The sequence below is a fragment of the Miniopterus natalensis genome, chromosome 7 (assembly GCF_054644295.1).
Source record: "Miniopterus natalensis isolate mMinNat1 chromosome 7, mMinNat1.hap1, whole genome shotgun sequence".
In the NCBI taxonomy this organism is placed as follows: domain Eukaryota; kingdom Metazoa; phylum Chordata; class Mammalia; order Chiroptera; family Miniopteridae; genus Miniopterus; species Miniopterus natalensis.
Genome location: NC_142087.1, coordinates 57,246,081 through 57,388,095, shown reverse-complemented (window position 1 = coordinate 57,388,095; position 142,015 = coordinate 57,246,081). Strand labels below are relative to the sequence as shown.

Genomic DNA, 142,015 nt, shown 5'->3' with positions numbered 1-142,015 from the left:
CCAGTTGCCCCAAGTGAGAAGCTCAAGTCCTTCGCCCCTCGGGCACGGGCCTCCCGATCACGCCTTCACTGACCGATGTTCACCAGACCCTGCTAAGAAACAGCCCAGCCCTAGTGCTGGAAACGCAGAGCCCGACAGAGCCCAGGCCTGCGACAGGTCTGACATGAGTCCTGCCGAGGTGGGCAGCGTTCTGCTGAGGGGGACGGCAGGGCCCACCGGCCAGTGGAGCCGGAATTGCTTTTACTGTTGCTAAGTCTGGAAATGCTCCCCACAGCAGGGGGCCCGCGCCACGCGTTCTCTGGAACGGAAGCACTGACGACCCTCGGCCTCCCCTGGAGGAGGTGCCTTGCCGCCTGCCGTGTCGGCTTCTCTCCCCGGGAGCCAGCCCTGTCCCTGAAGCCGCTAGCCACGGACTGGGATCCTGCTGGCATCCCGGCAGCCAGCCTGCCATGGATCGGACTTCCAGCATCCCTGCTGCTCAGAGACCCTCACTGCTGCATTACGACCATATCAGAATTTCTTGAATTCAGCTGGAATTAAATCCCAACTTGCCCTATATTTGTGGTCAAGTATTTCCACCGCAGGCCCTCTCGTTAGGGGTCGACTTGGTTAATTCTCTTAAGTCCTCACAGTGCCTCGTCCAAGGGACTCCTCTTCACAGGTCCCCTACTGCAGTCCCCAAAATGCCTTAGAGCAAACCGCCTGGGACAGGACAAAAGCCACAGGTGTGGAAGGCAGCATTTTTCCGGGAAACCCAGAATAAAATGGGGCTCCCTTAGGTGTTGGCAGCGAAGTACCAGGCAGTGGAACAGAGAGGGCAGGCGCTCTGCAAAGTGCTGGGCTAAGCCCCCGAGGCAAGCAAAACCCAGATCTACGGTTGTTTGGATACCGCTTCATTTTACTCAGAGTTTACTTAATCTGGATCAACTGTCCCAGTTAATCAGTTTGGGTTATTTACACGGAAGTGCTGAGCGTTGTGGTATCCTCCACCTACAGCTACCAGGTGTATTTGTGTTGCAACCTATCACGATGGTTCTCAGAGTCAGTGGAGAAGTCAAACAGAAATAAACCCCCCAGGCCGCGGCGGGGGCGGGGGGCTCCTCCCTTCCCTAATGAGCCACCACAGCCAAACAAATGATGCTTTCTGATAAGGCACACATACGCCGTAGCCATGGAAACACACTCCGCAACAAAGAAACCTTGACCTTTCCCCATCTGTTTAGAATCTTCACAATGACACATTAATTTTAACATCTGAAAACAAACAAAAAAAGAAGAAGGGCATCAGTGTCCCATTTTCTATAATTCCCAGGCACACCTAGCCCAGTGCGGATAAAAGTCCTAGATGAGGAAGGACGGATGCGGTTAGTTTTAGCCCAACACGCGGAGGGGGAACCCAGGTGACATTTTCCTTTCATTAATGCAAGGTGACTCAACTACGCTGCGCTGCTTCCCCGCAGATTCCGGGGGAAACTCAAAAATTGGGCCAGAGATGGACACCAGCAAGAACAAATACCAGCCAGCGTAAATATTCCTGAGAGGCAATAATGGAGATCTCTAAAAACTAATATTCTGTGAGAGCTGAAGCTTTCTTCCCATGCAGCTATTGTTAGCAGCCAGAGACTGAAGACAATTGAGACGGATTCAGTCCAATTCCATCCAATCCGACAGACATTTAAGAGGCTGTCTCTGTTTTCATGGATGGATAAGAATTGGCTACAGAAATACACAACACAGGTTCCGTCTCTAAAATAGTACAGCTTTTTGTAAATAAAAAGATATTAACTCACTTAAATCAATTACAGAAACTCTGTGAAAGGCAAGATGGATGTTGCAAAAGTAATAAGGGAAGGTCCGTGAAGTGTCACTTGAGCTAAACTTGAAGCCAGCAGAACATTTTTCAATAAGTTAACTGTCATATGAGTAGAGAGATGAGCCCGAGATATATTAACTCTTTAATGAAGGAACCAGCAGGATGGCAAAGACAATTTGAAGGAGCTGAGAAACTGATAGATGTCAGTGGGGGGGGAGATCGAAAGCTTAGATTGAAACCCGGCAATGCCCAACAGAACAATAAAAACATAGCCTGGAGGTACCTTTTCTACCCAATAAAAATCATTTGCAACATATAAATCTTCCACAATTTAGCACCCAATTTTAGAGAATCTGAGCCCTAATCAAATAATAAATAATAAGCCGAACAAAGTTAGCTTCCTCCAGAGCGTGAGATGACCCGTGGGCGCACTGGCTACGAAATGCTCTAAGCTGACCCTGGAAAGGGCAAGCGGGGTTCTTTCTGTCTTCGTTCCAAGTTTTGGGAAATTTTCCTTTACAAAAGTGGAATATAAATAGAGAGCAACAGTGGAAACAAACACCATTAAAACTGAAGGAAGAGCAGGGATGACAGGGTCATTACTCAACCCTCCACTCAAGTGCATTGTTGGGAGAGAAACAGCCGTCTCAGCTACGGACTGAGTAAGAGAAAACACGGTGCTGTTCCAACCCGAGAAAGAGAGGCTTGAGCAGATAATCTTACAGCATTAGAAATATGTTGAACATCATTTTCTTCCATTTGCTAAAAATCCTTGTGGGTAGGTTACATACGGACTAATGACAGAGGAGGAAATCGCTTTTGAGAATTACCAATCCCACAAGGGGGGAAAAAAAAATCAAGAGCTACATACACAAAATAATTTATTTGGAGCTGTCTCCCTCAGAGAAATATAAAATGCTTAATACTTGCTATTTTTAATTAAGAACTAACTAATATACGGAATGCAACCAACATAGCCTGAAAATATGTATCACCCTTCAGTGTCATGTTTACACACGTTGGAAAGGAAGAAAGGGAGGGAAAGGTGGGAAGGGCGGAGAGAGGAGAGACCGAGCCCGAAGGAGAAACACTAGAAAAGAGCAGACAGGAATCCAGAGACAAAGTGAAGGCCGGGGGAGCGGGGAGGGCACGGTTAGGAGGAATCAGATGGAATCACAGCCAGGAAGGAGCGGCAGACATCAAGGATGGGGTTCAGGGAGCAAAGTGGGAAGGGCAGGCGCAAGGGCAAGCGGCTCAGCAAGGCTGGAGGTGAAGGCTCGCCGAATGTCCACGCCCTCAGCCTTCACTTGCTCTGCGGATTTCTTTGTGATGCCCTTAGAAGGAAGCAGTGACCAGCCGCCTGACCGTTCTCCGGGGCCTTCAGGTCAGCCCAGAGGGGAGAGGCTGGACTCTCGCCCATAGAGGATACCACGGCGTCTGATTGAACTCAAGCCGGACTCAGATGCCCTGGGGCAAGAGCCGTTGGCTCTCAAGGAAACTGAGCGGCTAAGGAGAGGGGCCCATGTTCAAGGCCCGCTCAGGCTTTCACCCAGTGGTGTGGCGAAAGCAAGGACCAAGCCCCCAGGCGCCTCCTGATGGGGCAATAGTAACGTGTCCAGTGTGCTTGCAGGAGGCGAAGTTGAGTGAAATGACACAGAGCACACTGCCAGGGCGCAGCAGCCTTCCGAACCCGGGCGTGGCACCTGCTGTGCGGGTGGAGCGGGTCAGGGGCCATGCCCTCCCGGCCACAGGACACACACACACACACACACACACACACACACACACACATGCCCTCCCGGCCACAGGACACACACACACACACACACACACACACACACACACACACACACACGATGATGCTAAACCGCCTCTGCTCTCCTGTTTCTCTGACTAAACCCTCTCCCGCTTGGCCCTCAGCTCCCAACACAACCCACCCCGCCTTTAAGAGGTTAACACAAGGCAGAGCGCGGCTACGTGGAAGTTTTCTGCTTTTAATTTCTGTTTAATGATGTATTAGCCGGGGTGCTCTCGCATCGTCTTAACAGCCTTCCCTGGACGATAAACTGCTCGGCGCCCACCTCGGCCCACAAACCCTACAATTAAGTGATCGTTTGTCCTCGAGAGCCTGACAGAAACAGGAGTCGGAGGCGGGCTGGGAGGAGCCCGGATTATTAAAGTAATAAATAACCTGGGCGCCCCCACCGCGCCGCGGCCTCCCCTTTCTTATTTACTTCCTTTCTGTGGCTTCGAGATGGGAAGATGGGGGACTTAATTGCTTGGAAAGAAAGTTGCCTAAGGACTGCATAGCACTCTCAGCCCAGAAACAATAAAATAAAACCGGGAGGCTGCAGGGCTACAGCTCAATAGGGGCCGTGCCGCCTGCTGGGCTGGGCGCTGGGCCGGCTCGCTCGCTCTTTCTAGAAGGCTCCACTCACTCCTGCAGGCGAGGCCTCGGCCAGGCGGAGAGCCACCTCCGGGCCACAGGGAGGCCCTCCACGAGGAGGTCTTAACCACCTTGTCTTTGTCCCATCCCCTTCATTCCGTTTATAATAAGGTTTTATATATTTTTTAAATCACTTGGCAAATATTATTTTGGTGTAGAAATCCCTGGATAGTACCTTGCATTTAATATTCTTAAATGTCATTTTTTTCTCAGATACTCTATCTCATTTGATCACAAATATTAAATTATTATCACAAAATAATTATGTGCACGGCTAAGTAACAATTTAGCCAGAACTCACCTTTCTAGAGTATTCTTATATCCAGAACATTCTATAAAAGCATTACATAATGCAACGTAGTTTTATAGCAAGTTGAAATAGATGTCATACACGTGTCTGTGCACATGGTTTTTTCACTTTACACACAATCCTCACAAATGTATTTACGTACTTTCCCAGTCTTCAATCTAGAAAGTAATAATCCTTCCTAAAGTCTTATTTTGAGGGACCCGTCAGCCCTCTTCCTACTACTCTTGTCCAAATTAAGCTTGTGAAATTCACATAACATAAAATGAACAGTTCAGTGGGTTTGCATATTCAAGTGCTGTGCAACCACCACCTCGATCTAGTTCCAAAGCATTCTCATCACCCCAAAATGAATCCCGCACCCACTGAGCTGCTACCCCTCACTGCCCCTCCCCCAGCTGCGGGCACCCAGCCGCCGGCTGCCTCTGTGGGTTTACCAAGTCCATACGCGCCACGTAAATGGAATCAAATAACACAGGACCTTGTGCACCTGGCTTCTTTTACTCAGAATAATGTTTATAAGGTTTATCCAGACTGTAGCGTGTATCAGTATTTCATTCCTTTTCATAGCTGAATAATATTCCAGTGTGTGGATAACCACGTGTGTTATCCATTCATCCATTGGTGGACATGGGTTGTTTTCCATTTTTTGACCCTGTGAATAGTGCTGCTGTGAACATTTGTGTACAAGTATTTATTTGAACACCCGATTTCTAATCTTAGCGGTAAATACTTGGGAACTAAATTGATGAATTGCACGGTAATTTTGTGTTTAACTTTTTGAGGAACTGACAAACTAGTTTCCATAGCAGCTGAACCATTTTTCATTCCCATCAGCAATGTACTAGGATTCCAGTGTTTGTAACTTTATTTCACACATGATTCTCACAAATATGTTTATGTACTTTCCCAGCCTCTAGTCTAGGAAGCAGTAATCCTACTTGAGGGCTCACTCTATGGGCTAGTATCGATGTGCCTGCTTCTACCAGTCCACAGTTTGGCCCAAAAGTTGAACATTCCCATTCTAACCAAGGCAAAGTTGCTATGTAAAAACTTTGGTTATTTTAAACACTAAGTTCTAAACAAGATATTTTCAGATATGCAAGTTCCCCTAAATTGTCATATACCTTGATTCCAGATAGGCTCATCCAGGGCTGTCATTATTGTGTACGTATGGAAAATTGTACTGGGGGCAACTGGAATGAGAGGGAAACAATTTCATACAAAGAAAACAAAGCAGACTAAAATCAAAGTAACTGCTAACTTATCAGGTAACAAGATAAAAAGTGAGAAAGGGAACAATCAGAGTATATTAGAGTAATAAGAATGTAAATACAATTATTAATTTAACCAAAAATGATAATATAAAATTATATCCAAGAATGGGGAGAGGAAACAAAACAGTTGTTGGTATAAGAGAGGTAAATCATTAAGTACCATAAAGGACAGACAATAGATAACATCTAAAATTGATCAAAAATAAAAAGGTATATGCATGTTTCAGGTATTTATTGATATATAACAAATCACCCTAAAACTCGGCAGTTTAAAACCACCATGATTTTATTATTTCTGACATGAACAGATCTCTCAAACTTTCTACGAATCAACTCCACACGCTTTCTAAATAATTGTGTATAATTCTATATGTGACAAATTATGTCTCCAGAAGGCCCCAATACCTGCACCTCAGGTACTCCTCTGCGCTGTAACCCTGACACTCTTTCCATTGAGAGGCGGTGTCTGTTTTTCCAGTCCTTGAATCAGAGCAGGCCTAGGACTGTGTTGGAAGTGATATTATACAACTTCTATGACTTGTTCATAAAAAATGATTCAGCGTCCGTATGAGCCTCCAGGGACACTTGGAGCCCTGAGCCACCACGTCAAAGTCTGAGCTGCCATGTTATAAAAGCTAAGGAAATTAATGGCAGACAGAGAGGCCGGGTGCAGGTGTTCTAGCCAACAGTCTCGGCTGAGGGCCCAGACGGCTCACGTGCAAAAGTCCTGGTTTGAGGATCAGAAAATAGAAGCTCATTTTACACACACACACACACACACACACACACACACTATACACAAAAGACCCCAGCTCTATGAGTTCATATAACACAGAGTAAGTCACCTACTCCCTACTAGCCTAACCTTCTTGAATGACGACACATGAAGAATAAGACCTTCCTTGGCTATTTCACTGTATTGTATTTAATACTGTGACCTGCACTGATCAGCTCTCTCTGTGCCTCAGTTTTCTTTTTCCATACACAAAATGACAGATTTTTTATCTCTAAATATCCCTCCAATGATAACACTCTCTGCATCTATGAAAGTAAAATTCTGAGTCTTGTATGCATGGAATTATCTTTCGAAGAGAGAAGGAAGTTTTGCTTCAGAAAGGTTCCAGGAGCAATTGGATTTGCCCTTGGAAAAGAGGCAAGACCTACTGTAAATGAGAGAAGAGAGTGGGTTTATGTTCACTGGCCCTTGGAGAAAGCTAAGAACAGATACTGGACAGTTGTTCTAGCTGCATCATTTAGCAAAGACATTAAGTATTAATTCTAAGATAGAACTAAGTGTGAAAGAAATATGTATTTTGGTTGCTTGGTGATGAGTATTTTTTGAATATTATTGTGAACATCTCTAACTTCACCTGAGCCTAAGCTCCTTTCATTTTCTCACACCTCCTCTCCAAACTGCAGATTCTGTGTGTGTGTGTGTGTGTGTGAGAGAGAGAGAGAGAGAGAGAGAGAGAGAGAGAGAGAGAGAGAGAGAGATTTTCCCCCCTTTAAGGATGCCCATGGACTTCTGCTTTTGGTTAAGACAGAGTAAGAAAAACAGGATTTACCCTCCACCTGAAATACTTTTTTAACAGGCAATGTATAAACAGTTTTCAAAAGACAGAACATCAAGCAACGAAGGACAGTGATACCTGAGAGGAAACAGGTCACGGTCTCAACTCACTGCAGGAGAATATCCAGAGAGCATGACAGGGTGGGGAACCCAGGTGGAGCACAGGCGGAGCCCACTGGGGCCAGGGGGCCTCCCTGAGTTGAAGAAACAGAGCTGAGAGTCTGGGGGAAACCAAGGCAGCGAGAGCCTACAGAGCAGAGTGCCAAAGCAAAGAAAGTTGCATAAAAAGAAAATTCTTTGAGTGTTCAGCGTGTGAGGAGGTATATGGGGAAACTCGTTACGGCTGTGGGATGAAATATCTGAGAAGATTAGGTGGAAAAGTGCCCAGCAATCAAACAGGGCTGGGAATAGTACCTGTTCCCATCTGCCAGACTAGAAAGCCTCATCACTCAGGAGGCAGTGTGTAGAATATTTAGAAGGGTCTTGCTCCAGTAAGTAGGGGATAATTAGCTCTAAGCAAAATGCTGTTCTGGTCCCACCTAACAAAAGTATAAAGCCATACCCAAAAGAATCAAACTATTTCTAAGTAATTTAATGTGTGCTAAAACAGAGTTCAAAAACATCTATAAGAATACAAAAATATCCAGCACCTCAAAAAATAAAATTCACAATGCCTGGCATCCAATCATAGGAGCCAGAAAATACAACCCCTAAAAGGGGGGGGGGGGATCAACCAACTGAAAATAGCCCATAATTAACATAAATGGTTAAAATTAGCCAACAAGAACATATAAAATAGTTATTAAAACAACTAGGAAAGCCTGACATAACAAAGCCAGCAGCCATAGGAAGATGCTGAAAGTGGAAAGAATGCGAGGACTTGAATAATGTAACAGTGAGTTGGCTGGGTTTTCTTTCTGTCGTCCACATTTGCCGACAGAGAGGGAGCTGCAGGAGACTGAAACCAGAGCTCTCCCAAACAACCTTGCTCTCTAGTCAAAGGGCCTGGAAAAGATCAGCCTAACACAATAGAAATTCATTTTTTACAATACCCTATTCCAGCCAAACACCATGAAAACACCACTCACATTCCCTCCCTCCTGCACTGAACCCACTAAACAGGGTGGCCACCTCTTAAAAAAACAAAATTAAATAGGATCCAGAGTCTCACAATATAATACCAAAAATGTCAAGGATACAATCGAAAACCACTATTCATACCAAGAACTAGGGCAACGACAAACCGCAGGATAAAAGAAGATCAATAGGTACCAACAGTGAGATGACTCGAATTTTGGAATGATCTGACAAGGATTTCAAAGCAGCCATCAAAAAATGTCTTCATCTAGCAATTATGAACACTCTTGAAACAACTGAAAATTAGAAAATCTCCTTGTTTTTGTAAGTCCCTATTTTGTCTGGAATGCCAAATTTCTTTCTTAATGCCCATCTCTATTTTTAGTCATGTAAATCAAAGTTTAAAAGAGGTCCAATTTTTAGAAATTTACTCTATAAAATGTTGCCTCTAACACGTGTGTTCAGATTTGCACCATGATACTAACCACACTAAATTATGGTTGAGCAGGGAGAAGTTAAAAAGACCCTGGGACATACAATGAGGCTTTCTTCTTTTAGTTATTTAAGGGGAAAAAACTCTTTCAGAATTCTATACCAAAAAACCAGCTCTGTGGACATCGGGCAGAGCTCTAACCCTCTAGCTTAGTGGGCAGCACCATCTAGTGGAAGCATTTTGTTTCTAGTTTCAGTTTTACTAGCAATTAGCTGAGTGGCTCCAGAAAAGTCATTTAACTCCGCATCGGCAGTCTCTTGCATAAAATTGGGGATTACAGAGCTTGCTGTCTACCTTCTCAGCTACCGAGGTTAAAAAAACAAACAAAAAACGAAGCAATGCAAAGCCTCGGGGTCTTTATTATTAGTTCATAGCTTCACTTGAAAGATGAAAGTTAATTTTTTCTTTGATTCTAACAGAAAGCAGAATCCTCCAGCTCCTGTGAATTTAGATAAGTTTGGCTGAAAACTATTGGTTTTCTCTCCTCCTAGAGCTGTTGCATATATTAACCTAATTAGTGCTTCTGGAAATTTATGAAGTAGCTGCCTGGGACCCAATAACCTTCACATGGCCTGCGGCCCACACAAGCCAATTACAAAGAAAAATTACGAGCCCAGTTCTGATGCCTTCGCAGGTAAACCTCAGAGGGGGCCATGAAGGGGACACCGTTTGCAGGGAGAAAGCAGACAAAAGCAGACTTGGACCCCTACTTGGCCTGGCAACAAGGTTGGCCTGGGATTCTCAGGGACTCCCACGCCCTGTCTGAGGCCCTCTAATTGCCTTTTCTTGCCTCTGGGTCCTCTTTGTTCCATCCTGTCTCATTCATATTCAAGACCATGATCTGAAACCTTGAACAGATATGCAAAGTGCTCCTTAAATGTAGACAACTGAAATATAAATGTCCCTCCCTTGTGCTATTAATTATTTTATAGCTTTCCCCAAGCACCCTTTGTATAAATAGTGACTTAAATGGTGACTATAAATGTGAAGGGACGTTTTCCCCCGTTTTCCTGCCTCTGTTTCTCAGCTCCTTGTTTCATCTACACCCACCCCTCCCCTCTCCAAGCGTATGAGGAAGCACTGCATCAAAACTACACTTGTCTTTTTTTCTTTTTTTTAAATATGTTTCCATTGATTTCAGAGAGAGGAAGGGAGAGGGAGAGAGAAACATCATTGATGAGAGTCATTGATCGGCTGCCTCCTGCACGCCCCCTACTGGGAATCGAGCCCACAACCCGGGCATGTGCCCTGACCAGGAATCGAACCGCAGTCTCCTGGATCCCAGGTTGATGCTCAACCTCTGAGCCATGCTGGCCGGGCCACACTTTTCTTTTTTGTGTGAGATTATAACGAACCTGAAGATCTTTCAATACCATCCCTCCCACTAATCGCCCATGTGACCCTGCTGAAGTTGCCTTCACCCTTCATCTGTAGCACAGAGTTAATTAACTCATGAAAACCATCAGCAGAGCCTGGTACATAGTAAGTCCTCAGTAACAAGTATTTTAACAAGTTGGCTGACCAGCTTGTCAGCTTTCAAGGTAAAAATCTCAGACCCTTTGCCAAAAAATTGATTTCAGAGAGAGAGGAAGGGAAAGGGGGAGAGAGATAGAAACATCAACGATGAGAGAGTCATTGATCGGCTGCCTCCTGCACGCCCCCCACTGGGGATGGAGCCCGCGACCCAGGCATGTGCCCTGACTGGGAATCGAACCTCGATCTCCTGGATCCTAGGTCGCTGTTCAAACACTGAGCCAGACCGGCTGGGCCACAATTCTTGACATGACTGCTTCAAGCTTGTCTTCTAGTCCCCAAAATGTGTCCTCTGGATGGACCTGATTTTAGGCACCCAAGATGAGAACTCAATGAAATGGACTCCATCTCCACTTAGAACTGGAGGGAATCAATTAGATATTTCATAATAGAAAAATCACGGCTTATCTAAATTAGACCAATTTTTTTTAACCCCAAACCAACTGATGTGTAAACACTTTATACCCTGCATAGCCTGAAACATCCTCTTATTCAAGCTCTTCTTGCCCCTAAAAGGAGAAAGCAAGTGTGAAGTGTTAATAATCAAGTGTGAAGTGTTAATAATCAGAAATGCCAAGTGTTGGTTAGTCAACAATAGGCCGGGAACATTATACACTCCTCATAAATCCTCACAGTTCTCCAATGTGTTTCCATTTTACAGAATGAAACTGGGCGTCAGAGGCGTGGAATACCTTGCGAAGGTCACACAGCCAGCCTGCTGCAGAGCTGGACTGAGAGCTGAATTTCCCTGATAGGAGCGGGGTCTGCTCTCCCACACTGTCCCTCAGCACGAGGCAGGGCAGAGGGCCATCCGCAAGGGCGCGAGTGCACTGAGCCACCCAAACCCTCCCCCTTCTTCCATCCCACTGCCCGAAACGCCATCGTGAGAGAATTCCGTGCTGTATCATGGAGGAAAGCATTTCCTTTACTTTGTATATTATTTTTTCCACCACTATTTATCCCCCCTATGCCTTCTCCCACCTCCACCCCACCTCCACCCCAACCACCACCACACCGTTGTCCAGGTCCCTGACTCCTCTCTTTCTTTTTTGCTCAATCCCCCCACCCCCTCAGCCGCTCTCTACCTATGAGTCTGTCTCTATTTAGCCTGGTAGTGCCCTTTGTTTATTAAATTCCACATATGAGTGAAATCATATAGTACTTGTTTTCCAAGTGAGATAAAATGAACCCTCAGTTTTAGGGACTGAGGCTTACTGTGAAGTTAAATCCCTTACCTCTCTGAATATCACTTTTATTACCTGTGAAATATACATAATAAAACTGGACTGTTGTAGTTTAAGATGAAAAATCAAAATGAGATGATATACGCGAAAGCACTCACTCAGCCAGGTTTGCTTTCGTTGTAGAAGTTCTTAAAGAATTCCATTCCTTTAAATCTTGGACACTTAAGTCTTAAAAAATTGTCCATTTAAAACTCAATAGAAAGAAGATGCCTTTTACATGATAACCAGTTGGTAGCAGAATAAACCTTTGAAGATTAGTATTTACTGTAGTCCTGTAAACTGGAGGTAACAAATGAGAGAGAGATGGGAGGGCTATTTCATTAACTTGCCTATATCCAGCACTGGCCCCAAAAGTTCACACTTCCCAAGTGCAAGAGAAACCTAGGGCTGACATGAGAAACATCCTCTGAGCTTCTCATCTTCATTTCAAATATTGATTTATTTTCCAAACAGAAGCTGGAAGACCAAATCAACTTAGAGCACCCATCTGATAAAAGATATGCAAATATGTTTATAAATATACAGTATCATCTATAATGTTGACAAGCCTGATAAAGGCACCAATTTTCAGCTAAAACTAAATTCCAAATACAGTATGCAGATAGTTTTTACACACACACACACACACACACACACATCTATTTTATTTTCAGCTCCACACATGGTTACAGATTTCATCTATTATTCATAGACTCCCCAATCCCCATCCACCTTCACATACAAACCAGACTCAAATATTAAAGGAACCTCCAATATTTGAGTTTTAAAAACCAATAGATTATCAGAATTCTGGAAATGCAATTAGAGCACAAATCATCTCGGGATCTGTTCATTGCAGTAACAACAAAAATGCAAACAAAATTTTAAACAACAACAAAAACCTGGTTGAACATTTGCCAAGCAAGATCCCATCCCCGTTGCAGCTGCCCCAGAGTGACTTCCTGCTTTCCCACCCTGGGCTCCACCAACTGTCCCTTTCTATCTCCTTAATAAAATAATTGGGATGTAGAATCCCTGAAGGCAGTGGGAGGTCCCACGGAGGGAAGGTAGGATGTGCACAGAGGTGGCCCTAGGATTGATCTAACAAGCGACTGCCCGGGCAGGTCTCTCTAGGACAGGCCAGCCCTGAGCTCCCTGAGCTAGGAGTCCCTGGGAGGTGATGGATGGTTCCTCCCCGACTTTCTGAAAGGAAAGAGGTGTGGTCCCAATTTGCAGTTCTTTTGCTCTTTTGTTTGTGTGAGCACTGACCTCTTACTCCCTCCTCTTGGTCTCCTTCCTTCTCTCCTCCCCCAGGCTTTCTGTCCCCACCTAATTCTATAATGCCGAGAGAAAGTCAGAATAAAAATAAAGAACCATCGGGGTCAGAAGACCAGAGGGCCCATCTCTCATCTGTCCTGTGTGGCTGATGAGGCCTGGGGGCTCCAGAGTATCTGACAAGACGTCAATGGGATCAATGCGGTTAAATTAAAACGTGCAGAACATCCGTGTTTTACAGGCAGCTCTTGGGAGAGAGGAGGCACAGCGGCGGGGTCTGAAAGGGCCTGTAAAGATGAACTGGTCGGCGAGGCTCCGAGGCCAGCAGAAGCGGGTGGAAACCCAGGTGTGAAATAAGCAGGAAGAACAATCCGACCAGCTAAACACGGATCACTGTGCTTATTAGTTCAGGTGGGAGGGTCTCTTATGTGATTGTAAAGAATGTGCTAATTTTATAAAAGATGGAAAACACAGGAACCCTAAAACATGGTAGGACTTTTGCGGAATGAGTGAAGGCACCCGGGTGGGCCTGTGACGGTTCCACAAGCCACGCACACCGATTGAGCCCTCACTGCCAGGAGTGACCTGGGTCGGGTACGCACATTTGACACCTTTCAGCAGCCTAAGACACAGCACAATAGCAACTCAAGGCTGAAATGGACAAACTCAACGGCTGACAGGGGCTAAGGAGTTGGCATGTTGAATCCTATTGGGCTTCGGAGTCCCACTGAAATCTCAGTGTTTTAGACACTGAGGCATGAACCAGGATGTTAAAAGTTTTCCTACCTAGTTCACTGAATAAAAGATTAATTACTGTATATATTTAACAAGGCAGTATGTCCCATCGAAGATTCTTTCAATCCAGAGAATGCATCATTTTAATATTTCACTGTCTGGCAATTCAACATTTCGTCTTCATGAAAGCCTCGCTCAGAGAATGTCAATAATACTGTTTTTAATTAGCTAGTTCCTGTCCGGGTAATAAGCCTAAAGTACTTAGGTCGCCCACTGGTGTCCCAGGCCTCTCGTTCACCTCCGCTTCTCCCACCTGCACCTCCACCCTCTGCCTCAAGCCCACAGCACCAGGGGGATGAACTAGAGGCCTCATCCGAGTGGCACGGTAATTATGATAATAGCTGATACTTACACGGCAATTACTACGTGCCAGGATCTGCCGTAAGTGCTTTACACGCATTAACTCATTTAACCTTCACACCACCTATGAGGTAGGGACCATTATTACCCTCATTTCATATGTCTAGAGGGTCTCTGGAGTGGCTTGCTCAGAGGAACTACCGGCAAAGGAAAGGGGAGAGAAGAAATGTCCTTAGTCCAAGGACCCTTCCTCGGGATTCAAAAGATGAAAAGATTCTGGGCCCAGCTGTGTTTCTCAGTCAGCTCCTCCCTGTAATCCAGCCCTATAACTAGGCTTTAAGGAGAAGAGTCTACAAGTAAAGCCCTATGGGTCCCTTGCAGTAAGGAGGGTGCTCAGTGAACTGGTGTCTACTCCAGCCTAGGAGACTCGGAGGACAAGTGGTCAGTACACGACTTTGGAGGAAAAGTGAGGCAGAGTCACTGCTTTTTTGATGGGGCAAAAAATGCGTCAGAACTTTTCACGGAGAGGTGGTCAGTACAGGAGAGGGAGCTGGCCTAGGGCTACGTAATACCCCACGCAGGACACCTGCCAGGAAGGATGATGGGCGCCAGCAGACAGAGTGTCCTGGAAACAAACCCCAAAGGAGGAGAACTGAGAGCAAGGCAGCCGACGGAGAAAATCACTATTGCTGCTTCCCCGCTTGTCCTTGGGGACCTGCGGCGAGTAACAGGGGAGATGACGGGGAAAGGGTGCAAGCCTGCAATTAGAGGAGAAGTCCTGGAGATCCAATGCAAGACAGTGATTATACTGTATCACAAGCTTCAACGTTACCAAGAGACTAAATCTTAACTGTTCTCAACATAAAATGAAAATTATAAATAATTGGCATGGAAAGGGTGTTACTAATGCTACTGCAATAACCATGCTGCAAATGTGCCAAACCACACACTGCACACCTTAAAACGACAAAATGTTATATGAAAATTGTATCTCGATAAAATATGGATGTATATAAAAGACTCCTGGTAACGGGCCCGCGGTGCCCCGGCGGGCCTCAGCCTTTGCGTTCTCACCCGACGTTCCAGGATGGGCGCGGGGTTTCTTGGCTGCCTGTGTTCGTAGGACACCACTGTCCTCTGTGTTCAAATAGAAAGCTTTGCCTCTTGAAAATGTCCGTCCCCACTTCTAGTCGTAGATGTAGCACGATTGTCTTTTACTCTTTGAATCTCACTGAACATCACGTACTGTGCCCCCCCCCATTCTGTGCTCATGGGGCACTGCGAATGTTAACGGAGTGGCAGGGAATGGCGCTGACACCCGTGTTGAGGTATCTCCTCTCCTCCTGGACATGCGCCACCGTCCCAACAGACTTCGTTTACAAAAACACCAACTCATCGGTGAAAGGACAAAGGCTTTTAACACAGCAACAGCGGGGCAATCAATTACGCACGAGGCCCTTCGGAGTGTGGAGTCGGAACCGAACCACGAAGCCGACCCTGGTCATGAGCATGTGAATGGCCTTTACCTCGCAGGGCTGGCTGCGATCACTTGTGAGCTCAGACAGAAAGAACAAAGGGTCCCGCCCACGCGCACTGTGGTGGTTAAACGTTTAGAGGTTGATCAGAGGAGAGAGTCCACAGAGGAGAGCAAGAAAGAGCAGCCAGGGATGGAGGGAAGAGGGCCTGAGACGGAAAAAACATCTTAATGGCATTTTCTGGGACCCTCCTCGTGTGACACACTCAGCAGGACGGCGGTGATGTCCGAGCCCACTGTTGAAATCCTGGCGTAACTGCCAGTGCTGTGGGCCTTTGGAAAGGGCAGGAGAGAGCCGTCCCGCCGGCGAGGACTAGCATGGGAGCGCTCTCCCGGGGGCAGGCTGGCGTTGCGGAGCGAGCTCCAGGCAGGGCCGAACTGAGGCGCGCTCTAAGGCAGCCCGAGTAGGCGCCGCACCTGCGTCCACCAGAGGCCCGGCTGACTCTGCCGGGGCAGCACGTGCACGTGGCCTTGTTCCTGAAGAAAGACAGGCCCGAGCCTCTCCCGGCTGGACGGCTGAGGCTGCGGCAGACCGTGACACGGAGGACCCCGGGCATTCCCCGCCGTTTACAGACGGGAGGCCAATTCCTCCCAGAACCAGGAGGAAGAGGACAGGAGTCCCAGAGTGCCAGTTCGGCTTTCTGCTCGCTAGCCGGAGCAGCCGCCATCAGGACGGGTGCCAGGCCTGCCAGGCAGCACCCACAGCAGCTGCGCATAAACAGACGCGGAGGGGGATTCCCTGTGAGGAGCCCGCGCTCAGGGAGAGGCTATCCTCCCGGTCCCCACGGGAAGGGGCCCTCTCACTTCACGCCAGAAAGGCCCCGAGAAGCTGCTCAAGTCTGCAGGCTCTGCTTACCCACTGAGCTGTCTTTGGTTTGATTTCTGCCTCCTGCTGTTTTCCAGTGGAGACAGTTTTCTGAATTGTGGAGTCCACGTTTCAAATGATGCACTGACTTAAAGCATCACACTTTCTTCCAAGATCGAAGTCCCCTTAGCACACAGGGCCGAGTCGGCGGACTGTAGAGGGCCTCGGCTGCGACCCCACGGGCCTCGGCCCCTCCCCTGCACCGCCCAGGAGGGCAGGTCCCCAGCCCAGCCTCAGCCCCGCAGGAAAGCGGGTCGGTTTCCCGTGACTCGGACACGCAGTGCTGGAGGCGGCCTCGGCCAGGGCTCGGAGGCCCACACAGGGCAGACAAACACACCGTGGACGAAGGCGGGGACTCACGCCGAGCCCAAGCTCAGCCCAGCGCAGACAAGAGTAAGTGGTGGCGGGGCCGCGTCCTCCCGCGGAAGCGGGACGGCCCGTGGGCCCTCCCACGTCTCCGGGGGCAGCTGCCCGCCTCCCGCCAGACAGGCCATGCTCCCCGGCCTCAGTGCCCTATTGCAGTCATTGCCGTTTTTACCCCCAGCCCCGGCAACCTCTGATCTGCTTCCTGCCTCTGCTCCCTTTTCTGGAAGTGGAAGCTTGCAGCATGTGCTCTTTTCTGTCTGGCTTCTTTCATTTAAGCGAAATATTTTTGAGGTTCATTCACATTGTTGCTGTATAAGTACTGGGTCTTTTGTTTTTGTGTTTTGCTGAGTACTAGCCCATTGTATGAAAGTGTCACATTTTATTTGGCCACTCACCAGTTGATGGACATTTCAGTTGCTCCACTTTCGGGGTTACTAGGAACCGCGGTAGGAACATTTGTGTACAAGTTTTTATGTGGACATGTTTGGGAGCGGAATTGTGGTTTGGTATGCTAAGTTTACGTTAAACATTTTTTAATGGCAAACTCAGATCTCTGTAATAGATTTCAAAGAGAATGCTTGGTCAAAAGGCAGCTTATTGAAACTAAAATTAACGTTGGTGTTTTTTGTTTTGTTTTTTAATGTTTTTCATTGATTTTAGAGAGAGGGAGAGACAGAAACATCAATGAGAGAGAAACATCAATTGGCTGCCTCCCGCACACCTCCTACTGGGGATCAAGCCCGAAACCCAGGCATGTGCCCAGACTGGAAATGGAACCGGGGGCCTCTCGGTACACGGGTCAACACTCAACTACGAGCCACGCCCGCCAGACGAGGAGCTTCTAACTGAACTTCTTGTTAACTGAGAATTAACCATTCTTTACACAGTTTTTAAACTTACTGAGCTAGACGTTGTACTAACCATTCAATATTAGGTCAGGTTAACATCACCGGTTTTCTTTGATGACTGGTAATCTTGCAAGGATCATGATTATGAACGTAACAGTCACTGTTTAGTGCTTGTAGCCAATGGGGCCGAAGTATATAGACATTAGGACATACTCTGAGATTTTTTAAGTTGACTTTACTGAATTCCTGAAATTAAGTTGCTTGGTTTTACTTATGTTTTTCTCTTAAAACATAAGAGAACAGGGTTTTTTGTTGTTTTTTAAAGTGTGTGGTATCTAGTTTTATAGCACAGAAGGTAGACTTCTGATACCCACAGATTCTGTTGCTAAAGGCCCAAGGACTTCGAGGCTCGGGAGATGGGGATTGTACAAAGCTCTCTGTGAACGAGACACCAGGGTATGAAGGGATGACTTAGGTCTGGGTTTCTTGAGGTGACTAACAAACCAGATATAAAGGGCATAAGAAGATTAGTCCTGATGGTCTCAAGGCAGAGTTAGGTGAAGGCCTAAAACTGGTAATTTAAGAAACCGCTAAATTCTAGTTAAATTCTACGTTCATTCAGATTTGGGTTACTACATGTATTCTGAGCTTCCTTATACCCACACCCCCCGCCCCAGGTTTAGTATGGCAGTATTAGGATGCTGTATTAACTTCTGTTCTGGAAAGATCAGGCACCTTACTCGGAGCTATCTTGTAAAATCATACCAGAAAAATAACAGGACTCCTTGGAGAAGGCAGGAGGCTGGGGCAGAGAAACTACAACACGAGCCTGGATCTTGTGCGAAACAGTAAGGAAGGGCTGAGAGAAACCTGGGACACGTCAGCGGACACAGGCACAAGACCGAATACATCAGTTCTGGGCAATTTCACCATCAAAGCGATAATAGGAATGCATTTATAATAACAGAAAATAGGGTGCCATAGAGTACATATTAATATTAATTAGTGGTGAAAGGAGGGCTCTACTTTATATTAGAACACTAACAAGTGTACAAAGAATAATGTAGTTTTTTTTTATCACCATTTGGCTTTTACCACAGTAATACTTGAATCAGGCAAGAGTCATCAATCTATGCTAAAATCGGTGGGTAAAAGTGTGCTTTTAAAAAACCACACAGGATATTTACATAGTTTCAAAGTACCTCCTAATAAAACATATAAATTTCTTATTAATTTATAAGCTTCAAATACAAATGAACTTCAGAATGCAAAAAGTTGGAAAACACCATCTTAACCAAATAATAAAAGTTACCATCACCAGAAGTAGGACAAATAGACATCATGTGCCTTCTGATAAGATGCCCCAAGAACACAGCATTATTTCTTAAGTATTCTTACCAAAAATGAATCATCCTTGAGGAAAAATCAACAAACTCAAACCGTGGGGTTTTCCACAAAGTAACTGCCATGTACTTTTATATAAACTCCATGCTTCATTCAGATTTTATCAGCTTTTAGCTAATCCTTTTCAGTTCTAGGATCCTACCAGGTGGTATGCATTCTTTATGCTAAAGTGTAGTACATCAAATTATTCATTTTGGAAAACCAATATATTTTTTCTGTTTAAATATAGAAAGTTTGTGTAATTTTTGAAATTTATCTGCTAAAAAAAAAATCCTAAGAGTCTTAATCTGGTTTATGTTTTAAAAATCGCAATGTTAGATCTATGTGCAAGGATATAAGGACAACATGACTGTAAGTTAACAGTTGCATGGTTAAGATTTATTTTGTCTGCATGTTTTTACCGAATGATTTATTTCCTGTCTCAATTCAAGTATGAACATGTGGCATGAGGATTCAAATCAGTTTCTTACAAATTTGCTTAACTTACTTTATTTACTACCTGTATCTTCGGTAACCTTGTCCATTACCAAAAAAAAAGGGAGTTGGCTTTGTTTAGGGGGATTCAAGTCTAATGGACCCCCCACACGCACACGTGCGCGTGCACACACGCAGGTCCTGGCACCACTGCCCAGCGAGCAATGAAGGCAGGAGAATTTGATGGTCATGACTTTGACTACAGAAATCTGAGTAAGTCAACCTCAAATCCCAATTCTGTTCTCACTTGCAGCCTAACCTTGGACAGACGACTCAATTGCTTTAAACTTGGAGGAAATGGGGAGACATTCTACATCACAGGACTGTCACACAGAACAGTGAGATAAGGCACATGAAGCAATGAGCATAGTCCTGACCTGCAATGGTAAGTCCTCGTACATAAATAAGGCTGGCTGCTGCTGTTACAATATATACACAGCTGGAAACCCTAATGCAAATGGGGTGGGGAACATCTAACCCTAGTGCATGGAGAATAGGGAAAGCCAGGTTCCATCAACCCTTTATTTAGGAATGTGAACCCCACTTTGTTTCCTGTAGCCCACTCGGTGGCTGCCACCACTTTCCCTCCCCCACTCAGAAATGGTACTCACACTTTTTAATTAAAGCACATCCTCACAAACACATTTCTCAAACTCAAAGCAAACTTTGTGTTTCAGACACTACAGAACTTGCCAAATAAAATGGATGCAAGGAGAAAAAAGAAACTGAGACTACACTGTAGAGACAGAGCTGTGAACAGGACAATGGGAGTTGGGGGACACAGGAGCAGAGCCCCTCTGAGCGACAGAAATGGAGACTGATGGATCCCTTTCCTTTCTGGTGAAGGCTCACGAGGGAAAGTGAAAAACACTTAGCGTTTCTCACCTTCTGCAGGCCAAGGCCGCACTTCTGCAAACGTGATTAGCAGTCATAATAAATCCCATGTTAGCTGACTAATATCTGACCCACAGCCGGCCGGGAGCCACTATGGCCCTGCCCCCTATCAAGACGGGCCCAGGACTTTCAGAGCTGCGGGTTTTGTGGTTTGCATGCCTGGCTGGCCACCACGAGAAGGCGAGTTGTTCCCCCTGGGCGGGGTTGTCCCTTGGGGTGTAGTGGTCCCCCGTGTGTTTAGCCCTGCCGCCAGGTGAATAAACGGGAAATGTCTCCTCCTCCTCTGGCTCCAGTATTTCTTTGGACTGTCCTCGGATCTAGAGTGAACCTCCCTGGCCCTAAGTGGCCACTACAGTTGTAGTAGTCCTTGCACGACACTCGGCCTGATCCTATGTGTCACAGCTCACTATCCACAGCCAAACTCCTCTCGGCAAACCCAGAGCCAGTGCCCATCCTCTCCAACACCTGTCTTCCCTCCTAGAAAGCTATCATCCCTGTGATTCTTACCAAGTTTACTGAATACAAGGTTTCTCATGATCAACCCTCCTTACTAGCTGTGTTTGCCCTTGTAGATTTCATATTAGTCCAAAAATTATTTATAGAGCTCTACTAACATGGTACTGTCTAGCCCTGGCCAGGTAGCTCAGCTGGCTGGAGCGCCGTACCCATATGCCAAGGTTACGGGTTCGATCCCCGGTCAGGCACATACAAGAATCAACCAATGAATGCACAAACAAGTGGACTAACAAGCCCATCTCTCTCTCTCTCTCTCTCTCTCACTCCCTCTCTTCTTCTCTCTCTAGTCAATAAATTTAAAAAATTATAACAAAATATGGTACTATCTATGCAAAGTGTTGTGGAATTTATAAGGATTAGTAAGATAATACAGTTTTGCCTTACAGTAATTCCAGCAGGGTTCAGCAAATTTTGGCCCGAGGGACAAGTCTGGCCACGCTATTTGTTTACATGTCATCTATGGCTGCTTTTTTATTATAACAGCAAAATTGAGTTGTGATCAACATCAATGCTTTTCAAAGCTGAAAATATTGACCATCTTTCTTTACAGAGTCTGCCAACCTGTACAGGAGATGCAAGTATAACAAAAACGCCCACTTTACTAAATGCCAATTAAAAAGCTAAAACTAAAGAATTTCAAGAATTCAGAAGGTTGCAGAGGTCACTTTCGACAGGGTTGTTTTGAGAAAATGTTTTTGGAAGAGGTGCTAATAGCAATAGGACTAAAACAATGAGAACAGAGGTGGGCTAAAAGCTTCTAGGCAACAAAAAATGATGTATGTGAAGCAGGGAAAGGTGAGAGAGGATGGAGCTTGCCTGTTACGCTGGGCATAAACTCTCCTACAAAGATATGCCAAGGCCTTTCACCTTTACCATTTTCCGTTTTACAGAAATCACAGTCCATATGCCTCCTAGTTACACGCTTCCTTTCCAGCTTGCTAAAGAGACAAACTCACAGATAAGAATTTTGTAACAAATAAACACTACCATTAATGGCATTCTCTGAAACGCTGGCTGCCTTTGGTGAACCTTCTTAATCTTCTCTGTCATTTGATATTTAGTATTTATTTAGCACCAAGAGAATGAGACATTCTTTTCCTGCCAAAACCAAGTCACATGGCTATGTACCACAGTCACTTGCGAGGATTATGTGTTGCTCTTCTCATTTGTGTCGATTCCTTTCCCAAAGTCGCCTGAGGCAAAAAGCTAGACGGATTACTGGGACTCCTAATCTTAAAAGACAAAAATGCATCTGGTTAAAACAGAGATGATGTATTACACCCACAGGTCCAGGGGAGCTATTTAAAAACTCAGTTTGCATCAAAAAATTTTTATTGCAGAAAGACAATTTACACTTACACGAACATGTAAAAATATCTTGGGCTCAATACTAAAAGCTGCTGCTGTATTACCTTCTGGCCAGTTATCCAGACATGGCTGTTTTTATATCCTGTTTTATGTATTTACAACTTAGAACTGTGAACTATAGTTTTCAAAAAACATCACCACCAGTATTTAGAAGAGAAAATAAATGTATTATTTAAAATAAGCTGTAAAAGAGCTACAACATGTAAATCTTTAAGTATTATAAATTAGGTAAAAACAAACAAATGCGACCCTAGCTGGTTTGGTTCACTAGAGCGTTGCCTGCAGACTGAAGGGTCCCAGGTTCAATTTCAGCCAAGGGCACGTACCTGGGTTGCAGGCTCAATCCCCAGCCCTAGTCGGGGTGTGTGAGGGAGGCAACCAATCGATTATCTCTCTCACATCAATGTTTCTCTCTCTCTCCCTTCCACTTTCTCTAAAAAGCAATGGAAAAAATATCCTTGGGTGATGATTAAAAAACAAACAACAAAAACAAATACTGGAGGGGGAGAGAGGGATAGACAAAACAAAAAAAACCCACCTTCTAAACTAAGACAATCCAAATTCATATAACCATTCTCCTGCTGTGAAGAGAGAACGGAAAAAAGGACATTCCAAACTCAAAGGCTACAATGTTTTACTATTTCAACATAAAATTCCTCCCAAACTCTCATATGTACATGAGCCTAGAATAAGCTTCTCACTTCCTAAATTATTAACAATGTGTACATTTGAAAATAAGTATATACAATATTTCAAAGCAAAACCTTCAAGACCATATTTAAGCAACTTGACATCCAAGGAACTGAGACACCATGAAACATTTAGGATTCGAGGTATCTTGAAGATTAAATGTCCTTTCTCCCTTGTTATTCTGCAGTCTTCATTATACACAGGTTGCTTCTAAGGTAGTTTTCTTACAGAGTCAAGCATGTTGATGGAACAAACCCAGTTTCATTTTCTCCAGTACTATAAAAATTAACACAAATAAAGAAACAAACAAAATAATTAGCTTCACTGTTCACAAAGAAAGATAAACAGTCTATAATTTTATAAAATGCTTACAGATGAACACATAATTTTTTTTTTTACGGAAAAAAACACCTTAGTAACTTATTCCAGTCTTTAAAAAACAGTCCTCGCCCGGCCGGGCGTGGCTCAGTGGTTGAGCGTCGACCTAGGATCCAGGTGATCGGGGTTCGATTCCTGGTCAGGGCACATGCCCGGGTTGCAGGATCAACCAGTGACTCTCTCATCATTGATGTTTCTATCTCTCTCTCTCACTCTCCTTTCCTCTCTCTGAAATCAATAAAGATATATTTTAAACAAACAAAAAAACAGTCCTCTATTAAAAGAAGTTAAAGAATTACTTTATTGAATGCCATGAAGAAGATTCCAATGAACCACAAGATACAAGATTCCTGACACTTGGCTTAAAAATCAGTTTACATGAGAAAATATTTTAGAGAAGAAATATTCGCTGACTGTATGCTCAAAGTGACCCAATTATTATTACATGGCAGACAAATCCAGCTCTAGGAAGGCAGAAATCCCACTGAACTCTGCGGTGGCAGATAATATTTTGAGGAGTGTGCTTAGTTCTTGGTGCAACATTTTTAGAGAGGTGGTGAAAACCTGTAGTTTATTCCACAGACCACTTCTACAACTACTTCACTGCACAACCACTTCATTCCAGAAAAGGTTTGGAAACAAATCAAAGGAAGTAGTCCTGAAGGAATAAGACAGGCCCAATCAAGAGTTATTTGGGGGCCAACACATGAACAGTGTTCAACATTAAAATATCCAGTAGAATGAAAGAAATCAGCATTTATAGCAGCTATCTTGTGCTGGGCACCCTTCCAGTCATCTTGTATGAGGCTTGTAAAGAAGTGTGGTGCTTATAAATTCTTTGGTTACTAGAGGGACTGGGGAGAGGGAAGGGATGGGGTGGAACGGGTCATTGGGGAGAAAAAGGGACATCTGTAATATTTTAAACAAAACAAAACAAAACAAAACAAGAAGTGTGGTGCTGCCCTCTCTTCATTATTATCATCTCTAAATTCACTCAGTGAAATTGATGAAGGCTACCTACTACTTCTGAGGACTATTAAATGAAAAAACAGTTGCCAAGAGTTAATGGTTGTCTTTACTGTGTACGGATGCTATCAATCGCCCACGCTCTGGGTAAGGGCAACTCTAGTCATTCTGTCAGGGGAAGACACACTGAGTCACCCACACCTCATGTGCTCTCTTGTTCAATACCATTCGTGCTGGCATGACCTCATAGAGAATGAACTGAGAATGCTGTTTCTGTGTAATTTCACCTCATTACTACTCAGGGAAACATGAGGGGGAAAAACCTCACTAACAAATGTGTCTGCGTGTGCACATGCGTGTGGATGTGTAAAAATGTGAAAGATGCCAACTGATTTTAATTTGATACAATTTAATGTAGCAATTCCAGAAAGAATATGGTAAGATTTGTTTTTAATGCTAATAAAAGGAATGTAATTTACAATTTAAGAGCCTGTTTAAATGTTTTCTTAAAAGCAGTATCAGAGAAAATAAAAGTAAACTTCTCGAATGGTCCTTGGCACTTGTGTAAAACCACATACAGTTAACTGGTGCCTACTGTGTGGCAGGGATGATTCAGCTACTTAAGACAAAATGTTCATATATAGGAAGAATCATAACACACACATCCAAACATTAGGCAGATGGGTGTGGAACTCATCCTAGGAAAAGAGCAAAGGTGTACTGGCTGGTGGGGAGAAGAAAAGGGTTGCTGGGTATGAGGAGCTGTCACGTGGACAGGTCATTAGAGCTACTAAGAAGAATCTTTGTGGTTGCTGGTGGAAGACAGAAGATGAATTGCAGGTTAAAGGCAAATTGTGAAGGGTCCTCACTGACATGTTAGGAAGTCTAAAAATCTTGAAACAATTAAAAACTGCCCAAGTGTATGTATGTTTGTGTGAGAGAAATGCTGCTATTAAATAGATGGTTCTAATATATTTCCTAAAAAAATTAGAGATAACTGTGTAGCAGAGCCAGTCCCAAATATTCAACTCCCAGTACATTTGAAGAATTTATATAAAAGGGTTTCATATAACACAGAGGGGCAGGAAAAAAAGCAGTATAACAATTAACCTTATTAAAAGCAATTATTGAACCAAATAGGCAAATCTTACCACGGATTACATTTAAGTGTTTGAAACTTTCCTTAGAGAAGATAAGGAAATTAAATTTATACAGATGAAAAATGAACTGCAGGACATTTTAGCTGAAAATTATGGGACACTCTGCTGACTGTTGCTATTACAATTTTTAACTGATCTGAACACCTTACACATTTGCAATGTAGCAAGTGCCTGTGTTATGTGTTTAAACATCATGGGTTTAGTGGGCTGTGTGCAGAGTGCTGACTATAGGGCAACAGGAGAGCACATGTGGGCCAATAAAATTCAAGACTGGTTTTTGGCCAACGGGCAAAATAAATGTTATCCCATATTTATCATATTTATCTCTGATTAACTGTTTTCAATGCCTCCTTTTTATATCATACTCTATGGGCTGTTTGCTGAAGTTTTTCTTTTGATGGTCAGAGGAAAGATTTAAGGAAAGTTAAAAGATCATTTAAAAAATTTACAGGTAAATTAAAAAAACTAGCTCCTCACAATAAAATTTATTCATATCTAATAAAGCTTTGATGTAGAATGGGAAACACGAAGCTACTGTCTATTTCCACAATCCAGGGTTTGAATTTGAATCTGAACTGTCACCTATTAACCTTGAGACCTTGGGCAAGTTATTTAACCTATCAAGCCTTGGTTTCTCATCTGTAAAACGGGCCTGGAGATACACCTACTTTATAGGTGTGAGGATTCAGGGGGGTGATACTTTACATAATTCCTGGCACATTTAAGTGCTGAATACGCAGTTGTTATTACTGTTATTGCTGTTGCTCTGCTGCTGTTCTTATTCCTCCTGGGATAACTGGAATACGTGAGGAATAGGTCGAGACACAGAATGATACCAGTTTCGCATGACATGCTGGTGTTACGCTATTTACTTAAGCCACTGGCCTGGGAACGATGTCTCTGTTCTTCCACAGAATTCAATATGCTTTGTTTTGTTCAATGAAATATTTTACGGGGCTGCTCTTTATTCCTAGTGGTAAAATAAGGTCCACATATAACATAAACTCAGAAATGATGCTCTGTTCTCTTCTCCTTTGGGCATCTTTTGTGTCTATGCCTTTTCAAAGCAGATGAGAGAGTAGTGCACTTACAGCACAAACATCCCACACAGGGCTTAGGTCAGCACGTAAAGGTAAAACAGGGATATAAACAAACAAAATTACAAGGAAAGCTCTTCAAAAGGCAACATATTAGAGACAGTCATCTCCCAAAAAGTCAAAAACAGGAAGCTTTCCCCCTAGCATGGTGCTGACGCAAAAACAACAAAACACCCATTTCCTCGAGCAGAACAGGGCAGATAGCGCACTTGGAGGCCATGCTGTACAGAAATAGCAAGAACCTGCGGTGCTGGAGTCCCATTAAGCAGGTGAGATGCCATGTCATGGGAGGCACGTGGGATCTGAAACTCTTCTACGGGGGAGTGCCTCTTACACTTAGAGGACATAAGGTCTTCACGGGAAATGTCAGGCAGAATAACACACCATTTTCCTTCTTCCATTGTGTTTTTTTAAAATTAAAATCCCTTCAAATACATGTAAACTGCCTTCCTTTGGAGAAACGTGCCCGCTGCCTCCGTGACCCAGGGTCTTCCTCCTTGAACACCACAGGGCTCAGCAAGCACGCTTGCCAAATGGAAAGCAGTCGCGCGCTCTTAGTACCCTGAGCAGGAATTCAGGTAAACTTTCTGAACCCAATCTGTTCTTATATTTTTACATTCAGTCTGCAAAAAATACATCTCTGACCCCAGTTAGCCTACCAAGATTCATTCAGTTAGATTTAATGTGTATCAAGACTGCTGGGAATCATACCCCATTCTCCAACCTCTACCATCAATCAGTGAGGACAGAGACAAGCAAAAAAGGAAACAGGGAAGAAATGGGCTGCGGTGTGACAGTCCTTGTTTTTGAGCTGTCAGTGACCCCAACTAAGTGATCTCTACCCTTCTATGCAGGAAAGACTAGAAAGCCCACCAGAGGTGATTTCAGCAGGGAGAAAAGTTCTGATGACGTCATTTCAAAGACAGCGCCCCAAATAAAAGTGTTTTTCAATGGAAAATTTGTAACACTAATAGGGTGTGGCTAGGCAGCAAATACTGCAGTGTTTAATCTCTACCCTTCTCAGGGAATGGCATGAGGGAAGAGAATAAAATAAACTTCAGCATGTCACATAATAGATGGATCTGGCAATTTTTAAGTCTTCTTTTAGAATATCAGTTCTTTTGTGCTAAAACAACTATAACTTTTGTTAACATTTGCATCAGCCTTCTTCCATTTTAAAAAACTGATTTCTATAATTCATAGTAATTTACAGGAAGGCACTAAAATTAACCTAAATCCATTAGCAATATGCATCCTTAAAATAAATGCTGAGTGACAAAAGATGTTGATCACCAGAATTTGTGTGTGCATGTGACTTTTTAGTATCAATACTTAGAAAATATATGTAAAAATGTGAGTTTCAAAAAGAACATAAACTTCAGAGATTAGTTAAGAACCAGGTACTTCTGTAACTTTATAATTTAACCAGACTTATGTGAAGCTAAGCCCTTATTTAGTATCTCTTGTTTCCTTCAATGCCTAATCAAGTTCCAGTGAAATTTAACATCCTTAGGTTACTCTTATTTTGATAATGCTTCAGTGGCACAATAGTTTGGGCACAGGGGACATATTTAAGGAAACCTGAAAAATAACACGAGCATTTTCAAGCTCATTTCAAGAATAAAGAACATGGGATTCTGGTATGAAGACCTGAATCTGGTAAGCTAGGAAACAATTTTTATGTGGTTTAGTCTTCTCATCTATAAAAGGGGGTAATGCTAAAACTCATTTAGATGGTTATAGTAAGAATTATATGATATTAAAAAATGGGGAAGCACAATATGAAGCACAAAGTTCAAATAAATAAAGGCTACTGCCTCAGATACTTTTACAAAATGGAGCGCTGAGATATCTAAAAAAAGTTGACTACATAAATATCCACACTGCATCAAACCTCCACTTTTACCAGCCTAGAATGACGGTGGTCCTTCAGTTTCTGAAAGCATCCAGGTATTTGCTCTTAAACTCTTATTCATGTGTTGTTATTGCCCTGTTTTTCTACACTATTTTGTTATCAAGGATAGATCCTAGTCCAAAAGAATTTGTAACGACAGAGGCTGAAGTAATTTTAAATAATTGTTCAAAATTTCTATATCTTATTTATTTTACTAAACAACTAGAAAACAGGAATCTAGGAAACAGACATAATGCTTCTTTCCAAGACATATAATTATCTATTAGTTAATGGTTATAAAATGATCTTTCCAATGTCTAACTTAAGAGTGTGCCCATCTCATGCTTTCGCTATGAACAGAAAAGGTACATGGAAAAATTCTTAGTTCTGAACAAGTTCATAATTTAACCATTGGAACAGGGGGAATTTCCTTTAGTCTGTGTGGTAGTCGATATTAGCTTTATATATGGAAAGTAATTAACTTTTGTACATCTCTGACATTAAATTTAATTTTTACCTCTGTATCAATCACTTGATAGATGTGGAAACTGGGGTCCAGAGATATTTGTAAACCAAGGTCCCTTTATTACTACCTCCCCAAATAATAGTATGGTCCCTTTTTTATCAGGCTCTTCCTCTCCTCTATTTTTAATACAAAGAATGAAGCAAAATAGTCCTACTAGTCTTAGATCCAGCTAGCAAAGCAAAACACACACCTTATGCAAATTGATAAGAGAATTTCAAAACTAGACCACTATTAATTTTACGGAACCTGAAAGCTCAGACCTGAAGCTGCAGCACATTAGATGAGTGGCAGTTAAGTCTTTAAAGATGACACTAATCCCTCTCCTCCCTACACAGGCACCTTCTCCTCCCATCAAGAGGTGGAATCTATTTCTTCTCCCTGTGAATCTGGCCTGGTCATGTGGCTTGTTTTAAGAGGCCTTCTACTTCTTTCTTGGTCTCTTGGGGAAGAAGGTGCCATGCAGTAGGCCAGCAGCTGGGGCTAGAGTACTGTATGGTTGGATGATCGCTACCCAGGAAAAGATCAAATGTCACAATTCGAAGTACAGTTTCTATGGAATATGTGTAACTTTCGCACCATCATGAAGTTGAAAAATCTTCAGTCCAGCCTTCATAAGCCAAAGACCTTCTGTAGCTTAAAATGTTAGCAGGAGAAAATGATAGAAAAGGATAATTAAAGAAATGATTAAAGACCCAAACAGGCTTGAAGACATACTGGGTACTGGGTGAGGGAGAAGTCCAAGCAGACAGGCTCTGAGCCTGGGAAATTAATCAAAGTATTATTAACTGTGTGAAAAAGTCAGGAAAGAGTTCACAAGGAGAGGCGTGTGAAGGTGTGGGAGAGAAAAGAGGCCCAATTTTTCTGTGTGCTAATCATTTTCAGAATCATCATTATGAAATTCATAATTAAAGCAGGTTTTAAATCTAAGGTCTGCCATCATTAGCTAGTGCGAAAAGGTCTTCCCTCAGTCAGTCATTTGTATGAAAGATGCTATATGGACAGACCTTTTCAGTGTGTGGTATGCTCTGCTTTCTTAGTCTCAAAATCCACTCCTAGAACTTCCCCATTCACAAAACCTAACAAGTGTTTTATTTATTTATTTTATTTTATTTTATTTTTATTTTAAAAAAATATGTCTTTATTGATTTCAGAGAGAGAGAGGGAGAGGGGGGAGAGAGAGAGAGAAAAACATCAATGATGAGAGAGAGAGTCATTAATCGGCTGCTTCCTGTGTGCTCCCCACCGGGAATCAAGCTCGCTACCCGGGCATGTGCCCTGATCGGGAATGCAACCGCTATCTCCTGGATCATAGGTTGATGCTCAATCACTGAGCTACACTGGCCTGCCCCTAACAAGTGTTTTAAAGTCTCACTTTCCAAGGCCTTTATCAAATCCAAAGTCATTCTCAAGAAGGGTTTATAATGACCACTGAATACAAAGGACAAAGACACTGATGTTGACACTCCATAGTTTACCATACAATTTTACATTCCAAGAAAATTTAGGTGGAATGTTTTAGAGTTAAGTATGCACGAAACATGTTCATATCAGCTGGCTGGTGAGATGTCAAAAAGGCTAAACAAAACAAACCCAAAAAACAAAACAAAACAAACCCAGAAGAGACATCAGTGGGCTTGAGGAGTGTGGCTCTCTGAGGACTCTGGAGTAGCACATGGAGAAGCTGATGTGAACGCCCTACCCTCAGGGAACTCACCTGGGCGAACTTGTGAATCTGTTCCACCACTGCAGCGAACAAGGCGTGGACACTCTCGTCAATCAGACTCTGCATGTAGTGCACGGCCTCCTCATCGGACAGGTCTAGACGGAATTTATCCTGAACCTAAAAGGTCACAGTCTATTAGTCTTTAGTATAAAGAAAAACAGACATATTGTGAAGAGACAGACTTAAACTAATAAAGACATTACAAAAATTATGAGCTACTTCTATGCCAAATAATTCGTAACTTGTAAGTTTTGAATACTGTTCAAGTGTGGAAGTTTATTGTTTTTGCTATATGCTCTTTATAAAAATTTTAAAAATTTATGGATTGACTTTAGAGAGAGAAGGAAGAGGAAGGGAGGGGGAGAGAGAAACATGGATCTGTGGTTCCCTTATTTATGCATTCACTGGTTGATTCTTGCATATGCCCTGACCAGGGATCGAACCCACAACCTTGGCCTATCAGGACAATGCTCTAACCAACTGAGCTACCTGGCCAGGATGCTTTATGTTCTTTATGTGACTCGATCCTTGTTGGTGGCAAACATTTTTTAGAAAAAGAAATAGAAAATACGATACTGTTCAGCCCTATAGACTTAAAAGTAGATTAAAAAACTGTTCTTTTGCCCAGCTGGGCGTGTCAGTGGTTGAGCGTCGACCTGGGATCCAGGCGATTGGGGTTTGGTTCCCGGTCAGGGCACATGCCCGGGTTGTGGGCTCGATCAATGACTCTCTCATCATTGATCTTTCTATCTCTCTCTCTCCCTCTCCTTTCCTCTCTCTGAAATCAATAAAGATATATTTAAAAAAATAAAAAAATAAAAATAAATAAAAATAAAAAACTGTTCTTTTAATGCAAAGGCGTGCTTTATTCTCTTGCATTTCAAATCTAGAACTACTACATTTTAAACTGTGATATTTATGAACACTCTCCTTTACTGTTTCCCTGTAATTCACTGTGAAATGGATACAGCACGGTGAGGCTATATTGATACCCTCCCTCACCTTCACTGCCTAGACAAGAACAGGAACTATGTCAATCACTGGCAAAATAAACTAACCTACATCTTCTAAAATGCTCCTTTCCTATACCAGTTCCCAGTACATCTTCAAAGAACTACTTCAATTGGTCTATAACTTTCAAAGACAGAGAAATTTTTAAAATTCATTTAAAGTTACAGCTGATTCTCAGTAAGTACTAGAAAAATATGTAGACATATATGTGACAATGGTTACCTAAAATATAAAAGCCAGGTACTGAATGACTACTTTGTGCAAAGCACTGCAAGACTGCACTCGGCTCCCAGATGGCTCTGAGGCAGAGAACATCTCCATCTGTAAGATGCAGAAACTGAGGTACGCAGAATTTATGAAGCCAACCCAGGGGCCCTTAACTGATAACGGGCTTGTACTTCCAGACAACCTTACACCACTGCATCTAACCATTCCACTCTACTCCTTTTTCTTCCAGCATAACTTCCCAACATTATTTTGAGTTATTGTCAAGTTTATGAGGCAACTGATTACATCACATTCTTGATAAAACAACAGAAAACAAAGAAACCTTTTCTGAAATACCCTTTTGGGGGAAACTATAGTGAAGTACCTTTATTCAGGGTTCACTTAACTGAAACTAGAATACTCAGCTTGGGAGCACTAGTCTGAAGGAAAATGACTAATGAACATGCTTTATTTTTCTTCACAAAATGATTTGCTTCATATTTTGAAAAATAGTGCCATAAAGATGGCTGGTAACAAAGGGCACTGTCATTAATAAAATCATGACTTTCTAAAAGAGAAACTGAGATGGAACACAAGATCTAATAAGAACAAGAACAACCTAACTTAATTGGCAGAAGAAATTGGAAGACTCGGTTTGACAAATACTGTTAGAACTTTCATAAATGGTTTCTGAACACGAGTGAAGCCAGGGAAAAGTGACATATGACAGAGATAAATGGGTTTAAAATAAACAGCAAAACAGACCCTAAGAACAGCAATACCAAGAAAAAAACAAAACAACTTCTGAAATCAGGGGCAGCCATCAATTACAGCTAGGGAAATTTTCATCAACCAATTTGTATTTCTTGATGAATAAGTTTTAGTCAATAAAATAATAAAATAAATGAAAAAATAAGCTATGCCAAAATCTAGTGTGGTAAGTAGTCTATTTCCTACGAGCACATAAAGGTGACTACTGGATAAAATAATAAATGAAATTCTAATAAGATCATAATTTTCTAAAATGGCTAAATAAAATATTTAGATTAAAAGCCCTCTCCTTGTTTGCCAAAAACTTATAAAATTAGGTAAAAAAGGATTAGCCCCATTCACGTTTGCAACAGTCTGAATATCTGTGCCTCCCCCAAATCCATGTTGAAATATGAATGCCCAATGTGATGGCATTAGGAAGTAGAGCCTTTGGAGGGTATTTAGGTCATGAGGATGAATCCCTCATGAATGCGATTAGTGTTCTTATGAAACAGACACCACAGCGCTCCCTAGATCCTTCCACCATGCAAAGCTAATAAGAGGCCTTTGACCTCAAAAGGCCCCTCGCTTGACCACAATGGCCACCCTGATCCCAGATTTCCAGCCTGCAGAACCTTAAGAAAAAATTTCTGTTGTTTATAAGCCACCTAGTCTCCGGTATTTTGTTCTAGAAGCCTGAATGGACTAAAGATAATGCTCAATCCACAAGGGTATCTTTCTAATAATGTACAGAACCAGTTATGTCAGAACTCAGAGCTTTTAGTGCCAATTACTGAATTCAACCACCAGAGAAATTCCATCCCTGGCACTGCTATTGCCCTTTAGCAATTTTATATACTCTACAAGGTAAAGATCATCTTACGTTATTTTTGGGTAAATAAAATGTTTTACATACACTCCCCTCCCTCCCTCTCAATGAATCAAGAGTCAGAAGTTAATTTGGACAAAAAAAAATCTTCAAATCCACTACACCCCCTCCCATTTCCTGCTGAAACTCATGGTCAGATAGTTCTGAAAAACTGTTCACCTATGTGACAGCTTTCCTTTGTTCTTCTCTTTGCAGGATGAGTGAAAAAGCAGGTCTCTACTCTCCTGATACAGTAAGGAACCACTGTAACCATGGGTATGGATGGGAAGGATAAAGAATGGCTGTTTTCTCCTATATGCTATTAGAGCATTTTCTTTCTGATCCTTAGCATGCGTGGCCTGGGAGCCCCAGGAATCAGGTACCCTATTAGGAATATTAAAAAAGAGCTAAACTTTTCAGGACAAAAAGTAAGGGCCGTGGTAGAAAGTTTTCTCTCTAAATAGAGTGACCTATTCTTATGACTGCGGGTATGAACAGGGAAGGGGACTGAGCTGGCTGCAGAGGACTTGGGAGCCCGTTGTATTCTGCAATATGAAAAAAATTATATGCAAGGTCTCCTTCTTAATTTGTGTTACTTAAGAATCTAGGGGCTGAGACAACAAGGGGAAATGGGTTGTTAAAACCGTAATATCTCTCCTAAATGAAAAGTAGACTGCAATGTTCAATGATGTAAAAAAATTACCTTTTTCACAGTTTTATCTGGTTCCAGAGCAATATCTGGAATGTTTGCATCCACCATCAAGGAAAACAAGTTCAAAATCAGATTAGAATACCTAAAAGAGAATGGGGGGGAAATAGCAATGCATTAGAATTCTGCAGTGCTAATATCCAGAACATTCCTAGAAATAATGGTACCTGGATCTTTATAATTATTACTGTTACTCAGAAGGAAAACAGAATATAAGACTATTCACCAGCTGTCTCAATGAAAAGCAAGCCTCGAAAAAATGTCTTATTCTGGGCTCTAGACATAATACCATTTCTAGGTCCCACGCTATGGAACAAACTTTTGGAATAACCATCTAATGACTCCCCCCCCCCATTTTTAGGGAGTATCTTCTTTTTGATGGGGTCTAAAGAGAATCCACTTTATACCTAATTAGCATTTCATTACGCAGTGAAGATCAGCCTTTGCTAAATGATAAGAGTCTGCCAATTTAAGACCACCTCAGTGTCATGGGCCAATGAATGACAGGGAAATACTGCCATCCCACTAATCATTCAGGAGTATCCTCCAGGGACACTAATCACCATTTTTAGGGCCACAGTGACTGGGCTAAATAAAAACAATGCTAAATGAATGAGAAAATAGCTGGTACTCTGCTGTACTACAAACGGGCAAGATGTTTAAATGGTGTCATCTCTGGATTACATTGACCTGGCAGGAACTAATGGTTTATCCCCACCAATCCTCAGACTTTTCATCTTATTCCAAGTGTTCCTTTCCAAAGGAGGAGCTTGGGGGGGGGGGGCGCAAATGAGTACACACAGGGTACGGTCCACCTCCTGCTGTCCCAGAACACTCTCCTTGAACAGTCATGCTCTCAGCAGTCCCTTAGCACTATAGGGACAAAAGGAGATTTTTAAACCAATGGTAAAGTCACCATGACTGCTGGGTTTTCTTCGGTAACATACAGCTGTTATACTGTACACAGGAAATGGGAAGACAGACCTTTCTGATTAGAGTTTCAGTTTCAGCAGGTGAGATTATAGGACTGGGTAAAAAATGCCTAAAAGTTTGGAGGGAGAGACAGTAAGTGTGATAACATTTTGGGCCCATAAAATTCAATGGGGAAAGGAGAAAAGTGAGAATATGTGGTAGATTATATGTGGTGCAGGGTGATGAGACTGGAAATATCAATGAGGCTGAAGACTTGTAGGAATGAGGACACATCCAAAAAGAGCTGCAAGGACAGCTGGTGTTGGTTAGAGGGTAGAAAGCTTGAGATCAGGATCTTAGGAGGGGCAAATTAACTAGTGCCGAAGGAGGGAGTGGCCAAGGCTGGGTCTAAATGAGGACGAGACCCTAAGAAGGCAGGTCATGGCTGGGCCATTCACTTGGATGCTGAAGTCACAGCAAAAGACGACAATGTTATGAAGAAGACGACAATGAAAGTTTACATTGAATGACGGTGTGATCTCATGGTGTGTGCATGTCTATGCTTTTCTTCTGTAAGAAAAAAGAAAAGAAACGGCAAGGAAAGAAACAGTTTCAAAGTGGCATAAGGAGCAAGAAGGGCACGGAGCCCTTCTCTAAGCTCTGTGGTCTGTAGGATATGGAAATAAAGAAGAAGGTCCACCTGAGAGGGCTGCAAGGACCAAAGTGTCTGAAGAGTACAGCTGGCTGCTACATGTTATGAAAAACAGATGCTCTGTCAGTGAGCCCCAATGACTCAGTCTGCGTGTTGATTATATACATTTCCTCCCTATCTTGCCACAGCAGAATCTCAGGAGTCTGCCAGCCCAACACAGGGGAACACAAGGCTTGTTTCTGTTTATTATCCTCTTCAAGGGTATTTTTCCATCACTTTCAGAGTGGGAGGGAGGGAGGGAGAGAAACATCGATGTGAGAGAGACGTACTGAATGGTTGCCTCCCGCATGTGCTCCAAGGGGGGCCAAGGATCAAGCCTGCAACCAAGGCACATGCCCTTGGTCATAATCGAACTTGGGACCATTCAGTCCACAGGCTGCCGCTCTAACCACTGAGCCAAACCGGCAGGGCACAAGGCTCAATTTTGAAAAGGATATTTCAGAGGTTCTCAAACCTGGTTGCTCATTAGATGCACCTGGGGAACTTCTTGAAACTATCAGTGCCTGGGCCCAATCCCAGACCAATTAAATCTGATGGGGTCCAGAATGACTCCCCTCCCCTAACGCCCATGGAGCTGCCCACGTGATTCTAAAGGGCAGCCAGGGTCTATGTGAAAACGCCTGCCTTTACATAAACATAATGCGTTCCTTTTTTAAAGGCAAACATTAATGTGTTCTGGATTATACATTGGTTTAAATTTAACCACACAAGCGTCTATTATTATAGCAAAGGGGAAGCGAATGTAAATAAACAAAAGAGAATATTCTGTAAGAACCTTAAACATCCAATCACTCTGTGGATAGTATGTCACTACCTTGACTAAATGCTTTACATGTTGCCACTGACCTGCATTTTCCATTTAAGACAGAACAAAGTGACCCAAAACATAAAGTATATATTAGAGTAGTCATTCAATATCCTACCCCCCAAAACCAGACTTAAAGGTTATTATGAATCTGTAAAACTATTATCAAAATATATATAAGATTAAGTTTAAAAAAATGATAGAATTAGAAAAGTGTACAAAATCAAGTCTGTAAGATGTAAGGATGGATGTGACATATTTAATTTTTTTAAAGGACTGGGTTGAGTAGTGTTCAAGGAAAATGCACCCTTTCTTTCACCCACGTTTATGCCAGCACCATGCTACTCGTTACACAAAGATAGTCTACGTTTTTCAGGAAAAAGATGGTCTACATTTTTCAATACTAAAAATAGAAATACATTTAAGTACATCAAATTAGATTTTTAGTGTTTCAGAGGTCTATTTCCTATACAATCTATCCATTTTGCATGCAACAATTATCAAAGTGGAATCATACAAAAAAGATTTTTTAAATAAATGTACTGTTTCAAGGAGGGTAAACATGATGAAAGGAGATGAAAGGAAACGCGATCAATAAATTCACTACTATTTGGTAACTAGGAAAACATCCTCAGGACAATGTAAGAACTCTCCTTGATACAGTTAAATGTATTCCTAATTTCAGTATTTTCACTGAAAAGTTTAGGCCATCTTTGTATCTTCAGTGTCTAGCATAAACATGGGTTAAGAGAATGAGTTGTTTCCCATGAACACTTATGATTTAAAATATTTTAGCATTACTACTGTTTCCACGGGAGAATATTCAAAATAAATTGACTAATTACTGGTATAATATGTATTGATAAATAATATATTTATAAGAGACAATAAAATGTTATATGAAAATCACACCATAAAATGTGTTCTGTCATCTGCACAACTGTAACCACTTAAAACGTAGTTCAAATGAAACTGCTGTTTATGTGGTCCACTCTTATTCAATGGTTTCCCGTTGCAGAAATTAATCAGCAATCAACAAACACCATAAAAAGGAGATGGTTGGTCTTACCTACAAACCCTAATAACAAACATTCAAATAACTTGAGCTCCAAACTTTTGACTACCATCTTATGCCCTAAAGTGAATTTTTACTAAATGAACCATCTAAAACACACCATTAAAAAATAAATGTTGATCTAAATATCAGGGTCCAGCTAGTCTTTACTGAACTACACTAGCATTTTTTTTTTTTTAATATATCTTTATTGATTACAGAGAGAGGAAGGGAGAGGGAGAGAGAGATAGAAACATCAACGATGAGAGAGTCGTCATTGATTGACCGCCTCCTGCAAGCTCCTGACTGGGGATCGAGCCGGCAACCCGGGCATGTGCCCTGATGGGAAATTGAACAGCGATCTCCTGGACCCTAGGTGGATCAATTGCTGAGCCAACCCGGCCAGGCTACACTAGCATTTTTTAAAATGAAAATTAAAACAATTTTCATGAAGTCTTAACATAAAATTATTTAATCTCTTTGTGTTTTTCATAATAGTGAGAAAAGTTAGCTTTGTCTCCACATTAATAACCTGCCTCTTTTTTCTCATCCTACTGAACTGCTATTAATCCATCACCAGCGACAGTTTTTAAAGCACGTTGCTTTCCTTCTGCTCTTAGTACGACAGGGGACCTTTGCCATTTCTCTAGTTATCATCTCATGATATGTCACCTGCCTCCTCACTGAGATTGCCATGGTTCCATCTAGTTTTCTGTAGGCTCTGACTATTTAAACACTCCAGATATTAAAGTGGCAATCTCATCTTTCTGAAAGTGCTTCTGCAAATCAAAAGAACATTGATCTTCTCATTATTTCCTTAGCACTTCTGGAAAGGAAGATTGAGGCACTCTGCAACCCAAAGGAGAAGTAACGTGGCTATTTGTAAAATGCACGTTCAAGTTCCTGGCCTGTGGTAGAGACTAAGTTAACAATGAAGGCCTACTGAGTCAATGCAAAGACTAAAACTGACTAATATAGGATGGTAGTCATTCTGCTGCAACCAGCAGCATCAACATTACCTGGAAACACAGCCTCACCCCAGATGTGAAGCACACATTTTGGGGGTTCTCATACAAATACTGAAGGTTCTCATTCAATAAAAATACACTGTCTAGGCTCTAACCACTATATGATATTAGTAAAAGAGAAGACAGAGCCCACATTCACAGGCAACCCACTGTCACGGGTTATATCCTCACCTGGAAGACTATGTAGTATGTCCCCTAAGCTGGGATTTTCAGCTGGACCAAGAATATTTATTTTGCAGTTAGGTTGAACACAGAGTTAGAGTCAACTGATCTTGTCATTTCTGACCAATCATCAGAGCCATGACCTGAATTTAACAAACATGATTTTGTTTTGTTTTTACTTATGATAGATGAAGGAAGCAGAGAAATAGTAGGATTGGAGAAAAAACAAGGGATAGTGAAAAATCAACATTTTTTAAAAGCCAAATGACTGATAAGGTGTTGGACAAAGTCATATGAACATTTATTCTTCGTTCATTTAACAAACTTCTGAATGCTCCTGAAAAGAAAACAGAACTAAAGCTGATAAAGGTGCTGAACAATAAAAATGACTGTATTAATATCACCCTAAATAAGATAAATCCTTCACTGATAAAGAAGTAGGAAGTCAGCTAGGGAGGAGAGTAATCCAACATTGTGATTACGATCCTTTGAGGCTGACCTCTGGGCGAGCTGAATGATAGGCAGCATCCTAACCCTTTTCTATCCCAGCACTGTCAAAACACAGAATATATTTTATTAAAATGATTTCAACCCACTGATTTCAAAGCCTCTGTGTTTGTGTAATCGCGTGTAATGCCAGTCTCCTGTGTGGCGGGATTTAGTAATCAGATAATTAGTGGAAAACAGGAAATTCTTTTTCCCTTTAATATCAGGCTTTTTATCAAATTAGACATCAAATGTACATTAAGACATACTCCTGCCTGTGTCATTCTAAAAAAGAGTGAGGCTAAAGAACACACACATCTGAACAACTGTTTCTTCATCTATGAAATGAATTTACCAAAATTATCTATGTCGAGCAGATCAACGTACCTTCGAAGGTGGAGGAAGGCGGTGTAGCACTGCTTACGGAACTCTTGGTACTGCTCGCTCTGTGTGCCTCCCATTCCTTCTACCATTTCTTTATTCAGCTTCATCGGAGGGGGAAGAGGCTTTGGATCCCGACCCAAGATATATCCAAAGTCTATGTGGAAGAGTTTGCCTAGGTGTTGATAAGAAACTCATTTGTTTCCTCAGTTATCTTAAGAAACAGGGAAGGGGATATGTCATACAATTGGTCAAGCAGTGTCTCTTCATAGAGAATACTCATTCATGGTGAAGTCCATTAAATTGCCGACCCTCTAATCCCAGGCTTGGGAGTAGCCTTCAGAGCATATTTTAGTTTGTTTCAACTCACATTCATTCGGATAAAATTATGCTTAAAATCATCCCACAGTAATATTAAAAACTTAAATCCTACTTTTAATTCTCCACAAAGTTGGCAATGCCTGAGCAAATTCTTTTAAGGTATTAGCATAAATAAATAAGTTTCTTGTTGCAAATTTCTCATGCTAAAGTTTAAGTGAACTACCCTTCATAGAGCAGACAATCATTTATTTGAAGTATTCCTAGGACGAAGCCTTCCTACAATTCATCAAAATCCCCACCACTCCCTGCCAAAAAATCCCTTACATTTCACATTATATTATTAGCTTCATCTGAACCATTTCCAACTCATCGGTGCCACTCATTAACTGCAGACTAAGAAACCAAGCACAGTATTCATATCTGCCAAGAGCTGAATACAGCTGCACTGCCCACGAAGACAAACCCTGGAGCTGTCATCTAAACTCACGGCCAGAGACCTAAGAATGCGGTCCTCACCCTGACTCAGGTGGCTGGGTGCCGTACTGTGCACCAAAAGGTTGCCCGTTTGATCCCGGTCAGGGCACATGCCCGGGTTTCGGGCTTGATCCCTGGTAAGGGGTGTGCAGGAGGCAGCCCATCAATGTTTCATTCTCACATGGATGTTTCGTTCTCTTCCTTTCTAAAAACCAATTTTAAAAATCTTTTTTAAAAAATGTGACTGTTCACTTTACAGAATGACTTACCATAGAATTCATAAAGCATCTTGTGATTTATAAGAAGGTATAAAATAGGCATACACCTATTTCTTTTAAAACACTTCGGCTAACTGTATATTAAAATTATTTATCTTTCTTCTCCACACTAAACTGTTAAAGAACCATTAAGAATCTTATATTCAAAAATCTTGTCTTACTGCCTGACCAGGGAGGCCCAGTTGGTTGAACATCTCCCATGCACCAAGAGTCCCTGGTTCACTTCTTCATCAGGGCACATGCTGGGGTTGAGGCTCTGTCCCCAGTAGGGGGCATGCAGGAGGCAGCCAATGGATGTTTCTCTCCCTTCCTCTCTCTAGAGTATTTTTTTAAATCTTGTTTTATTTATTTTTGTTACAGTTCTGAAACCTGGGCACCTAGCATACAGGAGCATTCAATGTGGCTATTTTGCATTTATTTAACCATTGACATCTCAATTCCACATTTACGGCTTAGACAACTTCTAATAACATTGTTGATATGAAACGTTTTCTTCTAGAAATCTGAAAGTTCTTATAATAAGTTGTTTTCTTTTAAAATTGTCTTCATTTCCATGAAGATCTATAATAAAAATAATAAAGGCCAGCCATGGACGCGTGGCTCAGTTGGTTGGAGCATTGTCCCGGACACCGAAAGGTTGTGGGTTCAACTCTTGCTCCGTGCACTAGGTTTTGGGTTCAAGCCCCGCTCAGGGTGTGTACGGGAGGCAACTGACTGATATTTCTCCCCTCCCTCTTCTTCTTTCTCTAAAATCAATAGAAACATTTCTTTGGGTGAGGATTTAGTAATAATAATAATAAAAGAGGTCAAATCTGGATCAGCAGGAAGCTACCTTACTACTAGTACTGGTGTGTTATTTTGGTGTTTTTGACTGAGTTAGTATCCAACAGCAAGGCAACTTAAACTATTGCAGGCTATTACTAACAGAAGCAGAATGTTTTACCTTGAAATTACATGACAGCATCCTGAACAATGGAGGTTATGAAGTAGTTCAAGAGAAAAGCTGTATAAGAATATTCACATGGGATATGATATTAACAGCACTGAACTCAAACTCACTCTATATTATCTGTACCATCTCACAGTGCAAGTGACAATTTAATTTAAATATTACTTCTCTCATATTAACGTTAGATTAAATTTTGCAAGTATGTAACATGATTTAATTTATAAATGTTTTTATTTTAGTTATGTAAGAGTAAATGTACAAGAAGTTAATACTAGGTTTTATGTAGTACATGTTTAAGACTATAAAACACAGTATGTCAACACAGGGGGTTTAATTTCTATTTAAAACAGTTTTGTGTATTACTCATAATTGAAAACCACCCTTTCAGAATCCCAAAATAGGCTCCAGGGGTCTCTAAACACAATGAAATCAATTTTTTAGAAAATCCCGAGAGTTCACCAAATTCCCAAGTGAAATCTATGATTCCAAAAAGATTAAAAAAACTAGTTTTAGAATAAGATCTGGTCATTGTAGTACTCACTGGGAAAGCATCATCTCCTAATCTCTCTCTCTTTTTAACTTTATTTTTTTGTTGAGATTATTACAGATGTCCCCGCCCCCTTTGCCCACCTCTACCCAGCCCCTGCCTGTCCTTCCCTCTGGCCATCACCACACTGTGGTCTGTGTGTCTGTGGGCTATGCATGTATGTTCTTTGACTAATCCCTTCACCTTCTTTCATCCAGCCCCTCTCCCCACTCCCCTCTGATGGCTGTGAGTCTATTCCACGTGTCCATGCCTCTGTTACTATTCTGCAACAGCATGCAGAAAACTGGAGAGTATTATGCTAAGTGAAATAAGCCAATCAGAGAAAGACAAATGCCATAAGACCTCACTTACATGTGGAATCTAATAAACAAAATAAACTTCAAACAAAATAGAAACAGAGACATCTCCTAATCTGTTAAGGTTCAACGGAATATGCTATCATTAAATTTTCTAAGATTTGGTGAAAAGTCCATGATCAATTTCTGTTAATGATTTCACTGCCTTCAACTAAATACAGGGTGGGGAAAAAGTAGGTTTACAGTTGTTCCTATGGAAAATAATACAATAATTAATAAATAATACAAGAATAAACTGTTTCACGTACTCACAAGTGTGAACCTACTTTTGCCCGAGCCAGCCTGTATGTATCCTCTGTCCAGCTAAGCTGAGCACTTTATTTTGTGCTTTATTCTCATTCTGGGGTCCCCATTTATTTTCTGCCTTGTTAGACAAACACCATCCTCCCCTCATTATTGTAAGTGCGGGTAAACCTTCTTTGGTTTTATTTAATTATTTAAGTATTGTTGCTTTGCTTTGAATGTGATTCTTAATGGTACTCATCATGTGAGCAGATAACCTATCTGACCAATCTTTGATTCAAAATTGCCACCATTAATGAATCACAACGTCCTAGCATCAAATGCTATCAGCCATCACCCACAGTTTATTTAATGGGCTCCATGCTTTTAATAGGACACTCAGCCCTACTTTTCATTTCCTTACAGGCATTAGTGGAATTCCAATGTCATTATGCATCGCAGCTTTCAAATGAAGAGTGTATTTCTATTCTTCTTATAAGAAAACTCTCAAAGAACAGGATTGCTGCTTAATTATAAGGCATAAAAGATTCAGTATCTAACAATGAAACCATTATTATGCTTTGCAAGTTCACAGAGTCATGTATTTTGAAAAGAGGCTATTAATGTTTCAAGAAAATGTATCCTCTTACATAGCAAACGGAACTGCTCTTTGAAAGTTAATACCTGTAGATGAAACTTGTAAGGATTTTAAAAATGCACTTCATAAAATTAAAAGTTTAATTAAGAAATTCAGGAAGTGTGGTCTTATTCAAGTCTATTACCTTAAATAGTCAAGAGGTAAAGTGTATACATAAAACAAACTGAATGTTGACAGTAATTATCTTGTCCCTGACCTATAATACAAAGGGGTAAGAGGAGTTAATTAAACTTTCCTGTTACTGGCATAAGTAACAAGAACTCATTTCTAAAATTGTAGCCCAAGACATTTGCAGACTTATAGATATAACAGAAATTAATAGTATTTAACAGAGTTTCTTAAATTTCCACTTTGTCTAATAATGAAATGTGACCAATGTCAAATGTTATTTATTTTCCACACCACTGCTTAATCTCCTTCTACCTCTCTTCTTCTATTCCCTATAATCCAACCCTATTTCTTTTTAAATCCCACAAACTTGAATGCTTTAAAACATATTAAAATTTAACCTCCCCTCAAATTATTCATTGCAAAACTAACAGTGTCTACCCAGCATTAAGAAATACATCACCTGATTAGAAAACTTACCAAAAAAAATTTAATATCGGAATCTACAATTTTACTTCAGTGACTGACTTCGGCTTTGCCATATAAAGAGCGATCCAAAGGAAGGTAGAGTGACTTCCCTCCACAATCTGACCTCAAAGTAATCTACCCAGCCTAGGGGTGTACTGGTTGCAAAGGCAGTGTCTGTTTCAGTTTCTGGGATTTGACTAGAGTATGTGCTTTTCTCCACTTGCATCACATACACACCCAAGACCTTTTTCATTACCCAACCTAAGTTACTTTCTCCATGAAGTAACTGCTAGCTCCTTAGGCACACAGAGTGTACTACCTTATCATTTTTTACTTCTTATGAGAAGAAACAATGTCCTTCTAAAACAAACTTCTTTTTAAAAAGCACACTTACAACAACCATTTTCTTTATGAAAAGGTTTCAGTAAACATGAGGAGACTTCTCGATACTGAATATTCAAGAAACTTTCAAAAGATAAATTTTAAGTAATGTATAAAAAGAAAACTATTCACCCGAAGACAAGTCCTTCTCATTATTTAAACAACTAAAGTACTGACCAAAGACTGAAAAAGTAATTATGGATAAAAGGCGAAGGTCTTATGTGTCTGGATCCTTTTCGTATACTTTAAGGAAAATCGAATTGGTAGATAACAGTACATCCAGAGTCTACAACAATAAAAGTGTAGACAGAAAAGAGGTTTTCCTGGAAACCCTAAGAATGGATAAAAATGACACAGAAACACCTGGTCCACTTATTCTAAAAGTACGCACTGGGTGCTTACTAAATACACAAGTTTTTATATACCTTTCTCTCATTTCCCAGAAAATAAACATGTACATTAAGAAAGTAAGTCTGTAGTTTTAGAATCTGGAGCATATTTAATCTACCTAACTAAGTAACTTAAATACAGATAGCTGAGGATGCACCACCATTTGAATTGTAACTAAGTTCTTTCCATGTAAGATTTTGAACATTATCAACAACTGCATTATGTCTTGAGGAAAAAAATAAAATAAAAATATAGTATATTTTTAAAATATCAAGCTTTACCTTAAAACACAGAAAGGACAACATCAAATCAATGATCAAACTGACTGCGTCTCTTTTATAACCTTTCCTATACTACTAAAATAAAGAGCTACTCAGAGAATTTAGAAGGTGGCAACTTTAAAAAGTTTGGGTTTTAGAGTGGGGGGAAAAAGAATTTTTGAAAAAATTATTCTCTTATCTCTAAAATTGTCATTCCAAATATCAGCTATGTAAGTCAAAAATGGAAAGCATTCTTACTTCCTAATGGTAAAGCAAACAAGCAAACAAAACCCAAGAGCTAACCAGCCCCCAAGAATTGTTTACTATGTGCTCAGTACCACAGAAAATTCTATTATGTATCTAATTCAACTTTCACAACACCACCAGGAGAGGGTTTCTATTACTATTTACACATTCAGAAGAAAAGATTGAGTCACAGATATATTAGATAACTTACCCAATGGTGGCGGGGCAATTTAAACCCAAAGAATTTGACTCTGAGCCTGACACATTAACTTATGCAATGCAAGAATGTTCCTAAGAATTAAAAAAGGAAGTGAATCTATTTCATATAAAAGAATGATAAAGATCAGGATAGGAAATATATTTAAACATTTCTACAATTAGGATATAATAAAAATGATTGTTTTTCTTTCAGTTTTCTGATAGAGGCTCAAAGGGTATTATTACTCTGAAGTGCCAAGACAGACAAAAAAGCCACCATTCCTCTCACTCTACAAATGTGTAAATCCAGATTAAAGGGCCACCCTTAGAACCTACAACTAACTTGCCTGATACTATACACATTTATTTCCTTGTTCTCACATGTGAATGTTTTTCAGTTATTTAGATATTAATTTTATATGTTAATTCTATTATAAAGTCTGTATACCATAAACAATGAACAAGTTTTTCCAGTTATAGTGGTACTTTTTCTCTCCCTCAAATTCTCAAAAAATGAAAATAAATCTTACTCCAAAGTTAGGATAAATCCAAATCATGTTTCATTTGAGTCCTGCTACAAATGAATACTCTGAATAAACTTAAAACTTCCTCAAGGACACTCTGAAAAAAGTCCATTTTGTTTCAATCCCATATCACAGCTTAACTTTTAAAATTTCTTGCTCAAATAATGCTATATTAATGCATTAATAAGTGAAACTTGATTCACTCCAAATCTGCTTCAATAAAACGACGTTACAGTTGACCACATGACAATACACTGACAAAGGAACTGAGAGCTTTACATTTATCGTGGACACACAGCGCCCTCTGCTGCACAAGATGAAGAAATGTCAACCAAGCTAAAAGCATCCAAAACAAACCAAAAAAAAGCATGAGTTTCTTGGAAATCAATAACTGACATTATTTTACAGTTTGTTTCAAATTACCATTATATAGATTTTTAAATTCTCTATATGTAGTGATGCACTTTCCTCCACACACCCCTACACTTCACTTCTTAGTCTGACCCTTTTAGGTCCTCATCTATACTTACAGGATAGAACAATGCATTGGAAGGAAGTCCCCCAAAAACCCCAGTGAAATGAAATCTGGGTATCTCCTTTCTCTCTACACCTCTCATACCAGAGAACTGGACATAGATGAATCAGTGGGACTCTGATTAAAATTCCAAACCAAAGGAGAGTCATAGCTTTTAAGGCTGTCCAAACTGGCAAATGAGAAGAACAGAAAGGTGTTTTTGAAAATGGGAGAAATCTGACTTTTCATTTAAAAATGCTCCATTAACACTAAGAGACTGTACAGTTACACAAGAAAATTTAAAGTTCAAAATATTTAATATTACAGTCTGTATTGAAAGTATAATGGATCCAAAATATACAATAGAAGATGTTCATGATATTCAAGGCATTTTTAACTACCAGCACTGAAATGTATTTCCTGCAATAAACCACATTTAAAATGCACCTTGAATATATAAAAGTTGTCTAAACTATACAAAGTCTATTTATAACACATATGTAATTAATTTAACTTGAAATTGCTTTGAAGTATATGGACTATTAGTAAAAGATGACTAGAGACACAAATACAGTATTTTAAGATAAGTTATAAATTTTTAAAAGTTGAAGAACACATTATACTTCCATTTGCCTCATAATCAGACTTTCCTTATTTAATCTCATTTAATTCAAGTTGAAACTGAAAAGATTTACCCTGGTGAGGAAGACTTACACCTGGATGAAACAATTAAAAAGTAGTTAAGAAAAAAATAACTCAAAAAAATTTCTGTTTAAAAAAAAAAAAAAAAAGAATGTACTGTGCCTCTTACCTAGCACATTTTAAGGAAAGTTATGTTTTTAAAGGCAAATTTGAAGCACCCTCTAGTGGAAAACTAGTAACAAAAAGTTAAAACTTCAGTTTCTGAAACTTTATAAATCAATTGCCATAAAACAAGTAGCTAAGAACTGGGCCAAAAAAGTAGATTAGGTACTCCTCTTTCCAAATCTTACTCTTAAAATATCCAAAGAGACAGAAAGACAGACAGACAGACAGACAGACACACACACACACACACACACACACAGCAGAGCAGTTCTTAAAGTCCAGGAGAGATAGTCTATTATTTATTAATTTAAAAATATATATATCTGTAAATATAATATCATAGATATATGTTACTCTATACATTACAGATTCTGTTGTGGTTATAAAATAATTATAGAAACACATGGAATCATTTTGGTAGCTTGATACATGTGGTTAAAAGATTCAGCCAAAAAAGAGAACACTACAGGAAAACTTCTTCAAAATTACAACTCTCCCCAAACACACTGTAGCATTTTATAAACAGCCTTTGCTAAACTAGCAAACTAGGTGAGAACCTCCAGGGCAATGTGGTTATATTCCTTTGGTCTTGATTAAAGCGATTGCCTGGCTTTGGCATAGACATGTTTCCCGCAAGCAAATTCTACCACAGATGATTTTTACATTAGTGATTTAAAACTGAGTACATGAAATGCCAGATTATGTAAATTAACAGGGTTTCCATTAATAATTAGACAACATACTATGCAATATGTAAATTCTTAGTATCACAATTTGGAGAAATACTAACAAAACAGAAAATGTCCTTAACTGAGAGACCATTTTAAAAAATAACTTAGAATCTATTTTCTGAGGAAGATTGAAAACGCTTGAATTATTTAGTCTAGGGAAGACAAGGCTCCACGGAAGAGCAGATGACTGAACACTGGTTTACTGACACTTTAGGTATAGTTCCAGGCTCTGAGGCATGGTGGCAAGCTGGACGAACAAGGTCCTTGCTCTCATGCAACCTGCGTGTTGAATGGGAGATAAGAAATCAACAAGCTCCATTAGGGTCAGGATTTCTGTGTTCTATGCACATTGGTATTCCTAGCACCTACAATAATACCTGGCACATAGCAGGTGCTCAATAAATGATGACTGAATTATATATTTTTTAAAAACTTCAGTTAGTGATGAGTAGTATAAAGAAAACAAAACAGCATAATCAATAGAGAGTAATGGGGAAGGGTGGAATGGCAGGCATGTTATTTCAGATTACAGAATTAGAAAAGACTCCTCCTCTTAAGCAAATGCCACTAGAACTTGGACTTAATAACCAACATCAGACTTGCAAAGATCTGAAAGAAGAGCTTTCCAGGAAGAGGAAACAAGGGCACTGGCCTGAGGCAGGAGTGGTCTGACATTTAAACATTCAGGCTGGTCAGTGTGGGCAAGCCACAGCAGCCATAGTCAAGAGGCAGATTTTATTCAAATCGTTTGGGCAAAAGATGTTGGTTTCAAATGGGGTCAAAGCAGTGGAAATAAAGAGTGTGTGTAACTTCTTGATCTATTTTGGAGGTGAGGAGTACACAGGATTTGCTGATAGGCTAAATATGTGAGATGAGGCCAGCCAAGAGTAGTATTAAAACTGTCTCCTAAGTTTAGTCCTTAAACAGCTGGGTAGATAAGGCTACTCACTGGGATGTTGGAAAGGGTGGTGAAGAGCAGTTGCAGACAGGTAGTGCAGGGAGGGGAAAACTTTTACAACCAGCCATATAATCAGGAGTTCGAATAAGTGGTTGTATGTTTTGGTTTGAAGCTAATAAAGCAGACTGAGGTAAAGAGCTGTAAGTTTGGAAGTTGTTTCCAGAGATTAGGTTTAAAGCCATGGGACCAAAGAGTTACTAGGAAGAGGGGGGCATGGAAAAGCAAAGAATTAAAGATAGAGGTTAAAGTGAGTTAAGTTTGATGAGAGTTTAATAAGAGAAAGAACATTCTAACCAGAGTTGTACAGAAAGAGATTAGACTACTTGCATTCATCCAAAGGAGGCATTTCAAGAAGCAAGGACTAGATGACCAGCTGGAGGGTTATTAGTAAAGAGATTCCTATAAGGGATGGGGGTTTCCCCTAGATGGCCTTCAAAGGTACCATTTAAAGGGACTTTTAAGACTCTATGATTTACCTTCACTTATACATATTATTTTGTTACTAAGTAGATTCCAAGGTAAATACACACACAAACACTGGCATATAAAACGTTTATGTACTAGTAGCCATTATATGTTACCTGTTTTTGTCAGTAAGAGGTTATCCAAGTGCCTGTCTCCAACTCCAAGTATATATGTAATCACACAATATCCAGCTGCAATAACAGTTAAAAAAACACACAAAACTGTGAAAAACACAGGCAAACCAGGTTATACGGAGCACTGAATATAAAAGCAATGTGTGCTACTTTAATTTTAATTTACTCACTACTAATTTTGATTTCTCAACTAAATTCTCAAATTAAATTTATAAGCTTTGACTCTATGAAGAGTTTATTATTTGAAACTCAAAAGAAATTACTATTTGCAACAGAAAAAAACATGTAGAATTTTGTAAAATTATAAAAGCTACTTGTATCAAAAGTGAAATCAGGTTTCAAGTCTACCACTTCTCCTTTCAAGCTGGACACATGTTAAAGATGATGGTGAAAAAGAACATCTACAGAAATGCACATAATGAAGTCAGTCATCCCACAGCCGTGCTGTCTACAAGGAAACGAAGTAAATGCAGGATTTAAAAAAAAACACTTTAGGAAAACAATCTAGAAGTGCCAGCAGATAGAAATTAAAAAAATTCGCTTAAGTGGTAAAGACATTTATGAAATTGACACCATAATCTTCTAAAGCATTAAGAAAAATTACATGACCAGGGCCAGGGGCAGTCACTGGCTCTACTTTTTCTCCTTTATCTTTCTCTTCTAAAGAGTGTGGAAACTTGGCATATGTTGAAAATGCTCAAACAAAATCTGAAGCATATTTCTTCCTCTCCCTTTCTCTCATTAGTAACCTGACGACAAATATAACTTGCAAAAATACATATTATTGTAACAGTATTTACAAAAATGTTTATTTCAGCCAATATGAAGAAAAACAATTAGACCACCTGTTAATGATCAGATCAACCCTGTCCACATTCAGTAAACACTGAAGTTCATTTGACTCAGGTTCTGAAGGCCGTATCCAAAGTCCAGAGGTGATTTAATTAATGGTTTGATCACAATATTAATCTTTAATTATTAAGTAATAATCACAGTTACAATTCACTGAAGCCTAGCCTCTTAGCAAAGTACTTTACTTTCATCATCTTTAACCCATCCTTCAAATGTAAAACCTCATGCTCCAAGGGTTAACGAGATTGTCCAAGGACAATGGGCTGGAATTTGAATTTAAGTTTGACTCAGAAGTCCTTGCTTATACCATTTTTGCACTGTTTAATTTCCTCCTTCCCAAAGTGGCTATTTTGATTGGTGCAACAAATTTAAACTGAAGTATATTTATTTAGAATAAATAACCATATTCTAAGTATAGGTAAAGATATATATTATCTATTTAAAAATATGTCCGTATCTAGAGAATGAACCATATCTAGAGATCACATACCATTATTCAACAAATGCTTCTAACTGTATCACTAATCTACTAACAATTTTTACTTAACTGTAACAAATCAGTGATTCTCATGATATAGTCTGTAGTATGCCAGGGACTAACACTTCACCTATGTAATATTCTATCTACGTTTCTTCCTTAAAACAAAACCAAGCAAAGACTTATGGGGAAGACTGTGCCTAGGTAAAAGACTACATTTCCCAGACTCATTTGCATGTATCTGTAACATATTGTTCTGCTAATTTTACTAAATGAGCAGTTTTCGAATATTTGTAGGTTGTATATATGTGTATATATTTCAAATAGAAAAAGTATTTATTAAATAGACTTATGATATGAAAAAGTTTTCAGCTACTATCTGAAAGTCAAGTAAAAAGGGTAGAAGATAATTCGGGCATGCAAAATATCTCATTTAATAAGGTACTGAGAGCAAGGTGTGGTGAATTAAAGATGGCAGCACATTTCTTAACATTCCTTTCATTCAAGGTGGAAACTATATTCCTTCCCCCAAAGTACCAGCTTGTCAGTCCAGCCTTCAGAAACCAACACTTTCTGCCTTCTGTCTTCTAGAACACTTCCTCCTGGAATCCAGCTCTGAGAAGCCCAAGCCTCAGAAAGGCCATGCACAGGTGATTCGATTGACAAGCCTAGCCGAAAAACAATATATACTACCTGTCTTGTGAGGGATCTATCACCTAGCCAAGTCCACAGATGACACATAATTTTTTCAGATCATAGAAAACAGAGAAGGTCTGAGAAAAGTGAGAAGGAAGAAAAAAGGGGGAAGGAAGGAAGGAAAGCAGGAAGCAGGGAGAGGACAGAGAGATACAGAAGGAGAGAGCAAGGGGGAGTGAGAGGAGAACACTTTTATTCTTAATATTTCAATCAGCGTTTCTTAGTCTTTAAATCTAACTACTGTGTATGTAATCATTTTCATGGGAAACATGGTCACATGTAACACATTATGTTCCGTTTGTGAAAATAAGAATTAAAAACAAAGGATTCTAATGGACACACACATTTTATTTCAGTGTTTGCAAGTTTCCTAGGAATATATCATATTTCTACTTCTCAGCTAAAAATGTATCATCAAGTGTCAATTTGGAGATAAGTTATGGGGTTCAAAATAATCTGGAGTACCACTTCACAGGCACAATGCTCAAAGTTAAAAATGTGGTGTATAACAAATCACTTTCTAAACCAAAAAGTGATGTTAAAGTTTAAATATAGTTGTTATATGTCTGGAAAGCCCTGCTCCCCCAGCTTTGATTGCTCAAGTATATGTAGAAATATGGACATAAACATAAACAAACATTTATATGAAACAGGAATAACGTACCATACAGCATTCAGAGCTCAAATCTAATGTTAACTCCCTTATTAACCCTCCCTTAAAAAAATCTAATTAACAAAACAAACAAAAAAAAAACCACCTCTTTAAGAAAATAAAAAATAATTCTCTAGAATGTAAACTTCATGAGGACAGGAACAAATGGTTAACATATAGGAATTAATCCCATAGCATGCTGCTACTTATTTCCAGGAATGGACCACGAGTACCATTTTAAAATACCATGAGAGGCACCCTCATAACACAACACTGTTATCTTAGCTCTTGGTTTATCGAAGCATACAGATTTCTGACTGAGACTTCTCTGGAAGTCTACTTAATTGCAGTTACTCAAACACAGGGACAATCTAGGGGGAAAGTAACAGATTCCAGGAAGAGATCATTTGTAATTATAAAATAGTTAAGTGATTGCAAAAGTAGATTCATTAAAGACTAAATCGAATTTATACCTCATTATTACTATTAATCAAAAACATTAATGACTTCTTTTACCAACATTTTATATGTTTTAATCTTCTCACAGTGCATTTTTGTGCCTACCCAAAATCCACATATTGAGATCCTAATACCCAAAGTGATGGTATTAGAGGTTGGGACCTTTGGGAGATACATAGGTAATGGGGATGGAGCCCTCATGAATGGGATTAGCGCCCTTATAAAAGAGACACCACAAACTCCCTAGCCCCTTCCACCAAGTAACACATTTTATAACAGGAGACCAAAGGGACTGAGACAGTATCTCAACATATTCTAAATGTATATGAATATGGCAATCTCAGAATAGACTACTATCCTTCATTCAAAAGTATCAATGGAAAGTAATAGTTTGTAAAACTTACCACAGCTTTTAACATAAGTGTCCATAACCTCAGCGCTGATGCCATAGGGCCCATTGTCGCTTGGTGCATATTTTCTAAAAAAGTTCTGAAAAGATGATATTTACAGGTTAACAAATTCAATATAATCCTTAAACACACTAGGCATTTCAGAACTGTAAATAATGAACATAGGTGTCTAATCCAAATTTTAGTCAGTAATTATAAAACCTAGATTTCAGGAAGCATGTTCTTCAGAAATAAGTCTATTGCTATGCTTACAAACTGTTAAGACAAAAGACACACAAACAAAAAAACATATATATGCTGTTACTTCTTCAACCCAAGGAAAATAATTAAATAAAATAAATTACTACTATATCTCCATACTTAACGTATCAGTTTGTTTCATCTTTCTCCTGAAAGTGAACATGAGGGGTTTTTGTCTGTTTTTAATTCTCCTGAACATGAACATGAGCCTTTTTTTTTTTTAAATTACAGTCAGCCCTTGGTACCCACAGGTTCCACATTCATGGATTCAACCAGCCAGGGACCAAAAATATTCAAGGGAAAAAAGGTTAAGTGTTGCTAACACATACTATGTAGCTAGGCATATTATGGTTACATCTGCACTGAACATGTAACAGAATTTTTCCCTTGTCATTATTCCCTGACCAACACAGTATAACAACTATTTACATTGTATTAAGTATTCAAAATAATCTAGAGATGATTTCAAGTATATGGGACAATGTTATATTAAAATACTATGCCATTTTATGTAAGGGACTTGAGCACCCATGAATTTTGGTATGCTTGGGGTTAGGGCCAACAGCTACTAAACACTGTTACCATTAACAATCTCAATAAAATTAAATCTAAATCTTTAAGTAATTATGATGCAGAGTGCTAAGAATTCTCAAAATTCAGCAGAAATTGATGGGTAGATAAATGTAAGAGCGATGCTGACAGAACAAAAGAATCAGAGGAGCACAATAAGTGCATTAGTGTCCAAAGAGTCTGAAAACAACAGGGGAAAATAGTGTATTTAACTTTTTTAAAAGGAAAACACAGAGTGTATTTAAAAAAATAAGCCTATCCTATGTTTTCAGCTTTTATGAAAACCCTGTAATTTTAACACTGGATCTATACCTAGAATATGTAAAAAACTACTATAAATCAATAAAGAAAGACAAAGAACCCAACAGAAGATGAGGAAAGGAAGTGAGCAAGCACTGCACTGAAGACATAAATGGCCTATACATTTATTTTAAAATGTTCAACCTCGTGGGTAATCAGGGAATGCAAACTAAAACCACAATAAAATACAAAAACTTAGAAGTCTGACAATATCAAGATTAGGCAAAGAAATGTAGCAAAGAGAAACATAAGAAGTGCAACTATTTTGGTAAAAAAAATTATCTACTAAAGTTGAAGATGCAAATAACCTATGACTCAGCTCAACTATAAACACAGATCAAACGTGAAACCAAGAATCAATACAAAACTGCATTTTACAAAAGTATAACTGCACAAAGCAACACAAGAATCAATAACTTTAGTGAACAATTACTTCAGTTAGAACCTATATTAAAGCTCTGCATATATTTTGTGCAATCTTTAGAACAATACTAGAGCTAGGTACTATTTTTTTTTAGCCAAATTTTGCAGATGCAAAATCTAAGGCTTGAAGATACTGGTATGTTAGGGGGTTCTCAGGCCTCGGATAAGTCTGGTTTGTTAGATGGAGTCACAGGCTCAACGTACAGTTGTAGCACAAATAAAGTTTATTATAGCAACAGGCACTCTCTGCCTAGCAACTACCAAAATGTTAAAAGGAAAGATAGTTGTTTGCTATATATTATATTATTTATACAGTATAGGCACAGCAAACCATCCTTATCAGTTACAGAACAGAGAAAATACACTGAAAGGCAAGTTCCCTGATACCAGCCAAGGCTTGACCTTGCAATGAATTAATCAGGCCTTTCTCAAGACAGTAGCCTTGGCCTGCTGCTGCGCTAACTCCTCTGCGCAAAGGGTTAAGCAGTCACTCAATGTTAATGGCTAGAAAGCTGCAGAGCTAAAGTTGAACCCCAGTTTGATGATCTGAACCTGACTTTTTAACCACTGCGCATAACTGCACCCCAAACATAAGAACAGAAAAACCATTTGCTCTGTCAAGAATTCAGAGCAACGCTTTTCTGCAAATCTAAACCCCATACCAAATTACTGGGACACATTAAACTGAAAAACACAAAAACACACTACAGCAAATGTCCCCTTATCAAGCCCCTGTTGTATTATCTTCCATCTCAGGCATATCAGTTATTCTGTGAGAATTACATACATTTTTCTTACATAGGAAAAAAGAAAAATTATATTTTAAAGATAACAAAAATAAACCAATAAGATGTAGTAAGAACTAATCATATATTGAAAATGTAAAAAATTTCCAAAGATACACATGGCTTAGTCGTAGGATCTACTTGTCTCTTCTTATGCTAAACAAAAGCAAAGAGGTTGGAAGGGAGAGCAGGGGTCTTGAAAAATAATTCTGTAAAACATGTATGAGCAAGAATATTACTATAGCACTATTCTAAACAAAATACTGAAATAATGAAATTGTTCATGCATGGTTAAATTATAATATTTCCACACTTTGAAATATACCCATGAACTTTAAGACATTTTAAATTTGTTCATCAATTAATTACTGATCTCCTATTACGTGCCAAGCATTATTTAAGAATCTGAGCATCTATATGTCCTGACATGAAAGCATTTCCAACTGTTAGCATTGTTTACTTCTAAGGAAATGAAAAAAATACTTGAAGGAAAACGGGTGATGAAAGGAGACTTTCATTTTTAAGTTACAAACTTTTATAAAGATTGAAATTTTTATAACAAGAATATATTCATTGAAATCTATAAATCTTTAAATAGATACTATACCTGAATGCTTCCTTCTGTATCAAGAACTTCAGCAACAGGAACTGATTGGATAAACTGCATGAAGCCTACACAGGAATATAGGCATAGCCTTGAGCAAGGTTATTGGTTAAGCAATAAAGATAAAGGTTCTGCTACAAATAACCTTCACTTGCTAATGTATACACTACATACCTGAATAACTTAAAAAGGTCTGCAAATACTATTTAGGTTTATACTGGCGGTTTTTTCTTGGGAATATGGAAACTTAAAAAAATTAAGCTAATTTAATCTGTATGTTTTTCTAGGCCAATTTTTATTGTCCTACATAAGGAACACAAAAATTTAAGAAGGCCAAACAAACTTCTTACATCTGGCATAAAAATTTATTTCTGTATTTTGTAGGTTTTTTTAAATACATATCAATTAAAAATGTCCATTCCACATTTAAAATCACTTTAAGAGCCTGGCCAACATGGCTCAGCAGTTGAGCAACAACCTGTCATTCAGGAGGAGATTGAGGTTCAATTCCCGGTCAGGGCACTGCCTGGGTTTCAGGCTCAATCCCCAGCAGGGGTGTGCAGGAGGCAGCTGATCAATAACTCTCTCATCATTGATGTTTCTCTCTCTCCCTCTCCCTCTCCTTTCCTCTCTCTGAAATCAATAAAAACATATTTTTAAAAAGTCACTTTAAGAAATCTGAAATTGTATAATATCAATCACTGAATCTTAAAACTGTATTGTTTATTAGCTTTTTTAACTCCATCTTCTGCTCTTTACTGGAAACAACAGAAGTATAAATCCTTTAAACTGCCAAAAAGAAGGGGGAGGAGATAGTATACAAAACGATGAGAAAAATCTGGGAACAACAGGAGTACAAAACAACAAATACAAGAAAGAAAAAAGTTGAGTGAAGGAAAAGATTTCAGGATCACAATTATGATCTGGTTTTGGTGAGCCTTACTCACAGTTATTTGCAAGCAAATCAGGAGATTGGATACTCTTTTAGAATATGAAATGTCTCATTCATTACTATATCGTAAACACAAAATAGTCTTCATTAATTCACTTAAGATTTTTATTGTTTTCCTACTATGTAGCAAGAACTTTGCCAAGTAAAACATAGAGCCCGGACCCTGACTTCATACATCATACAAGCTTGCAAGTTTTAGTGGGATAAATACTATAAAATGTAAGAGTACTACGAAAGGGAATAGTGCAGGGAGACCTAAATTACAAGAGAGATCAGAAGGCATCTGACAATTTCAGCCACGTTTTGAAGGATAATGAAAGTTAACAGGTAAAGCTGTGGAGGAAAGAATGTTAAAAAAGATAATGAACACAGCATATATGAAAGCCTTAAGGCTGAAATACCACAGTGCACTGGAGAACACGGAAGGTGGCCAGTATGGCTAAAGCCTCGGAAGTATGGGGAGAATGGAAAAAGAGAGGCTTCAGAGATAGGGGCAGGGGTGATGTCACACCCTGCAGAACTGAGGCTTTTTGTCTTTGTCCCAAGAGCAAATGAAAGCTAGTAAATCAATTTAAGCAGGATAGAAAAAGAGCATATTTGCACTTTTAATAAGATCATTCTGAGAGGAAAATGGGAAGAGGAATTAAACTATCAAGAAGATTTGGAAGTGGCAGGGGAAGGACAGGAAACCTAAGAGAGATACTTTTTGTTTCTCTAGGTACTTAAGGGTAAGAAGATCTAAGAGTAACAAGACTGTGGAATTCACAACAGGAATTAGACTAGCATTCCTAGGGAATCTTCCACTAAACTTTCAGAGGTTATTCAATCTCAGAAGGATGTGAATGTTATAGATCTCTATAAAAAATTAGTTAATTAGTGGCTTTTATAAGCAGGGCACAGTACAAAGCCACTCTGGCTGTATTAACTCTGAAATGATTCAGGACAGACTGCCATGTAAGAAAATACTATGAACTATAACCAGTTTTAAATGCAAAGAAATACACTATAAAGGTTTTCATTTTTCTTCCAAATATGATGTTTAATGATTTCAAAGAGTGGGAGGAAAGGAGAGAGAAAGGCGGGCCCACACAACTGGTCTTCAGTGCTACAAATGAGTTCAATCTCTTTTTTTAATTTTCAACAACTTTAAATTAAAAAAGGAAAAGTATACTGACTGGACATTGAAATAAACAATCACTATGTAAAATAAACTTACCATGTTTTGTACTAGTGGCTAATACTTTATAGGGTGTTAACTTCAAATCCAGATTTTCTTTCCGTAGCAGCTTTTGATAAAAAAAAAAAATACATTAACTAAATGTAAAGATTATTATGACACAATTTTACAGGCAAGTATTATAGCAGTTTAATATAAGAGATTCAAGAGGTGAACCTAAATTAAGGTTTAACTAAATTAATTACTTAACTTTCATTATCAAAATAAATTTATAAGCACTTTGGATGGTATGCCAAATTTTTATCTTATTCTAAATCACTGTCAGTAGTTTCCAATGAACAGGAGACTTTTTCCTACTAATTTATGCAGTATTTTTCTGCTCAAAGTATTTTAGACTCAGAAAAAAAAGAAATAAGAGCAAATATGTTCCTTTAAAATCCAGGGCTAGGGATGGGGTTTTAAAAAGAAGATCTAGTTGACTAAGAGGAAGGAAATGACCAAAATCCAACACTGAGAGAGCTTAATTGGGGAAACCGACTTTATAAAAAGAAACATATGCAGTTTCATTTTATACTCATCACAAGAGCCATTCTGCAGTGTTCAAATACAGCCAAATTTGTTCAAGGTCAAGTGGAGACTGCTGAGCTTTCTGTACTGTGCCTGAACGTTACAAAAACATTCTGTCCACACACAGTATATATACTAAACTATAGTTTTCTAAAATGAAATGATGTTCCCCACCAACATAAGGTTACGTTCACCTTGTCCATGAGTGAAATGATTTGAAGAATAAGCTGGTCTTGGCGTAAGTCATCCCCATGCTTAAATATAACTGGATATTTGCCTCCATCTTCTGTCTTAAAGAACAGCTGTGCGGGCATAAGGGCACTCTGAAAATAAGAATACTCCTTTGAAATTTTTATACAAGTTAATGTATGAAAATTTACTATACACTGAAGAAAATGCTGACATGTAAGATAAACAAACAGGCTAAACAGGACCTAAGAAACAAGAGGGGTTGGCAGCAAGATGCATTAGGGTGCAATGGAGAAAACAGTAAGCTAGCTAACAGTACAGAACAAAAATGTGCCAAACAGAGAGTCAAGAGCCCTGGCTTCTAAGGGCAGGTATATGACTAGCTTTGCAGCTTTGAGACTTACATTACTCTTTTATAAAATGAAGGGAGATCTCAAATACCTTTATCTCTTATTCTAGAATATCTGTATGTTTTCCCCCAGAATCTTTCACTTAATTAGATGAAATCTGACTTAGTTTAGGTATATGTTTAAAATCAACAAATAATATAATTAAATTCTCTTTAAAAACAAAACCTCACAGAGAGAAGAACCGTAAGACCATCGCTTTTGGAGGTAAAAGGTCAGAAAACTGTTCTGAGAGATAAGTCCCATTGGTTTTGATTACTGAGAAATTATATAAGTTAGAAATCTGGAGAAATTTATAACCTAAAGAAAAAAATGAGTGTGACAAGTAAGGAAAACAAATGATTATAATCTTAATTTACATAGGCCATGAGAAATAATAGCACAAAAAGTGTAACACAGAATGAAGAAACATGTGACAAAGCATTTACAGTAAAATGTTAATTACAGAATCAAAGTGGTAGGTATACAGTTATTTACTATAAATTCTTTTAATTTTTTTGTATGTTTAAAAACTTTCTTATAAATTGCTGGGGAAAAAGCATCAAAAATGCTTCAAAAATATATGTTTAGAACTTACAATCTCTAGTGCATTGAACTTTAAACTTCAAATTATCTTAAATTTGGGATATCCTTTTATCAGCCAAGGCAAAAATGTATTTTATAAATTACCTTGTGCTCTAATTCACAAAAGCTCAATTAACTGGGAGTGATCTTCCCCAAGATAAATGACATGCAAGAGGACCTTGGTTGTAATTTTCCCTTTCAGGTTCAGATCTGATTCTAAAATTTAGATTTCACCTGAAATCTAAAGCAAGCAGATGACCACCACAGAATAACTAATACTATTCCCAGTTCCTTAAGGGATTCACTATAATATACTCTTTAAAAATACCAAACACTAAGTCTGCAACCCTTTCACCCCTAAGGAGTACATCAAAGGACAGTAAGAATCCATGGATTCCCTTGAACTATGTACAGAAACCCAGTGTATATGTAAGCAGTTGGGTAACTTTCTAAAGTATACAAGGCATTCATGACACAAAAATGATTAAGCATTCCTAAGCTGGAACCATTACTCCTAAACATCAATTCAGAATTTCCAATGTTGAAATATTTTGCCTTTAAACGTATCCTTAAAGAAATCTGAACTATTTCTTACTGTAATGATGTCCTTTTTATAAATCTAAGTTGTTATTCTATGAGCCCTTTCTTATCTGATGCAAAGTAATATCTCAATGGAACTTATGCCCTTCCACCCCTAGAATCACAAAACCTGAAACGCCATGTCTCACACAGACCTGTCATTATGATGCCTGGCAGATAATGCTTCATAGGTAATTATGCTTCACAAGTAATTTGGCCCAATTTTAGAAGACAGCTGCCACCGACTGGTTGTTTTTAACTATCCAAGTGATGGCTGGTCAAAAGGAAGCCTAGCATGCTCTTCAGGACTACAGAGAATTACTGTACTACTTAAAATATTAAGGAAAAAGTTAAGCCATAGGAACAGACAGGTTGAGAAATATTTAAAAGGTTCACTGGGATTCATATCTAACCATGTGAACCTATGAAATGAACGCATACGTTTTTCAATTTAACTTTTTTATAAAAGCTAAATTGGAAAAAAGTAGGTGTGGCTCTTAGTAATAAAAAGTCCAAAAAATTAATTAAAAAACAACCCAGATATACAAAAGTATTTTACACATTTCATACTTAAATACCTACTGGTAATACAAGATCTTAAATCAAAACACACTGTTAAATAAAGGGAACCTTTTTTTCAGCATTTACTAAATCAAATAAAATTAGATATTACCTGCATTATAGTAATCTTCAAAGGTAGTGCCTCTGTTCTAGCTTAAAGAACTAGGTTCTAATCATAGACATTAGAGATCCATCACAATTACCTTGAATAGTGTAGCTGTTTCTGGGATTATTCCTCTAATTTTCACCTGAGGTTCTAAAGGCAATGGGATAAGTTCCACATCTGACAAGTTCATCTTTTCATTGTCCCCAAGCAATGCCTGTAGTCTCTCATTCTAGGAGAACAAGTCAGAAAGGATTAATTAGGTTAAAATAAAAACAGTTTACACAACATGGTAAAGACATAAGACTGATTCCATTAACTTTAAAACATCTGCAAAGCACCACAAAAAATATGTGCAAAGTAGCATAAGGAGATGGTATATATGTGAGAGCTGCCAGCAGCAGGATGCTCTAAAAGAAGCAGTCCTTTGACTATGATGAGCTGGCCTTTCACAAGGTTAAGGAACACATTTCACACATTTCTCTTGCTGCAGCTAAGAATCGGGAATATATTCAAGCTAGACTTAAAAGATTTGATTTCTGTTTTCAAAGGATTTGTGAAGCCACAAGGAGAAACTAATTTCATTTGAAGCTCAACTTTTGCATGACCAAATACCAAGCAAGAATTTCATTATGCTTCTCTTGGGCAAGTTTCAGGTTTAAAAAGTAAACTCAATTCACTCAGAGGAACTTGGACCCTACCTTTTACTGTTCATTGACTCTGACTGAGAAAACTTTTCCTAATAAATCATTTATTTTCTTCAGCTCACACACACACTGCATTGAGCCAAGATTTCAAGTCACAGTGAAATAACTTTGTCATTGAGCAACATCTGTCGTATTTAGACCAAGCCCTTCCAATCAATTTCAAAAGAACATCTATTTCCTTTGAATGCTGTAAGAGTCATGCATTCTTTGAACAGGTGAGCTTGTTCTTTAAGGGAAAACTTGACTTGTCAGTCCCTGCGGCATAGAGCACTTCAACTGTACTACTACTAAAAGGATGTATGCCTCAAAGGACAGAACTCTAGAATCAGTGAGATGGAAGTTCAGAAAAATGTTTTAAGGACCACCAGCACATTAAAATAAATTTTTCCCTTTAGTAATGCCCCAATTCTCCTTTTGAATCATGGAAAGTTCAAGTTAAAGTCAACCAAAAACTGGTATGAATTTCAACATATCCCCTACAAAAATCAGTAAATCTACCTAACCAAACGTCCCATTAGACATATACTAGTATAAAGTGACATCAATTAATCTGAATTTCCAGTTATCCCAATAAAATAACCAGAAAGCAGATAATAGGAGAAGGGCGAGAAATTCAGCCACTTCTTTCAACTGCCACTGCTCTAAGCCCTGGGGTCCAAGCCACCATCATTTCTCATCTTGATTCCTCCAACAGTCTCCTGACTGCTCCTCTTCTTCAACCTCTGCCTCTTACAGTCTCTTATTAAAAACAACTAGAGCCCAGCAGTCTTGGCTCAGTGGCTGAGCATCGACCTATGGTCCAGGAGATCCCAGTTCAATTCCTGGCCAGGGCACATGCATGGGTTGCGGGATCAATCCCCACAGGGGGCGTGCAGGAGGCAGCCGATCAATGACTCTCTCTCACCACTGATGTTTCTATCTCTCCCTCTCCCTACCTCTCTCTGAAATCAATAAAAATATATTAAAACAAACAAAAAACCCAACTAGAGTGCTGCTGCTAAAAAGAAAGTCAGATCATGTCACTCTCCTTTCAAAACCTCTAACAGCTTCCACTCTGACTCAATGTTTAAGTCAAAGTCCTTATAATGGAGAATATAATGTGCTTCTTCATCCTATTTTCTCCCTCCTCACTTGTGAACACTGTTCCATGTACATATCTCTTCTAGCAATTCCCTTTAGACCTGATCCCGTCTCTGAACTGCTGACTCAATTTTTACCTTTCCCTCTCCCCACTTTCCTCTCACAAGCCTGGAGAGCTTGTATTGTGTTGTTTAACACAGGTCAATGAGAAAGACCTGCCTACTATGGGATTAGGTAAAGAGATGATATCAAGTGAGTCCTTCACATAGTTTAGGCTACTGATTAAGAAAAAGTGGCATATGAAGAACAGATACTCATCTGTCCTCATCAAGCAGAAGTCTCACTGTTGAGAGAGAGAGAGAGATCAATGGGCAGGGCATGCAGATACATTCAAAGCCAGTGCTGTTCCGAATGACTAGACTGCAGCCCTGGGTAAGTAGCTCTGGACCTGCACTTTCACTGAAGAATCCTAATCCAAATGATCTCTAGGGTCTTTCTATGTGAAATGGATTATATTCTAGGATGCTAAGATTCTAAAATAAGAGCCAATAAAACACTGTAGATAAAAATATGGACTCAGAGCATCTGGGAACAAATCTCAATGCAAACACTTGCTGAGGACACTGGACAAATTAACTTAACCTCTCTAGTTCCTACTTTTCCTTACAATCCGGATAATAATAGTACCCAACTTACAGGGTTGTTATGAGGATTAAATCAATATACATAAACTCATAAAACAGAATCCCGTAAATAATCAGTATGGTTAAGTGTTCCTATTACTAAAATTAGATAAGATTTTCATAAATGATATCAACCCAAAAAGAAAGTACCAAAACTGAGAATTATATCAAGATATTATTAGTATAAATAAAAAGCAGAGCCCATAAGTTTACCTTTTTCTTACGATTTCCGCTTTCACGCTGCACCGCCTTCATTAGATGCACAAGCCGATCCACAAACGTCTGCTGTGCAGCCAGCAAGGAACGCATAACTCTGACAGACTTGTCACCCTGAAGGGATTCAATGGGGAGGAAAATTAGTTCTATGTAGCACAATGATCAGGGCTTCTTTAAAAGCATGGGTGGTTTTTATTTATTCTTCTAATAGCTGTAAACTTCAATACAAAGAGTAATTGAAAAAGATAAATTATCCTGATTCAGAAATCATGAGAAACCTGCTATCTTAAACACTACCAACTCTTCCATAGTTGAAATATTAACCGAGTCTTCAGCAAAAACTGGTCTATCAAAAATAGCATCTTTTTTTATATACAACCATGTGACAAGATAGAATTCATTCATCTAAAATGCATTCACTCATTGATTCAGTAAGTATCTGGATGCCTATAATGTCTTCAGAAATGTGCTGGGGATATGGTAGAAACATATTAGTAGAACTAAAAATCTACCAAACAGGGGGTAAAGTTCTTAGGTAGCAACACTTTACATGCTTATTTAGTAAAATAAAAGTCATAATAATCAAATGCTGAAGTCTTAGGTAGTGATTCCCAGCTCATAAAATATTATAAAATACATTTTCTCATTAAATTTTCCAATTACATTACGCTGGGCAAATATTATCATCCTCAAGTTGAAGATGAGAAAATTTAAGCTCAGAGGAACTGAGATTTCTTCACATAATGACAAATGCTGTGACAGAACTGAGATTAGAATAGAGGAACAACTGCTTATTTGCTAATCAGTTTAATGGAGCAACACTCTGAGCTCAGAGAACTATATAAAAGTTTAGTCTCAATGAGCTCAATAAGAGGTGATTTAAATATTTAATAACATGAAACAGAAGATAAAAAATGCAATATTTCTGTAAATCACAGATTAATACGAGTTTTCTTTCATTGCCTGTGCACCCTCTGCTGGCTGAACTATGACACTGCTTTAAGAGTCATAAACATCGGGGGGAAATAGCTTTACAAATCTCTAAAAATTGTTTAAAAAGGAAAAATATATGTTATATGGAAATTATCTGCAATACGACCATTATCTGCAATATGACCATTGCCAGATTTGAAAATAAAAATAGCAAACATATGGAAATGAAAAAGGAAAGCGTTAGGGATTTTGTTCCACATATAGGTTTACTTCCTTAAATCAGGAATCAACAAACTTTCTGTCAGGACCAAGGAATAAATTTAGGCCCGCTGGCCATGCATTTTCCATTCCAACTATTCAACTGCTATTATACTGCAAAACCGGCCATAAACAATATGAAAACAAAAGGCATGTCTAGGTTCCAACAACATTTTACTTAAGAACACTGAAATTTGAATTTCACATAATTGTCCTGTATCGCAACAAAATATTCTTCTTTTCAACTGATTGAAAATATAAAAACCATTCTTAGCTCAAGGGATATGACAAAACAGGCAACACGCCAGATCTGGTCCACGCAGTGTTTGCCAACCCTACATTAAACGGTTACCTTCAACAATGCTTGGCTGAATCGTCTCATTACATTCAAGTACATCTCATGGGTCTTTGGATCTCTTTGCTGAGTATCTTGATCTTCACACTCCACTACCACATACCTTAAAAATATGTTATGTCATTCAGATTATGTGAAATGAAACTCAGATTCATTTTGTAAATATTTCTGCCTTTCCATTAAAAGAGTAATACATATTTGCAAAAATAAATAAATGGAAGTAATGAGATATTTTATCATCCCTCTTTCAAAAGTAGAAATGCAAAGAATCTATAAAAGGTAAATGAATAACAGTAATTAATTTGCACACTATCTTAGATTTTCTAAAAATTTTGGTATTAAAAAAAGCATTTTCCCCCAATGCTTTATGAGGTTCATAGAGCATTACCATCAGAAATTATCAAAATTCACACACGTATCTATCAAGTAACTCAAGATCGAGAATATTTTCACAATCTTATGTTATTCTTTTGGTATTACTTAAGACTCTCATTCTTAAAACCAATCTGAAGCTATTTCCTTCATTAAGTAACATTCTTCTGAGAGATAAATAAAATTTTAAACTCAATATGGCCCTATTCTAATCCAATCCATTTCCTTCTACCCTTTAAAGTCCTTGATTGTCTAAATGACCTTAGTATATTCATTGCATTTTCCTGTGTGTTTATGCAGCAAACTCATTTCCAACTGAGCAATACAGATGACTATACTGTGCAGGCTCCTTGCTCTGCTAAGGTCTCCTAGACCACCAAGTGAACACAATGGCCACAGAGATTTCTTGTGATTGGGGGTACAGACTGATGCTCATGATAAAGGTCAAGTATCAAACACCTCTCAAAATCATTTAAGCCAAAGTTCTGCTGCAAAGAGAAAGTCCATATAAATGAAAAGAAGTGTTTCCTTGGCCGGTGTTGTTCAGTGGTTAGAGCCACTGCACTGAAGGGTTGTGGGTTCGATTCCCAGTCAAGGGCATGTACCTGGGTTGCAGGTTCGATCCCCAGCCCTGGTCAGGGCTCCTGTGGGAGGAAACTAATCAATATGTCTCTCTCACATTGATGTTTCTTTCTTTCTGCCCACATCCCCCCCCCCCCCACTCTCTCTAAAAGTCAGTGGAAAAAATATCCTCGGGTGAGGATTAACAAAAAAAAATTTTGAAAGAAAAATAAGTGTCATTTCAAAATACGAAGGACAAATTTAGATCAAGACTAGAAAGTGTAGATTTGAATCATTTCTGAATTCTCTGTTCAGAGCAGTAAGCTAGATTCTACAAAGGACTCTAAGGGATTCCCTTGAAACCTGTCATCTTCAAGTAGAAAGGCAGACAAAACTGTCCGGGCACCCATTGTAAGATGACATCAGTGGGCCACCTTACCTGTTTCCTAGCAATTTTGTTTTGTGGGGTAAATAACCTTTATTACCTTGAAAGATCTTAAAAGTTATAGAAAAGCATGTCAAAGCATCCAAAGTTTACTTTCAATTTCAACATACTGGAATAGCTATAAAAATAAAACACTGAAACGATTTATAGATCCTGATGCCCAACATTTTACAGATTGGAGACTATAACTCTCCTCTGTGGCTTAAAAGGTTGACACTATTCATTTTAAAAGGATTGTTTGCACAACAATAGGCCCCTAAGGATTCAGCTATAGCAGAAATCCCATTTAAATCACTGGAAAGGGAACAAACAAATGAAAAAGGAAATTCAAAATGTTCAAAAGGAAATAGATCAATTAAAATTTATATTTTAATACATTTGTTGTAATAGAGTAAGCTTACAATGAGAGGCATTTAAATTGTTACATTTGATTAATATCTTTATACTATTCTGTCCATGTTAAAAAAGAATATGATCATTTTAAACCAACTATTTGAAATCATTTCCCACGTTCTCTCCTACAGTCACAAAAGCAGTATCTACCAAAGTCACAAGTCCATATCAATAACTTTTCCCCCGAGTGTTTCTGAATATGTAATATGCAGACTGTAAATATGGGAAAAAGAATTGCTCCTCAGAGAATAAATAGAGCACATACCATTGTTTCGATGAGTCAGAGATATAGTGGGAAAACACGAATCAAATCAAAGTTTGATGGAATGTTTGTAAGACTGGGAGCTGGGGTTGCACTTTGTTTATTATCTAGGAGGAAAACAATGAGCTGTTTCTCAACAGAAACTGTAGCCCTGTTAGAAACTGCTCATCTAATAGTTTTCCTACTGTTCAGCAGCTTTCAGAATGGCTTGAAAACTCTTCCTACTTGAAACAAGAGATCAAAGATTCAGGAGCCTGGGGTCGGGGGGGGGGGGGGGGGGGGGATTGGGGACATATGTTCAACAATAAAAATAAATTTAAAAAAACAAAATAATAAAGGGGGGAAATGATTATTAAAAATCAGGTTCTATCACAACTAATTTCAGGTGCTACAATGAAATCTGGTCTACAGGAAATCTAAAGAATACATAATTTTAAAACACTACAAATCAGTATATGCACACAGCTCTTATACTAGTAACTACTCTAGACTATAAATTATGAGCCAGAAAAAACTTGCAATCAATATGGCAAGAAAATAAAAAATCTATAAAGAAATTCTTAGTAGGTAATATAAAAATATATAAAACCTTAATTTTAAAATACCTAGGAAGCTTATAAGTACTTACTCAAAAACTCAACAACATGCCCCACATTTTGTCTTTATTTCCTTTTAAATATTTCCTTAGATTTTCATGAGAAAATATTTTTCTGTAACACCAGTGAAGAGACATGCACTTAAGAATTCAGACTGGAATATGGAGAACATTAGAAAGTAAGAGGTAACATTAAAAGGAAATAGTAGCTATTTGGTAATAAGAGAATTTCTAAGTAAACTTTTCAAAGTAAAAATGGTGATTAACAACTAGCAAAAAACTTCTGTGGGTATATTTTCAAGGACATACTGAAATTTACTGTGAGGGAAATGTAGTTTTATGAATATTATGTTAAACTACTAAAGTAAAAGCAAGGAACTATTTTTTTTCCCGCTACTAAAGCCAACAGGAAAAAAAAAAAATCACACGGTCCAACAGGGGTAAAAATGACAGATTTAGTTAAGATAACTGATAGAGGTTTTATTCTTTGTAAAGAGAACCGTAAAGGCTGAAACTAAACAGTTATTTACTGTTTAGGTAAATAATGAGCACCTGTGTTTGTAGAGAGCCCTTCATTCAGTTACCTATTTATTGGCTTACAGGGGCAGTGTCCACAATAACATTACAGCCAGAGAGTGGGACAACGACGTAAAACAAAAGACAATATTTTGTTTGATTTTGTCAAGGAAAGCAAAATGCCTCATTATTCTTCACAAATAATGAGCTTTCAGAATGGATACCTATTAATTTGTACGGTTTAAGCACAGTAAATTGTGCAGCAAAATTATATTAGAAATCATTTCTAGTGTTAAAATATATCAAGTATGTCAAGAAGTTTTAAATGTTCTCTCAATGTTCAGAGGCTTCAGGTAGGGCTTATTCAGCTGACTCTTCCCTTTGTTTACTCTGTAAAACTGGGTAAGGCTCCTTTGTCTAGTGTTTAATCCTAGTGCTATTTTTTACTGAACCAAAATATTCCTCATTGTGGCTTAAGCTTCTTGTCCTTTACACTTTAGAATTCTGTAGCAGATAAAGGGAAACATGCTTCATATGAATTATGCCTCAAAAAGACAATTAGCCTCCCTCTGCCTTAGTTTCTTCCTTTCCTTCAACTCAAGAGACCTAGAAAATAGAGGTATTTATACTTGCCCTATTTAACTTCAAGGGAAAAATGTAAAAAGGTCACTGAAAATACTCTGTAAATGGCTAAGTGCTAGATAAATACCTAACTCTAGTTCAGGTTCTATCAAGTTCAATTATATCATGCCTCTGCCTCAGTTTACTCATCTATAAAATAAGCAACTTCAAATTCCCACTTTGAATTTCTGTATGCTTCCAATGTTTTGGTAAATAATGTGAAAATACACACTCCTAAGGGATTCTGAAGTATCATACTTAAACGACTTAGATACCATAAAAGGCAAACAGACATCAAACTGGAAAAAACAACCCATTACCTTACCCAATCTGATTTTAGATACTGGAAAGTTAGTGAAAGGTAGAGAAATAGTGGTGCTAACAAGCATTTCCATGAGCGCGGTTGTAAAGGAATACAGTTATATATAAATATCACACTTAGATTTTTGATGGTTGGCCATACCTTATTTAAACTGACTTAAGGTTTATGGTATGGGGGAAAAATAGTCTTAAAAAGTGACAAGAAAATGAACAGAAAATTATTTTCACATACCAGTATAAATAATTAGCCAGTGTTGAGTTTTTGCAGGCTCTTGATATCAAGAAGGTACAGAGATCTTGCTGAAAGAATTAAAAGAAATGTATATATATATTACATTATGATCTACTATTAACAAGGAGGAAATAAGAATCTACATTTGCCCATCTGTTTTCATCCATACATCTTATGTTCACAGATCAGATTTCATGCGTCCATCTAACCCAGGCAATATTATGTGAGAGGTAAAGATGCCATGGTTCAGAGTTCCTTGTCCTGCTGGAAGCGTAACATTTAGTGTAGGAGAAAGACATTAAAAAAACAGTAGTAGAACTAGTTTAGATTGGGAAGTCAGGAAAGGCAATGAGGATGTGATATTTAAGCAAGACCAAAATGAAAATGTTTACAAAGGCCCTGAACTTGACTGTTCAAATATTAAAAAGGTCCAATGTGGCTAAAATAGAGTGAACACTAAAGTAAAGGAGGCTGAAAAGGTAGGCAAAGGTCAGGTTATGCAAGAGCTATAAGGTCACAGAATTCAGCATAAATTTTACTTTCAAAGCGAAGGATACTCAGCAAAAGATCTTAAGCAGGGGAGTGAGATATTCTGATTTACATTTTATGAAAATGACGTCAACTGCTGTTCTGAGAGGTACAGACCTGTGATCAGAAGTCTAGAAGAGTGAATAATGAAGGTGGAGACAGAAATACAGATTTTTAAAAAATACTTTGTAAGTATAATTAATAGGAATAGCTGATAAAGAGGAAGTAGAAAGGAACGAACGGAATTGACAGTGACCTACAAATGAACAGTTTAGCAAATGGACTAATTTGTTATATCACAGGTGAAAATTGTAGGTGAGGAATGCGCTAGAGAGTAGGGAAGGAGAGTTGTATTTTGAAATAGTAAGTTTGAAATGACTGTCAGATACGTAAGGGAGATCAAGTAGGTTGATCCTTTGGAGATATGAATCTAAAACTCAGGTGAGAGAAATGCACTAGGAATATAAAAATTGAGTCATCCAGTACAGCCTAGGGAAAGAGTATAAATGGAGAATAGAAGAGGACCCTGAGGAACACTAAGATGTCAAGCAGTGGAGAAAAAATGCCGACAAAGGAAACAGAAGAGCAAAAGAGGTGAAGAGGAAACAAGGATGTAAGGTACCATCTAAACCATGAGAAGAGTTAGTTTTTTGAGGGAGTCATTTACGTTGCTGAATACTGCTGAGAAGACATAAAAACTGCACAACCACAAACAAAGTTATTTACTACTGCTGCAAGGTAAGTTTTAATATAGTGATGGGAAGCAAAGGCCAGAATGACATGTTAAAGACTTGAAAGATGGAAAAGAAAGGAAGGAGAGTCAGCAGGTACAAACAACTCCTTTGGGAAACTTGATCATGAAGAGAAGTAAAACAATAAGGTGGGTTTCAAGGGATATGGTGTCAAGGAAGAAGTTTTGTTTTGTTTTTTCATATCTGAATTTTTAAGATGGGAGATATGCACATATTTGAACATTCCTACCAAGAAAAGAAGGGAGGTGTCCTTGAAGGAAGCTATGTTTCTGCTGTGTAAGAAAACACAAGGAAAGGATGGAAAGTGACTCATGTCTATAAATCTGGTGATGAGAAATTGCGACCATTGTTACCTAGTGGTTTCTATGTTCCCATTAAAAATGAGGCAGAATTGTCATCTGGATATTGGGAGACAGGCATAAAAAACAGAGTAGAAAAGGTGAGAGGGAGTCACTGTAGGGCAGGGTCAGCAACCCAACTAGAGAAATGTAAAATGGCAGACAGTGTTGAGTGCCCACCTGACCATTGTGATCATGAATTCATAGTAATACCAACATACGAGGCTATGTTCTTTTCTTAGCAGTATTCAGGCATAGAGAAATCAGGCAATTAATTAGGCCTATCAAGAGTGAAGATTGTGCCAGGGGAACTGAAGGTACTAATAAAAGAATGATTAAGATAATAAGGTATGGGATAACAGGTATATTCAGAGGAAAGCAAAAGTTAGAAGGGGCTGATGAACAAAGAAAAGAGTAGAAATCAATGAATTAGAAGTTTTAATGCAATAGGGGTACTTTAGAAAGTAAGCTAGAAGTTTACCACAAAGCAGATACTTTCAGAGGCGGCAAGAATCTTATCTCTAATTTTAGAGCTAAAACTACAGTTTAAATGTGCAACACTTAAAAGCCCTCAATTAGAAAGCCATAATGTAATGTTGAATCTATGAGTTTAACAGGTAGAACCTAGACCTAAATTTTTCCTTTGACTATATGAGGATACTATACTTTTATGTAGTATATGTAACTTAAATAGAAAAACCTTGTTTGACAATGTTTTTTTCATTAAAAATTATTTACAGAGCACAAATAAGGAAGTCTTACATTTAAAATCATTTGTGAAACAGGAAACACATACTGTAAAATTTTAAACTCAATTTGGATGAACAATATTTTTAAAATTTAAAATAAAAGATTGTTCTTTAGGCAAAAATATGACCTCGTATTGAAGAGATATTTTACTAAGTATACAGGTAAGTGCCTCTAAACAGGCATTGATTGTATATAATAATATTATCTAATTTAGGGGATTAAATAAAATAGAACTAAATCACTGGATGAAAATTACACACAGAGAAAGTACTGTTTTGGATAAGGGTAATACTGATTATGCCAGACTTAAAGGATAGATTTTTAAATATCTATGATAGCCAGTAAAATAACTGAAACAGACAATATAACCTCTAAGCTAGGGCTAGAGATGGAAAATAAGGAGGAGATCCAGGCAAACACAGGCAAGGGAAAAATAAAAAGATATATGAAAAATAGAAAGTACCACTTAAGATAGTAAAATAATCCTAATATAACTCTAATCACAATAAAAACAAATGGGGTAAAAATTCTAGTTAAAAGACAAGACTGTTAAGCTGGATTAAAAAACAAAACCTAGCTATAGTGATATTTTCACAAGAGATAAACCTAAAGTATAAGGCTACAAAATATTTAAAGGAAAGAGCTAAAAAGAATAGCAGTAAATAATACTAATCACTACAAACAAAGCTCTATTAATATCAAACAAACCAGACTTTAAGACAAAAAAATATAACAGGAGTTACTAAACAGTGATAAAAGATTCAATTTACTTGAATGCACATGATAAAATAACCTCAAAATATTTAAAACAAAAGCCAACAGAAATAGGAGAATTTGATAATTTCACCATTATACAAGAGTGAATTTTACCCTAATTCTTTAAGAAATTAAGCATAAAAGTACATCAGGAAGGGCAGAGAAGATTTCAACAACACAATGAATATGTTTACACTAGTGATATATAAACAATGATGTACCCCAAAATTGGGGAATATACCTTTTCAAGAATCCATGGAATTTATAAAAAATAATCATATTTGGACAATGAGCTTAAATGATTTCTGTTTTCTAACACTTGGCCAAACGTGAAGGGTGGTTTCCCAAAACTCCAACCAAGAGAAACAGGGCAAGAAAAGGGTAAGCAAAGAAGACACTCCTCAGGTGTCAAGGAGGAGACAAGAATGTTGGTATCTGTAGAGATAAGGGAGGGAATCCAGCTTGGTTGGAGATCACTTTGACATCCCTAAACACTAATTGCCTAGGGATATCTCAAAGGGGATGATAGTTGGTGCAGTATTATTACTCTACTTGGGGCAGGGATGGGGAGGGAAACCGTACCCAAAATAATTCCCAATGATTTCTGGGATAGCTTGGACTACCTACAACCTTCAAGGAACTATTCAGCTGACAAAAGGTAAACAAGCTTAATCAGTGAATGACAACAGTCAAAAAACAAATATCAAAAATATATAAAAACTATTTTTATTTTTAGGCTAAAATTTTTGAGTGCTAGGCAGTATGTAAAGCTATATTCTGAACATAACTTTCAGAATCTAATCGCTTCACACAATCTTCAATGTAAACCACACTGGTTGAAGCTACCAGTAAATCTCTCCTGGACTGTTTCCGTAACTTCCAAGTAAAAGATACCTGATGCCATGGTCTACAGGGGCCTGCATGACTATCTCCTGCTTTGTCGGACTCATTCGTCCACCATGCTCCTCCCCCTTGCTCACTCCCCAGAGTCAGGCACACTGGTCTCTGCTGTTCTCAAACATACTTAAGCTCTGGTCTTGGGGCCTCTATACTCCATGTTCCCTCTGTGTGAAATGCCAATCCCAGATCACCACATGGCTGCTCCCTCACCTGCTTCATCTTCATAAAGATGTTACTGTACTTTCCCTGGGAGACCTTCACTGGGCAATCTTTTCAAAACTGCAACTGACTAACCCCACCCCAACACTCCCTATTATCCTTCTCTGATTTATATTCCTCCACAGAAAATAAATACTATCTCTTCTACTATATACAAATATCAGCCCAAACACGAGAATGTAAGCTCCGTGAAGACAAGATGTTGACTGCATCATCTCCAGCACCTAGAAAGTTTCTGTACATAACAAGAGCTCAAAAAAATCTGTGCGAATGGGTGAATTAATCAATTCATTAGTACCTTAGCTTTGAAAGGGCAGAGTAACTAAACTGGAACTGAATGGTTCTTTAAAGGGCTCCCCTAAGGATTCTATGATCTTGTAGTATAAAATTCCTGTTTCAATATTTTGTATTATATCAAAAGATAAGCAGACATCCAAACTTTGGTTAACATTTAATAGTAAAAACAAGAGAGTCATTCAATCATCAACATTAACTCCTAAGTTTAAAGTAAAAGTAATATATATATATACACATTAAAAAATCATTAAGTTTAAACTAAAAGTAATATATATATACACATTAAAATCAACTGAACTTACTAATATCAAAACATGTAATATTTGTTTTAAACATCAGGGGTGTGAAAGATTCTTCTCAAATTAGAAGTCTTAGGGAGAAATTCAACAATACATACTAGTGCTTCTGCAAATGCACTTCCAAATGTACTTTTCAGGGCAGCACCAAATAGGCCTATTTTACCTCAAAAATCTACTTATCTAAAGGGATTTAATTTTCCTATGAGTTAAAAACAGCTTCACAGTACATCAGCCTTAGTATCAAAGTCATACATTTCTACAATGTAATCACAAACACCAACAATTACAGTAATGTGCATAAATATGTTAACAATAAATACTGTTTCTTTAATAAAATACCAAAGCCAGGTTATTTTCACATTGCATATGAACCCATTTATATGCCCAAAGCACCAATAAAAAGCCTCAAACTGAAGATTATCTGGTGCTTTTTGCTGAGAGGAAAAGTCATAAACATGCATCATAAAATAACTTATTTAATAAAGTTTTAATATTTGGTTTACTTATCAAATCAATGTTTTAAAACCACTGTAGGCCCTGGATGGTGTGGCTCAGTGGCTAGAGTGTCATCCTGTGCACCAAAGGGTTGTGGTTTGATTCCCAGTCAGGGCACATACCCAGGTTGCAGTTCAATCCCCGGTCGGGGGGGGTGAATGTAAGGCGACCCATCAATGTCTGTCTGTCTGTCTCTCACACATCAGTGAAAAACATATCTTCAGGTGAGGATTTAAAAATAAATACGTAAAAGTAATGAAAAATAAAAACCACTATTAAATGTTTATCTGGTATGATCTCTCCTATAGGAAACCTGAAAAGCTCTGTACTCACCTCTAGATTTTCACCATCTGAACCTTCTTTTGTTTTAGATGCAGGAGGAGGGGAAGACACTGGAGGAAGAGGGCTGGTTATAATTTGAGAGCTGAAAAAAAAATAGGAGATATCACTGATATGTAAAATATTCAGTCTGGAACAGAAGATACACTTTTTTAAGTATAGTTCACCTCAACTGTGTCTGGATAATATGTCAGTTCCTAAAGTGTGTTCTGTGCAACACTAGAGTCACCGTACACTCTGGAAAAGAGGCCCCATTATCAAGAAATATGGGTAATAGCCTCTTGGAGATATATGTGCAAGTTTGCATATTGCTAAGTACTGGAGTATTTTTTTAAAAAAGCCCATTTTACTTTAAATGAGCATTTCAGCATTTCTCAAACATATTCAGTCACAAGACCACCCCTACCTAAAATACACAAATTAGTGACCAGCAGACCATGGTTTGGGGAAGTATTGGGTTACAGTTTATATCCTGTTATAAAATCTTAAGCAGACTCCTAGAAAAACATTCCATGTGGCATAAGCAAGGAGGAAGGTAAACATGCATGACTAGAGACTGAAGGCCTCCAATGTACAGTGGCCGAAAATGTAAGGGTCTCTTCTCTTAAAAATAGAAAAATATAAAGTAGCCTAGGGAAGAAAAAATGTTTTTTCCTGTTTCTCAGTTCTTCTCCAAATGAAACAGAGAAGATAAAAACAGCATTAACATAACCATAAAAAATTCAGAAATATAATCTTGAGCCCGTGTCATAATTGAAGTAATCAGACTGATTCAGGTAATGATTTCCAGACCTCATTCTGTCACAAATAAATCTCATGACCTTTCACAAAACAACTTGATATCAGTAGGCCTCAAAGTTCTCACCAAAGGTTCCTATTCATCTCAAATTTTAAGATTTTATGGAAAGCACAATGGCGAAGTAGAAAGAACAGGGACTCTGGAGTCAACTCTACCTTTTGCAAGTTATATGCTTTGCATAATTTACTTCACTTCTAGGTAAGTCTAAATTCAGGATATGAATACCTACTTCAGTGAATTACTGCAACAAGCCAATGTATGTAGACTACCTCACAGTGTCTGCTACATAGGTGAGAGTTCTTAATTGTTATTATTGTTACCAGTTGCTTTTAATTCAAATAGCATGCAATTTCTTTAGTGTAACTACCAAAAACACAATTTTAGAAAAAAAGTTTGATTCCACTGACATCCCGTCCTTCATTTCATTTTTGCATGACTAGTTAATAGTACCTAGCACTTATTTAGCACTATGTGTCAGACACTTTCCTAAATGCTTTATGTGTATTAACTTAGTCAATCTTTCAACAACCACTAAAGATCAGTTACTATTGCTATATCCCCATTTTTAAAATGAGAAACTGGGACCAGAGAGAGAATATGTAACTTATACATGTGCACACAACTAGTAAGTGGCAGAGTCAAGATTTTAACTTACGTACTTTGACTCCTACAAACACTGCACTGTAATGTTTGTGTTTTTTTGAGTGCACATGTCATAGCCATTGGTAAAACTTCAAACTTAGTATCCACTAGGGTTTGGTACATGTACAGAAAATGGAAAGAAGACAGTGTGAAAAGGAGGGAAAGTATCAGATTTGAAAATAGCTCCTCCTGGGACATCCATACCTATCTATTTCTGCAGAATTTATTCCAGAACTTGACACACTCTCTGACACTGAACCCTGGCTATCCTTCTTGGTAGATTCTATTCCATTCTTTATATCATCAAAATTTTCATATTTGAGAGCTTGGACCAGCTGTAATAGATACATCAATAAATCCTGAAAAACAAACAAAGAAATAAGATAATATTAGAAAAACAAATGCAATATGGTTATAGACATAATTTATTCCTAAACATCCAGTTAACAATTCACTTTATCTACCTCTTATCAGCTGTGTTACCTTTGCAGATCACTAGGATGCCTAACCTTGAGGTGTCACTGGGTCCGCATCCAGAAATGAACATAATCACATGAGGATTAAATCAATTAGTAGAAGAAAGTCACAGAACAGTGCCTGGCACAGAGTAAGTAGCCAGTAAATGCCTTTGTTTAAAGTAGCATCCAAAAAGCAAGGTAAAAAACAAAAACAAAACAAAAAAAGGATTGATATGGTTCATGTAGAACTAAAAAATTAAGGCAGGATCCTTTTTTCAGCAATAAATTAGATAACAGCATTTTATGTCTAAGATTACATAAGAAACTCCAAATTTTCAAGTGTCCCAAGAATTTCTGTTTCACAACCTTTTCCAGTTAGGATTTTTAAAATTCTGTTTCTTTCATTTTTCCTGAAAGCTCAGGTTTTAAAGAACTTGGATTACTTCTTAAATAAAAATCCTACAAAACAGGTACTTTAACACTCATGGTTAAGTGAAATACTTACTTTCCTGACAACTACCAATATTGATTTGAAAAAACAAATTCCAAAGCCTAAATTTACCAAACTTCTATTGACAATCAATGGGATAATTAGAACTAAAAGGTGTCAATAAAGTAGCTTTTACTTTTCTGAATGTTCCTTTAGCATAAAAAGACACTTTACGTTTAATGTTTAGGACAGAAATATTTCCTGTCTTATTTTACAAATGTAGTTCTTAGCCTTTTCCAATGCTTTTAAAAACATCTAGTATATTCCTGTTGCAACTGTCACTCACCTAATTAGCCCCCTGGAACTTAAAATTAAATAATTTGGAGGCCCTGCAACTACCAATTCAATTTCAGTCTCTTCTTTTAGCCCACAAACCAGGTTAAATACCCTGTAAAAATTTCATGGTGTACCATTTTTCCCCTATTTGTAACATAAACTATAGCATTTGTAATTACTTGCTTTACTCTTTGCCTTTTCCATTATATTATAAACTCTGTGAGGACAGAGACCACTTTCCAACAACCTATTTTCCCTTACTTAATACAATATATTTTTTCCATAATTTTTTTCTAACATTGACATAGTCAACATTTTTATCATTACCCAAATACTGACAGAGTAATACACATGATTTCACCACTAAATGATTTTTTCAGAAAAAAATCAAAAGAAAGGTTAACTGGCTTATTCTTATTTGAACATATCAATCAATGTCAGTGACTATCAAAGCACCCCTATGTAGACTGTTGTTTCTAAAATCTGTTTTTAACTGGAGCAATAAACATATGATTTTCTATTATCTTATTTGAGATTTATAGCATCTAATACTCATAGGTATATTTCCATGCTTTTGTAACGAAAAAAAGTGAATTAAATATCAGAAATATTTATATAAATATAAATGACATACTTTAATGACAGCCTTCTTGGGAGGTATAAGTAATTCAGTTTCACTGCTAGCCTTCATTTCTAAGGCATGCTTTGGAAACACTGCTGAATGTTATCACCTGTTGTATTTTCCTAATTACAGAAAAAGACTTATCACATAACATTTTTTAAAAAGCAGCATTGTATTTAAATTCCCCAGGAAGGAGAAATTCAGAAGATAACTTTCCTCTTTTTAGTCACTCATCGCCATCTGATTTGTTGGTCATCTGGTATTCTATATTCAAACTACACTTTCCTTCATTTGTATGGAAATTAATTAACTTCAATAGTAAGTACAAAGTCTGTTTGCTCATTATATAGTCATATCTTAAAAAATATAAAATTCCTCCAAGCATGAAGGACATAAGCATAAGAGTAAAGCAAAAGAAAAAAATCAAGTATCCATCTCAGACAATTCAGGAAAAATTTCCCAAAGGCTATGAAATATTATCTAGATAGTGATCACCATCTTTCTCAAGAACAAGTTAATTCTAATGCTTCAGAGTGCAAATGCCAAGTCCCATGTCAAAATCACTCACTGTCTTCTCATTTCTTGCTGAATTAAGAGTAACTCTTCACACAGGCATTAACAGCTAGAGACATGGGTTCCGATGCTGCCTCGAAGATGTAAGCTACATCTATCCCACACACCTGTTTAAGTGAATGCTTCCTATTTTCCTGTACTTTTCAATCACCTTGCCTTTGCTCATACTGCTCTCTCCACTTGGAATGTAAACTCACGTCCAACTGTGAAAATTCTACTCTTCCTTCAATTCCTATCTCAAATACCATGTCCTCCTCAAATTCTAATGCGGAATCTCTCCTCCAGAGTGACAAAGCAGTAAGAAATAAATCTTTAAAATTTTCCTAATCAAATCTGAAAGGTATTAAAAGAGCGAGTAAGATTTATTTTACAAATGTACAACTAGTATAATAGGTTATCTATAAGCACAGATTTCATATATATACTACATACTGATGTTTTTCAGATAGCATGATGCTATACATACAAAAAACAAAAACCCACCGAACACCTATTAGAACTAATAAGAACAATCACTAAACTGACAAGGTAAAACATAAATATTAAAACAAAAACAATTTCCATTTAACTAACAAAATAAGACATAAAAGGTATAAAGTAGTTCTTAACAATAATTGTCACGGAATACATGTAATTTTTTAAAAATGCATAAAATTTCTACAAAATCAAAGTTTGAACAAGAAATATCTTCAGGAGGGCAGATTTAGTATCGAAAAGCTGTCAATTTTCCCTTAATATAAAATTTTAATGTAATTGTACTTAAGATTTTGGTGGAATTTCAAGAAAATGACAGTATTATTCTAAAATTCTTAGGAAGAGTAAATGCATAGAAAGTATAAAGGAAGGTCTATAGGTATCCATAAAGTCTAGAAATATAGTAATTTTTTTACAAATTAAAGATGTCTTTGACATCATTTTTCTAGATATTCATTAGCCTGTTTCCAGACTTTACAAACACCAAATATGTGTTGATAGTGAGAAAATCTCCAAGACTGCTGTTTGGTCAATAAGGCAAGTTTTTATCAATATATTTACAGCATATTCATATTTATATTATTTTGTAAAAAGAGGTATAAACACTGTACATGGATACATATGCTTGCAATATGCATAGAGAATATATGAAAAGATATATGAGTAGCTACCCCTCTGGGGATAAGAAATGTTTGGAGGAGGGGGGTTCTATATTATTTCTTTCACAATTAAAGAGCAAAGTAAATTGGGGGGAAAAGGTTAATATTACAATAAAGAAATAAACCAAACTGTGGGAACAAAAAAGAAACAAACAAAAATGCTGCTTGCTTCCGGGGATGGTTACAAGAGCTTTCCCAGAGATGATGGTATCTGTGCTCTAACTTGAAGGATGAACAGGGGAAAGGCATATGAGACAACGAAGAAACACAGACAAAGACATGGCTACTAGAGAGACTGTGACACATTCAAGACATCAGACTAACTGTCCAAACATAAAAAACAGTATTTTTTCTTTCAAATGTTCCAATTGTCCAAGATGTAGCTATTTAGACAAAATGACCTTTGATGTATCTTTTGATGTGCTTATCTGATTCTATTATCTTCTGAAATACCAAAAGACATTTTAAGTTTAAAAAACCATAAATACTGTACTCCACAGATTCAGCAAAATGGGGACATTTTACACTAATTAGGAATGAAGAAACAACATGCATGGTTTTAGTATGAAATTTACATAATATAAATGTGAGCTCTTTCTGCACATGTACATGAGTACAGTTTTCAAAACTTTGCCCCACATAATGTTTTCTTCATAACTATCAAGTGACATGAGCAACAATTATCACTTTTTTTGGACAGGAAACTGAGGTGACAATAATACAGTATACAGTGTTCCCAAAGACATATAACATAGGCATAAAGAGTTAGAGAAAAAATAAAATTCAAATCTTAATATACATCTAACAAGTCAGTAGTAACAGAATTAATGACTCAACTAAGTTCGGAGAAAGGAAAAACATGAGCTAACTTAACCACCATACTCTTTACACATATCTTTAAAATCTCAAAAAAATTAACAATTAATAATTGAACCATATTTTGCAGTACAGAATGCATGTAATGTTTCTATCATTCTCTACCTCGTAACAAAAATTATAAAATGGTCTAGAAATAGCTCAGTATCTACATGTACCCTGGTAACTCCAGACACAAATACTTAGCCTCTAAGCTTGAGGGAACTAAAGCCAGACAATCCAAATAATGATTTACAATTTTTCTATTTAAACTCTGAGCCCACATTGAGGGACTGTGTTGACTACACCACAGAGGCCTTTATTTAAACTCTTAAACATAGAGAATTAATGACTTGAGTGAAATTTCTAATAAATTCCAAAATAAATATTTTGATATTTCAAATAAATATTGTAATAAAATTTTTACTTGTGATACAGTAAAGACAATTAGGAAGGAGATGAGAATATGCTGAATCATAATGGTCAGAACTGCTCTTTGACAGGAGAGTAAATAACATCCTATTCTGACAAAATTAAACAATATCTGAGATTTTCCTCAAAGTAATCTAGTGGAGGGTAGGGGAATGGAGAGGAGAGAGTAAGAGATGTTACAGATGAAATAAGATTGGCTATGAGCTGGCAACTGTTAAAGATGGGTAAATTATATGTGAGCTACTCGCTATACTATTTACTAAATTTTACTGTAATTAAATACACATGCAAATATTGACTTTAATAACTGCTTTGTTTTGCTTCTTGAAATTCAGATACCACTATGAATCCAAAAGGATTTAACTATTTTAATAAAGGTCTTTGGCAATAATTGTTCTATGGGATCAGCATTCCTATATACATATCGAGGCTTGAGAAGAATTATCCCATATCCCATAAGCACTGCAGGGTAACATAAGACTATTAGCTCATATCTGAGAGCACATTCACTCCACCAAAATTCATTAGTAAAAAAAACACTGCTGGATTAGTCTACCTCATTAGAAATTACTAAAATTCAAAATCCAGCAATACTTTGTGTCAACACAGAGTGCTCCTCCTTCCCTAGTGGCCTGAGGTATAAACACAGCCAGTATAAAGTTCGCAGTCTTTGCTTTCCAGAGGATTCAAAACCACCTTCAGAAAATCTACACATCCACATAATTGCCAGCAACGGAAAGTATAAAGGAGTCTGAAGGAGAATAAGATGACCGTGCATCTCCACGTTTTAAAGGCCCCATGGGCTTTGCAAGGCTACAATTAAATGTGGCTTGTTGTATACTGACTAATAGAGGGGATCTGAATGATTCCCTAGCCGGTACTGCATTAAACCATTTTTCATTAGAATTCCTCTTTCCAGACAGAGCGATGCAAGCTCTGCTGCCAGGTGAGCGTCCTGGGAGAGATTGTCCTATCACGAAGCAGATCAGGAAGTAAATTTTCATTTCACAGGAGTCCCTGGAGGAGTATTTTAATTTTACTTCTGAAAACACACCTAGTACATCCTCTTCCCTTCTAAAAGTCTCCATCCCGTCCCCTCCCTTACACACACGCACGCACACTCAGAGTCTGCATCAGGCTCTCCTGACAGTGCGCCCAGGAGCCATGGATAATGATGTACCTCATCATCTGCCTGTCGCAGCCGGGCGACAGCATAGCGCCGCACCGTCGGGTTGGTGTAATGGGAGGACAGGAGCTCCAGGGAATCCTCCACGTCCATTGGCTTCCATTTGCCCAGCAGTTCCAATGCCTGTCTGGCCTCCTGAGGTAGATCCCAATTAACACATTTCAAGAATTTTGTCAAAGCCTAAAATGAGAAAAGATTTTTAAGTTAGAAACAGCAGCCTATTAACTGGGGTAGGGAAGGTCAATGGTGACTAGGCAGAGTCCACTTCGCCCTGATGGAAGTGCAGAGTCAATGACAGACTCCTTGTGTAAACACTAAACAAAGTTGTACATTCAATCCTAGAAAAACAATGCAGGGCAGAAAAATAAAAAAGCATGTTGCTTGTAACTTTACAGGTAAAACTACTTTCAGACCACTCTGAATTTTTAAATTTTCTTTGGCTTGTCTTCACTATGCTTTTGTTTTCTTTAAAATACTGTAGGCCTCAAGACATAGTTGAGGCATGTCTCATGAACTCAGATGGCTCTGAGATGACCTTCATTTCACAACATCTACATGTGACATAAAATAAAGTAGCCAATGAATGAAAGTCTGAAGCCAAATGAGGGAAGATTCCTCACCACTAACCCCAGTCTTGAACACTTCTCCAGAGTTACTGGGTTTCCAAGATATTCATATTCACGAGGACTCAAATACACTGATTGTTATATCTTTCTTCACAGAAGAGAAAACCAAACAAAAACTCTCCAGAAACAAGTATAAAAACAGATAAACACAGCAACAGTAGCAAACATCCTATGATTCAGCTAGCATCTTTCTGGAACCTCACTTCTTTAAGTAGGTTGCATACCGATGTTTTCACCAGACTGTCAGGTAAGAAAATTACTTTGGAGCATGTCACTCATGGTTGCATACATAATAAATGCTCTTTAAAGAAAAGTGCATACCCGTCAAAAATTCAACTTTTCCAGGATGTTTTCAGCAACTTTCAGTTCTTCCTTTAGTAGTTGCCTCAATATTATTACCTTCATTTAAATGATGCTCTTTTCTAACTGCCAAATACATTGTGTGTTTTTTTTAATATATTTTTATTGATTTCAGAGAGAGAAGAAGGGAGGGGGAAAGAGATAGAAACATCAATGATTAGAGAGTCATTGATCGGCTGCCTCTTGCAGGCCTCTGGCTGGAGACTGAGCCCGAAAGTAGGGCATGTGCCCTGACCAGGAATCGAACCGAGATCTCCTGGCTCCTAGGTCTATGCTCAACCGCTGAGCCACACTGGCTGGGCTTGAGGGCATTCTTATCTCTACAACTGGAGTCTGCATTCCCCAATGATAGGTATCTGTTTCTTCTGCACTTCCTGTACACCGCTAATATAGTGTTTCATCTCCAAATAAGAACACAAAATGCAATAGTAACAAGCCATGCAATTATTTTTCACATCTAAAATGTATTTCTAGGTTGAATGTGGAAACAAAGCAATACTTTCTAAATAACGACAGCAAAAGGTTTTCCATTTCATTGTACATCGGCAGCCTGAATAGAAGTATGTGGCAATGTGCTTATTATAAGCAAATCTTGCAGCATGCCAATATACTCAGTTCAATAACTGAAACAATCTAACTCCCAGATTCTCAGATTTATAGACTTATTAGTAAGATTTATAGCATACACTACTGCCAAGAAACGTAAGGCACTATACAAATATTCCCACAATTTTATAACGTTAAATGTTACAAACGTAAACAAGGAGGTAGTAGAATGAAGGATACAAGGAGAAGAGGACTGATAAAGACAGAAAGTATAAGAATCTGAAGACAGAATAATGATGATGACAATTCATCTTAAATCCTTTAAAGATACTTTATTGATTTACGTAGAGTACTCAAATATGATATTATCCCTAGAGCTTCCACAGATAACTAGAGTGCACATACGAGCTTTAGAGCGAGTATGTTAGGGTCAAATCCTAACTCCCAGCTCCATCAATTATTAGTTGAGTTATTTGGAGCATATTATTTAATTTTCAAGTGACCTATTTTATTAGGTTACAGTGAAAATTAAATAACTTATTGAATATAAATGCTTAGGATGGTACTTTGTAAATAATAAATACCTAAAAAATGTTAATTATTTTATTATCCAATATTATTGTTATTCTATTTCTGATGTCGAGTCCAATGGTAAATGTTAACATTACCACACTTATTACATTTTATATTAATAGCAATAAATATTTTTGTTAACTTCCCTTTGATTTTAGTTAGAATCACCTCACTAGTACCTCCTATTCTTACAATCATAAGCACAATCACTTTAGAGCTGAAAACACTGTATTTATCATATATATTTCTAATTTTAACTTCTACCAACTCAGTTAATGGAAATTTCTACTTTGTTCCTATAGGAAAACCCATTACTCTATTCAAGACACTCCTGACACCAAACATATGAGTTTTCTACACCACCCAATTCCCTACTTCTCTGAGGAAACCAACTGGGTGTCCTACAATTTAATTCAATTCTGCCATTAACACCTGGAATCAGTGCAGATTCCAAGGGTTAAGGGGCCACTCTCACAAGATCACTTCCCATTTCATATGACAATTTTGGCTCCCAAGGTTGCCCAGACTTCTGTCTGACTTGGCTACAAATCAGGGGTTCTCACAACACCTTCTTCAGTTCGATAATTTGCTATAATGGCTCACAGGACTCAGAGAAATACTCTACTTATTAGTGCTGGTATATTAAAAGGATACAAATGGATAACCAGATGAAGAGGTACATTGGGCAAGGTCTGGAAGAACCCCAAGCACAAGAGCTCTGTCCCTGTACAGTTTGAGATTCTGCTCTCCTGTCACAACCCAGAAGCTCTATGAACCCCGTCTTTACAGGTTTTTATGAAGGTTCCATTACATAGGGATGATTTATTAAGTCACTGGCCACTGGTGATTAACTCAATCCCTAGCCCCTCCCCCAGAGATCAGGGGGTCGGGCTGAACATTCCAAGCCTCTAATCACAAGGTTGGTTCCTCTGGCAAACAGCCCCATCCTCCAAGAGCCACCTCATTAGCATAAACTCAGATGTGGTTGAAAGGAACTTACTATAAACAACAAAAGACACTTTCTCTCATCCCTACCACTAAGGAAATTCCTAGGTTTTATACACTATGTCGGGAACCAAAGACCAAATGTACATTCCTTATTCCATGGCAGTATCGGTTGTTTTTCTAATAATTTCAATTTAAAACATTCAAAAATGAAAGTATCTCCTCGCCCTGCTCCTTCCACTTGCCAAATTTCCTTACTTCAAGCACTCAGGCCTAAGTCCTGGGAGCTGTCCCCAAGCCATTCTGCACATTCTCCTCTCCTTCCCTGGCCCGCCAACCTAGCTCTCAAAATCAGTGCATTAGCCTGGCGGGGCGGGCGGGGCGGGGCGGGGGCGGGGCTCAGCGGCTGAGCACAGGACTAGGATCAGTCAGGGCACATGCCAGGGCTGTAGGCTCGATCCCTAGTCAGAGACGTGCAGATGTTTCTATCTCTCTCCCTCTCCCTTCCTCCCTCTGAAATCAATAAAGATATATATTTTTTAAAAATCAGTATATTAATCTTCTAATTATGTCTCTTTTTCCATTCTCAGCTCTGCTCCCATCTACCCTGGTTAGTCTTCCTTAAAACAACACTTGTTAAGACACATTCTGTTGCTTTGGTGGTTTCCTATTGCCAGTGAAATCCAACTGCCAAGCACAGACTTCAAGGCTCGTCAAAAGGCTCGTTTTCTATTTCATAACCACTCATGAATGGCTCAGAGATTTTCTGTCTCTAAACCTAACATTTTGTCTTACTCGTGCTTTTCTTCCCCATGAAAAATGGTCATCAAATAAAAAATACCACAAAAGCTTTCTCAAATTGTAAGACCAGTCTTTGCTCTGTGAAACCTCCTTCATATCATAGCACACTGACCTTGCTCTACTTCCCATTTCTATTAGAGTAATTACCTAAATGTTTACTAAGAGAGTAACTCTCAATCAATTACTATCCTATATGTCTCCATTTTGATTGTATATAAATATCCTTTCCATAAAACAGTTTTAGTTTATATGAAGGAAGAGAAATGGTATCTTAAGCCCATAGTTTCCAATAATACTAGGCCAAGAGTTGCTGACAAAGGCTTGCTGAACTGAATTCATTTCCACCATGGTTTGCCACCAACTTCTTGTAAGGATGCAAAAATATAACTGTTTGTGTTCTGACATTACTAATGTCACTGTCTCAGTAGCTACTTCAGAAGCAGCCTCTTCAAAACATTCAGTGTATCACTATTACCTTCACTATATATGACTCTTCCTACTGCATTTTCCTAAAAACATAATGGAATGATATTAAGTAAACATAACAGATTTTTTTTTTTAACTAACATTTTCATAAAAAGAAAGGCTGTTTACCATGGTAAAAGCTAGTTTTGAAAAGTTACAATATTCACATTTTGGGTTCTATAAAAATGAGTCACTTCTTAAATACTATGGACCACAAATTTTAAAATACTTCATACACTTAACTGATTTTGTTGGATAAAGTTATTTCTGTGAACTTTCTAGGTGCAACAACAAGTCTAGGCTAAAGGGTTTTCACTGGAAGACTGCGTATGACGGCAAACCCTGACACAGTCATGTAGAAAAAAATAGGTAGAAAGATCAAATTTAGTTAAAAAATAAATAAGTATAACTTTGTAAGAACCAATTTCCACCAATTTGTTTTCTGAGCACTGCTGTCTCTCCAGGGCCCAAATGCCAAATAACCTAATGCACTGTTCCGAGGAAATCGACATTCTTCCTATAAATAAATTAAGGGACAAGGGTACAGGATTTATTTGTTTTCTACAAAACTCATTTTAAATTATTACAAAGATACAAATGTGGCTGTGTGACTAAGTTCTCTGGTCACTTCAAGGCCAATATACTGAAAAGTGCTTCCTGAAAATTAAAAAATACCGTCCACTCGACCCTAGTGATCATAAGAATCCTATAATATGTCCTGAGAACTGAAGTTTCATCACCCACTCTTCGAAAACTTGAAATCAACACGTTAAATGAAACTTGTCACACACTTTATATCACTTGAGCATTTTATTTCTTTTGCACATATCTAGAAGTAATTGAATTTCAGTGGGAAGTGACTTTTTAAACAAACAATTTTTCTTGCAAGCCTTTCTATCTGAGGCAGCTCTGCTCTGTAAATCTATTCTACGCTTCCTGAGCCTATACATTCTAACAGTTTAATTCAGTATCTTGCTGTGTATTTTAGACAAGACTGTGCTACATTCAAAATACAATTTCTGTGACCGACATTCTTCTTCATTTAACAGAGTATCATATCCTAACTCTATTTTTTATAAAACACAAAATCACAAACCTGTGATCCTACTGATGAATATTTCCTTTTTTGTGGTGGTGAAGAGAGTAACACTCAAAGGTAGAGAGAATTTTAAATTCTTCCCTCATTCTCATTATGGACACAAGATAAGAAAGATGATGCAACTACAAAGAATTTCCAAAGGCCTCAATAAAAGATATAGATTCGAAGAGTTAAGATGAGCTGCAACTGGATTTTTATCTTTACTTTTGGAATTAAAAAAATACAACTGTTTCAGAAAAACAAGTTAAAGCATCTAAAGGCCATCTTATGAGATTGCAAAACATTTATTCAGTCTGAAAGATATTAATTTTCCTTATGCTTCTCTGTTTTGCCAACACATTTCATAATTTCTGCTGAGGCATGTGCATGATGCTACAGATATTTTATTTATAACCCTCTATTTTGTCTTCATTGGTGACCTTCTAACTCATAAATGTGAGCATATCAAGGAGCAGCATTGAAAATCTTTGTGATTCTGCACAGGTTCCTTAATCTAAGATTCAAGTTTCCTCATCTGTAAAACAGTAGCAATAAAACCTAAATTGTGGGGTGGTTGTGGGATAAAAAAGATCCCTGGCATAAAAAGCTGTGTAATAGATACTGGCTATTGTCATATTTTAAAAATCCTTGAACCAATGTTCTAAGAATTCATAGGCTATTTTAGGAACTGGAAGAAACTTTAATCCACTCTCATGTAATCAACTCATATATACGAGGAAATTAAAGCTTAGGTGAAGTAATCTGCCTGCAGTAGAAGTTTCTTAGTGGTAATACTAAGAGTCAAAAACAAGTCCCAGACTCAAGTGAAGTGCTGACTACCTCATCATAATTCGTCTCTCCAGGGACTTTATCTACTCCATGGCTTCATTACGGAAACAAAATGTCTAGTTCTGACCTAGCCTCTATCCTGCACTCCACACTGGCTGTCACTCTACCAACTCAATTTACACATTTCAAATTATGCTTCTCATACTCTCTCTAGCCATACTTCCTCCAGAATTCTATAGTTCCTTTAATGATGTAAATATTTTGCTATCCAACCCAGGCTCAAAGAGGTGAGGAGAAGCAAATCAACATTTTCTCTGCACCAACTACTCACTGGTCACTCTGCCAGGTCATTCACCTGTTACCTCACCTGTGAAGGAGCGTTTCATCATTGAAAGAGGAAACCAAGCTTCCAGAGAAATCTGCCTCACCTTTCCCAGCAATAAGAAGTTGTAGCGCCAGAAACTAAATCTGACCTAACCCACTTAGTCGCTGTCTACAAAACAACAAACGGATACATGTCTTTGTGTGTATACCTCCGTAATTTAAAAAAAATGGGTTATCATGTATGTTGTTCTGTAACTTTTTAAAAAATTTGACAAGAACTATATTTCCATGGCAGTTTTGCCTCATCTTGTTCATCAGCAACAAATTTTGCAAAAACATTTTATATATAACATTAAAGAAACTTACTTTTTCTTGGTTAGTAAGATAATATCTAAACTTCCAAACAAGATCTTGTTCCTCATATGTGAGTTGCTTGGTTGGTGGATAACTCACAATAATCTACAACAAAGAAAATAAGAACTACTTTTGTCAAATATATTCTTTCTATGTATTTCCATTTCATTTAAAATTTTTCATTTACTTAAATGTTTCTATTATAGTACTATGGAAGCAAGGAGACTGTACATGCAGCTGAGTAAGACTTAAATTTACTGTTCTTAACAGTCCAAAAAGGATATTATTAGGGTATAAATGGGAGAAAAAGATGAAAAGGTCATACATACTCTATGAAGTAAATAACTACAGAACTAATTTAATTCAACCAAAAACAAAACAAATCAAAATAACTAAAGCCTCCCCCCTCAACAGGAAAAATCCAAACAATAAATGTTTCTCTTGTCAAGTGACATACACAACAATGCATGTGTGCACACCAAGGACTCTCTTAGGCAATGCATCTTAGGGCCACAGGGCCAGTTTATAAGTGTGCTATATCATGAAAGTATATGCTATTTGTAGCTCTGTTTCCAGGACAAATCTATTTACTGAAAGCCCCCAAATATAATAAAACTACAGAAATATGAAATTTTTGAAATTACTTTGTGTTCATCAACCTGGGGGAAAAACAAACACACACATGGATCACATTTAAGTGAAGCAGTATCACATCAACTGTAACCAAAATATCCATTTAATTATTTTTATATTAATATTTTATAAATTCTTACGTTTAGTTGGTCTCTTGTGGCAGCATTAGGTTTGAGATCATGGTCAGAAGGTCCACTTCTTAAACTCCGGGCAAGCTTATGGTGTTTGCTCTCAACCAAGTTCTCCTATTAATTATTTTAAAATATTAATCAACAATGTAAACTTCACTAAAAGGAAATGTCAATAGCCAGTTAGAAATAGAAAATAGTTAAGATAATTTTATAATACTTAATATTTTATTTTGGTTACAACTTTAGTCTTACATGTTTTAAAAATATATCATTGTTTTGAGAAAAGGAACCTAAGGGTGCTTTATGCTTCACTAGTGCCCTAATATACATGGTGCCATTCCAGCTTCTTAAAATATCTACCCCTCATTCTCCAGAAACTCAAGGTTTATATACCCTCTTCTCCACTCAAATACTACCTTCTCTCTAAAATCTTCCCTGACAACCCAGATGAAACCATTCCCTCTTCCTATGACCTACTAATACCTTGCGATACATTGTAGTACTATTGTATTAGCAGTTTAACTTCCAATAGTAACTTGAGGGCAGAGACAATGACCATGATAATCAAGTATATATATTTGGTGCTGACTATTTCACCTATGGTCAAAATCATGTTTTAAACATGCTGTCTTTGCTTACAAGACTTTTAATTTTACTTATTTTTCCATGTGTGAATTGTTTGTTCATATCTTTTTCCTAATTTTCAATTGGCTTTTGGTCCTTTGTTCTTCATCATTTAAGAGTCCTTTAAATATCAGAGACTCAGTTCAACTACTTTTGACTTTGTTTTGGTGTTTTTGCCATACAGTCAATTTTTTAATGCAGTCAAATTTATCAATCATCTCTGTTCCTGCCTCTGGATACTGAGTCATCATTAGAAAGCTTTCCCTATACTGAGAATCAAGAACCAGTCAGGTTTCATTTTTAACATTTAAATACCTGATTCATTTGGAGGAAAAACTCATACTTGGCTTTACTGCAATATTCACTTTATTGTGGTACAGTGGAAGCAAACATGCAGAATCTTCAAATAAGCCTATACCTGTTCTCCTGAGTCCTCGCTTGATGACTACATGCCCTGGCTCTTTCAATAATTCAAATAAAATGGCTCCACAACACTACATTATCCTGATCTTATTTTTAAGTGTTACTATTTCTTGTAAAAATCTCACCTGAACTTGATTCCAAATAGCAGAAGTGGATTTATGAATCACTTTTAGATAACTGAGGTACTTACAGATATACTTGTTGAAAAGAAAGTATATTATGTGAATCTAAGTCATAATCACTCTAGATTGAAGCATTTTCTTAAGAAATTTGATAATAACTCACCATAGACATCTGAGGGTCAGGAACTTTCACTATCTCAAAGCTTGTTAAAATTGGAGATGACTCATCACCATCCTGAATTATAGTGTAACAAATTTTCAAAAAAATAAGTAAATAAAATTTAACCAAATGGTAAAAAACAAAACATGATAATGTATACTCCAATGTATTTTAATTCTATTTAATAAACATCATTCCTTCCTTTCAAAAATTAAACTTTCAACTATATTTCAAAATATATATAATTTTTTACCTTTTGCTGATGAAATATTTTGAGAAAAATAAAATCTGACAATAAAAATTTGTAATATAATTTTTAGAGATAGGAGGCCTGTAAATCAGGAGACGGTTTCTGTCTTTTTTTAAAACTTTGTTTATAATAGCAGTAGGTGAAAAATAATAGCCCAAATTGTCAAACTTAGAATAAGAAACCACAGAGCTAATTAAAATATGACACAATGGATGAGCTGCATCACTTGCAAAAACTACTAACAGGATGTTGGTAACTTTAAATAATCACAATTGAGTTCCACTCAGAAGCAGAATTGTAAGTGTGGGGTTAATGTTACTCAAATTTATACACAGTTAAGAGACTCAGCCGCATTGTTTCTCAGAGGGATAGCTACTCAACACAAAGCCAACTTGAATAACGAGAATCAGTCCATCAATTCTTAAGAACTAAAGCTGTCTTATTTTGTTGTTATTATCATTTTTGAAGAATGTTGGCTTTTATTGTGATCTGATTCAGACAAGAAAGGTAATTTAGCATAACAAAATGTCATTGCATGCACACTGGAAAAGACTAAACTAATTAAGGTTGAAATTCATTTCCTCACAATTGTACACCTAGCATCAAGTTTTTCTGTCCATTTCCAAATGCTACTATCATTTCAATTTTAGATATGTGCAACAGAATCAGGAGACGGAAAGAGGGGAAGTATTGTGACTTTACTTTAGTTCAGTAATTGAGTCTTAGAGAAAACCACAAATTCCCACAGCCGTTGTTTAACAGGCTGGTTCTCAGTCACAACACCAGAAAACACATTTATCAGCCCAACTGTGACAAGTAATCTTCACTAAGGCTATCTGTCACAAAAGACAGGTGACAAGAAAGTCTATTTCCATTAGATTCAATACACTGGCCCAGCAATCTTTACACTAAGTGGAAATATGACAGGATAGGTACACAGACATTAATTTATAGGCAATTTTTCACGAAGCAGTAGAAAGGGGTCAAGAACCTTTTCAAAAATACTTGAAATTCTTCTAATTTCTATTCTGTTATTACTTCATCTATTATCAAAACTGTCTTTGGAAAGATCCTTCACATCTCCAATGTTCTAAATTACCACCTCTATCAACATGTTTTTGCAATATAAACTCCATACAGGCAGGGAATATTGCTTTTAATGAAATTACATATGGTATAAAATGTAAAATATAATTTTATTAAAATGTATTGGTGACAAAATTTCACTCACCAACATTTCCCTTTCTTTATAAGGTCATTTTTCTAATGAATTAATAAACTAAGTTAGCCTATCTTTCTATCTCCGTCTCCCCTCCCCCCAGGAAATATCATTTATAAAATAAAAAGCTGAAACAAGTTAATGTTTCCTAATCTTTTACTAAAAAGAAGGGATATAAGCTCAATGGAAAAAATATAAATATTAACTTAAAAAATACTAGAAAAGTGATCATAAATTAACTATACAGACCCTACACTTCCATTAGAAAAACACCCTTCAAGTAATAATTTAGTTATAAATATATATATTTTAAAATCATTTGTGACAGCTTTAACACACCGAAGTTAAAATGTGATTGAAAAAGTGCTGCTTCTAATGAACAGATATACTGCATATATAAGCTTAGCTATATGCTAGAGAAAATATTATTCTATTATGCTATGGATCAAAAAAGTCTGTCCTCATTGCACTGATTTAAGCACTTGTCCTAGTATTTCTACCATAATTGCAGGTACCTGGTTCATGTTGTTTTGAACTATGCACTCAATTATTTCTGTCGTACTTAAACGAAGACGCTTCAACAAGCATTTAAGGTGCAGATATTTTCTAGTAGCTTACACATCAAACATACACCACTTTTCTTTCAAATAATGAGCAGACCAGAGGAAATCTAGAATTGTGTATGTTATCACTCAGCCTACTGATAACAAAATTTTCTTAATTCTGCATACATTATATAAATAAATGCAGATTTGTGTAGTTTTCACAAGCACACTTATGTTTGGGTCACATATAAAGTTCTAATACATTATATATATATATATACTCAAATAACAAGCAATCCTTAACTTTCCATAGCTTGTCAATTAAAAAAGGTATGATTCCCTCTTTTTCTTTTCCAAATGAAGTTTAATTGTTAATAAAGCTATTGCTTTAATATCCCACTTGCCAATTTTCAGAACAATTAATCAAAAAGTTTTTAATCTCTTGCATATTTAATGAAGTCTATAACCCAGAACTGCATTCTATGAATGATCGGCTTTTGTAATCTTATAGCTATAGGATTTGATTTGTGCATAAATAAACAGCTGCTGCTGACAGCTGTCTGCTGCTATCCTGCAACCAAATAATTCATCTCAGCAGGAACAACAATAATTTTTTTTTAATGTTTCCCTTCCCCTCTACTTTAGAGACCATAACAGTTCCAAGGCAAATACCTTTTCATAATAAACAATACCATATTCCTTATCATCGCACTTGACACATCGAAACTCAACCATCAAGTACATGAAATTGGAACTTCGTTTTTCACTCTAAAAAAAAAAAGATTTTTATGAAAAGTAATCATCTTCAACATTCTCTTAAAGGATCAATATTTATTGTTAATCCCAATTCAGTAATACATGGATCTATCAGGTAACAAATTTTCATTTCATTATTATAACTGCACTGTTTCATATAGCACTACTATCTTATTATATACAGCACTACTCTTTTACCCAGGAATGCCTACTAGTCACTTATAACTCCCTCCTAAAAGTTAATAACAGTGTCAGCTTATTCAGTATTTTATATACATTGCATGACTATTAAATTTCAAAAATAAAGATGTTCTGTACTTCTAACAATTTTAAGCAAAGAACAGCTCACCCTTAAACCATATGACTAATCTAACTATAGCAATTATTACAAGTTTTTAACAAACCAAAAGTTAAAGTGTGTAACTAAGGACTGAAGCTATTTGAGCTTAACAGATATTTTATACGTTTTTCATAATTTATAAATGGTCTTGAGATGACGTGCAGTCATTTGTAGAAATTTTATCAATTTTTAAGTACACTGGAAAACAGTTACTTTCTCCTTAACATGAAAAATGTTGATTCTGTTAAAAAATTTGCACACCCCAAAAGCAAATACTATGTTAATACAGGAGTGAAAATCAAATGAAGACTAAGAGGGTGACTAGTCTTGACCAAAACAGTTTTAAATCTACATGTATAAAATCATATAAAGGTCGAAGGAGGTCACTTAAATTATCAGCTTTATAAAGCATATTATCATCTATTCTGGTAAATAATGGTCTCCTATCTTTTAAGGAGTAGGGGTATAAATAATGAGAAAGGCTGAGCAAAGTAAGTCCTAACATTACATTTTCTGTCCTAGGGGAACCTAAATTGAAGAATAATGAAAAAATTATAATAGCAAAGCATTTTGATTGAACTGTTTTTGTAATGTGACTATTATAAAAATTCAAAAAAGTAAACTTTTCTTCCAGTTTGAATATATGAGAATGTACTATGAATAAATTTGGAAAAGATGCCCAGTATTCATACTGAATATAAATGGTGTTAAACTCCACTAATTTGTTTTTGTTTTTTTTAAAGGAATAATGCCAGAATAAAACTTTTATAAGTGTTCATTATAAAAATGAAAAATGTCTTTTTCCACCTCCTGAAAACTTTTCAAAGAATAGTGATCTGTGGTGGTCTCCATAAGCTAGGCATGTCACAAAACTGATACTCCTCTCTTTCCTAATGTGACTAATATAATTGTTATTTCTGCTCTCTACATACCGAATGTTAGACCAAATAGTATTTCAGTGTAAATACACAAAAAAGAAAATAATGTGTTCTCACTTTTAGAAAGTTTCATTGAAGTCATCTTTAGTTAAACATATTCTAGACCAATACATAAGAACAAGAAATAAATCAACTACTTGAGCTTTGCAACTTTATTAAGGTGCAGTCTTATACACAGTACATAAAACAAGAGTATCTTAACTGGGGAGAGAACTTGCTAAAAACAATTGAAGGTAACTGAAGTGAAGAGGTAGTAGTACTGTTGATAGATTTATCTAATATTGATTTGAACTTGAATATGAGCTGTCATATGGAGATAGAACACACAAATGAAGCATCAAACTTACACAGGATTCACTTATGTAATATTTGGTACACATAATATCCACAATCTACTTCATGGCTGGATATAGCAATAAGATATAAGAAAGGAATATATCCCAAGTTTTCCACTTATTAGCACAGAACTCCCTAAACCACAAGTTATCCCAATAACCCCACATTTGTGAGATACCTGGCAATAAATAATTCTTCTCAAAAAATTCTTGATTTAGATACTTTAGAGAAAATATTTTGAAACAAAAAAGAGGAATACAACCCACCTCATTTATCATTTCAATTTCTCTAAATGTCAATCTGTCCAGCCAATCTACTTTCACCATGTGTCCTTGTCGATGAGCTTTGGTGAGCTGCAAAACAAATATAATGAAGAAAATGTTAACACATATATCATAGGAAGGAGGGGAAAGAACAGCGTGCCCATTACTTCCTTTTAGCATCATACTGGAAGTACTAGCAAATGTAATAAGAGAAATTGGGAAGAAAGAAATAAAATTGTCTTTGTTCACAGATGACATGATCATCTATGTAGAAAATATGAAATAATATACAAAAAAAACCCCAAAACACCCTCCTAGAACAGCAATTATAGCAAGGCTTCAGAATACAAGGTAAATATATAAAAGTCAATTACTTTCCTATATACCAGTAATAAATAAGTGGAGTTTAAAGTAAAAAACAGAGGTGTACAAATGATCTCTTAATAAAGCAGTTATTTTTTAAAAAGCATCACTTATACTAGCACCCTGAAAAATGAAGTTGGTAAAAATCTAACAAAACATGTAAAAAACATATGAGGAAAACTACAAACCTTTGATAAATGAAAAACAAACACAAACAACCAACTACACAAATGAAGAGATATTTCCGTTCATGGATAGGAACACTCAAAATTGTAAAGATTTCGATTCAACCCAACTTGATCTATAAATTTAATGTAATCCCAGTGAAATACCCAGCAGATTATTTTGTAGATAACAAAATGACTATAAACTTATATGGAAAGGCAAAAGATCCAGAATAGTCAACAAGATACTAAAGGAAAAGAACAAAATTGGAGGGTTGACACTACCCAACATCAAGAATTATTATAAAGCTACAATAATCAAGACAGTTTGGCATTGGCAAAAGAACAGACAAATATATTAATGAAGGAAAGAGCCTGGAAATAGACCCACATAAATATAGTCAACTGATCTTTGACAAAGGAGCATAAGCAATACAATGGAGCAAAGATAGTCTTTTCAACAAAAGGACTAACTAGACATCCACATACCAAAAAATGAATCTAGAAACAAGATTTATACCCTTCAAAAACTGACTTAACATGAATACAGAGACCTAAGCGTATAATGTAAAACTATGAAACTCCTTGCTGTAACTTCTGCTTTGTAAAAGACGCTGCCAAGAGATTAAGAAGACTAGCCATTGATGAAAAAAAATATTTGCAAGATACACCTAATAAAAGGACTATTACCCAAAATACACAAAGAGCTATTAAAACTCAACAATAATAAGCAACTGGATTAAATAATGGCCCTTTTAATAGACAACTCATACAGATGACAAACATGCATATGAAAAGAAATGCCACATCATATGTATCAGAAAAATGCAAATTAAAAGAAGATATCCCTAAACACCTATCAGAATGGCCAAAATCTGAAACACTGATATCAAATGTAGGTGAGGGTATAGAACAACAGGAATTCTCATTCACTGCTGATGAGAATGCAAAATGGTACAACTCTTTTCTGGCAGTTTCTTACAAAACTAAACAATCTTATCATATGATCCAGGAATTGTGCTCCTTGGTATTTATCCAAAGGAGTTGAAAAATTTCGTCCACACAAACGCCTACATGTGAATGTTTATAGCGGCTTTATCCATAACTGCTAAAACTTAGAAACAATTAAGATGTCCCTCAAATAAATGGATAACTGTGGTACTCCAGACAATGGAATATTATTTGGCAGTAAAATAAAATGAGCCATCAAGCCATAAAAAAACATGGGGGGGGGGGGGGGGAAGAAAAGACTTGGAGGAAACTTAAATGTATTATTACTAAGTGAAAGAATCCTGTCTGAAAGCTACATACTGTATGATTCCAACTATATAATATTCAGGAAAAGATAAAACTATAGAGACAATAAAAAGATAAGTGGTAACTCAGGGTTAAGAAGGGAAGGAGAGTTGAAAAGTGAAGCACAGAAGAGTTTTAGGACAGTAAAACTACTCTCAATGATAACTGTAATGATGAATATGTGTCATTACACATTTGTCCAAGCCCACAGAATGTATAACACAAAGATTGAACCCTGAAGTAAACTAGGAACTTTGGGTGATAATGATGTGTCAATGAAGGATCAGGGGTAGGGCACATCTGGCCTGCAGGTCTTGGAAATCATTTGGTCTGGCCCTGCCAAGACAATCACAGGCAGGACTCGAAAGTCAATACGTCTAGGAGCTTTTTCATAGCAACAATAATTTTGTATGGTCCATTTTAAATAACCAAATGGCCCTTGGCAGAAAAAAGGTTCGCCACCCCTGATGTAGGCACATCAACTGTAACAAATGTACCACTCTGGTGGGGAATGTTGATAACAGAAGCTCCGCATATGTGGGGGCAGAAGGTATATGAGAAATCTCTGCACCTTCTCTTACTGTTGCTGTGAACCTAAAACTGCTCTATGATAGTTATGTCACCTTCACATTTGCTGTTTCCAGACGTAACAGAAACCATACACAACTACAGGATAAGAAGGACTTGGCTAGTGACTCATCAGTATGTTTTCTTAAACAAAAACAATTCTTTAAAAAAATTTAAATATCCACAATCTGTCATCTAGATATGCTAAAAGAAAAGTAATTTTCACTCCCTCCAGAATCCATCTTTGCTGCTAAAATACATCACTTCCTATGTAGCATATTCTTAGCTTCCACATATGAATACTAAAGATGACCATTCTCAACCTTAGGAATAGCAACCAAAGAACATATGGTCAGGATAGTTGTACCGTAAGTTGGTAAAGCCACTTTGGAAAAGTTTAAAAGATCCTAGATACAGTCACATTTGTGCATCATTATTTGCAATACTGAAATTTTAAGATATAAAAAAAATGTAGCCTGGGCAGGCGTGGCTCAGCGGTTGGGCGTCGACCTAGGATCCAGGTGATCGGGGTTCGATTCCCGGTCAGGGCACATGCCCGGGTTGCGGGCTCAATCCCCAGTTGGGGGTGTGCAGGAGGGAGCCAATCAATGACTCTCTCATCACTGATGTTTCTCTCTCTCCCCCCCTTCTTTCCTCTCTCTGAAATCAATAAAGATATATTTTTTTTAAAAAAAGTAAATGTCCATCAACAGTGGGAACTGTTAAGTAAAGTATAGTAAACACACACTATGAAATACTACAATCAATATACCCTGATAGGGAAAGATCAGTACAGTACAGCTAAATGCAAAACCAGCTGCAAAATGAGAGGTACCACTTACGCTATGACTGACTGTTTACAAGTCTGTCTCCTGCACCAGACTCTGAGGCTAAGAGCAGAATTTCTAGATGTTTCTCTGCCTGAATTAGTTTTATAATTTCTGCAGAACTGGAAAGTTACAACTCAAAATGTCCCTAGCCATTTGAGCTATTTACCTATTACTATGTAACAAAGCACCCCAAACCTTAGTGCCTCAAAACAACATTCATTTTATTATTTCTCTTGATTTTTGGAGAAGTCAAAAGGTCATCTTTTTGAGGGACATCTGAATTTTTTTTTCTTCTATTGGTATAGCAAACTCACATGAATCTGCTGTCATTTGGTGGCTGAAGCTTCACTCACATTTCTAATGCCATTGTGGAAAAAAGGGTGGGCTCAGTTGGGAAACCAGGGTGGTGGGCCTTTTTCTTTCTGCTTGTACTCTCAGTGCTGCTCCCTCTCCAAGTGGTCTTTCCAACAGGGTAGTGGGACCTCTTACATGGTGGCTCATTGTTGCCCAAACTGCAAAAACAGAAGCTATCAAGCTGTCTTAAGGGTTAGGCCTAAAACAGGTGTCACTTCAGCTTCACTGTATTGGTTAAAATGAGTCACAGGGCTAGTGAAGATCAAATGCAGAATGATGTGAGTATCCAGAGGCATGTTTCATTGGGGACCTTCTTTGGAGATTACGAAGCAGAACACGTATTTATTGGAAAGTCCAAGCATACAATACAACTGACTGCTCAATTGCAAAAGAGCAAAGAGAGAGACTATGGCACTGGAAAGTCACCTCTTGGCTGGGCTTTAGGCAGCAGGGAGAGTCTAGAATTAGGTATCATAATTCCTAAATGACGGCGCCTGCCTTCCTCTCCAAAATAACCTCCCACAATTCTCCAAGTGACACACTATACTCCAACCACCCTCTTCAGTTCTTCAAGCCATAAAGCCTTTACTTTTACGACTCAACGCAGACTGAATAAATATTTTACTAAAATGTATTAAAATTTTATAAAACTATAAAGCACTCTGTAAAGTTTAGCAGCTATTGTAATTAGCCCATAATTTATGTCACTTCATCTCTTATGGGCACTGATAACATTGTAGACAGACTTGTTGTTCTCTCCATGCTGGGAACATCTATAAATCATGAAGGCCAAAAATGAACTTTAACAATTTATATTTCATTTTGAGTCTGAAATGTCAGTGACCTAGATCTTTCAAAAGAGAAAATCTGCATTGTGTTAAACAGCAGGATAAAACTAGTACAATCTGTTTCAAATCACGTGTGAAGAAATAATCCTCACTAGGGTGCCCATCCTTGGAAGAAGATAAGTCAAGAAATCAGTTAAAGTGTCCTCTCTTTTTAAGGAACACAGGTTTCTACAGAATTCACGAGAAGCCACATAGAGCTCGGAAGAGAAGCCCACTGTCACAGAAATAACAGCATAATTATTGAGCTCTAACTTCTCCAAGAATAACAGCAAGGGGTTTGAAAGCTACTTAAATAAAAGAATCCGGAAGAACTGAATAACAACATGCCCAGGAAACTGGAGTACTAATCATGTATTATCAGATTTAGTAGTAGGTCAGAAATGATGTCTCAGACTAGTAGGTGTTCAATACAAGTACTAAGGTCAGAATTAAAAGTAGGCCAACTTGCTACACTGTATAGAGACTAAGAACAGTAGGGAAAACCAATGTCAAACCAAACAGTGACCCCTGGGAAAAGAAAAATTTCCATGATCAACACAACTCATAATTCAGTGCTCCTCATTCATATGTGGCCCTACTAGACTATAAGCTTCTCCAGTGCTAGAGCTATGAATAGTTCACAGAATCTAGCATTTATTTGTTAAATGAATATTTCTATTTACTGAAAGGCCTTTCAATGTGGAAGGGTGACAGAATGGAAAACAACTGTTTGTATATTTGGAATTCTGCTAAAGAGCTTGGGGAACTGATGGGAGGAGGGGGAGAGTAATTCTCTAAAACAAAGCTAAAAAAAAAAAACTATTCACATCCTGGGTCACTTTTCCCTAGTATTTGTATAGAAACCCACCTCATTTTATTGCACTTCAGATGTTGTGGTTTTCATTTATTTATTTTTTACTAATTGAAGGCAAAACTCTCTACCAGCAAAAAGACCATGACTTTATTGTGGTGGTCTGGAACAGAACCCACAACATCTCCAAGGTACACCAGTACTCTCAACATAAATATGTATTACTTAATTGTTGTTGTAAGTTTCAAACAAGACATCTGCTCTGAAGATAATCATAGAATGTTAAATAAAAGAAGCTAGTTCCCTGCCCTCACAGAACTTGAAAGTAGGAAGGGGTTAGCCATTCTCATGATAAATGCCGACATGGGTCACTAACAATGAAACCATAATATGAAAGTAATGAACTATAATGGGGCTCTTGAAAAGGCCTCTCAGGCACATTAACATTCAAGCTGAGACTTAAAGGAAAAGGAATCAGCCAAACAACAGGATGACCTCTTCCAGGCAGGAGACAGCTTGTCTGCCAGCTTGTCAGGAAGCCTGAGGTGCCCAGGCATTACAGAAAGATCAGGATGGTGGTCCTCAGTAAATATTTAACGAAATGAATCAAGTTCTCTTCACGGTGGAAAGTAGGAAGCTCTATACAAGCATGAGATGCTTACTGGAAATCAACTTTCTTGAAGTCATCATGATCTAGACTTTTCTTTACAGTAGAGATGACATTTTAAAAGCCCAAAAGGGAAAGGTAAAAGGAGAGGGCGAGGAGTACTAAAACACAGCGCTACCGTTTCAGATCTGCCCAGGGATCTGTAGAGGTAAGTGGGGAGAGACACACAGGCTCAAAATGAAACTCAAGAGAATGAATTCTGCCTTACAAATTTTCCTTAGCCAGTTCTTTCCATATTCACATACCTACTTTATCTTAAAAAAAAAAAAAAAAAAAAAAATTAAAACCCATGAACAGGTATTTATCCACAATACCAGATATGTGGCCCAAGTTCACAGATGCTATGAAAAGTGGATTAGTTTTGTTTATTGAGATGATATAATTGCTTAAGGAGTTTAATATCTGTAAAAAAAAAAAAAAAAGATGAACACATGAGAATATAACTGATAGAATACAAAAACTCAAAGATGTATACAAAAGTTTGATTCTGACTTTAAGCACCCACACACAACGTTAACTACGTCTGATAACTTGGTGATATAGTATATGAGCAAGTCAAATAAGCCATTTAAAAACAACTCAAAACACCAAGCCTTGCACTAGCCAGAAGGTTTCGGGTTCAATTCGCAGTCAGGGCACATACCCAGGTTTCGGGTTTGACCCCTGATCAGGGTGTGTACGGGAAGCCACTGATTGATGTGTCTCTCTCACATCAATGTTTCTCTCTCTCTCTCCCTCTCTCCCCCTCCCTTCTTCAACTCTTCTCTCTCTAAAGTCAATAAAAACATATCCTTGGGTGAGGATTAAATAAAAGAAAAAAAAAAGAACAAGCCTCACTTTTTATTTTAAAGCCAACAGAAAATTTAAAGGGGGTAAAAGCTTTACAAAAGCATAGAGTTGCAAACACTCTGAGTATCCAACCAGAGGATTGCTGAAATGAATTATGGCATATCTGTACTTGAAGGCTTCACAAACATGTTGTACTAGTACACTAAGTACTCACTTAAGCAAAATTACCTATAACAAAACAAATTTTACCATAGTCTAACTGATATAAAGAAGAGTTAAATTCCTATGGCACCTAATCAACATTATAAGGAAATGCATCATTTGAGGATCTGCTGTATCTTAAATGACCTAAAACAATTTTGAGATACCATTAGGTGTAAAAGCAGAATTCAATTAAGCTTACACACCGTATGATCTCAGTTTATAAGTATCTACAAATACATTCACACATAACACACATACTAATTTACTGAAAGCGTATCAACCAAAATACTGATGGTTATCTCTGGGCAGAGGGTCAGAGGTGTGCTTTAATAATCTTCTACTGTGGTAGAAAATGTATATTACCTTTGTAATAAGAAAAAATAATGTTATTTTTAAACTAAAGCTATTTTTAAAACAATTCATTGGGCAAAAATCTCTGTTGAGAAAACCACTAAAGATTAGCATTTATTAAGATATACTAAATAGTTATTTTACCTCATAATAAAAACCCATTTGATTAATATAACTTCACCATATGAAATGAAAACCAGGTACTGCCCAGCCAGGCATGGCTCAGCAGTTGAGCATCGACCTAGGATCCAGGAGATCGAGGTTCGATTCCCCGTCAGGGCACATGTGCAGGCTCGATCCCCAGTTGGGGGTGTGCAAGAGGCAGCCGATCAATGACTCTCTCATCATTGATGTTTCTATTTCTCTTTCTCCCTCTCCCTTTCTCTCTCTGAAATCAATAAAGACATATTTAATACAAAACAAAAAGAAACAAAAAAAACAGGTATTAACATAATTGTTCTCTCAAATTATTTCTTCCAAGGGCCTTTCAATTAGGTCCAACCAATGAACTATATTAATTAAATGACGCTACCATCGTCAATATGTGGTTACTTGGCTTATATACACACATGCTTTCTTAGGGAATCTAAGGGGGAATATAATGACAAAGCTGTATATTTTTTACCCTTTTTTTCTCTGCCACTTAAAAAACCACCACAAATAAACAGAAAAGATCCATTCTGCTTTGTCACCAGACAGAAAACTTTTAGATTCACAGAGCCTATGTGAATGTTCAAAATTTCTCTCTTAAAGCATTCCTTAAGGATATTGGCCAGCCCGGCCGGGCATGGCTCAGTGGTTGAGCGTCGACCTAGGATCCAGGCGATCAGGGTTCGATTCCTGGTCAGGGCACATGCCCGGGTTGTGGGCTCGATCAATGACTCTCTCATCATTGATGTTTCTGTCTCTCTCTCTCCTTCTCCTTTCCTCTCTCTGAAATCAATAAAGATATATTTAAAAAAAAAAAAAAAAAAGGATATTGGCCAATAAAAATGCCTGGTACTACCATATGTAAGACTATTTTGTTTCCCAACATGATCATACAGGGTTGGGTTTATTCAACAATCTTATATGTTGCTCCTCTAAATTCCTTCAAGTTAAAGGCCATAATATAACTCTTTCAACTCTTAACACTTCCTTGAGCCTAGACTACAACTGAGCTAAATTAATAAATAGTCATTGAACAATTGAACAGAACACCATTATCCCTCAGCCAGTCTATTTGCATAATACACTACGGTTTACTCATAAGTTCCCATTATTAAAAAATATAATTCCTCAATAAATATAAGACAATGGGTGTTATCAAATAAAATACAAGCGATGCAGTAATTTATGATTCAAAACAAAATGTAGTTGTATAAAAGAATTTACTTGAACTACTGAGTAAAAAAAGAGTTGTGTGTGTAGCTTAGGGAATCTGCACACAAGCCAGTGTATTTAATTCTTAGGACGCAGTGGAGCGCCTTCAGCTTCCTGATTAACAGTCTTAGCCACAAATCTTCAATTTTACTTTGAAACTTTACACAGAAATCTTACTCAGGAAGAGCAGTCTTTGCCTCATAAAAGTTTCATTCAGCTAAACTCACAGATTAATCTAATCTTAAAACCATGGTACTTTCTATTTTTTCTGGCAGGAATTATAGCTGTAAAGACAGACATAAATCAGTATTATTTTAGGGTTCAATCTTCCCTTCTCAAAAACTAATTGTCTACTTGCTACCATTAATTTCAAGAAAAATCGAAAAGTTTAGACAGTCTTAGACAACAGTAAGCAAACCAAAATGACTAATAGAAAAGATTCTACTATGTATCATTAGGAATACATTTCTAAGAGATTCCCAAATCCTTCTTTTATGACACAAAAGAATGGCAACACATAATCGAATAAGCTATGCTTATAAAAGTTACACATATTATTTAGAAAAAAACAACAACTGTAGCTAAGAGGTATTTTTGATGTCAATAGTGCCACTAAACAAGTTTCATAGCCTTGAATAATTTCAGCATCTGTCATCATACTCTGTTATTACTGTCATTTACAAACATTTGAGAATAAATATAAAACAAAATGAAACTTTTCTGCCCAACTCAAATTTTATAGCCAGGATCCTTGGGTTTTTTGTTGTTGTTGTTTTTCATTTTTAAAGCAACAAATTTCTCCATTAACACTTTTGATCACTGTTTGCCTTCCTCTAAAATGTAGACATTAAAAAAACAGAAGATTTTGTTTGTTTCTTGTCATTAAAGTACATTATTACAGAAAAAATACACAAATGGGGCATTTACATTTTTGTGGCAACATGAAATTATTTTTACTGTACTCATTACTATATAGTCAAGTCTCATTGGCTTGTTTTATATTGTGGATAAAATGTAAATGGAATAACCACACATACAGACAAAATCCTGTATGCATTTTGTATGCCCATTTACTTAGATGTGGGTTACATATTATGAATAGCAGATTCGCATTCCTAAATTGCTATACCTAGTCTAATAACTGCAATGCATATACTATTCACACCATAACTAATAGCAGTTCATAAGTGAACTGGTTGGAAGATACAAAACTACAGATTATCAAGTTGCCTCTGCTATAACCTCAATCATTATCACCATGGGGGGGGAAAAATGACACTTCTTTATGTGAGGAGACCCAATCAAGTACAGATATTACAAAGAATAACTTCCCAAGAAAAGCCCTACCATAAAATCAATTAAAAGTATCTCTAGGGACTTAGTAGTCTATTCTGAAAACAATAAACTATGTAATAACAATGAGGAGAAAAGATCATTAATAGGTCCTATTAAATACTTTATTGTATTAAACTAGTTTTACATGAATATTATTCCACATAGCTGCTTCAAGGTAGAAATGTATTCAGAACCCAAGAAAAGTAACTGATCTGAGGTGGTTTCCTTTTCAGAATAGCTAAAAAATGTTAATAATAAGGGCATTATTATGATTCTTATAATTAACAAAAATAATGGAGCCCAACTAACCACACTTTATTAATGAAAAATAATCACAAATACAGAAATAACTAGTTATTCAATGAGCCAGAGTTAAAACTATAAATCAGGTATTTTGACTGCCAGTCTTTCTATCCAGTTATAATGTATCTTATTATTATTTTAATCTTCCACCAGTTTTGATAGTTCTATTAATTTTAAAAGCACAAAATGAAACATAATGCTTCCATTTTTCAAAACACCTCCTTGGATTATCCCATGTTCCCCATTTCTCTAAAATCTAACTACAAAATGCCATTATGTGCATAAAGATTTTTAAATCCAAATAAATCATCAATTTGATAATCTATTCTAGTATTTGTAATTAAAAAATGATGCCCAGCTTATAACAAAACTCATTTCTTAAATCATATTTCTAAAAGCCAAAACATTTGCTAACCTTATTTTCCAATAAATCCTTTCCCTTCTCTAGGGTCATCTAACATCAACATCAGATAAGTAAGTAATGTTGGGTTTGACTTCCAGTTTCAATAATGTAAAAGATGAAGATAAACTGAAAATCCTCCCATAGCAAACAACTAAAAAAGTGAAGTAACAGTAAAACAGGTATAACAATTTTGGAAAGTAAGCCTTGCAAAAGGTGAGTTTGCAATCTAAAATTACAATCCAATGAAAGCTGAAGTTAATAATCAAAATAAAAACTAGACTATATCCATCAGAGATTCATATAATAGAATATTTGAAATAAAATAACTATTCCAAAAACATTAACATAAAAACATAAATCAAGGAATCAAAACACAAGAAAAGTACAAGATGTAATTTATTCCTATGGCTACACAGTAAGCCTTCATAGTTGGTCAAGTAATTCTTCCCTCTCTGTTCTCCTTTTTCAAACACAAATGGCTTTATAAAATGGAGCTACAAAATCTGCTGAGATCAGTATGATATATCATCAAAACTAGAGAAGGGAAGTAAAAGAAAGGAAAGTTATAAGCAATTACCACTTATGAAAACAGAAAATTAGCAAATACAATCAAGCAATTAAAGTATATCATGACCAATCAGGATTTATTCCAAGATGTAAGAACAGTTTAACACAGAATATCTATTAGTGCAATCCACTACATTATTAAGTGTTTCAGGCCTTCCCCACCCCAAGATCAGTAGATGGGAACTTGTAGGACTTAGAAGCAGCTGTAAATCATACCTAAGATTGAATATAGCAACACAGAAAGAATATACAGGTAGATGGCTCATTAATGGAAAAAGATACAGGTGGGGTCTCAGCAAAACCGTGCACAAGTTTCCTGTGCTTTCCCCTCCCAGCCCAGGAAGAGACACACTTGAGTGTGCTTCTTTATCTAGCAAGAGAAACACAGCCTAGAAAAGGCATTTGAGAGTCAGAGGTTAAGGTTTTTATTGGGGGCTAGTTACACAAGCATTTTCTCTTTCAACTATCAAAATTATAGACTCCTGGAACAAAAGCAGGTGCTCGCCATAAATCACAACGTACAAACAGCCTAGGCACAGTGAAACATCTACACCAGTTAGGGAATGTTTCAGAAGCCCAGTTCTGACACACCAGCCAAGGGCCATCTTTGCAAGTAGGTCCTTCTAAAAATAACAGCCTCGGGCCTGCTATATTGTTTTCTGCACATTAAGTAATTAAAGGAGGGGGGAAATGGTCAAAAGGATCTTACAAAGTTTTTGTAAAGTTTCAACACTCATTCGTCATATAGAGTTTTGGTAAAATAAAAGAGAACTTTCTTAACCTGATAAAAGAAATACACCAAGAACTAATAGCCAACATTCTTACCAAATGGTTAAATGTAAGAAGCATTCTCATTAAAGTCAGAAACAAAACAAGGATGCCTCTACTACTTTTCCTATTAGAAAATGTACCAGAGTTTCTTGTACTAGTAAGTACAAAAATAGTTCAGAAATGTTGTTGGATACATGATTAATAAACAGAAATCAATATATTCCAAAATTCCTATTACTACCTTTTTACCAACCTAAAAATATAATCTTCAGAAGATACTTACAATAGTAACAAAAACACATAAAATTTAGAAATAAACCAATGAGAAAATGTATAGATCTTCATCTTGAAAATCTAACAATTTCACTCCTTGATTTCTACACTAAAGAAACTCAAAAGCATAAGGAGACACATACAAGAATATTTATTTAGCGCTGTTAATGCAAAAAGCTGAAGTTGTTGAGAGAATAAATAATAAACTGACTTATTCATGCACTGGAATACCACACAATAGTTTAAATGAAAGCACTTGAGCTATACAGATTAACATAGATAAATTGCAAAATAGCATCAAGTATAAAAAAGCAAATTATGAAATGAAAGAATGAGGGAAATCTTTACAAATGTCTATGATTTTTTGAATCATTTATTAAAAAGATGTAAAACAAATAAAGCAAAATGTTAACATATGATCAATCTAAAGAGTGAATACATGGATGTCTATTACATTATTTTAGAGACTTTTCTGTTTGAAGCGTTTCCTAATAAAAATAAAAAATTTAAATACATATATACATAATTTTAAAACTCAGACATTTAACTTACCAGGACTGGGAAAACTGAATAAATCTAGAGTCTGAATGCCTTCTTACCTGCTCTTCTCACCGATCTTGTGCTTTTATTACGACTTCACCAAGTTATTTGATTAACTGCCTAGGCTAAAAAGTACTTTGATAAAGAAGATAAAACTCAATTAAATTAGGTTGTCTAACACAGACCTACTTCTTCAATGTGATTTTAGAGTCTTCAAAACAAAAGGAAAAATATAAATATTCTGTGATCCTTAGGGCTTTTTCCTTCAAAATGTCAGACAATTCTTGTCATAAGCCCTTCTGATGTCCAGTCCAAATTACCTCTTGAGAAACACTGTCACTTTGGGGTTGAATTCACTGAATCTCTTTTTTAAGTTCTCAAATCAATAGGATGTTTGCCTTTCTTCAAACATGTTGAGAACTGTTTTCTCAGAGTCCAAGACTAACTTCTAATTTGTACTATTATTCTATCCCTTGACTATAATTGCAATCCCAAAGTATAATGGGACAACTTTAGTTTTTTCCTAAAGTTCCTTTTATTCCCCTTTCACCAAGTGATTCCTTCACATGAATTATTATTAGTCTTAGAGTAGCCATGCCTTTTTATTACTTAACCTTCTGAAAAATTATCCTGTGATCAAGCAATAATTTGATAAAAGCTTGGGTTGAATAAAAGAGACTCCTTCACCAATATTAACTTTCTAGCTGCATCATTTTTTGCGATCACACAAAGGAACTAGCAGTGGCTTCCTCTTCATGGCTCCTAAAATGTTTCCAAAAGATTATCAGCATCTGTTCTTCTTTTACATTTAAAAAATTTTTAATTTATTAATTTGAGAGAAAGCAGAGGGAGGGAGAGACAGAGAAAGAGAGATTTGTTGTTCCACTTATTTATACATTTACTGGTTGATTCTTGTATGTGCCCTATCTGGAGATCAAACCCCCAACCTTGGCCTATCGGGACTCCACTCTAAAGGACTGAGCTATCCAGCCAGGGCAGCATCTGTTCTTCTGGCCTTCTCCTTAGTAAAGGTTTCTCACATGTCTGTACCCTGAAGTTCCTACCATGTTGTTTCTTTAAACAACATATATCCTGTTTGCAGTCATGTTTCCTTTTCTCCTAAATCTTAGCTCTTTGAGATCTAGAGGTGAAAGAAATCTTAAGAGTGACTGTTTTTTACTGCTTTTAATTTATGCATTAACACCAACTGAAGCCGTAAGTATTGTTAAAACTCCAGTTCATTCATAGCACAAATATGTAATAGGTGCTCACTCATCACAGGCTAGTCGCTATTTACTGAGTTACTGGGCACCATCTTTTTATGTCATACCTGAGGACCTCCAGGTGTATAAGATTTGGATATTGCGACTTATCTTTGGAAAGACATTTAATAAAGAATTTAAAGACCTGATTTTAAGTCCTGGTTCTATAACTTAGTAGACATAACCCTAAATAAATCATTTAATTTCCTCAAGCTTCCATCTTTTCATGAGTTTAAAAACAAAGTACGTTTCATAAGTTTGTGTCAGGCTCAGAGTAGGCCACCCCCAAATATCCACAATGGCATATTGATTACTTTGAATTAAAGTTACTGGACAAGCAACCAAGGCAAAAACGGAACATGGACCCTAACTTGTCTCCTTGAATCAGGAAATAAATCTCCTCTGTGAAAGATGGCCTCCTTGCTCCAGAGGGGCTAAGAGAGACACCCTAAGGCTAAAGTTAAGGAATCTAGGGCCAAAACGCTTACATAAACGAACTTTGTTACTCCTTTACTAATTTACTACCCAAGTCCAGATTTTGTTTAGAGTTCTCACTAATGAGCACCCAAAGCTATGGTGCCTTGTCCTGTCATTTCTTCATAAATTTATTGTTTGGCTAAAAAATATAAAAAGCTGGCTGGTTCATCATTTCAGAGAGCATCATCGATCCTCTCCTATGCACACATATTAAATTGATTCTTCTCCTATTAATCTTAGGTCTTGTGTCAATTTTATTTGTCTACCATAGAAATCAAGAAGAGTAGACGGGGGCATTTCTCCCTCCCTAAGCTATGTTACAAATCCGATCATTACACTTGTTAGAATAAAATGAAAGTAAGATAAAATAGTAACAACAGCTAACATTTATTAGCGCTTAGTATTGCCAGGCAATATGCTAAGTCCTTAAAATATTTTATTTCACTTATAGTTAGTCCTCACAACATCAAAATAGGTATAACTATTATTCCTATTTTACAGATGAGGATTTCATGGCTTAGTAAAAGGTGAGTAGGTAATCCAAAATCACATTTAAATAAGAGACACAACTGGAATCTGAATTAAAAATGGCCTCCAAAGCCATGATTTTAACCATTTCTCCATTTTAATGTTCTCAAGCTACACTAGAGGGTTTTACAGATATTCAAACACTTTATACATGCAAGGTGACTATCACCATAGTTATCGTTATTCCTCATAATGGAACTAATAATAATGCCAACATCAACTAGGTAATATACTTTGCCTCCAATATTTAGAAGTGTGCCTTCCATATAGCAGATGATGATAGCTGGGACAGAGAACTTGTCCACATACTTAAAATAAAAATCTCAGTGAATTCCTCTAATGCCTCAAGACAAGTACCCATTCAATGCAATGCATTCAATGAAAAATATCTTCTTTCAAGAGCAAATGTTTCAGCAGGTCAAATAGTACTATAAAAAAACATAAAGAGCCTCAATTCCACCTCACTAAATTATGTGACCAAAAATTTTCTTGTTACCTTAATCTCAGTTTTAAAGGACTGTTTTGTGATCATAATATTTGTCAATGTTTATTCAGAAGAGCCAGGGTAGACAGCACATTCAAGTAATCCTGCAACTAAAAAGAAAATGTGAAGAGAGCAAGTCTTTTTAAGACTTCCCTCAAAATGCGTGAAATATCTCATTCAACTTTCTAGCTCCTTCAGACTAGCTCTTTCATGGCCCACTAAGAAATCAACCATCTCCTGAAGAATAGTTTAATTGAAAAGCAGTGTCCTGGGTGGCAGACACGAGTAACGTGATTACCAGAAGACAATAATATGGTTAGTTACTCATCCATTACAAATTAGTAAGCTGGCACTCTAGACCAGTACTATCCAATCAAACTTTCAGCAATAGTGAAAATATTCCATATCTTCACTGTCCAATAAGTAGCCGCTAGCCACACGTGGCTATTGAGCACTTGAAATGTGACAACATAAAATCCTGAATTTTATTTAATTTTAATTAACTTAAACTTATATTGCCACATGTGAATTGTGACTATTAGAGCTCTACATTATAAATAACCATTTGAATTGATTGATAGGAACCTATTCTCAAGATACCAGTTATTTCTGGATGAACTAGAAAAATCCAGTTCCTACCGCTATAAATCTGAGGTCTGAACCCTGGACCAGAGTGACCCCATGCAGGGAATTTGAAGGCCAGTCTAAACCATCACATCTTACACTACTTCACTGCACCAATGCTCACCTATACTCTGCTCAACATTCCCCAACCTATCTGTATCACTCAGACTACAAAACATTTTTCATCTAGTTGTTACTTTCTCTTTGCCGCCTCTTAATCAAATTGACAGGAACTAAAGCACATTCCAAAGGTATCAAGCAGAGATGCTAAAATGAAAAGGAGACAGTAGAGAAGCATGCTTTTGCACTAACCTTTCATGTCTAAAGACATGGATTCAAATATAAATCAAACACTAAAGCTTGGTAGTCACATCCAAAACCCCAGGTGGATATGCATCCTAGTCATATAACTCTTAAAATATGACAAGCTGAAAAACAGAGCAGATGGGAACAATGGGCAAATTTGTTCAAGGCCACAATCATTAAAGGCTGGGTCATGGACAAAGAAAGTGTAATAAATGTCCCAGGAGTCTGGCTTTTGATTATTTTCACAAATCAATTCAAACAGAAAGATACTATATTACTAAAAATTAATTAGGAAAATGTAAAGATGGGAAAGAGAAGATAATGAGGAAGATGAGGGGAGAGTGTATTTTAATATTCATTTCTTCCTGTTCCCTACTAAGTCTAAGAAATCCAATTGTATAAAATAACTAAGCTGAAGATTATTCAGTTTTGTCTCCTTTTTTCATACTCATTTTTCCTCAAAGGGAAATCCTACAAAATTCTTCTTCTGAAAGGATTTGATTTTTTTAAATGTTAAACCTTGAAATAAGATTATAAACTTCAGTTATTCATACTGCAGTTATAATTCTACTCTCCTAGCTGAGCAGTACATCAGAATAAGAATATTTAATCCAGTTTGCGTCTGAGGTTCTTTGTTTAATAATTACCTAACACTGTCTTTTCACAGGCCATTGAAATAGTTCATCTTAATTTCACAGTCCTCCTGTGCCATTATCCCTGGGCAGCCATGACTTAAGCGGTTCTGTAACTGAATAAAGTTTCTTACATTGCAGTTTGAAAACTGTCACCATGCTATTTATTTTGGCTCACGGGTATACTTCGTAGTAACTATGCTGTCCTATTATTAAGATTTATGTACACCTTTTTACTCTTAAGCCAACTGCCTTCTTAACAATTAGAAACAATCATAGCAAGTTCACTGGCCGGAAAATCAAAGGGCAGCAAGAAACAAGCCATTTTGCTCTAACCTCTGAAACCTCATCTACTCGTATACTCATCTCCTGTCTTCAAGTGAGGGTGTGAAAAATATAAGTATGACACCTACAATTTGTTCCTTTTGTATGAAAACAGAAACATGAGCATCCACATTCTTTCCCAGTTTTTAAAAGTGTATTTTATCAAAAACAAATTCAAAATGTTTTGCAGGAGAAAATGATAATCTAACTGAACAAACTTTTTAAAATGGAACCAGAAAACTGAGAGGTGGGGGGAGGGAAGCAGAGTGACAGGGAAGGAGGGAGAAAGACAGCTATTCTGGCACAATTTTAAACAGAAAACAAATCATTTTAAATTCAGAACAGAATAAATATCAAAGTATACTCTCTCCCTGGTAAGTTTAGAAGTGAAGACCGTAACAAAATCAAAGTACACCTTCTCGTTACAAGGCAAGGGAAACAGACTCAGGAATCCAGTCTGAAAATGTAAGTAAAGCAGCAGGCACTAATGCAACAACAAAAACAAAGTCTAAGAGCATAGCAGTACCATTCACATTAGGCAGGCCCTGAATTATACTTTGCTCTAGGCATATTCATTGAAGAAAAAAAATGACATGAACACAACACATTCACAAATGCAAACTGGTGACCACATTATTATTTTCTACAAAGGTTATAACTATAAAATCCAGGTAGATAAATAATCTCAATTATCTACTATTTCAGGGCTTTTAGAACCAAAGAATACAAACAGCTACGCAGAGCCTCATAGTTGATTCTAAAATTCTGATTTTACAGGCTCAGAAATTATTTTCCCTGAGTAGGATGGCAAATCTCTGGCTCATACTGCAGTGCTCTTTCTCCTGTAAAATGCTCCCAAGTGCCCAAACTTCCAATTTCATCAAACCTAAGACATCACTTTCAAGCACATTCTTCAATAGCGGCAGGGATATAATAAGTTCTGGAACCTCAAAGAACATGACCAACTGCTGTACAGAGAAGAATGAGACTTATTAGCCCAAAGTACCAAGAAATAAAAGACTGAAGAGGGAGCAGTTCCTTCAACAATGCTACAAACATGATGTATTTTTTCCCTTAAGAAAAGTAATTACTGGTTTTAATGGTTTGTACTTAGTTTCTGGGGAGCATGAGTTAACACCAATGCAAGCTCTAAAGTCTCCACTCAAGTAAAATGTGTAAGTCTATTAGGGTCAAAGAACTTTGGAAAAAGCTCATCTGCAATTAGCACCATAAGAACTGTAAATGCTTATTCTCATTAATTTTTATTCCTAGTATTTTGTTTTATTATTTTTTAACCCTCACCCAAAGATATGTATTTTTAATTGATTTTAGAGAGAGAGGAAGGGAGGCCGTGAAAGAGAGAAACATCGATCAGTTGCCTCCTATACAAGCCCCGACCGGGGATCAAAACCTGCAAACTAAGTATGTGCCCTGATCGGAAATCGAACCCGCAACACCTTTTGGTATATGTGATGATACTCCAACCAACTGAGCCACTAGGCCAGGGCAATTATTATTCCTATTTTAAAAATTCAGAAACCAATGCATAAAGAGTTATTCAAAAATTGTTAACCACTCTGGCCAATAGAGATAGCATATAAATTTTAATAACTATCTCTTTAAAAAGGAGGACCACCTTGCCATACTTTCCAATATAAAAAATTTAGATTGTTGATAATTGTTATCAACTACCAAAAATGTTAACAAGGCTTCTTCCCAACACCTCATGTGGCTCTGCATGCTTAGTCATTGTTTCTGGAGTTCCAAATGTGCACTGGTAACAAAAAAATAGATAAGATCCCATACAATTTTTTAAGGGGTTATTCTTTCAGTCATTAAAGTTGATAATTCTCAAGTCACATCTTTTTTTCCAACCATAAAATTCAGAAATGTATATTCTAACATTCTAAAAAACTAGAAGTCCAGTTCAAGCAAATTCCAATGTTGTATATACTGGTATTTGAAGAATGTCACAGTCAGTTGTTATAAAAATTATTTTTGAACCTTCCATCAGAAATAATCAGGAAAAAATTAAGAACATATGAACAGAAGCCTAAATAATTCATTTAATGAGAACCAAAGCAGATGAAAAATACAACCATACAGCTTTATAAATGACTCTGCCCATTCCCCTTCAAATTTAGAATTTTAACCACAATATGAATCATAATACTGTTCTCAATAAAGAAATCAAGAGCATTTGCTTCAACACATGCTGTAAAATTTCTATTAACTATTAAAGTTTATAAAAGTCACAGGGTAGCTTAAATGAAAGTTTATCACTAAGATTAAACTCTTAACAAGAAGACATACATGAAAAGCTTAATAGCTTTCCTATATCCCATGTAAGAATGTAAATAAAATCTCAGAATGAGTAGCTAAATTGAAAACTAAATTGTATTTATTTAATTATGGAGGAGAATGTTGACAATAGTATTTTGGTTAAAAAGTTTATTAGAAAGCCATGACATCATTTTTCCATAAAAGAACTATATAAAAAAACAACAACACAGAATAGACTTGACAACAAAAATTTTATGTTGAAGCACAAAGCCTAGCTAATGCAAGTACTTATTCTTTATAATTAATGTTTCTTACATATATGTTGAGGCAACAAGCTGCAAAATGCTTGACATCAAAACCTCTAGATATTTAAGAGTGAGCTGTCTATACCGATAAGACTGCAAAGGAAAATTACATGTAAGAATTAAAGAAAGTCTCTTAAGAATTGTAGAAGGATCTTTAAACAGTATTTAGCAGAGTGCTTTGTGAAAAGATATTGACAAAATAAGTTATTACTGTTCTGATTTAAGCTCAGATTTGAGTTTAGCTTCTGTATTTCTAAATGAAAACATTTCATTAAAACAATTCTGAAAGAAAAAGGTAATAACTCCATCTACTTACAAAAACAGAAGTGGGAGTGAAGTGAGGACAATTTAGACTAATCTTTACTTCCAAACAACTTAAGAATCTCTCTAGCATTTAACACTTGGCACCAAAAAAGGTTGGTGGTATCTTGAAAATATCACCAAAAGCTCCACATTTTCAAATCTGATGGGATTACAGACACAAACGGCCACATAATGTATGATTCCATTTATATGAAATGCCGAGAATAGGAAAATTCATGGTGAGAGAAAGTAGATTAGTACTTGCCAGAGGCTGGACAGAGAGAATGGGGGATGAATGCTAATGGGTACATGATTACATTTTTGATAAAAATGTTCTAAACTTAAATAGTGGTGATGATTGCACAACTTTGTGAATTTACTATAACTTAATGCACTGTATACTTTCTAAAAAGTGACTTTTATGATATGTGAATTATATTTCAATAAAACTACTATTAAAAAATTAAATCTAAATTAAAAAATAATCTGATAGAATTCAAAATGTTAATTTATACAATAGACATCATTTGGAGCTTCCCACCAGTTCCAAGTTTCTTTTTACCTTGGCAAGACGGCTCATCTGATCTTCTGAGAGAGTACTGCTTGTTCTGCCAGGAGTTTTTGTGGGTTCTGATCCATCTGCTTCTACATTAGGCCAGACTTTCAAGTCATGCATCCCTTGGCGAAACATGCTAGGCAAAAAGAGAATGTTCAGGGTAAAAGTAAATGAATACTGTTCATTACAGGAAATTTTAGATCCCTAAACAGAGAGAATTCCACACTAGGAAATACATGTCTCTCTTGCCAAGCTTTAAGCCTCCAGTGGGTTGTAAAGCAATTAACTAAGCAACTGAAACCCATGTAACACTGCTTTTCACATGGCATTCTTTCCTCTTCCAAGCAGTCAGAACTTTTACAGAGATTCTAAAGGTAGACTGGACAAGTAGAAGGATCAGTAATGGACCATACGCCCTTCATCATTTCAGCGGAGATCTTAGAAATAATGGAGACCAAATTCCTACCCAATGAAAGAGTATCACATTTACAAAGACTGAAACAAAATCTAAATAATTACACAACTGTCTACTTTACATGACAAGTCAGCATAGTAGACTGCACAAACTGCTGGGGTTTAAATCCCAGTTGTGCCATCTATTACCTACGTACCCTGGGTAAACTGATTAACTTTTCTGTGCCTCATTCTCCTCATCTATAAAACAGGATTATAAAGAGTACCTGTATCTCACAGGGCTATCAGAAAAATTAAATTAAATAAATCAGCACAAGTAAAAAATACTTACAGTAGTACCTGCCACATAGTAAGTATTCAATAAATGTTAACTATCATTATCTTTTTCACTAGGTACAGGTTGATTCCTGTCCTGTCTTCTTTTCTGTAAGAACAATGTCTCATGGGAAATACAACAGTGGATTCATATAAGAAAAAACTCCCATGTCTATAAAACATAGAGTCAGAACTTCAATCTGAGTTTGGTGATCCTGCTTTAAAAAAGTGAAAGACTGTCTGACCTTTGGCTGTCATGTTTCCTCCAAAAAACTACTAAGAAGATGTAGAATACAGGTTACAGGTTGAATAAACCCATAAAGGAACTTTAGACAACTATGTTTTTTTAGATATGCTACTGTCAAGTTTCTGAGTTTGTTTTTTTATTAGTTGCAAGGGGGCAATAATTAAAGTCTTCTGTTAGTGTATTCTCTCTTTTAAGTGTGTGTGTGTGTTTTTAAAGAAAACTGTTCAGACAATACAAAGCCTACTCAAGTAGCATCCTCCCTAAGAGCAAGCTGCCAATTGCAGTGGAAAGAATAAGAATGTAAGTGTGTGCAGGTAAATAGGCAAGTCCAAAGCATTTTGTTCTCACATTAAATATTTTTAAAAAGAAGCCCGGCTGGGCGAGGCTCAGCGGTTGAGTGTCGACCTAGGATCCAGGCGATCGGGGGTTCGATTCCCGGTCAGGGCACATGCCCGGGTTGTGGGCTCGATCCCCAGTTGGGGGCGTGCAGGAGGCAGCTGATCAATGACTCTCTCACCATTGATGTTTCTATCTCTCTCTCTCTCTCTCTCTCTCTCCCTCTTCTCTCTGAAATCAATAAAGACATTTAAAAAAAAAAAAAAAGAAAAAGAAAAAAGAAATAAATAAATATTTTTAAAAAGAAGGCACATGTTGCATATATATTGATACATTTTTTTCTATCTTTAAAGACATTGCACTTAACTGTAAAAGTTTTACATACATTTTTAAAACTATTATCATGTTTTGACTAATGAAAAATTCCTTCACAGATTTTCCTGGAGTAATAAAGAGGATTTTCACTGAACATTATGCAAAGTAATGATGCCATAAACATTTAGATTGGGAACTATAAAGAATAGCTACGAGCTCATGAGCACAGTAAGATTAAAGACCATATCTGTTGCAAGATTTAGCTCTAAGGTTGGCAATAAACAGGTAATATCCAGCAACCACATCTGTGAAAGCTTACCTATAGCCCCAATACAAATGCACTGACTGGCAGTGAAGAGCCAAAAGTCTTACTATTTACTATGTCAGAGATAAAAACAAATCACAATACAAAAAAAGGACATATACAAGCCTTTCGTAAAGTTCATTTTCTTCCCCTTTCAACTGAGATGCAGATTTAACATCAAGCAGACATCTTAGTCTCTAAGAAACTGGTACAGTGAGGTAACAACATCACTTTAAATGAATATCCTCAAATGTACCTTCAGAAACATCAAGTACTAATGGAAAATTTCTTTTTTCCACCTCCCTACACCCTAGTGAATACTTTTGACTGGCTGAACCTGACTAAATAAAAAATAAGTACGTTTGGCAGGAAGTCAGTTTACTAAATGATTTAGGTGGCTTGGGATAGATCTGGAGAGAAGATTTAAGGATAAAGGACTTTGAGGGCAGGGGTGATCACAAGTGACTCAAATGATCAAGTGAACATATTACTTTCTTTTGACACTAATGGAAACTTCGTAGAGAGCTACACAGCCTCCAGGTGGCAAGCCAGAAGACACTCAGAGCATCATGTCCACTTGGGAAATTAAGCCAAGCAGGCAAGACAAAAGAAACAGCACAGCAGGACCTCCTTCAGATGCCAGCAGAGGCCCCAGCAACAGCTGCTGCTGCTGTTCCAGTTCCCAGTGCCAAGGCACTACAGCAGCAACTGCCCTGACTTTAGAATTCATATTTGGAATATACATCTGCAAGAGAAATCTGCAGCTTGCCAATTCAACCTAATGATCAATCCATTCCTTATCTACTTAGTAATCTCACAACCTAGACTTTCAAAATGAGGACAATTAGTTATTCTAGCCATATTCTAACAGATCAGTCTTTCAATTATTAATTACACTATTCCCCAAGAAGTACTGCTTCACAATGACTCAAGTACACAAAACAGGTATTAGCAAATAGCAAAAGCTGATAGTCACAAAAGTCCCAATACTATAATGCAACTAGTAGGCACTTTGAGGACCAGTTTTTAAAAGCTACTAAGACCACATCAGGACGACTTACAGTACAAGGCAGGGAGCATCTGGTGTTATTTCATTGCTTACGAAACATTTGAGGAAACTACCACCTCCGTAAGTCATGAGAACGTGGAGGCACATGACATGATTTTTAATGGTAGGTGGAAGAAAATCTGCACAGGCTCCTTGCTGAGGCCACCCAGAAGCCTCATGCTGCTTTCTCTCCCTGAATATCAGCAGCACCACACAGAGAGGCAGCTGTGCAGCAGTTCGAGTCGATGTTTGCACTCTGCTACAGAACCAGGAACATCCTGAATGTAATATTCCTCCACAATCCAAAGATGCACAGGAGTCCAGTATCATGCTAGGGAACCTCTCGGCTTGTCTCCCCTGAAACCCAGTTCACCCTCAAGGAAAGGCCCCAGGATATAGAGAGAAAAAGGGGTTAATTTAATTGCAAAGGTTTTCTTCCAATTCCTTTTTCTGAGGTGAAGGTCAGTATAAATGTCAGGCTAGAGGGAACAGAAGAAAGTGATCTAGGTATTTTGCATTCCTTCCCCACTGCTCAAAGTATCAACAGAGCTCTATTACTATCTAATGTTATCATCTGGCTAAATGCCCTACTACCATATAGGAGTTCAACTGGTAAAAGAAAATGTGGATGTGAAACCTTATCGTTAACCTTAAATTAAGTGACAGGGAGTTGAATAGCCCCTTGTGTCTGACTAGGCACAAATAGAACCATTCTAATTAAAGAAGGATTTTTTGGGTAGGTATTACATACATATTTGCAAAGCAAATAGATTTACTATCATTTGTACTTCATTAGGGTTTTTTGCTTCAATTTCTAGTATTTCTTAACATTAGTAACAGTTATTTTCATAACATAGTTATTTTCATTATTTTTATCATTATCCACCAAAGTTAAAGAACACTTGTTTTCCATGTACAGCAAGATATTAAATTTTTGCTTTCAATTAAATGAAAGTAAAAAAAAAAAAAAGTGAGCTGGTTTAAGTAAAAATATCAAGGTAATAAGACTGTATGTATTTAGCACAGAGATATGCAGGGATTCCGAAAGTTGTAAATCAATGACTCATATTTGAGAAACCCTGCTCTAAGGGAGGTAATTTCTCAGGATCAGTGCTGCTCCCCAACATGTTTCATTTGTATCTAACATCTGATGTGTTCAGGATATGGAGGGATAGCATAAACTATTTTTCCAGTTAACAGAAAACAGATGACTCTCCAAGATCAAAGTCTTAATTTACTTAAATTGAAAATTAACCCCCACTTATTGCTACTAGTGCCTTTATGAAAATCTTTGGGCTTTAATTACTTCTTAAAGTAGAACATATACTCCTGATTTATGTTTCAGGCATGTTTCCAGCATGTTTGGATGGAAGGTAAAGAAATTACTTTTACTGGGATATGCATAGAAATACAAATGAAGTGGGAACCAGAGGATAGAGTAAAGGAAGAAACTCTGAAGAGAACTGCATGCAAAAGTAATGTAAACAGACTACTATGAAAAGGTTAAAGCGGTGTTCCATAGGCCACCTTTCACAGAATCACTCAGGATGCTCATTAAAAATGCTGATTCTTGGGCCCCACCAGATACTCACAGAATTAAAATGCAGGAAGGTGCTTTAGTGAGTTTACCAGATGGCTCTTACATATAGATTTAGATTACCACTGATTTCATGCACCTTTAAAAAACTTGCGAAAATCTGAGTGAAACAGTATCATAAAAGTCAATCTGAGAGAGAGTTTATTTGCTTTAGGTAGGTCATTTCAGGACACGTCTGAGTGGAAATTTCAACTGTCTCACACCCATACTCTAATCAGAATGTCTCCTGAAACTATATGCTACAGTCACCTAAAATGCATGAGTGCTGAAGAGGTATTTTTATGAGGGAACCTCCAGTAATATTCCAGAAAGTAAACGACTTATGAAGAGGCAAGGAGGTAAAGCCACAAGGTCTATCTGGCTACTTCTCAAGAACATTTAACCACTAAGACTACAGTATGAGAAATAAACTATTATGTGCTGTTTCTCTATGGCAAGCAGACCCCACCCTAGGAAAGTAAAAAGGAATAAACACTTTGGAAAAGGAACAATACTGATTTAGTGTCTGTTCTACTGTAACACGCTATTTTATCAAAGTCTCACACTATGTCTAAATTATTATTCCTGCATAGATTTCAATAATAAGTATCGCTTTAATAGCTACATTAAACTAAAATACCTACCCACTACTCAGCAATCAAGCTATTCTAAATGGAATTACATCTAGATTTTAATCATTGAGTTTAAGCCTTTCTGACATACTCTATTCCTGGGTAGAAAAATTCAGTATTAAAAGGTGTTGATTATCTCTTTAACTAACATATTCAATGCAATACAATTTCCCAACAAAATAACAAATTTTTTAAATTGAGAAAATAATATTAAAATTTGTCTGACAAAACAAAGAGAATCTAGTTCATTACCTACCTTCCTAACCACCGTACCATATACTATACTGTTTCTCTTCGATGTCAATACATAATGAATTGAATACATAAGGGTACCATTTCAAAATAGTTGGAAGCAGTGGTTTATTTAGTAAAGTGTTGAGACACTAGCAAACTACTGTTTAAAAAAAAAAAGCTGACCCAATATATCACTCTTTTCCCAAAGTAATTTTAGATAACTCAAAGATTTAAATGTGAAGAATTAAAACCATAACAGAAGAAAACGTTTTCTTTTTACTGAGAAAGGACTTTGTAAAATTCACAAGCCATTAAAAACTGATAAATTCAACATCATAATTTAAGATCCATGAATAGCAAGCAAACAAGCAAATAAATAAATATTTAAGATATTCAAAAGAAAATGTCCAACAGGAAAAACAACATCTGTAGCATTTAACACACGAAGGGCTGATTTTACATTAATCTACAAAGACCTCCTTATACATTAGTAAGAAAAATAACAACTCAAAAGGAAAAAAGCCAAGAACTTTATGGTATGTGAATGATATTTTGATTTTTAAAGAATGGGCCAAGGATACCAAAAAGCAATTCACAGAAACATAAGCACAAATGGTACATGAACATATAAAAATATGACCATCTGCTTTCATACTTAATGACGTGAAAATGAATTCAGGAGACAAACATTTCTCAACTTTAAAATGGACAAAAAGTAAGTAGTCTGATAATATTTAGATTATGGTCTCTACTTTTTGGCAGTGAAAGGAACTAGGACATCTTTCAGAGACACCAGGTCTGGGGCAAAAAACTGCCCAATGAACCTGAATAGCTCGTCTACCAGAAAGCGGAGAAGCTACTAATGACTACTGGAGTACTAGCAAAAGGACAGGGGATCAACTTGAAGGGTATCAACTTGAAGGGGCTCCTATTGACCAAAAATGGGAGTTTCTGAGCATGATAAAGAATAAGGATAGCAATGGAGACATTTCAAAAATGTTTAAGACTAAAAGCTCATGACAAAACTTAAAGACAAAAAATAAAAATCATCAATCATTACCTTTGCAGGTTACCAGGGCACTAACTCATTCTTAAAATGAATGAAAGGGAAAAATAAAACATGCCCTTCCTATATGCACTATATACAAAGGTATCTCAATACCTGATAAAAGATCAAGTTCTTTAAAGAAAAATCCCAATTGGTATATACAGAACGAATAATAGAATATCAACAAGTCTCTAAAGATAAAGAGTGATTCCTCTGTTCCAGGAGAAAAGGAACAGAAATATGGGTTCTGGTTTTTATAATAAATTTCTATTATCTGCACATTTTTAAAAACTGAGTTGAGAACTTTCCTATTAGAATCATAACCACTATTAGCAAATTAGTGCTTTTTAACTCTGCTTATTGTCCTTATGATCAGTATATGTCAAAGCAGAAAAACAAAACTGTTAAAGTATATGCCATAAAGCCTTTTTCCCTAAAAGTGAGATTCTAATGTCTAATGACTCTTTTCTAATAAAAATCACATTACCAATCACTAACAGCAGAGTAATAAAAATTGTGTTTCCTAATTAATCCATCTGAATATCCCATAGGATGCATCAAATTCAGTCTTGAGAATGACAGAATTATGTACCCAACACGTGCACACAGAGAACCAGATGGGTATAAACTATTAAAGCTTCCCAAAAAGAAAAGGGTCAGAAAACTACAACATCCCTGCAGACAGGAGAAGAGAATGCTTACCCATATTTTCCAAAGAGCGAAACCGTGGTCCCACCCACAGGTACTGCCTTTCCTGGTCCATACACATCCCATATAGTCAGGGCCACCTGGGCATTCCTGGGCAGGTCAGGGTATTTCACAGGAAGTTTTAGCCATTCATTCCAGCTATGGAAATAAAGTAAACATAAACATATGTTATATATATATATAAAACTTTCTTTTAAGTTAATTAACACACCATATGAGCAGGTTTGGCCAGAGAAAATGTCCCAAAGATTAAGTTAGAACTACAAAAAATATTGTGACAGTTACCTCAGTTGCTCTAAGCAACTTCAATTTTAAATACAGAACACATGAAAAAAAAATTTTTTTAAAAGAAAGTTCATAAAAACTAACACTGGTAAATCCTTTAATCAAAAAACTCAGGCAATATCACTAAGACACAGGGGATATGATAATGGCTAATAATATGGGAAAACACTTACACCTGTTCATAACCAAACTTGTTTTGAACCAAACTGTGATTCTCTATAAGCATTCCCCAGAACACAGGTTTTGTAGTATGAAAAGAAAAAAATCAGAATTACTCATATTACATTCAAAACGCTGCTGAGGATAATATGGTCCTACAATGTACCTCAATAAAGCAGAAAACAACAAAAGCCTTAAAAAGTTTGAAGCAGACAACCCACTACCTTTGTAACATGAAGTTACCAGACAGCTCTGGACAGACATGACATTTTTTCTGAGATTTTTTGTTCTTCAAGTTATTTCATTAATACCGATAATGCTTACCTATTTGTTTTCAATGCCTGTAATGCATGTTTGTACATCATTTCTCTAAGGAACATCTGTTCTTAATATATAGTAATGACAGCAAAGCTCTTTTATTTACTTAGTATTCACCTCGGCACACTTTCTTCTGTATTCAAACTTCACACTGCATTTATTTGATAATTTCAGCTCCCTTAAACAACAGCTGGCTTTTAATCCCCAAAGAAAACTATGCAAAGAAAGAAAAAGAAAACTACCAATAATATACAGAGTAAAAGACAGCAGACACAAAGAATTGTTTCTCTCTTTACTCAAAAGTATTGTTTTCTCTAAACAGTCCTCAAAGGTGCACACACCAGTCTTGGTCAAACATATTGTACTGGTAAGAAATTGAACAGCACTTTCAAAAACTTAAAGGACAAATCATTTACATACACCACATAAGTTCAACGACCTACAGGAAAATTAGAGATGACTATCAATTTAAAGGAGAATCAAAGTCACTAAATTCTTTTCTTCTATAAAGGTCTTGAAAAAATAAATCACATGCCTAAAAAAGCCATTCTCCACTACAGGTAAGCTTGAGGAACTAAATGAATTTATTTAATTACTATCCACATGGTGGGCCAGGCTGAAAAGGTAACTACTAAGCAGTGACATCTTCTGCCAATGAACAAACCGCAAAGGTTAATCAACACAGGCTCAAGCTAAAAAGTCAGCGGGCGACAACATCCGAATGAACTGTAAGAATGCTCACCTCCACATTATCTCCTCTGACTAGGAGACAGTACGTATGATCAAGCAATCACTGGCCTTAAATCTTTAGCAATCCAACACCAGGCTGCCCACTCCTTTAATCAAAGCAACTGTATGTGAACCTGTTTTACATACTGGGCTTTTGCAGAATAATTCTCTTGAAGAAAATTAACCTGCAGCTAAAAAATAGTTTGAAAACTGCTCTAGGTGTTTAGAAATTCTGGAAGGATCTGGTCAGGCATCAAAAAGCTGTGCATTCTGAATACCACTTTGTTCTCTACCTCCCCATGCACCATCCCTACCCCAATCTTCATTAAGCTCAAAACTAAATTCACCTGGCAACCTCCCCCACACTGCAAGGTCATAAAGCCTGATTCCGGATGATCTGATCCCCACCATGCACCCCCACCCTCACACACCACTGTACTAACTCTCTAGTCTGATTAATGCACTCCTAAATCCTAATGTTCTAATTTCTAAATTATGTTAGACTGTTAGTATATCTCTCTCTCTAACGTCATTTTAAATCTATTATGGGACAAGAATATACATTTTTAAAAAATTAAATTACTTGCCTACAGAATAATTTTCATATATAAAACTTTAAAATGTGCAGAACTCCACATCTAAAAATGAGAATTTTACCATAAGTATAACTAAAGAAAGTACAAGTTTCCCTTACTATGGGCTCTCTTATTATAGGACAGGATATGATAAAATATGATGGAATAGTCTTAGATAAGTTTTGAATGAATTCATTATTCAAACTGTAACAACTCACTATCAGAAATTCAGAAGTCAGATTTAGATAATTTGGAATCTTATACTACCCAAAAATACTGTCTAAGGAAATGGAGACATTTGGATAGCAAGAGATCCTTTTATGGTATAATTTATTTTTTCCACAGTTTACAGAATATTTCTTTTAAGTAAGTGCTGACAGAAAATGATGGCTGTGTAGTTTGTTCTCACTGATTTTAGGAGAGCAGCTTTTGTTCTGATATATTGTTTTAAAAAATTAACTCTTACAAATACTAAAGAGCAGAATGTGCAAAATCTACAAATGTCTCCCCTAAGCCAAAAGAGCTTACTAGAGCATACTATTATATTAAAAAACTGAAAAAATAAAAAGCCTATCCTCCTGTTACCTGACCCAACATGAGGTATCGCCTCTTTTTTTTTAAGTAACTTGTTAGTTACTTTTATTATATTCTTTTTATATATTGATTTTAGAGAGCAAGGAAGGGAGAGAGAGAGAGGGAGACAGAAATAAACACATAGATTTGTTGTTCACTTATTTATGCATTCATTGGTTGATTCTGGTATTTGCCCTGACCTGGGTTCAAACCCACAACCTCGGTGTATCAGAACGACACTCTAACCAACTGAGCTACCCAGCCAGGGCCCAGGACCTATTTTCTCAGCCTATTTTCTACACAGCTGTTTTAAACCTTTTAATTTTATTTTAAAAAGCTATTCCTTAATTACTTTAGAGCACTTATTTTATAAGTAGTTGCACAATTTTTAAAAATTCAAACTTTTAGAGAGCAAATATGGAAGTTTTTATATCCCTTGAAAATATGTAACACATAAATAATGCAAAGAGGAGTTGGCAAATGGGAGGAGGTGAAGGACTTGAATCTCCCTGTAACTGAGAATTTGCTTTTGCTCTAATTTTATTGCCAAGGCATGAAACAAAACCACTGCACGATTTTTCTTACCAAGAAAAGTGGAATTCATAAATGTTGACTTTCTAGAACTAAATTTGTAGGTGTAAGTCTTTTGGGGGGTCACATTCAACCTCAAAAAGTCCAATAAAAAGCTTTGAGCTTTGTCCCTGTAAAAATGCACAGGAGACACAAAATTCTGGATACAATTTTAGGGTTTTGTAGATATACTGATTCCAGTATAACTTCTGATACATTTAAGAAATTTTGGCCTGTTGTTTTAGGTGTAATCATTATACTGTAGTTATGTTTTAAAAAGAGATATACAGAAATATTTGTAATTAGGTATTTGCTTCGAAATAACAGTGGGCATAGATAAAACAAGACTGGCCTTAAGTTAGTAATTATCAAAGCTGGGTGACGGGGCCTTGGAAATACATTATATAATTCTCTCTACTTTTAGAGATTTGAAATTTTCCAGAACTATATATACAAATATATATTTTTGTGTGTGTCTACAAAAATACTACTAAAGAAATTACATCATTCAAATAGTTGGTTTCAATGCAGCCAGATCATCAGAGCTCACACTTCTGCTCTGAAAAACCATTCTGAAAAAACCCTTCCCAGCCTGCTGGGCCACACTTGGTGAACACAGCGTTGTGCCCTCAGCAGCAGAGCCTGGCAGTCCATGTGGCTACACCTTGTCTTCCATGAGCACTGTGGGCATAAACTCCTTCCTAGAGGCACACAACCTGTGTATCCTGTAGCTAGCCTACCGGGGTACTGAACAATACTCATGGATGGAGCATTAAAGCAGCACCATATAACCTATCAAATAAATATCCAAGAGGTTAAATTAAGGACCCACAATATTGTTCCGGAAAAACAGGAACTTCATGTTCATTATATTTACTTTGCATCCTGACAATGGTTTGCTAATGCACCATGCTTAATAAACCATGAAATTTTTTTAAAAAGTTATTTTCATATAATAAAAATATGATCTGAACAAATAACAACAGATCTCTTTTTAAAGACCTGAGCTCCAAACATCTGATTAGACAGCATTTCAAAATATCAAGAGTGAATATGTGTTCACAGAATAACAGAATTTAAAGATGCTATACATGTGGTTTTGATTTGGGTCATTTTGTGAATCATTCAAGTTCTTATAAAAATATGTCAATATACTGAATACAAACAAATTTAGTTCCATCTTAATTGAGTTATGTTTAATACTTTATTCTGAGTAGGTTTCTGCTTTAAACTATTCGATCAATGCTTACAAGTACTAAAGAAATTTTAAAAAATTTCTCTGCAGTCATTACCAAATCATACTTACAATATCTATAAATGGGAGAACAATCTGGAACCCACCATATGCAAGAAAACAACTTACTTCCATCTCGTACTAAATGCCTTGTAGGAGGTTCTCACTGGCAAGGCTAGAGGCTTCCCTTCCGCAAAAACTTGACAAGTCACATAAAGGTCAGAGCAAGTCTCTTGGTACAATCCTGAGAACTTCAACATTGGGTCTTCTAGAACAGCTTTATAACTCTTTTGTTCTCTCTTCCCTTCCAAACTTCCTCTGGAAGTATAAAAACAAGAATTTTTAGAAAAATATTTTTTAAGCATATAGACAACAAATACTAGATTTTATGGTTGTGTCGCAGTAACCTTATGCTACCTAAACATTTTCCTGTATATGAAATTAAAGTTACATCTAATAAAGGTATTTTAAAACCTTAACATACCTAAAGTCATTTCTATCTTCATGAACATATTTCTCTGTTAGGCTTCTTAATTTTAAACCCTGTCATCAACTCTTGGTCGACCTCCTAGACATCACCAGCTTTCCAGGCCTTAGTTTCATTTCTATTAATTTCAAGCTGAGCACTTATCTATTCTTTCAAAACATTTATTGTATTAAGCAGAGAGGCCCAGAAATGAAAGACAAGATAAACAATACAACATTATAAGATAATGTTAAGTTCTTGCTTCTGAGGAGAAAACTTAACTTTTAACTGCATATTCTTTATATATATATATTTTTACTATGTAGATGTATTATCTGATCATTTCTTTAAATTAAAAAATACAGTGTAGTAAGTCATAAAAAAGGCACAGGAAACTAAAAAAGAGGTAGAAATATCAATTGGAAATCAAGGTTGTAACCATATTCTCATTTTATAAATGATGAAGCAGAGACTCAGAGATCGGATCTCTAAGGATCACAAAGTAACAGAGCTGAGAATAAAACCAGGGCAGAGAAGGTCAAAGCTAATGTACTAGGAACACATAAGAATACCGTGCATCAAATAGTCTGGGAGCTTAGGGGCTTCAAGTTGCAGAAAGATGTCTGTAATGAGCCAGGATAATGTCTGGGAAATGGGAACCAAAGAGGGTGAGAGTCATCCGAGAAGAAAAGAATGGCATATACAAAGGCAAAGAGAAGATGGTATGACTGGGGAACTTCAAGTTGTTTGGTATAGCTAATGCATCAAGCTCATTCATGTAGGGAAGAAGCTACAGAATGAAAAGGAGGGGGACAATGAAGCTATGTAGCCACCAAATCCAGTAGAGTGCCTTACACAACGAACATTCAAAAATCTGCTAAATGAATTATCTGAAGTGACAGTAATATAGTCGTACTTCTATTTATGACACCTTTGGCAGGAATTTAAGAACGTAATGAAGAGAAGGAATTAAAAGCAAGATCAGTTAGATTTTCAGTCAAAGTTAGAAAAGAAAAAGTTAGGCTAAGGCTAGGGCAGTGGGGTAGAAAACATATTTAGCAAGTAGATTTAAGACAACTTGTGAATGATTAAACAGAGAAGGGAAGATACAGTGTCTGCAAGATTCAGTTTTCTTTCTTAACAAACTCCATGAATGTTGCTAACAATCACCAAACTAGGGTGAGACGATATAGAAAGTTCAGAGTTAGAGGGGTAGGCTAATACTGTGCTCAATTTGGAACAAGTTATTTTTAAAGTGCTTTGGGACATCCAAAGTGACCATGTCTGTGGGCAGTCTGATATTCAATTATTACAGTGTTAAGAAAAGAGATATCAAAGTGTAAGCTGTTATTAAAACCAAAGAAACAGATTAAAAAAAAAAAAAAAAAAAGCCTGGGGAAAATAACTAGAATTAAAGAATTTACTATTCTCTGATTTTCTAATTCTAAATTGATACTCTCTCCAGCCCCCACAAAAAAACAACAGTCTGAGAAGATAAAAGGTGGTTAGTACTAAATTTTACCAAATTTCTGAATAATGCTTTATCTTTGCCTCAAAATAGTCAATGTGTGTATCTGGTATTAATGGACCAGTTTTTTCTTCTTTCCTTTTAATGTTCAAAAGTTCAACAAATACATTCTTATGTCCAAGAAATACTGAGAGCAATGAGACTGAGGGAAAGCCCTACACCAGGTCCTGCATAAGCATCTAGTGGTGTTTGATGCAGAAATCACCTTAAATGGGCTTATAAAGTATTATATAAATGGACAGTATGGTTGCTGACATACTATTTTTACCATCACCCAAAACTAACAGTAAATTGCCAGAGTCTTAGGTAACTTCTGAAAATAAAAAGAAACAGTCAAAGGTGCACTTGACAACTGAGAAAATGTACGGACCGCAAGTATACAGCCTTTGCCTGAGGAATATTTGTTAACTACTGACATATTATAAATGATGTTATGATTAATCATTTGTGACAGTTTTTGCATATGAAAATACACCTCGAAGACTGCCTTAAAATGGGCATAATTACCAAGTCGGTCCTACCTGTGCCCCCCACCTCAGTTCCATTATTCTCATCTCAAGATGTCATGCCGTTGGCCAGTCCCTCAACCGTGATGCCCCAAGATTGTCCTGCAAGGCTCACTGCTCCTGTTTTCCGGTCCCACTGCCACTGGCACCCTCATCTTCGACTCACTCCCAACTTCTCAGGTGAAATGACGCCGGACTATGCAAAGATCCGCCCCCACCCGCTGTCACTTCCCGGGCTTGAACACTAGCGTACATCCAGGCGCTCATCGTGTTCTCCGCTAACACATCTGCCTGCGTCTACCTCTCCGTAACACGGCGCTCTCTGCTCCATCTTCCGGCCCCGTTCTAAAGAGTTTCCAATTATTAACTGCGGGGAAGGCTTTGCCAAGACTTGATTTCTTCATCCTTAAAATGGAACAGCAATCCTCCAAAAGCTTGCTGTGCACAGCAAAACGCTTTGAAGAAAGTAAGAGACCGTGGGACTTACGGGCTTATTCCTACTGCTGCCCTTTTCCCACACAACGTCCTCAATCCGTGTCCCACGGCGCCCTCTGCACGCTCCCTTCGGCCTCCGCCGCCGGGGCCACCGTCCTCCCCAGCGCCCCCAGGCCGGCCTGCAACCTAATAACCACCCCCTTCCCCCAACCCCCAGGACCCTGCCTCCCCGTCCCTGAACTCCAGCAATGCCAGTCCCTGTCCCCAGATTCTCTTACATCTTAAGCTGCACGTTGATGTCCAGGTCACAACTGTAGATGTAGTGAAACTTCTCCGCTTCCCCCATCGCGCTTCTACAACACCGCAGCTACCGCGGGAAGCCAGGCGCTGGAAAGACGCCGCATTTGAACCTGCTGCTTCCCATAACACGGGCGCTTCCGGTTCCGCCTCTCAGCCCCGGCGGAGCCAATCCCTGCCTGGAGCGCGACCCGAGCGCCGGAACTCCCCTCCCAGAGTCCCTTCTGCGCGTGCGCAGAACGGCCGGCCATCTTGCTTGAGGGTAAATCGAATTCCGGAAACGCCGCCGAGCTGGTTACTTTCCAGGCTCTCTGTATTCTTCCTGTTTTGACGCGACTTTTTTTTTTTTTTTTTTTCCAGAAAACAAGTTGTCGGGAGCTAGAGCTGTTCCTAAAATCAATCTGAAAGAAAATGCGTTTCAAGAAAATAATTGTAACAGCGTTCACTGGCTGCGGGCTAAACGGGGAACAGCCACAAGAATCAGCCTGTTGCCAAGTTTAGATGGAAGGGGTCTTTCCAAAAACTTGTGGACTTAATACAAACTTCGCTCTGTCAAGCAACGAGTTCCTCTTTCTGCTCTAAAGAGTGGAGCGAGGACTAGACAAGGAGGAAAAAACAAAAACCAAACACCGAATTCCAGGGTTGGCGTTGCCGGTCTTCACGCCGCTTTGGACGAAGCGCTCGGGGCCTGCAGCTCTGAAGACTACACGGTGGTTAAGACCCAGAAACGCCCGGTAATGGCTCTAGAGCTCAGATTTCTAACCCCTCCGAACTCCTACAGTTCTTGTCGTTATAATATTTCATACCTAAAAGGCTAATCCCCCTTTCCAACTAGATTCAAACTCTGAAGGCGAGCAGAGCGCGCGGGAATATCCGTACCTGCCCCCTGGAGTGCCCGACCCAGCGCTGAGCTGAGTAATTCCTCTTTGTGATTATCGGTGGTCGGAATAAAAGTGTTTTCCGCTCCTGTGTTTATTGTTAAGTGCCGCATTGGAAGAGGGGAAGCACTAGACGATGTGTAATTTATACAGTAATTAGGGGAAAATATCTTTAAAGGAAAGGTTGAAGGGAGGGTAGCGCCTTTCAGGGCAAAAAAAAAAAAAAAAAAAAGATGGCTAATGTTCAATGTTTTGACCAGAGGAGTTCTCAAAAATATCTGTGGAAGCAAGTGTAAGGAAAACCACGACAGCTCTTCTCCCATTACCAGGAGTTCCAACAGCGGAAGAGCAGGCTTCATTTGTTCCAAAGCGAAACTACCACCCACGGTGGGAATTTACCAACAAAATGCAACTGCAGCGAACAATAAAAACTGAACTTTGGAATCGTCAGAGCTGTCCAACAGTAAAACAGATATTTGCACGTGGCCCCGTCTATGGATAGCCTAGCAGTGGGTGTGAGGTTTGATACCAGGTTTCTAGAACTTGAATAAAATATTGGCAATTTGTAAAGAACTAAGTTCTCTGACCCCAGTACTGACTTAAATTACTTTTATTACAGTGCTATCTAATGTCTAAATCTAAATAAAACTTCATACGTAAACATACACATGTATTGCTTATAAATTATTTAAACACCAAGTTTATAAATTAAATATAAAAACTTATTAACAACCTTAGTGTAACACTGTCTTTTTGCTGAAACTGTTGCTTACAATGTGACTATGGCATCGGCTACTCTTACAGAACCAGCTTTGAAATTCTGCAAGTCTCTGCTGTGAGGTGCAAGTGGAAGGGACCAGGCTAGAAGACACTTCGGGACTTTGACACCTTGACTGCATTCTCTCAGAGCAGGCTGAGGCCCCCAGGGAGGGGTCGGGTCCCTTTTTCTAAGGCACAGTCTTGCAATCTTGGGTCAGGGTTGCATCAACCAGCTGGGTGATGGCCAGGATGTCTTGCGGGGGTGAGCCGGTCATGCAGACCAGGGCACATGAAGAATATGTTCCTATGGAAAAAATGGAAGGTAATTTATCCTGACATATACTACCACATACCGCATGGCAATTCAATTTTCTTGCCTCATTTTCTATTCAAATTACTATGAAATCTTCATTAACGTAAGTACTATGATGGCGTTTGGCCTTTGCTTGGCCCCCAACGCTTTTTTTTTTGTCCTAAGTCTATCCTCTTCTCTCATTAGCTCATAACAGTTAAAGTAATATTAATTGACGCCAACACAAGTCACAAACAATACAGATAAAAACATAAAAATGAAATGTCAGTACTTAGTTCTAAGATACTCACTCATAGAATCCAGCATAAATGTATATTAACTTTTAAAGATAATTATCGAGAAAAATTAACCTTAAAAATTTATCATGGAGCCTGGCTGGGCGTGGCTCAGCGGTGAAATTAAAATAATCTCACAGTTTCATTTGGTCCAATTTAAAAATTGCCTTTACAACTTTTCTAGTAACTCTGGGCCATTTAGAATCTAATAGCGTGGTAGAACAGACATCAGTGCCAGGACACTTGAAAAACCCTGCCTCATAAGCCAAGACTCCTGGCCATTTGTGACAATGTGGAAAACTGACACCTTTGGAATGTCTCCCAGTGACCCTGGAGCAGGAACCCCTGAGACCTGGTGGTTCCATTCAGAAAGGTAACTTTGATCAGCTACGAAAGGGAAATGATCAAAAGCAAAAGGCTTCTCTGATACCTTAGGACACATCTTGCTAACAGATGCACAAAATAAATCCAGATGAAGCACAGATGCTCACAGAGCCAGTTCTAAGCCACGGGGCTTGATGCAGAGACTCTGAGTGGAGTTGGGGAAGGGAGCGTTTGCAGTCTCCCCGCTCCAGGCGTGGCTGCCTCTCTGCGGACTCGCTGCAAAACAAACGCCCAATGCTGCTTTCGCTTTTTGCCTTTTTTCTTAAAAGCAAAAATCCTCTTTGGATTTCTGTTTCGGTTGGCGAGAACGAGTACTAAGGTACACCTTAAGTAAAAGCACATGGGTGTAACTCGAACTTTCGAAAAGTGGGGATACCTGTAGTGTGATAGAAACTCTTGAAAATACTGTGAAAGAAGACTACAAGAAGGGGTAGGTTTTTGAGTCAGATGACTTAACCAGTGTTGGGGAGGAAGGTGCGGTTCAAGGAGTCTGCCCTGAGAATATTGTCAGTCTTGCAATGCAAAAATATAATGGTTTCTTTTGCATGGGTTGGGGAGAAAGACTGAGACTCTCTAAGGGTCCAGTATAATTTTGTAATACACAGAGTTGATGGGGCTTAGAGTTGTTGTTTTTAATTTTAACATTCTGACTGAAGGCAGTATAAATAACAATCAGACATTTCTCACACAGTTTTTCGGCTCTCCTTTCCAAGGTCTGAGTAGTAGGTATCACTCCCATATTGAGTGAGGAGGGTGGGGAGACTCAAAGAGCTCAACCCACCACCATGTACTTGATAACACATTGGGCAATTTCATGTATATTATTTGATTTCATTATTTCAACAAATTAGTGAATTAGGTACTGTTACCCTGTTTACAGAAAAGTAACTGTAAAATAAGTTAGGTGACTTGCATTTGATTAAGAACAAATACAGGGCAGAGCCAGGTGTATGTCTTCATAAGGCATGATATACTAACCAAACTAATTAAATATTCCAGAGCAATTCTTAAGCTTCCTTGTTGCAGCAGAAAATAAATTATTGATGGCAGTATCTTTAGCATCCTCAGTATTATTTAGCACTGCGAGTGATACCTCTTCCTCTCTCTATAATATTCTCAGGTAAACATCTTGACTCATTACAGGTTAACTACATGGATGGAGGAGATTCTGGCCCCATCAGCATCTTTGCAAGTCATCCATTTATTTAACAAGTGTTTACTGGGTGCTTAAAATATGCCCTGAACTATATATACCAAGTGTTGTTTTAGACATGGGTTTCTCCAATCTCACCAGGGAGAAAATGGTAACCCCATCTGCGTGTGCTACCACCCCAGCATCCCTCAGTGTGTGTTTTCTATGCTCTCATGCAATCTGTCCTGTAAGAACATAGGCCCAAAGAGCTTTATTTCATTTGTTTTGTAAACATTAGGAGGTGATAATGATACCGAACCCAGGGTCGTCTGCCTGCTGCTCAAAAGCCAATAATCAAGACACAGGGTCTGATGGAAAGAAAGCAGGTTTATTCAAGAACTGGCAGCTTCAGAAGATGGGGGGACTCTCGTCACAAAGAGCATCTTAACATCTCAGTGCAGGCAGGGGTTTTTATGAGCAGAGAAGGGGAGGGCAGAACAAAGGAAACCGGAAGGGATTGTGGGCTCTCCTTGGGGGTGTTGTGTGCAAGTCGACAGTAACCGTCTTGGAGCTGGTCAGGAGATGGTCTGACTTTTCTTGGAGGTGAGCAGATTTCCTGGAGCCAAAATGCCTGAAGGCTGGAGTCCGCTTCCTTTGAGGTTTGCTCCTACAATCCATTAAGCAAACAGGCTGTTTATCAGTAGCTACATTAGGAGGTGATAATGATACCGAACCCAGGGTCGTCTGCCTGCTGCTCAAAAGCCAATAATCAAGACACAGGGTCTGATGGCATAATTTACAGAAACAATGTTAAAAGATGGTTGGGTGGGTTACAATAATAACTTTATACATTTCTGAGAACTCACAGTTGTTAGAAAACCCATTGCAACGGGTGCATCTTCAGCCCACATTATGTTCGAGCTGCAGTTCTGCCCTGTGTTCATTCTTTGCTCGCGCTTCTACATGCCCCGCAGGACAGAGATGCTGCTGTTATTTTTGGCAATTCTTATTGCCTTCCTGTGCGCATTTGTGTTTGTGCATGAATATTTAATCACAGGAAGGTTATTGACCCGACACTCAGACTTGCTTCTCTGAGACAGAAGCAAGAGGAGAATCAGAGCCTGAGTCCATAGACAATAATTAGCGACACAGTTAATTCCTCGTGGTTCCTGAAGTCATTCTAAGTCACGTTGCCACCTACCCAGATTATGCAGAAGCACAGGGAGAAAAATGACAGGGACCCTAAAAGGAAGGAAAGCCCCTCACTGTGGTGTAGACATTTATGTTTTAATGAGAAATGAAACAAAAAGTTTATGTAAACACTAAAAGAAACCCTGCAATGAGAGAGAAGGGGGTGAAGGAGAATTGTTTAGTTGAGAGAGTTGGCTTGGATTTGAGCTGCGCGTTAGTGTAAGAGTTCTGAAAGTTAATAATCTTTCCAGAAAAGGGGGGGATCCTTGTCAGGCTGGAGGGGGGATTTTATGAGGGAAGAACGACTCAAAGAGAAAAAGTGAGAAACACTGGGGCTTCTATCTTTTCAGAGAAATCAAGTCTGATTAAGGTGCCAGGTTGAAACTTTGTCTCATTTTTAGTCTTAAAGACTATTGGAAGAGGTCATTGAGAGGACGTTATTACCAGTTGACTGGAGAGGGGGACCCAGGAAACTGGAGTCTCCTCACGGTTCCCCTGTCCTTGGAATATACATTTTATTCACCATTTCTACAGTTGGAGCCAGTTTAAAGGATGAACCTTGAGAGAGTAAAGTATTATTGAGACCATCTGGATGGCATACTGTACATGCATGAACAGAGTTAAGGCCTCTGTATAGACGGTGAAGATTCTGACAGATGGGTGTACAGATCTACTTATCTTTCAGCCACTAAGATTTGCAGGGAAGTTCTCTTGCTTATTAAAACTGCCACTTACCACCGCCCTAGCTGGTTTTGCTCAGTGGTTAGAGCCACGGCCCATGGACTGAGGGGTCTCTGGTTCAGTTCCAGCCAAGAGGACCTACCTTGGTTGCAGGTTTGATTCCCGGCCCCGGTAGGGGCTCATGCAGGAGGCAACCAATCGATGTGTCTCTCTCACATGGATATTTCTCTCTCTCCCTCCCACTATCTCTGAAAAGCAATGGAAAAAATATCCTTGGGAGAGGATTTTAAAAAACAACAACAACAAAAAAAAACCATGCCGCCTCCCAGTCTGGAGTGGCTTGCATCTTCTGTCTCTCTTGCCCTATTTAGAATTGGAGCTAAGTTTTAGTTGTTTCGTGAAATTGTTATTTTGTATTTGCCTTTCAATGTTTGTTTGAAGATATCGGTTCTGAATATCCTGTTTCTTATTCTATACACAGATCTTGCCATTACCTTCACCAATAAGTGGTACAGTTGGTTCTTGTTACTCATGGTAGTTAGACTGTATATGGTCACCATGCACCGAATAAATATTGAAATACTGTTCTTAGTGGAAATAAGGGGTTATGTTCCTGAGAGCCTCTGGTCATGACATTTATCAAACAATGAACATGCACCTTCTTTATGTATGTTTCTATCCATAGATACATTATTTAACATATAGTGCTGATTTGTTAACACTAAACGTATGGCCAATAGTAGCATAGCTCATGAATAAAGCTGATCTCTCGTGTAATTTCTGCAAGGGGCACGTCACATTCTTCTTGCACCCAGGAAAACCAGGTATGAGTTCAGCACTGCACTGGGGGGCCATTTTAAGCAGTGAAATGGCCATTAAAAAAATAAAATAAAAAACACACAAAAATTGCAAAAAACAAAGAAACAAACCACAACATGGCACTAAATAGACTGCAAAAAAAGGCACTTGTCTGCCATATGAGAACGGAGACAGGAAGGCTGAGCAGAGGGCCCTGCTTGAACCTCAGCTGGGAACACGCACATCCAGGGGCTCAAGTTTTTCACTGCTCTGTGTATGTTCGTAGTGGCTGTGAGTATTGACTTTGGGGTTACAAATAACTTTCAGTGAGCAGGCAAATTAGCAAATATAGAATCATGTATAATGAAAATCAACTGTATTTGTCCTCAAAAAAGAAGAAGAAGCTTCTCTAGACCAGTGCCTATGAATCAATTCAGATTTTGATTCAATAGACATGGGCAGTGGGGCTGAGAGTCTTCATTTCTAATGAGTGGTACTAATCTGCACCATCCATCGCTCTCCACTTAGAGACACAGAAATTGTCTTGTAGAGATTAAATTGCCAAAGTCATGTGATAATTATAGAGTTGGAACTAGAGTACAGGGTGCCAGGAGAAGATAGGCCTCTGTGATGCTAATAGGCACCTGATTAAATTTATGGTTAGGGCTTCCTAGGAAGCTAAGTTCTGCTTTGGCTGCTCCATTCCTTTCCCAAATCTCTTTGCATTTCTTGAAGGCCACCTCTAAGCAATGGAAGGTTGACTCAAGACATCTTAAAAAGAACAAAACCTTTCTTTCTAATAGGATTTCTAATAAGCCCAGGTAAGAGTCCATTCCATTCTTTCTGTCATGCCTACATTTTACTATATCAGTTTGTGATTCCTCTGCTCAATGGCTCATCACATCTGATGGCACAAAAATCAGGTCTCCTACCTGAGACTGCTTTACCTTCCAGATCCTTACTTCAACCTGTGGTATGTTGTTTTCCACTGCTTCTCAAGGTGCATCCTCTGATTAAGCTCTAGCCAACTGCAGCCTTCTGTGCAACTCACATTTCCTCACATACCTGTTGATTATGCTACGTCTCCTCCTTACAAAGTCCGATCTTTCATCATTATCCCACTTACTTCAAGACCAGCTTCATTACATCTAGCCCTCTTTGATCTTCAGGCACAAATTTTCCAACCTCTTAGATATTTTTGAAATCCCTGTACTTACTGGCATGCATGTGTATGTACACTTGTTATCTCCAATAAGTAGCCTAGAGCCAAAATGAATTCATCTTTGTAATTTACACAGAACAATCGCATGAAGATTTGTTATTGCACCTGTCATTCATTCATTCTTTTAACAAATATTTATTGAACATCTGCTATGCTATGGGCCAGGCATAGCACTGCAGAGAAAATAGACATAGGTAGGTATAGTCTCTGCTCTCTCTGAGTTACAGTCTCAGGGAAGACATAAAACTGAAATAATACAACATTCTTCATTATTCAAGGATTCCATATTTACAAATTTACCTATTCTTACTAAAATTTATCTGCAACCCCCAAATTAATACAACACTTTTGTGGTCATTTGCAGACATGTGCAGAGTAGGGAAAAAATTTGAGTCATTTAATGTGCACATTCCCCCCTGAGGTTGGACAAGGCAACGCTCTCCTTGTTTCAGCTCTCATACTGTAAACAAGTGTCCTCTTGGCAATCTATTTAGTACCACGTTGTTTTGCATCAAACAGATTGCCTAGTTACCGGTGACTTCACTGTTCAAAACGGCCCCCCAGTGTAGTGCTGAAGTGCCGTCTAGTGTTCCTAAGTGTAAGAAGGTTGTGATGTGCCTTACAAAGAAAACACATGTGTCAGGTAAGCTTCATTCCGGGCTGAGTTACAGAGCAGGTGGCCATGAAGTCAATGTTAGTGAATCCACAATACGTATTCAATAGGTGTCTTTAACAGAACACACATAAAACTAGATTATGTATCGATGGATGGAAATGTTGGGACGAGAGGCTCACAGGAACTTAACCGTATATTGTCACCTAAGAGCAATGGCTCAGGATTCACTAAGTCATCCTTCATGGCTACTTTATAGAACAGAACTACATAAATAACCAGAATTGACTATAATTAGTTATGATAGTATGAAAAGTAACATAGTGTTCATGGGAGTGTGTCAGACTGGTTCTTTGTATTTTTGTGGGGTGCAGATGAGATAAGGAAGGCTTTGCAGAGGAAGAAGGGATGACACAGAGATCTGAAAGATGAGTAGACGTGGGTGGGAAGGAAGAAAAATGTTACAGGAGAGGAAACAGCCTGGCTTTTCTCAAAAGTGGATGAATCGAAAGAAGCACGGAGCACAGTAGGAAGGGAGGGTGTTAGCTTGCCAGGGCTGCTGTAACAAAGTACCATAAACTGGGTGACATAAAAAATAGAAATTTAATCTCATGCATCTGGAGGCTAGAAGTCCAAGATCAAGGTGTCTGCAGGGTTGGCTTCTTCTGGGGGCTCTGAGGGAGAATCCAGTCCATGTCTCTCCTCTGGCTTCTGCTGGTTGGATGGCAATCTTTTGGGTTCTTTAGTTTACAGAAACATCACCCTGATTTCTGCTTTCATCTTCCCATGGCCTTCCTCCTGTGTGCATGTCAGTGCCGAAAATTTTCTCTTTTGTAAAGGCATCAGTCATACTGAATTAGGGCTCACCTTACTTCACTATGAGCTCATCTTAACTAATTGCATCTGCAATGACCCTATTTCCAAAGAAGGTCTCATTCTTTAACATAAGAATTTTAAGGGAACACAGTTCAACCTATGATGGACAGGAAAGACTATGAAAGGGGGTTAGAGAGGAAGGTGAAGCCAACCCTGCAGACTTCACCGTTAAAGGCAAGGCATAGAAAAAGGAAAGAACTGTGCACTTTCCATTGACATTCCTCCAGATTATATGATTGTAGTCTTTCCTACTCTTTGCGCTACTTTACCACTTTGCAAATTGTAGGCAACTAACAGCAATGCTGTCAACCTAAGAAATATTCAAACCCACAGAGAATTTTTGTGAGTTTATTTGAGCCAAGCTGTCAACAGTTTCTGGGAAGCAAAATCTCAACAGATTAAGATATTGCTCTGGAGAACGGCAGTTTTGTACCTT

General features: G+C 37.6%; 1 protein-coding gene across 3 annotated transcripts; it reads right to left on the bottom strand.

The window, feature by feature from the left end:
* Positions 1 to 22,262: 22,262 nt before the first annotated feature.
* Positions 22,263 to 132,543, bottom strand: PIK3C3 (phosphatidylinositol 3-kinase catalytic subunit type 3). 3 transcript variants are annotated; one of them, XM_016225034.2, is made up of 25 exons: positions 132,439 to 132,543; positions 129,355 to 129,543; positions 124,777 to 124,920; positions 117,612 to 117,741; positions 96,748 to 96,834; positions 94,784 to 94,879; positions 92,101 to 92,172; positions 90,778 to 90,882; positions 90,017 to 90,109; positions 83,138 to 83,323; positions 77,323 to 77,477; positions 75,672 to 75,762; positions 70,005 to 70,072; positions 65,684 to 65,789; positions 64,138 to 64,254; positions 61,555 to 61,686; positions 59,246 to 59,374; positions 58,524 to 58,593; positions 56,359 to 56,423; positions 53,428 to 53,512; positions 49,869 to 49,943; positions 39,904 to 40,072; positions 34,352 to 34,442; positions 30,804 to 30,929; positions 22,263 to 23,344 (listed from the first exon to the last, which is right to left on the bottom strand). In XM_016225034.2, exons 1-25 carry the CDS (start codon positions 132,504 to 132,506, stop codon positions 23,330 to 23,332), a joined length of 2,664 nt encoding a protein of 887 aa, XP_016080520.1. In that variant the 5' UTR covers positions 132,507 to 132,543; the 3' UTR covers positions 22,263 to 23,329. The 3 variants fall into 3 exon arrangements, with proteins under 3 accessions (XP_016080520.1, XP_016080521.1, XP_016080522.1); XM_016225035.2 differs by lacking the exon at positions 49,869 to 49,943; XM_016225036.2 differs by lacking the exons at positions 22,263 to 23,344; positions 30,804 to 30,929; positions 34,352 to 34,442 and having other exon boundaries at positions 40,066 to 40,111.
* Between the last annotated feature and the right edge of the window lie 9,472 nt (positions 132,544 to 142,015).

What these genes read in the sequence shown, in the direction of transcription:
- PIK3C3 (XM_016225034.2), bottom strand. Translation starts at nt 132,506, where the DNA reads ATGGGGGAAGCGGAGAAGTTTCACTACATCTACAGTTGTGACCTGGAC. An exon ending in TCGCTCTTTGGAAAATATGG is followed by an intron (nt 117,742 to 124,776) that starts GTAAGCATTCTC and finishes CTTTTTGCCTAG; the next exon opens with CATGTTTCGCCAAGGGATGC. An exon ending in GCGGAAATCGTAAGAAAAAG is followed by an intron (nt 61,687 to 64,137) that starts GTAAACTTATGG and finishes TTGTTCTCCTAG; the next exon opens with AATGAGAGACTACAGGCATT.